Source organism: Antennarius striatus, chromosome 14 (assembly GCF_040054535.1).
Source record: "Antennarius striatus isolate MH-2024 chromosome 14, ASM4005453v1, whole genome shotgun sequence".
NCBI classification, from domain to species: Eukaryota; Metazoa; Chordata; class Actinopteri; order Lophiiformes; family Antennariidae; genus Antennarius; species Antennarius striatus.
Genome location: NC_090789.1, coordinates 18,700,639 through 18,818,228, shown reverse-complemented (window position 1 = coordinate 18,818,228; position 117,590 = coordinate 18,700,639). Strand labels below are relative to the sequence as shown.

The window sequence follows — 117,590 nt, the reverse complement described above, 5'->3', positions numbered from 1 at the left end:
TAACTTAATTCCCTTATTTTTGAAGTCACAGTGTTGTACGTTCAACTGATGTACCATAGTTACTTTCCTTATGGTCAGAGTTAGATTGTCACACAAACCCTCAAAGGGCAATGACAGTCCTTGGGGACTGTTAGGTACCAAAAGGGACATTTTTGTTGATTTTATGTGTCTCTCTCCCAATAAATCAGTCAATTAAAAGGTTAAATATATGAAATTTTGCCAGTAATTTTCTTTCAACTTTATTTTCTAAATTCCTTAATGCCTTTCATTGGAAGTGTGTAGAATAGCAGATTTTTACTGTGTATACACCTTACCTGATTGGTGCAAAAATGGTTCAACTGACTCCCATTATAACCACATATTTTTCATATACTATAAGCATATATATATATATATATATATATATATATATATATATATATATATATATATATATATATATATATATATATATATATATATATATATATATTACTATATTACTATATTACTATATTACTATATATATATATATTACTATATATATATATATATTACTATATTACTATATACTATAATGCTGACATGTTATAATGAAAAATGATGTTCATTGTCTACAGCAAGACAATAACTGTCTGTGTTTACACACCTGCAAAAACCTTCATCCAACAGTTGTAATATCTTTAGCAGAAGTATTAAACTGTGCAGTAACTTGGAAATATTGTGTATTTTGTGTTTTTCCCATTGGAAGAAACACAGGGTTCTAATGGCAAATTCCATATAAACATATATGATAAAAATAAAAAATAAACTTTATATCTATGGGTAGGGCTGAAGTAATGGAAAAGATCAGCTGTATTGAAAGAAAAAAATATTTCTGTATTAATTTTTGTTTTTACACTTTTTATGACACGGCCTTTTTGTGACAGGTAGTGTGTATAGCCACTTTAATCGGTACCCAAGGGTTAGGATGTTGTTGAATATTACTGGTTTAAATAGTACTGTGAAACATCAAATGGTAATGAGTAAATTAAGGAAGGATAAGTCACAGACTGTAAACCTTCAGGAAATATACCTGCCTGGACAGAGAAGTGAAAAGCCTTTCCATTGAATGTGTTGTCCATTTCATTTTCACCAAAGCCCATAAAAATGATTCACAATCACATGTGATTCCTAATAGCCCTAAAATTAAACTCACTGGGAGTTCCTCCCATTTTTATGGATGTTTATTTCATCCCATGAGAGATAGCAGGATACGATGCTGGGAGAAGTAATGTTGTCTTTCACAACAAATCGACCTTCCAAATTTCAGGTGATTTCAAATGAGTTGTGAATCAGTGACAAATAATGTGATAATTTAACTTTCCTTTGTGAGACCCAAAAGACAAAGGCATAAGGGAAATATATTATTTTTTATCCTAACTTTATCCTAACTTAATTCTTAATTTCCTTTGAGGAATGTTTCAAAAATACCTGTTTGGTCCATCCAACCAAAGACGCTGGCTCATAGTTAACATGGATGAGTTTCTGCTTTCTTATTTAATGCTTTTGCTTTGGATTATTTTTTCTGTGAAGTTCCGTACTACTGTGGCCTTCACAAGCATACGATAAAATTAAAATCCACTCATATCAAGAGTACACAGGTCCATTGTATCCGTTGAAGTGTGTGTGTGCCTGCATGTGTGTATCTGTGTGTGAGTGTGCATGCATGCATGTACTTGTGTGTGTGTTTGTGTGTGTGTTCTGCATGTGATGCATTGAAAGTGTGTTTGTTATTTATCTTGATTTCCCCTTAGAGGTCACAGTGATGCATGATAATAAAAATAAAAAAATACCATGAATGTGTCTGTGTTGAATCAAACACAAACGAGACGTGTCGTCTCCTGATTGAAGAGAACAAACTGAATATTCAGGAATCTGCCTGTCACTTTATCTGCAGGCTAGAAACTAATAATGACTGTGTCTTAGACCAGGCAACCGAATGTGACACCTCATTCTGTGGGAAAAGAGCTGGGCAGGCGTGAAAGGTGTGTGTGTGTGTGTGTGTGTGTGTGTGTGTGTGTGTGTGTGTGTGTGTGTGTGTGTGTGTGTGTGTGTGTGTGTGTGTGTGTGTGTGTGTGTGTGTCTGATAATATTCTAATATTCACACATTTACTTTAACAAAATTTCCTTTTTTTCCCCATCTGCTCCTCCTCTTGAACATTCTGTCTGGCTGTGGAGCATCAAGAGCCATATATTTATTATCTGACATCATATTCATTTCTATGCTAATGAGAAACCAGCTTCTGATGAAAATCTGATTTTATTCCCTGAAATAGAGGTAAGTGGCAATCACATATTGTTTGTTTTAGAGGTTTGTCTTTAAATGAGAAAAGACATTTTCAACACTGTTCTGTGTGCAGGCTGTTTTCATAAATCATATTGTGCCGTCTGCAGTACAATTCAAATGCTAACCTGTTTCATCTGTGGCTTGTGAATCCCCAGGCTCTTGGCCTTGTGACATTACATTGATTAAACTGTATTTGTGATGGGGGGGGGGGGTGCTGGCTTGATAACCAGTGATTAATGGGGACAGCAAAAGCAATATCATTTTAACTGTGTTTCTGTTTTTTGAAAGTTGGCAACAAAAAAAATAATGAGCAAAAGTACCACCCATCCCACTCCAGACCTGCCAAGCCACGAAAACTTTGGGGAATTGTTTTCAGTTTGGAGCAACATGCTTTATTCACGGTGGACTGCATTTCATTCTGAGAGTACTAAATTGGTATATTAGGAAGCAACTTGACGACATGTTACTCATTCATGACCCTGAGTGCTGAAGACAGTCAAGAAATAACATTGATATGAAAACTAAAATAGTTTCCTTTAAAGAAATGATATGTTTCCTTTTGATAACTTTCTATCAATCAATTTGTTTTTAAAGTTGTTTTAGTCAAGTGATTTCAGATCAGATCAGGTTCTGAAAGGTCTGAGCTGTAAAGTAAAAAATATGAATGGATTGAAGTGCACTCTGGAGTCCACTCATTTTAATGTGTGTTCATGTTGGTATATATATATATATATATATATATATATATATATATATATATATATATATATATATATATACCGAATATATATATATATATAAAACCGGAGACTTAATAATACTGCTTCCGTTTGCAAAAAAATCTGGTTCAAAGCCTTGGTTTCTACAGTCTTTTTACATAGTTATTATCTCATTGCCCATATCTGTTCATTGTGTATTTTAGTGATAGTATTCGTTTGGTGTATTTGAGTTGTTTTTCTTTATTTTTACACTCTGCATTTGTGGGTTTTTTTTGTTTTTTGCACCAATCTTGTCCTTGTAATACTGCTGCTCTAAGTCTCTTCAATTGCCAATTTGAGACAAAGTTTTTTAATTGGATTTAAATTGAAAAGCCGATTGTTGGATGAAATTTCATGTTTAATAAAAATCTTGCCATCCACAGATGATGCAGTAATATGTTAAGCTTAAAGTACAAGTGTTGATGTTTTTTTACATATTTTCTTATTTTCAAATCACAATCCATGCCTTGATAATAGCAGTGTGTACGCCAATCATAAGAAGGACAAACACCAGTGTGAAACACAATAGTGAGCTGGTGTTTTTTTGACACAAGTGGTGTTGTTGACTGATTTCACTGTCGGGTATTTCTTCTCTTGGCTCATTTTTGTGCTGGAGGCCAACCATTAGCGTGCATAATTACAACATCAAAGTCAGCAGACGTCCTTACAAATGGATCGGAATTACTTAAAGAGCTCTTGCCAGATAATGTATTCTATGGAAGAGGAATAAAAGGTCCAGAGGTCTCCCTTACTGATGACTCGCTAGCACAACGTCAGGCCCTTCAGTCTTTTTTTCCTGATTCGGCATTACTCTTCTATGTATTTCACCTTCTGCAAGCTAATTGGGAGTATTTGTGGGATACTAAAAAACAAAATAGGAAAATAACACAGGCCCCATTTTCTCCGTTTTTAAGAAGAATGGGAAAAATATGCACAAGCCAGGAAAGATCCTGATGTTTTAGGATATCCACATTATCTGCGGCACTTAGATAGCATATATGAATGCTGTAAAGCTTGGACAATCTGTATGGACTATCAGAAGAAATCACACAAATAATTTCATAGAGGCGGCAATGCGTGTCCTGAAAGATATAGTCTCACAATGTCAGAGCTGTAATTCATCTCTCTGATTTCATCTTGACATGGAATGAAAGCTACTATGAACACTGTTTAAAAGATATAATAAAATAACATAATATAATATAGTATGATATAATCAATATATAAAATTTAAAAAATAAAATAAAATAGATGTTGGTAACAATCGCCTTGATGTTGCTTTGTCTAAACAGTATTTACCCACACAGACCAGGCTGGGCAAAGAAATGATCCAGCAACTTTCCCCTGTGGCTTTCACTGTAAAAAGTGAGAGTGAAGAGCAGGTAAGCTATTTTATGGACACGTCTGTTGGACTCTTTCCTTGCCCTGTGGGAACCACTGGTGTACCATGTAAACACCTGTCTGCTTTGGTGTCTCACTATCGTGTAGACTCTTTCAATTCTGTCCGTTACCAGATGGTTGGCTTGTTCCCCTTACAACAACCTGACAATCCTGCTGATCAGATAATTGATGATCACCAGTTATTGTGTTCAGCAGTCAGGAGATGGGAACAGCACACAGACTAGAGATCACCAAGACGCAACAGAAAAAAGGCAGCACACAGACTAAATACACAAGAAAGGAAGGGTAATGAGGGACAGGTGTATCCAGGTAGGGACAGGCAGGTAATCACACAAGAGAGACAAAGAAGATCACTGAAACAAAACAGGAAACCCTGAAAAAAAGCAAAACTATGACAATAATGAGGTCAGGGTGTAAAAACAGGGTTAAAATACATGAACGGAAGTTGCAGCACAATGTAGGCTGAAAAGCAGAGGTTTTTTTCTTGTAAGAGGAAGAGCTAGGTAGAGTTAAATGCACTCCTGACCCAGATGTGAGAGGGATAGTTGCAGGTGGTAGAGGGTGACATGTTCAATGAAATATTGAACTCGTTTCCCTGTCCATTATCTGGTCATTAACAGCTGACCTCGTCAAATAAGAATGAACCTGATCTCACCTGACAATTAAGGTCATATACCTTAACTTTTTTGCCAGCGAGGGTTGGCTATGTCGTTGACTTCCGTCCCCAAGCCTGACTCAGTATTTGGAACTCAGCGGCCCAGGGCGACGCCTTCTGCAGTAGACTTGTACCTTGTGTCAAGGATGAGCTGGCAGCCCAGGAACCTGTCCTTTAACCACAGAAAGTACTAGAGCCCATTCATGAGACAGAAAAAGTACCAGAACTTAAGACTGATCCATTAAAAAAACACATCAGATCCAGCCACTGAACCAGAGACCTGTACCTGAACCACGTACAGTACCAGAACCTGATCCTGAGCCAAAGAAAGTACCAGGACCCGATCCTGAAACAGGTTATGGTATGTCCCTTTCACCCTCGTACGGTGGTATATGTACCACCACTATTTGTGGTGGTAGCATTAGTAGTACTTGTATTGATGGTAACAGTGTATTCAACATGTGGCATCACAACCAGGAACACAAAACATAAATTGTTGATGGTGTGTGATCATCTGAGGCCCCTGGCAGTCAAAGCTTTGAGAGCTTTTGCCTGACAGCTTCCTCTTACGTTTGACGAAGCGTTTCTCGACCATTTTGCGATTGCCTGCCTCTTTCTTTGCCGGGTGGTACTCGAGTGTGAGTTATGTACCTCCACTCTTCCACTCCCGTTTCAGCTCACTGATTTAAACTGAGGTATTGCCCCAAAGCGCCAGCGCTCCAAGCTGGGACACTCTAATAACCCGTTCCATAAACGGACAGTAAATCTGAGGCAGGATAAAACGGCGTCTTATGAGAGGCAGTCAGTTGGAGCTCACTGCCTCTTGGCCTCCATGTCCTCTCTTTCTTTTTCTTTCTCTCCATTCTTGTCTCTCTTCCTCTCTCTCCCTCTGCATTTGTTTTCTCTCCCCCCTCCATTCTGTCTCTCTTCACTACTGTGTACCTAAATTATTGCAGGCGCTGCTGCAGAATGTGCATTACACCTATAGGCTTGACTGGAAAGGTCAACAAGCTGCTTAAAATGAAGAATAGGAGAGAGAAGAGTAATCGACTCTCTCCATCTTCACTTTCTTTTTCTATTCCCTTCCCTTCCTCATTTTTATACTCCATTTTAAAGGTTGTCATCGTTTTTTCTTGGGGTGATTTCTTCATTGGTTTATCAGTTTAGTTTTCTTTCTCCATCTGTTTCACCTCTTTTACCACACATTGATTCTTTCTTTTTGCTCCTATAGATATATGGATGTTGTTACTAGCTGTGACAAACTAATTGTATTGACTTCATGAATCCACCTCACTGTGACCGTTCTCCTCCTGCGCATCCTTTGTTCTGTTTTTGTCCCCTCCTCTTTGTGTTTTACCTGCCCACTGTTTGGTTTGTCTTCCCCCTTCAACGATAACGGTGGAAATTACACCAACATTGACGCCACCGTTAGTGTCTGACAGCAAAAGTTGTCATCAGTCATCACAGTCCAGTATACTGCATTTACATGTGGAGGGCATCAGTATGTAATGGGGGTAACAGGAACATTACCTGTAGCTGGGATAATGCAGCATCACAGCTATTCAGTGGATTTAATTATTATCTGTGTACAAAATTACATCAAAACAATGTAAATGAACCACCACTGGTAATAAAGGACATTATTTCAAGATCAAGGAAGTGCAGATTGATCCTGAAAAGTCTCAATCAAAATTATATCAAATAAGCAATGGCCCTTCATGTAATAAAAATATTTGTTGAATAAACTACTAGCCATACAGTATATCCTACAGACAGTTTGAGAAGGCTAATTTCATGAAAGTTGTTGAGCATGTTGTCGAGTTGTTCAGTGTGTTACATGTTAATTTTATTTTAGAGCCCATTTGACTAATAGGAATACAACCATTTAATGAAGGGACAGGCACATCGTGAAGCTAAAAAACATTAGAAAACAGTAACAAAACATTGTTCTCTCTGTGCATGCCTGGGAAGAGTTTGGAGAGTGGCGGGTGCTATTTAATGGCCAACTCACAGAGAAAATCTGCAGGAGTAGCTACTTTAAAAACACCACGGAAAAACAATACAGGAGCAACACAGCCATACCAGAGGAAAGCAGTGATCTCACCAACAGCGCGTTTGTTTGACTGGTTCCCAAAGAGGAAGGAGAAGACGTCTGTCAAAGTCCTGCAAATACGGATACCAATGACAGCTGGAGTAGGTTACCATATAGTTGCTCTTTGTATAGTTTTCTGTCTAAACCTTACAATTGCGCAACTACATCATCCACAAACCCTACTCGATGATAGCATTGTCAGTGCAAAAACAACAGATCCTGCAAAAAATGTGTCTTAAATCTAATGAAATCTATAACATTAATATTTCATTCATTAGAAAAATCCTTTTAAAATCCCTAATAGCAGGTAGATGAGAGTGCGTGCATGTACACCTTTGACGGTGCCCTGCAGGGGCCTTAAATAACCATAATAATATAATCACTTATAAATGATCTAAAAGAACTTTAAATTTAGCTCAGTCCACTAAGCCGTGGTCTGGGGACCGGAGGGTGACTGGTTGAACTGGTCAGTTAACCTCCTGAGCATTGCATGGTGCCTACACACACACACACACACACACACACACACACACACACACACACACACACACACACACACACACACACACACACACACACACACACACACACACACACACACACACACTTGCGGGAACCTGTGGAAATTCCACAATAAAACATAATATCAGACTTCATATCAAACATATGAAAAGAATAAATAGCTACCTTGTTCTATGGAGCTAAAGCTACACTGCTAACGTGGAGAGCTCCAGCTAAACAACAGCCAACTGATGCCAGCCGAGCTTTTGCTGCAACACAACGTGAGACACGGTGATGTCATGTATGCTAGCGTATATTCCTTCTAGATGAACAGTGATTTTTACATCTTACAAGAATGAATACATGATGTATGAATGAATAAATAAACATTAAAACTTTATGACTCATAAAGAAAGAATTTGACAAATTTCCATCTGTCGGCATATTTATGAACGTGTCTTTGATGTGGAGGTGTTATAAGTCAAAAAATAAATAATGATAATAGTATATATACAGTATATATACATATATAAATACATACGCATTAAGATTAAGATTAAAGATTGCATAATATATATAATATTCTATACATTTGATTAACATCATAGACTAGAATGGACAAATTTCCCTTCGTAGACTAATAAAGTTGATTTAATCTTCAATCTTAAAGCCCTGGTATTCACTTTGCTGTGCAGATGAGCAGAACTATGCTTCCCCCTAGTGCTGTAGAAAGAATCACACAAAAAGTATGACTATTTGGCAAAGAGAAGGGGAAATCAATAAGGTGAAGTAAGGGTTACAGTCAAAGTGACTACAGCACACCTCCATGTTCTGTTATGTTACAAACAGAAGTCATATAATTACATTCCTGAATGAATTTTGATTACATAAACAAGGTCAGGTGTTACACTTCTGCTTGTGAACTAGATCAATCAGGCTGCTGATGTAGCTGCTGTGAGTTAAACGTTTCATCCTTGTTCCCATGGCAAGATGTACTTCGTATTATAGGATGAGATCAGTCAGTCAAACCATGTACTCACTACACTCTTGGTATAAATGTACACATGTTGCCACATATACATGCTTTGTCAGTGTATGCAGTTTTAAAATGTTTTGTCATTAAATTTCACACACAATTTAGTGGGGAAAAATAATTAATTTTTAATTTCAAAATTAATTATTCATGGAAAAATAACAACTTTTAGTTGATGATGCTGCATCATCATGGCTTGTGGTACTAAAGCAATCAAGACTTTAATTGTTTTTTCCTCACGTTTTATTAAAAGAAGTGAAGAACAACATTTTTAAAAAAAACTGGAATATTGTAATCTGATAATTAATTGCATGGTAGAACTTCATGTGTGAAAATTAATTTATCTATTACTTCATGAGGTATCAACAATGAGTGTTTCTTGTTAGTTTTTCAGCCGTGGCACCCAGAGAGACACAGGATCATGGAATAATTAATCTTTACTGATAGCAGTGATTCATCAGTCAATCAATAAAATTTTTGCAAAAATCACAAAAGACAATTTGTCTCTGAGTGTTGTACTCATGATATATATGCAATATATATATTCCACCACTACTAGTGCCTGGATTTGATGAAGACAATGGGGCAGCTGTGGCTCAGTAGAGCTCAGTAGAGCCACAGCCGCCCCATTGTGTTTATCAAATCAGTAGGGCAGAGTACTCAGTTACTTATCAGATGGTCTGTGGGTCAACCCCTAGCCCTATAGCCCACATGTTTAAGTTTCCTTGGGCAGGAAGCTGAACCCAAATTGCTCACAGTTTTCCATTGGAATGAGAGTCATACTGTGAATGGTTACCCTTCTAAAGATTCCAGGGAGAAACCACATTGACCCCTGAAGAAAAATTCATGGATCTCACCCCAACTGTCCGTCTAAATGGTCCTGTTTTCCCGGTACAGATGGATGTTACCGAAGCTACTCTGAAGCAGTACTTAGCAGGAGGGTGAGACAATTCATCTAGCTCTAACTAACTGTATTCATACAGCATATACCCTACTGCCTTTCAGAACAGGCTCAGCAGAGAAACCGTACTTTTATTTTCCTACGTATAACAGCCACATGTCAAAAACATATTGACCAACATGCTTGACGCTTGACTAGCGGTTTATTTGGACTTCTGTTGGACACGGTGGTCCTTGTCAGGACAGTCACGTGTTACTTCAAAAATAAACCCTGGGTAACCAAGGAGGTAAAGGCTGCCCTGAACTGGAAGAAGTGGGTGTTGAGGGGTGAAAACGAGGAGGAGATGAGGAAGGCCCAACAGGAAGAGAGACTCTGCATAAGGTATGTCAAGGAGACATACAAGACAAAGCAGGAAAACCACTTGGGGTGTCACCAGGTGCGAAAGTTCTAGAGTGGTATAACAACCATCACTGGGCACTGGAAAAGGTGCAGCACTGTGGAGGATCAAGCCAATGAACTGAATAGCTTCTCAATCGGTTCAGCATCCCAGACCTCCTCTGCGCTTCACGGACACACTTCACCCAGCTCAGTTACTGGACTTCTTACTTCACTGGGTCCACCAGGACCACCTGCTATCACCTCGACCAACACCATCATCAGTGAAAACCAACTGCTGCAACACTTATTTAACCTCGGTCTGCAACTAGGGAGGGTCCTGTCACTTTGGAAGCCTCCTGCATCGTCCCTGCACCCAAGAAGGGACAACCTGCTGAGCTCAACGACTACCAACCGACTGCTCTTACTTCCCAGGTGATGAAGACCCTCTTACTTCCCAGGTGATGAAGACCCTCGAGCAATTAGTCCTGGAGCTTATGAATCTTCAGATGCGGGAAGTTGTGGACCTGCTTCAGTTTACCTATCAGGCCCAAGTAGGGGTTGATGATGCCATCTTGTACCTCATCCACCGTGCGCTCTCCTACCTGGACTTCAGTGCTGTGTTGTTAAGGTGCGGCTTTTCAATTTCTCGAGCTCCTTTAATACCATCAAGCCCTGGCTACTGCAGAAAAAACTGGCTTCAATAGATGTAGACCCCTACCTTGTGAGCTGGATCACCAGCTACCTGTCTGTCAGGTAGCTGGTGAACTGCTTGTCATCAGTGTTAAGAGGCAGCATGGGAGCACCACAGGGGAAAATTCCCTCACCCCTTCTCTTCCCCCTCTACACCATGGACTTCAAGTATATGTCAATACATGCCGTAACACTCTGATGACACTGTGATTTTTGCATGTATCAGGGAAGATGAAGAAGAGGAGTACAGAACATTTCCAGCGGACTTTGTGGAGTGGTGCCAATGGGGCAACCTCCAGCTGAACGTCTCCAAAGTGAAGGAGATGGTGCTGGATTTCTGGGCCGCACCTGGAAATCCAGGGCAGGGAGGTGGAAGTGGTAGGACACTGCAAATGACTGGTTGTCCATCATGAGCTGTTTGTACAGGGGCGTAATAGAATGAATTTCCTGAGGAGACTGGCCTCCTTCAACATCTGCCCTGACTTCCTTTGCATGTTCTGTCCATTGTGCTGTCATACCCCATTGTGTGTTGAGGTGGTGGGGCCACTAAAAGGGACATGGAATGTCTTCACAGACTCATCCACCGAGCAGGTACAATGGTTGGTCAGAGGCTGGGCTCTGTGGAGACAGTTTTGGAAAGCAGGACCGTATGCAAAGCCAGGGTAATTCTAGGAAACACCAGCCATCCCCTGTACACAATCTTCTCCCAGCAGAGAAGCTCCTTCAACAGTAGACTACTGCCACAGACTGCCTCCACAAACAGAGGTCGTCCTTTGTCCCCTCCCAAGGCACAAACTGAGGTTGTACAATCGCTGAAGGGGGTCCCCAAGTTCTGAAGCACGGGCCCGAAAGAGTCTTGGGGGGACATGATCCGGTCCGGCTGCCTTATTAGTATGGATCCCCCGCAGAGTTGACATTATCTGGTCTGCAGTGATGATGGTCTCGGTTGAGATGGAAGCAGGGGGTCGTGTTAGAGCTGGTGCGGTTGTAGGTCCAACGGTAGAGGTGGGACCCTTAAGCATAGCGGCTCTTGGAGTGAGCTCGGGAGGAGTGGCAGGGTTGAAGGGAGAAGAAGCACAGCAGAAGGAAGCATCGGCAGAGAAGTCTGCAGGGCCAGGAGAGGTCTGGTATGAGGAGCAGGTAGTTGTTTGGGAGCTGACCCAATTGAAAGCTGTTCAGTTCTTTCACTTGCTCGGTGTTCCCCTCCACAGTGCTGCCCCGTTTCCCATGTCCGGTGATGGTTCTCATCCCATTCCAGACCTCCCACACCTGGTTGTGCCCCTCAGGCAGAGTTTTACTTCCTGCTGGACCTTCCTCATCTCCTAATCTCCACATCTCCAGAAGCAACTGAAACCCCGAGAACAAGCATAAAGTGACAGTGACCATCACCACAAGAGCAGAGGATGTTTGTGAGCCAGATCAATGACCTGAATCACAGCGTCACTTTTCTTATACTCAGTTTGGTATTAGTTGAGCATAGTTCAACACTGTCCTCTTCATAAACATATATTTCATTTTCATGATTTGCATTCTCAGTCAGACACATTCCATTCCCTCTGGAACAAGCAATCTCTTCTGTGTTGCAATGATCATCACAGACACAGGATTTTTATTTTCACTGTGGAACAGCAAGGTTAGGTTACTGCTTATCTGCTTGTGTAGGGTCGTGGGTGGATTCACCCTGGCCAAGTTCATCATGGCGTAGGTTGCATGATCTGTATAGTTAGGCTAGGTTGGCTAGGCATGCCAGATGTGTCCACTTTGACTGTCCTACAAAAAGAAAATAAAGAATATGTATTTTTTTCTTTCATCCATCCATCTATCCATCCATCCATCCATCTTCCACCGCTTATCCCTAGTCGGGTCGCAGGGGCAGCAGCTTCAACAGGGAGCCCCAAACTTCCCTTTCCCCGGCCACATCCACCAGCTCTGACTGGGGGATCCCAAGGTGTTTCCCAGGCCAGTGTTGAGATATAATCCCTCCACCTGGTCCTGGGTCTGCCCCGAGGTCTCCTCCCAGCTGGATGTACCAGAAACACCTCCCTAGGGAGGCGCCCCAGTGGGCATCCCCACCAGATGCCCAAACCACCTCAACTGACTCCTTTCCACGTGAGGAGCAGCGGCTCTACTCTGAGCCCCTCGTGAACAGCAGTGTTTCTCACCTTGTCTCTAAGGGAGACACCAGCTATCTGTCTGAGAAAGCCCACTTCAGCCGCTTGTATCCGTGATCTTATTCTTTGGGTCATGACCCATCGCTCGTGACCATAGGTGAGGGTAGGAACGAAGATTGAACGGTAGATGGAGAGCTTGGCCTCTTGGCTTAGCTCCCTCTTTGTGACAACAGTTTGGTAAAGCGACTGCAATACCGCTCCTGCTGCCCCAATTGTTTAAAAAAAAAGTCTTTTAGGTCTGCTCCTGTCTGTGGGTTCTCTCTGGGTTCTCCAGCTTCCCCCACTCCAAAAACACACTACCTATGTGAATTGGTCACTGCAAATTGTCTATAGGTTTCACAACTTGAGTTTTTTTTTGTCTTATATGTGGCCTCAGGATGAGCTGGCATCTTATCCGGGGTGTACCCTGGCTCCCGCCCATACCCAGTTGAGGTGGGCTCCAGCAGATCCGTGACCTGCAAGATGGATAAGCGATTAAGACGACTGTCTCATCTACAAGGGAATAGGTGGATGGATATATGGAGTTCATAAGCATCAAATACACATGTTAATGTCCATCAGCTTCCTCAATGTTGTTTTTCAAGTTAACATGAAGACTGATTTTTGCTCCAATTCTCACCACTAGGTGAGTCTTTCACAATAGCTGGAGCTCCAAAGCTAGGAATCCTTTTCCTTCTTCATACACAAACTGTAGATCGTCACTCCATTCTTTCCTCTTCCTCTCTGGAGGAGCAGAGTGAAGGAGGTGGACGGGGAATGCCATTGTTTCCAATCAGCTGTGCAATCAGACACCTGCTCAGTTCCTGACAGTGACAAATATGGCTTTTAATGTCTAACTGTTCCTTGTTAATTGCATTTCTCCTCAATTTGCAAGAGCATCATGCAGAGCAACGAATGGCATAACAATTCCCATCAACAGACACGTATAAGACTTGTGTTGCTGTACTGGAAGTCTGTACAACCATACTGAGGATGAGGGTAAAAATGAACCCACCCAGACAAAGAGGTAAGTCTCCAATAAGTTATTAATAATATTAAGTGTCCAGATCTAACTTCAAAATACAAACCAGTCACAGCAGTTACACTGGAATCATGGCAGATCAACCAAAAAGAGATAGGGGGGGCTGTTATTATTATTGTTATTGTTAATAATAATAATAATAATAATAATAATAATAATAATAATAATTTTATTATTATTATCATCATTGTTGTTGTTGTCATTATTCTTGTTGTGGCTTCTATACACCTTATATGTTTAATCAACAGATCCTATCATTTGTTCTAATGTGTATTCACTGAAGTGAAAGCAAGGCGAGGTGACAAATGTGTTGACTGAAATAAGAAGCATTAAATTGTGAGACAATTCATTAAATCCCACAGACTAAGCCATTTACGTAATGTCTTGTTTGTTTTTGTTTGTCTTTTAACGGCTTTGAGCGTAGCCAGCTGCATTATCCTGTTTCAGTGTCTACACATCTTTGTGCATGATTTGCAACCAAAATGGATCCAGAATCAGATTGAAAGGGTAGATAAATGGAAACAAAGTAGGAAAATGTTGAATAATGTACCCCTCTGGAAAAACTCAAAATTGAAGGTAAAGGCACAGTGGTAGGTTTATGAGCATAAGGAGTCAATTGGGATTGGACACTAATGTTGCCTTTCTAAAGGGTACTGCAGCACTGTCAGCGGGTCGTTAAAATATGTTCATCTAATTATTGTCAATTATTGTAATTATACTTTAAAGTGCAATTTTGAGGGCAGGAATTAAATGGTTTAAAAAAAACTAAAGTAATTATGGGCCAGTATTATCAATGTACCACTAAAAATAAAATGGAAAAGTATACAAGGTGTAATCTTCCTCCAGGATCATCCCAACACCAAAGCCCTCAAGCCTGGATGGGAGGGAAATACTCAATTCAAGAGTCCTTCTTTGTCGAGGTCAGGGTCCAGCTGCTTCTCCTGAAGCTTTGTGTCCCATCCGTCTCACCCTCAACTACAGCATTTATCATAGTCTGTTAATGAATAAACTCCCCTGTCCCACCAGTTTTCTGTTCAGTGGGTGGTACTCATTGTCCAAGATGGCCCCCAATTTGGGCAATGTTCACCTCTCCAACACTGTGGTAAGTGAGTCCAATTTGCCCCAACGATGTCACCAGCCCTGCGGATCAGTCTGTTCAGTCTGCTGGCGTCCACCACCCTCACACACTGGCCCAGCGCACCAAAAATAGAGGAACACTTTATCCATCACAGACTGATAGAACATCCTCATCATGAAGTCGAAGATGTTGAAAGATCTCAGCCTCCTCCTTGGCCTCTCTGATCCGGAGGACTGACTGGATGGTTCTCAGCTCCTCCTTGTTCCCTGCTCTAAACGCACTGCTCTCTTCATTGTTACCCAGGGCTTGTTGTTTGGGTAACACTGAACAGTCTCAGCTGCAACAGTCTCTGTGATGTATTCTGTGAAGCTTTACCTCCTGTGGCTCACAGAGTGTCTGCCAGTTAGTGACCTCAAGACAGTCTTTAAGTCTTGAGGTCTACAACACTCTTTAAGTCTTGAGGTCTACAACACTCTTTAAGTCTTGAGGTCTACAACCTTCAAGAGATGTGCCTCCTCCGTCCATCTCCTGAAGGTTTCAGTGGTGGCAAGCTGTCACTTAACCAGACGCTCATAAGAAAACATAGGAAGACGGTACCAGGTTATGGTCCGACCTGCCCAATGGGGGGAGGAGACTGTATTCCATCACAAACTTTGATTGAAAAAATTATACTCAGCTTTCATGTGCATATGTGCTGTGTTAAATTTAGTATGTAGTGCAAAGCCATTATTCAGTCATTATTATTATTCAACCCAGTCATATCATTCTTTAGTCTCATGCTTGCCTTGTGTGCAGTGTGTGCAGACAGAAGAGCACATTCACTACACGCATTGTCTTAATCATATAAACAAGTGAGCAGTGGTGACAGTGAATTCCAATTTCCCTTGTAGCGAAGTCCCAGAAGATAGTAATTGTAATGAAGAAAAAAAAAAAGGATCACTGCAGCAGAGCTTTTGTCAGCTGGTTTCAGCTCATTTTCAATTATAACCCCAGCCTCCCATCCACTTGTGTGAATGCATTATGTTAAATATTATTTCAAGCTTCTTTGCCCACGCATCCAACAAAGCTGCTCAAAATGTATTGTCAGTCTAGCAACTATCTGATAAGCAGTTACATATCATTCCCATATTTTGGAAAACATTTTGCATTAATGTCTAAATATCTTAAATTTAACTGATTGAACAGATTACAGATAGTCTAAATAATTAATGAAAATGTTACCATGTAAATTTCCCAAGCCCAGATAAAGATAAAGGGTTGACATCGGGCATAAAATAAAACAAATTTCAAGCAAATATGTGTGTTTATCTGAAATGGAAAAAGAATGACATGCTATGGCGACCCCTAACGGAAAAGACGAAGGGCAGTTGTACAACTTGGCTCAAAGGACTAATATTTGTTTGGAAATTTAGCCACTGTGGGATGAATGAAGGTAAATCTTAAACCCAGAATTTGCCTGATGGGTTTTATATATCATTTGGGTCAGATCTATCAGGAGGACTTGAGATGTGTTACCTGGGATTGGGTTATGAACTTTTCTTTAATACAAAAGTGTGAGTGGTAATGGCGTTTCCATTTTACTTTTCAGCCCTCTGACCAGGGAGGAAGTAAAAAAAAAAAATCCTAATTTTGTCAATCAGCTTTGACTGTCTGGGTTTATAAAATCAATGATATAAACACGCCTTATTGTTGTTGATAGAGAGACACCACTGGTTAAGTATGCTGAACACCAGTTTGAACACAAACAACTATGAATAAATGCAAATTTTGCCTGCTGACATCTTGCTAATCACCAAAAATTGCTGCTTGATTATGGAACCAAACTAACAACATCACCAGTTTGGGGCTCATTTGATTCCAGTTTGACATTATTTTTTGTGGTGAAGGCCAGATGGTTTGGTTTTCTGTAAACATGGAATCTCCTGGTCCCACCTCCACAAAAGAAAGAACCATTAGACAAAGCAGCCTTTGACATTAGCAGCCTAATTCCTCAGTAAACATGAGCGCATCAACACCTGCTACATTATCCACTGCCAGTCTTCCCCCGACATGCAGTGGGATTATTTCAGAGACGGTAGAGCTAATGATCATTCAGGCATCGGTGATCCTTCTCATTATTTGTAGGAGGAGAAAACCAAACACGGAGATAAAACACTGAGTGCTTCATGTGGGTGGGCGACGAGTGTTTGCAGGTCAACTGAGAGTATTTAATAATCCGGATTTCAAACAACGTTTTGAACTGAGGACACCACAGTGCTACAGGTGATGAAATGAAAGTGAAAGTGGATGAAACTCAACATCCCTTGCTTGTCTGACCAAACTCCAGACTTCTGTCTGCTCTATAGAATGCACTTTTTCTCATATTAAAAGAATCAATGAGGGTTTTGGAAGCGGCCTTCACAGCCATACGTGAGTAGAATCATATGGTGCTGTCTTTCATATCATTTTACACTAGAGAATGGACGTATACCAGATGAAAGCAGGCAGTAACATCCCCGTTATCCAGTGATTACATGAAGTTTCACAGCAACCTGTTCTCACTATGACTTAAAAAAAGAAAGCTCCTAATATTAGGTGCCACTGGAAATTACAAAAGGCCCAATACCTTTAGACAAGCTATGTGCACCCATTCAGGAGTAATTATCCCTGATCTGTCCCACAGTAAAGCAAATTAAATAGGCACTGAAGTGGTGTTTTCCTCAGGGAATACACAAGCTAAAAGAAGGTAAAGCGTTTCCCTAAACATACATAATATCCATTGTTCCACAATGCACAAGATCTGCATCCACAAATTGTTATGTTTTCCTTCAATTGTCCATTTGAAGTCATTTATTGAGGTGATTAGTAAAGTAAAGTGTCTCCAAAGTGCTTTACCTGAATTGGACCATAAAATATTCAATGTAACTTTATTTAAAATTATTTAAAAGGAAACACATAAACAGCTTGCTGCTCCCTGACCAGACGCAGATACAGCTGGTCAGCAGGCTCTCGATGGCCCCTCTGTACCCCCAGAAACTTGGTGCTGCTGACGACCTCCACTGCTGTGTCATTGATGAGTGGAGGTGTGTGGCTGGGTCGGATCTCCTGAAGTCCACGGTGATGTCTTTTGTCTTGTTGCTGTTCAGGAGCAGGTTGTTCCTCCTACACCATTCCCCCAGATGTTGCACCTCGTCCCTGTAGGTCAGCTCGTTGTCATCTCGAATGAGGCCCACAACTGTCGTGTCATCCGCATATTTCAGGATGTGGTTGGTTTTGTACCTGGGATGACAGTCATGGGTCATCATGGTGAACAGCAGGGGGCTCAGGACGCAGCCCTGGGGGGAGCCGGTGCTCAGGGAGGTGACACTGGAGGTGTTGTTGCCCACTGGGACAGACTGGGTTCTATTGGCGTCGTCAGTGGAGCGTCAGTATGAGACGAAACCAAAGGGACGGTAAACATCTCTAAAGACTCTCTAATCCCGTAGGGATTCTTTTCAAAATTAGGAATTATCCATATATTAAAGCCAGATAAAGGTGTAATATGGATGTTATGATGTCAACATGACTATCAATTATTCTTTTTCTAATCTCTTTTTGAATACTGAACAAAAAAAAAGTAGACATCGCTCCAAATCTCTCAATAATGCACTGGTGCCGTTTCATTTCTCACAGAGATAGTCGCTCATTACCAATAAAATATCGAGATTTAGTACGTTATATTAAAAATATATCAAATTCTTCAAGTAAAGGGATGGCATATTTATTTTTTTAAAAACTACTGGTTGACACTTACAGTTAACTTGATAAATATTGTGCCATGAAGGATTGCCTAAGAAAATGAAAAAAGATATTTTTATCTTATCACCTTCATGGTTCAAACTCTGCTGCCATTTATTACCCACAAATCCTGGCACTTCAATGAAAATGAGCCAGTCATTCATCTGTGCCTTCTGTGTTTGTGTTTAATTCCTGGGGTGATAGCTCTGTGTGCCCTGCATTAAATCATCCACTGTCAGACGGCCTTCCTGGAAGATAAGGCTGTAATGTAAAATACCATTCAGTGGAGCTGCAGAAGCAATAACTAATTTATTCCTAAATGAGCTGCAGCTCCTTTTCCTGCTGCATGTACATCTCAATGAGGACATGAGGCTTTTATGAGTACCTACTCTCTAAAAGTACATGAAAATGCTTTCCCTGATTGGCTGGAAACTTCCATTAGGGAGCTTAACTATCCATGTCAGTGTTTTCAGCTATTCAGTTAATTAATGAAAGTAAGTCTCGTTTCCCATCATTCTCTGCAGATAAAACATATTATAGTTATTGTGGCCTGGAGTTGCACTGCACAATAACGCACACGCGCACACACACACACACACACACACAGACACACAAACACACACACACAGACAAAGATTACTAAAGTTTAAAGACAATTTAAAAAACTCAATTTCATTGTTTTTGTGCCGTTCCTCAAAAGGGTAACAGAGTGAAAAGAAAAAAGAATAAAAATAACTCTATTGTGCTGATTGATATAATAATAATTTAGCAGCTGAAAATGTGTTTTACACAATTATTACATTACTTTTGGGGATCAGTGGAATAGAGTATCAAGCAGTACAAAGTATTACAGAGAACAGTTTTGACTAAACTGATGGTCAACAGTATAATATTCTGTATTTGACAAATTCCACAGGTTTCCAAAAGCTACAGTAATTATGGAACTACATCTTTATTTAACAGATTCATGACTACTGTGTATTCAGTAAACTGTTCCTTTGTGCTTCTGCACATAAAAGCAGCCTTCGGCATTTTTAAGAGTAAAAATAGTATTAAGGGAATAAAGAATTTATCTTGCATCGCTGTATTAATGTAATAATTGAAATGATTAACCTGAAAAAAGGAATTAATCATACAGTATGTCTCCACTGTAGGCTGAATAAAGGATTATCTTATGTCATATACAGTATATATGTTTTTTTTTCTACAAATCACAATTTGTAGAAATTGTTATAAGTAATATATATATATATATATATATATATATATATATATATATATATATATATATATATATAAACTGAATAAATAGTTCAAATAAAAGTAAATGATGAGGGCATTTATTTCATCTACACACATTCTACTGAACCTTCCTGTAGCGGTTCTTGTTATTTTCCTTGTTCCATATGTATTCCTCACTAATCCTGGCCTTCCTTCTCTCTGCTCATCCACCCATCCTACCCCTTGTGAAGGTGCCCCACTCATCAAAGCACCCCACTATTGTCTTTTCTGGGGCTATCAGCAAAAACTGGGATAATTGGGTGTTGAGGAACATTGCCCTCTAGCCCATAGTGCCTTTCTGAATGGAAAGGAGCGTCAATAAAGAAGGGATGAGTGAGTGACTTTTATCTTGAAGGAGTGGAAGGGCAATGAAAGCCTGGAATAGAGAGTGATGACATGCATATAAATGCTGCCCCCGCAAGGTAAACAATGACTCTTAATTTCTAGGCCCAGTTTTAATTAAGATGACGGTATAGTGATTATTGCCCCTTACAGGGACAATTGAGTCAGGCAGTCCATGTTTTGATTAGGCAACTTGTCTGGATGCTTCCCATACCGCAGGGGGGGGGGCAATAATGACATGACCTCTTGTCAGAGAACGGCGGGGTGGCACATGCTCAGAATCTGTAAATGACTTATTTCCTCACTCGGCTGAGCAGCCTGGGAAAGAGGGTCAGAAGAGGAGCTTGGGCGGCGCTCCGTCACTGTCTTGTTTGGCAGGAGTGCTGCTGATGTTCCACACGGTTGTGAAGTTCATGTATTCAACAGAGCCAACAATAACATGATCCCAAATTTGAGTTTTATGGGATGTCTTTTATTTTTCTTCACCACTTTACTTACATCTACAAGACACACTGCTCAGGGTTCAAGTATTTCTCACTACATTTTTTTATCTGCCTGTTGTACTGCCTGTGTTGTACTGCCTGTTGTACTGCCTGTGTTATACTGCCTGTTGTACTGCCTGTGTTGTGCTGCCTGTGTTGCACTGCCTGTGTTGTACTGCCTGTGTTGTACTGCCTGTTGTACTGCCTGTGTTGTGCTGCCTGTGTTGCACTGCCTGTGTTGTACTGCCTGTGTTGTACTGCCTGTGTTGTACTGCCTGTGTTGTGCTGCCTGTGTTGCACTGCCTGTGTTGTACTGCCTGTGTTGTACTGCCTGTGTTGTACTGCATGTGTTGTACTACTGGGTGTACTGCCTGTTGTACTTCATGTTGTTCTGCCTGTGTTGTACTGCCTGTTGTACTGCCTGTGTTGTACTGCCTGTGTTGTACTTCCTGTGTTGTACTACTGGGTGTACTACCTGTTGTACTTCCTGTTGTACTGCCTGTGTTGTACTGCCTGCGTTGTATTGCATGTTGTACTGCCTGTTGTACTGCCTGTTGTACTGCCTGTTGTACTGCATGTTGTACTGCCTGTTGTACTGCCTGTTGTACTGCCTGTTGTACTGCCTGTTTACCGTGGGTCTTAGAGGACTGAAACTTCTTCCGTGCCGTACGTCGTGTATATGTGGTACACTTGACAATGAAGCTGGCTTTGACTTTGACTCATCAAGAACGGAACAATCTGAATCCTGCAATGAAGACAATGAATAATCAACATGGGTTTTCCACCCATCCTTCCATCTATCCAATCAGAAGGCAGGGATCAAACCCGGAACCCCCTCGCTGTGAAACAGCAGCACCACCCACTGTGCCAACGTGCCTCCCAATACCGTTTTTCAACTTAAGTAAATTTAATGCTACATCACAGTGAACTACTGAATTTCTGATGTGTAACAGAATATATTCTTTTCTTGATTTGTTATATTAAGTGTCTTTTTTTTAACAGCACATTTAAAGCAACCACTTTATAATACCTGACCTGATCTGATCTGGAGCCGACAGACAGGTGCAGCTCATATTCAGGTGCGTGCAATAGCCCAGAAATTACAGCATGTCCATCTACCTATATCAAAACACCTAATTAAAAATTTAGTCTCTACAATTTCAAGTTATGTTTCCAAGTCACACTGAACTCAATGAGAATTTATTGCTTCGATGTAAATTTACTTCTTCAGAAAGTACGATGAAGTATTGGGGTGATGAGAGAGTCAAACTAGATTGATAAAACTACAAAAATCAAAATAAATTTCAAACTCAGTTTTTAACACCTTTTCTGTATTTTAAACCTTTTCATCCATTCTTTGTCTTACACACTAGCATCAGAAGGAACAAGCCTCCTCCACTGATTTTCTCCATGAGTTTCAGTCGGGAGCTTATTTCTGCTTTTGCTATCCGATGGCGCTGCTGATTCTGATTTTTCAAAGTTCATGGCTGCACAGGTGGATGAATTATTAACTGCTGTTGATGCATCTGTCCACTGCTCATTCCTAATGAATGAGAGGTTGTGGTGCGTCGTGAAAGTCTGATTTGACCATCGATCACCCTTACATTAGCCTAAAGATACAGTTTGGCCACCACTGCATTGTGGCCCAAGAGATATATTTTGTGTTCACGGTGAGGGTCTATTCAGGTTGTTATGGTCGGCACATAGACCCCAACAAATGAGGGAGATGTACAGCGGGTGGCTCCGCCTCCACAACCCCGGTGTCCACGACTGGCAGTGTCCCCACTACCCCAAGCTCTCACTCCACCCAGATCAACTGAATCCTTGAAGCATCCAGCTTGAGTGCTTTATCCCGCTGTGCCTAAACTGGAGCTTCTCAAATCAGTGTTTTAACAGTCTCAAAACCCCTCTGACAGTCCGGAGAACTCACACCCTTGACTTTAGCCTTCAACAAATCCCTGAGAGGAGCCACACCAGTACAGAAATTCCTGCAAAAAAAATCTGTAATGATCCAGGTAGGCAATGGCTTTCTAACTGCTTCCGACAAAGGACATGTTTCCATACTGGTTCTCTTGGACCTTAGTGCAGCTTTTGACGTAATCAATTGTAATATTCTATTGAAACAACTCAGCAAAAGAGTCGTTATTAAGGAGTCAGCACTGATGTGGTTTAAGTTCTTTCTCCCTGATCATTTCCAGTTTAGCATTAATAATGGACTCCTCCTAATCCACTGCAGTCAGCTATGGAGTTCCTTCCTTCAAAATATGTTAGGGATGCAGTGTCTAGTGATGTCATCACCTTGGATGATGTCACTGTGAGGAAGCTAGGTGTCATTTTTGATCAGGATTTGCCGTTTAACTCTCACGTAACAATTCACACCTTACTAACTCAACTTTTTCCCTGGAGTCTCTGTCCCCCCACAGGTTTTGTCAGTTTCTCCCCTCATCTGTCCATCCACTGTCGCCCTATTGTTTGGTCAAGGATGGTCATAGTTGTGTTCAGATTGCAGTCAGGAGAGTACAAGCAGGAGTGAGTCAATGGACAGGCCAGAGGACAAATCCAGTTGTCAATCACTCTGTCAGGGCCGCCGTAGTCTCATTAAAAGAAATGTATTTGATTCAGTCAGACGCTCCCTAGCCAGTATCTGACAGGATCCATCGATTTGTAGGAGCAATGCCAGTCAAAAACGCCACATCTTTAATGAACATACAGAAGATGTAGCTGGAGCAGGCCGTCATTAAAGTGCAAAACAGGGATTAGACGGGTTCACCGTTTCAACCGGGGAGCGCAGAGAAAAAAAGGGATATGCTCATTAACCTTTCTGAAATGGCTCATGAGCAGAGTCTTTATTGATGACCTGGGTTATGAAGTCACAATGATTTCTCTGGAAAGCTGAAATGAAAGGTTAAACGATTCGCATTAATAGCTCCGTGGTCGATTATCAACAGCGCTCAAACTTCAGCACTGCAAGAAAAGCAAAGATAAGGAAAAGAGAAAGGGAGCAGAGGACGGTCGTGAAACGCTTTTGTGTTTCTGCAAATAAAAACTGTTCATTCCAAAGAAGGTGTGGTCTTAGCTGAAAATATTTCAAGTTCCATTAATCTAAAATCTGTTTGGGATGCAGCATATACTGTATCTCTCAAATTTCGGCCCCTCGTATGTTTGAGTTTTGGGGGGGCCACACAACCATTACACTGTTCACCTCATCAATTTATTATTGCTTTTGCGTGCATGCTGATATTTTTTCTATGCAGTGTTTTTTTTTCTTCTCACTTTTCACTTTCTCCATTTAATATTTCATATTTAATTTGTCATTTACCTACAAATCATATTCTCACTCATTAGTTCTTGACTTATTCAATTATTATTTTTTTACTGATATATTCACTCATATAAAAATGAGGGTTTTTTTAATCATTTATTTTTCTTAGTCATATTTTATTGTTGTATGATAATCCTTATTTATTTCAAATATTTCTTTATGAATAAAGATATTTGTTATTCTATACCTATAATTTCATATATATTTTCACATTGTTTCATTTTATTTCCTAGAGGAAATAAATTGAAGGTCAAATGAAAGTCATTCCAGGTTTTAGGCGCTCCTGCTGTGGAACTCAACCAGAAGTAACGTCAGTACTCCTGCTGGGGGGGTGGTCACGGGCAGGTGATGGAGGTCCAGGCGAGAGCCGTCAAATCAAATCACTTCTGATGTGTGGCATTATGCAGCCTTAATGGAGATTAAAAGCTCTTAGTGTCAGCAGCTCGGCCTTACTTCAGTTCTTTATGCCTGACCAACAAAAACACTAAAAGCCTCCAACTTCAGCTCCACATCAAGGCTTCACTGTAAAAAAAGGTTTTTTTTCCTCTATTAAAGCCAAAAAAACTACATTCGTAACATCATGAAGTACATCTGTCTCTTGACTTGGATATTCAATTTGGTATCAACGTGGAACAGAACAAATTTTATATATATATATATATATATATATATATATATATAGAGGTAAGATCTAATAATGCTGGACGATATCCATCGGATCAACTGGCAGGGCTGCCTCACTTATGTGTGAATGTTCTGCTTGAAACTTCGCTCATTTAAATTATTTACTGTTTGATAAAATCAAGCTTTCTTGTCAGCAACTTCATGCGATGTCTTCATCATGGCTGAACTCCTGTGGGGCATCAACAGTTTGATTTAGATCCAGATTATCATCATGAAGCAACTCATTAATTATTTTCAGTTATCCTAGAACTTTCACTGGCGTTAACCAACACTCAGCTTCAACACAGTCATCCACTACCTCCACTTGATATTACTTAGCGGAATGGTTTTTACTCATGAAAACAGTCATAGTAACAATATGTGGTGTGAAACCTGAGTATATTAATGACATGTTGACTAAAAGGGGATATGTTGTATTTTTATTCTAGGAACAGTGGATATTTCAGTGGTGCATTGCTGCCCTCTACTGTTTATTATAAAAGATCATCACGATGAAGAAGAACAAATACACTTGAATAATCCCCATGGGGAAATTATGATTTCTATAAAACTATATAACTGCGTATATAACTATATATTCAAAAAATATGTATTACTCATTTGTAATTAAACAATTGCTTGACAGTCCCCCAAGCTGGGCTTTTAGTTCACCTTTAAATTGTCGAGTTAAATCATGAACAAAGCGTCACTGATCAGGTAACAAGACCAGTCCTCCACACTGATGTTTATCACACCTCGCCTCAAAGCGGTGATGTGTTGTAATTGTCAGTCCACCAGATATCTCCACAACCGTTGCAGATAGAAAGATGAAACAGAAAGCACATTACTCAGGCAGCACAGGGGATGAAAATGAGAGGATGACCTTGACCTTGAGAAAACTAGTTCAAGGTCAGATTTCAACTTTTGTACACTGGATAAAGATAGACAAAGGGAGGAGGCCAGTGTGAGTAGGACCATATGTCAAAGCTAGTGCTTTGATCTATGAAAGTAGGTCAGGGTAAAAGTTTGAATTCAGGGGTGTCGCAGGATGTTTGCAGTCTGTGACTGCACTAGTTTTCTGTCTGTCTGAGCTCAGAGTCTCAGCTGTCAGTCAGTTTAGGATGTAGCTGCGTGTGATGATGAGAGCGTTCAAACCCCAGACTGATGCAGAGACTAATTAGAATGATTAATGAGGGAACAATGGGGAGCCCTGCAACTTCCTGTGGGGTCCAGTTTTATTTTTCCGAATGAGACAAGAGTGAAATAAAAATCCAAGCAGTTAAAAGAGTTTCGTACTTCATGTAGACGGGTTGTGTAAAAGTTTAATTCTAGGTGTAGTAGGAATTTCATGCAGGTTCTTTTGACTACAAATCATGTAGGATCTGGTCTGTTGGAAGTGTTGCTTGTCAATGCCAGTTTACATAACAGGTTTTTGATATTTATTTATGTTCAGTATCAGGAATATTAATTAATCAGGATATTGTTTATTTGTGATTCTATTCTCTTATACACATTATCTCATTATCTCTGGATCTAATGTGGGGGGTGTTGAATACTGAACTTAGGCAGGCGACAGTAGGACTATTGAGATATGTTGTATTGCTAAAGCTAGAATAACTTTAAGTTATTTTTATACATCTGACATCTGATAAATTAGACCAACATCCAGACAAACTTCCAATAAACTCAACAATCTGCATTTTTTTTCATATCTTATTCAAATTGACAAATATGTATTATATTAAATAAAAGATTTCCTACAAAACATTTTGTACTGTTGAACCCTCAGCTTATTTCAAATAGTTTCCATTCATTCTAATAAAAAATAATGACTGAATTTCTTTGAATATATATTTTTTAATTCAAAATACTCTTCATTGTCTTCCACATTGTTCATTTTTAGTCTGTTTGTTCCGGGTTGACTGGTTGATCTGCCGATTAAACATGCATTTGTAAATTAATGACAAATAACATAACCACTGTTTAGATTCAGTGAATGCAGTGGAAATCTATCAGGTTTTTCTTCTCTTCTCCATACGATTAAAGCCTGCAACACTAGCAGAACTCTTAATACAGGTAGTCCTCAAGATACAAACATCCCGCCTGCGAGCATTCATAGATACAACCAACTATCCTGATAAAACATCATTAATAAAACAATCGCTAAAGCTGTATCAGATCCTGTGAGCTGAAGGAAAAGCAGACATGATGAAAATCCTTCTCATCTGTCTGGGAATACATTAATTATCCAAATGCAGGTGAGTGTGCTGCCTAGATAGCTAGAGAGCTATTTACAACAGACTGTCTCACCAAGATAACACCAGAGCCAGTTCCCATAAAATCACTTCCCAGGATAAACAATCAAGTCAAAACTCCACAGACCTCTGAAATCTGCAGGATATTTGTTCTTTATTTCCGTGAAAGTGATTTTTCAGGTAATGAGCAAAAGAAAACACTGAAACTTCCTTAACCGGAGAAAATAAATCAACTTAAAACCCACATTAATCTTGATCCGATCTTCAAGCTTCAGCTTCCAGCTTGATGATTAATTATTAATGTGGTGATTCATTTTGTTGTTGTCTAACCCAGTGCTGAGGAGAGGCGTTTTATCCATGTGTAGCAAACATGAATAATACAGACTATAAGAGTCTGTGTTTGATATGCTTGAACTATTGTTTTCTAAAGTTTACTGCTCTCTTCTTATCTTGATTCTGTTTAAAACTGAACTTTAAAAATCCGAACATCCCATGCACAGTGAGCAAAGTTAAGTTAAAGTTAAACCGAAGTGTTATATATATATATATATATATATATATATATATATATATATCCACTAATTTCCCTGCAGAGATTAGAATAAGTATATAAAATAAAAAATAATTTTATTTATTTTTATTTTTTTTTAATTTATATATAATCTCAATGCCATCAAATATGTTTTGTCTTAAAGGCACATGAAGGAAGCAATCACATCCATTTCATGAATTATTAGTAATGTAAATGTTTTTATTTACTTAACGGAAGAAAAGTTAATTCATTTAAGACATTTATTCATTTTTAAATATATTTACATTATTTAATAAATTTTTTATTATTTACTATTTACTACTAAAGGCTGCATATACGTAGATCAGGAACAACACTTTTCAAATGTAGATCAATTATGCTTTATAATTCCATTTTCCTAAATGCAAATTTACATTTAAGAATTTTCTTCTTTTTGCTGCAGAAAGGGTCAACAACACATTCTTAAAATTGTTCTGGAGATTCCACTTTACAGCCTGTCTAGAGTTATTGGACATAAGTTATTAGTATTATTGCTTTGGGCTGAAGGTCTGGAGTCAGTTTGGTGGTTGAGATGTGACGTCATCACAGCTGTCAGTCATTTTGTTTCTCAGTCAGAGTTAACAGAGAACACGTTTGCTCACACATGTATGTTGAGCCGGACTGACTCCACATTCCTGTGTGGCGTCACGTCAGGGGAAACTTTGGCGGATGACGGGCAGACAGGCTGATGCTGTGCCTTCAGAGAATCATCGCACCGCGTCTTCACGCCATCTAATCGCAGACTCTCCTCCGCTTCTCCTGAGATCGACTGGCTCCTCCATGATGGAAACGTTTCCATCTGGTCCCCATGGAGACACGAACAGCTGTGCGGCGTCTGTGCCGTCTGTGATCCTGTCACACGCAGTGGAGGCAAAATCAAAAGCACAAGCTTTTTGTGACATTTGGTGGTTCAAGTGAGCAGACAAGACTTAGGCTTAGGCGCAACTCGTCCCCGACTCTCATGAGTAACCATCAGGGATCGGCTCCAGCAGAACCCGTGACCTCTGACTTGGATGCGGATTAGAAATCTTCAGGGATTATGGATGGCTCCACTAGTGATGAAACTAAGAATCACAACTCAGTCAAAGTTTAGTGCGTGGATCATATCCCATTATATTTTTATAATAATGCAGGTCAACTAAAAATGGACTGCAGCCTGCAGTTGTCCCATGTGCTGTATATTTGGACACCCCCAGGCCAGACCATCAGTGCATGGAGTGGATAGGGTCTAAAAGCATTGTGAGAGGCAGGTGGCAGGTTTGATAGCACAACATACTGTAGATGCAAATGAACAAATACAGCAAAATACGATGTAAAGTGTTAATCACTAGGTCATGTTGGATCAGTGTGTTAAAGACGGTCACCTGGAGCAAAATCACTCTTTGGTTTAGAAAGCTTTGTCCACAGACGACGACATTTTATTTACTGGACCAACAAAACATCCCCTGCAGAAAGAAAACCCACAGATCCTGACGCGGTCGCAGATTCTCTGCTGACGGAGAAACAGCAGAGGATTTAAAAGTTCTACAAAACATATGATGGGAACCTCAAACCACAAGAAGAACCTCAGTGACATACACAAAATCCTTTTCAGTGGATACTAACTATCCAACTAGGTTTTAAACTAACTAGTAACTGAGTAACTAATTTAACTAAGTATGTTTTGGACCAACTCCCTACGTTTTGAACTAACTAGATATTGAACTAACTAGGTTTTACACTAACTAGGTTTTCAGTTAACTAGTTTTTGAACCGAGTAACAAGGTTCTTAAACTAGTTTTTTAACTCAGTAACTAATTTAACTAACCCAGTATTTGTTCAACAAAGTTCTAAAATAACTAGATTTTGAACTAACTGGGTTTTAAACTAACTGACTTACTAATTAACTGACTAACTAACTATCCCACTAGCTTTTGAACAAATTAGGTTTTAAATTAACTAGGTTTCGAACTAACAAGGTTTTCAATTAACTAGTTTTTGAACCGAGTAACTAATTTAACTAACCCAGTAGTTTTCCAACAAAATTCTAAACTAATACGTTTTAAACTAACTCGTTTTTGAACTAACTCACTCACTCACTCACTCACTAGCTTTTGAACAAATTAGGTTTTAAACTAAGTAGGTTTTGAATTATTATTGAACATTATTTAAGTGTATTTGTTATTATTTCTTTATTGCTCATGTTTACACTGTTTATGTTTACACTGTTTATGTTTACACTGTTTATGTTTACACTGTTTATGTCTGTACTTTTACACCAACCCTACTTTATGTGCCTTCAATTGCCCCTTGGGGACAAATAAATACTTGAACAGAAATACAGTAAAGAAGAATCAATAACAACTACCTTAGACAGTAATCAGATGATAAACTACAGAACTCTGTGAGATACGTAACATATAATGTACATAATATATCCTGTATGGTAAGAATGTCAGGAGATGTGAGTTTCTAAACGAGTATTTAGTTTGTTAAATTTAATTTAAATCAAGGTTTGACTCACACAAACTAAAAACAGAAGTACTGTAAATCAATACAATAACGACATCCACACGTTTACATTAACATTTGTTTATCGCGGTAAAAGCATGAACATAAAATGTTTTTCTTTTTGCTGACGTATTTTATCATACCGTTACATAGCATATGATCTATCATGATGGGAAACACTTATGCCCACTGAGTTGAGTGTTGGCACACACACACTCACACACACACAAATACTGAAAACCCTCGGCTTCTGTCAATAGAAGTGCTGTAGAAATGTATTTGTAAGGATTTATTCAAAACCCTGGTGAAAACCTGATAAGAGGGTGTTCCTCCCTCGGCAGCACCGACTACACTCAGGTGTCGCTGTGGCAAAATATTTGTTCACTTTTCTTTGAAAATTTGTTTTATTTCTGCCGTGTTGGAAGGTTTTCAAGGATGAGCTTTCTGTCATGACACATTTCAATTTGATTTAAAGTCTGGACTTTGACAATACCACTTGGAGACATTCACTTTTTAAATTTTTTTTAAAAATCATTTCATTGTTCTGTTGTATAACCCAAGTGTACTTGAACCTGGGATGACTTTCTCACACAGGGCCAGGCAGGTTTGGTAATTTTAAATAAATTTAAACAATTTATTTTGTATGCAATCAGGACATCAATGCTCTAATATTTGTTTACGTGTAAGTGTGACAAATATGCAGAAAAAAGAAGATATCATGAACGGGCAAATTCTTTTTTTCACAACACTGTAACACAACTACATCCAAAAGGCCAATTACCTGTAACATCAGTTCAAATTAAATGAATGGGGAAAGAGACATCAGTCTATGTGCTCAAGTTTCTGAAAGCCTCACACAATCAGACTGGTAGAATGAATAAAGTGTCTAGTTTGGAAAGGATCCTTGAACATAATGTTTTACACAAGCAGATGTCCTGAATAAAGAGAAAAAACGGTTTCAGGTATTAAAATGAGTCAAAAACAAAATCTGAGTTTGTTCTACCAGTTGATTGATATTTGATCCTGTTCTTAAATATATACCCTGTAGATCTCTGATACAGATGCAACGGTTATACCATTGATCCCATAATATAGCAATGGTTGACATTCAGTTAACGTTAAGTAGTGAATTCATTGTATAAATGCTGTTTTTTCTTAAACAAAATTTGCAGTCCCTAACAAAAGTCTAAGTTGTAGGAAGAACAAATAACTTGACTTGTAGTTGATCAACTTAAATCAGAAATGGCTTATAGTATATGAAAGCCAAGAGCCTCTATGTTATGTTTATTACACCACAATATAGTCTTAATGTAATCTTGCACCATTCACTGAGTTTTATCATAATCAGAGCTGAAAAGTTAAATTTGGTCAAATTAAAGTCTTTTCATGCCTTTAAATAATTCAACCAATCACAGATCAGAGCTTCACTGTAGTTGATCCAATCGAGCAACAACATGTCAAGTTATCATTTGTTGTTGCTACAACTCAGATTAGAAGATTAAAATAATTGTCAGGGACTGAAAAAATAAAACAAATATAAAGATTACTAATTAAACACAGTACAAGAAACCAGCTTTAATACTAATAAAATCAGACACGAGGTCCTGGCGCTGTCCTCCCCGCTCAGGCTGCTGCGCCTGCAATTTCCCTTTCATTGTCCAGCAAAAATAGGTTCCTGACGACAAAACAGAGAGTTTTTGGGGGGGACTGCCGAAGTGTTTCAAGAGCCTGCAGGCCATGCGATGATTAAGCCATGGTGTAGCCGTAGGTCCCACAATGCAGCGCTACCAGCAGTCTGTCCCTCAGGACCTCCTGGCTCGGATACTCTGGAATTTTCAGCATGTTGATACTGTAGGAAAAAAACAAAACATGATCAACCAATTGAAACACTTTTATAGTGTATAGTACAATTACTTAGTCACAGGAGGAGTGCGAGACCTTTCCAAACAAAGGTTATCATAGCACCTGTTAGACTTTGGACCAGGACAGTAACACCATTTCATTCTCAGACTGAATGTGGAAATGGGAGTGAGGCACAGTCCAATAAACATTCTTTCCTTACAAATTATAGGGGAGCAACTCTGGGAATACTGGGACAGGTCTTGTGGTTTTGTGTGAATAAGTAACATCACTGTAAAATAAAGTGTCAGGAAGACCACATAAGGGGACGGCACAACTCAATGTAATGTAAAATAAATGTAACTACTCCTTAATGTTAAATAACTCTAAAATTATTACTTATTCAAGTTACAAACATTACAGTTAGACAGAAAATATATATGTGTTTGTTTCTCTGTTCTAACATAAATCCTTTTAATTTGTCAGGTTATTAAACCCACAGAACTCCATCAATCAAGGATCAAACTATAAATCAATAAAGAAAAATAACATCAGACACAGTTTGGACGTTAACTTTGTTCACGTTTTTGTCAAAGTTAAAATGAGCTTAATTACTGCATTGTGGGAAATGTAGTTTCTGGTGAAAGCACACTTTTGTCCTATTTATTTTTAGACACTCTGACCTTTAATGCTCTCGCTGACCACATAAAATGATGTGGAGGGCCACATTTGGCCCCCGAGCCTTGAGTTTGATACATGTAATCTCGAGCATTACGCTCTCAACATACAGACCTACTGGTGGCTCCTAGAATCTACAAAAACAGTGGATAGGGCCTTTAGCTACCAAGCCCCCCTGTTGTGGAACCAGCTCCCTACCTCAGTTTGGGAGGCAGACACCATCTCATTATTTAAGACTAGATTAAAACATTTCTTTTTCAGAAAACTTACAGTTAATTTACAATTAAGCCATTATTAAGCTCTTTATAACTAAAACTTGATTGATTGACTGATTGAAGGTGGAAAAAAAACTATTTCTGTATTACACTTTTTTACATTTTTATGAGATGGCCCATTTGTGGACGATCAGGAGAATGTGTGAGTAAAATTTAAAATGATCCTTTTAACAAAAACCAATAATGAACTAAAGTTAATAATGTTACTAGTTATTGGCATGGTCTAGGTCGTAATATCTTTATCAGAAGTGTTTACCTTTGCACTAACTTTTCGAATAATTCTAAATTTTGTGTTTTTCCCATTGGAAGAAAAACAGGGTTTCTCCATAAAAACATAAATAATAATAAAAAAAAATATATGATAAACTTTATATCTATGGATGGATCTGAAGTAATGGAAAATATCTGAAGCGTTGAAAGAAAAAAATATTTCTGCATTATTTTTTTTACACTTTTATGAGATGGCCCATTTGTGGACAATCAGTAAATGTGTGTAGCCATTTTAAGGGGTCCCCAAGAGTTAATAATCTACTGAAATACTACAGCCTAAGATCCACCGACATGGTTATTTCCATGTGTTATTCCAGGTTTCATGTTTATAATAATTCTAGCTCACAGGACTCATGCATCATGCTTTGAGGCTTGAGACTTACAACAAAGACCAACATCATAGACAAATACTTCAGGTTTAATTAGAATTAAATCAATACAAAGAGTATTACCAGGTACTAGAGGTAGGCAGTAGATTGGAGACGTATGGCACAGCGGCAACAGTGAACTTCTGTAAACCGCTTCCACCCATTAGGTAGGCAAACCCCCCATGGGGAACCCTGGAACTGATCAGAGATGGACGTCTTTATACAGCAAACATTCACACACTTTTATGTGAAGAAACCAGCGGACAAACCTTCCAGTGACAAACTGGAGCAGGAGAACACGTTCCTCCTGAGTCAAACTCTTCACCACATCCCAGAACCACTGCAAAAACATTCAGAATTGCATGTACATGTTTTACTTTTACACTTTAAAGGCACATTCAAATGTTTTTTGTTATATGGGAAGTTGTAGGATTTCTTTTACTCCTTTCAGACCAATCCGTAAATAAAAGTAAGATAATGTTTGGTCAAACTAACCACAAAAACTTAACATCTCGAGAAATGCTAATGACTGAGGTAAAACATTAGAGTTCACTTGAGCACCAGAAGAACTCACCTGGATGACAGGCTCCTGCGGGTCGTAGCCACTGGTGTACTCTGTGTTCTTGCACCAATCCTGTACGTCGATCTCTGGCATGCCTGACAGAAGCAGCTCCTGTTCACACATGACACTGATCACATGACCTCTTCACACTCCCGTTGTGCTGTTAAAAAGGGCTTAAAAATCATGTGATAAGATCATCAGCTTGAGTGAGGACACATGCAGGAGATGGAGGGAGGGGCACTAAGGTGACCCCAGCCACTCCACTGCATCCACACTCATCAAATTCTACATCAGACGCAGGTGGGGGACACCGACTTTAAGGGGCAATGGGAGAGAGGGGGAGGGGAAACAAGAGGGAACACGAGTCGGACGGGGGTCGGTAGAGGATGACTGACCAGTTCATACTCGTCAAAAAGCTGGATGAGTGACGCCGGGATGAAGGTGTGGAATCCCTGCAGGAAGGCGTTGATTTGGGGCTGGATGGCTCGCGTCATCCTCAGCTCCGTCACCAGCTGGACGTACTCGGCCTGAGGGGGGGGCATAGAGCTTAAAGTCCTCCACACAACAGGCACACACCAGGTCATTCACTCATCTCTTGCTAGACTGTATGTTGGGAGACAGTGCCCCCTGCAGGAACCCTCCAATACTGCACTTTCTGATGAGTCCTCATTCCATCAATGAGTGAGACACAGGAGACCAAATACGGATGAATATCGTCATTGACGCCTCATTCAGCCGCTGTACCAGAGGATGTCGTAACAAAAACACCACATGACTAAACTTTTCATATTTATGTTAGTAAAAATATTTTGAAAATCATCATTTTTCTACAACTTTACAAGCATGTGATCATTTATGTTGGTCTATCACATAAAATCCCATTAGAACACATTTACACCTTTTACTTGTGACGAGACTAAATGTGGAGACCTTCAAGGGTTATCAATACTTCCTCAGTTCACATTTTCAAAGGGAACCAGGGATAATTTTGTTAGTGCTGTATATCACCTCCTCTTGCAGCAGTTTCAAATTTTTGCAAATTAGACAAGCCTTTTGAGCAAGTATAGTATAAATACATTTCTATGAGTAAACACCTGTAAATTTTAAAATGTGTAAAAAATATTATTTATGTTTAAAGACTGGAAATTTTTTTAAAATGTCCTGTCTTTCGGTGTACAATTACTTCTTAACACAATTAAAGCATGATCAAGTTTTTTGGAATCGAAAACCTCAGGGGAAGCTAGCTATAATAATAATAATAATAATAATAATAATAATAATAATAATAATAATAATAATAATATACTGGGTTGGTCTCTATTTTTTATACAATTTGTATGAAACTAACTTTTTGAAAAATTGACACGTTACCATAAGATAAAAATTAAAAAAAACATTAAAAATATGTAAAAATTTGGCCACAATGCTGCTATAACTCCCACAAACACACTAAATATGACATCACACTGACACTGGGTGACCCCATCTCTTGTTGTTACCTTGTTGTCCTGGGTTACCAGGATGCTGGTCCCCCCAGGTTTGAGTGGTACTTCTTCCATCGCCCCGAACACGTCAGTCTCCACAGAGAAGGTGAGTTCCAGACCCAAATCACTGATGTCGTTGTCCAGGATCCACTGGAGGTTCTTGGCGTACTCTGGATCGATGGAGGACACATCCTGATAATTCACAGGGATCCCTGAAAAAACAAACACATCAACACATCATAGTGTGGACAGACTGAGCGCTGGATCCAGGAAATTATCTCACATGGCCAGATACAAACAGAATTATAAATGTGTGTTTATAGCTACATTCTTAGAGTTGGAAACGACTCTGAATGATGGGATGGGTGATAAAAATTAGTTAGAGGAAGATTTTCTTGACCCGTTTTTAAATTTTGTGTATTTCCAAACAAAAAAAGGATGTGATGTGAGACCAATGCGATCAGTAATGGGCTGACTAATGCATTGTGGGTGTTAAACCACTGTTTTTAGTGAAATTACATCAAATAAATGTAATTACACACGACCAGTCGCCTCACTGGCCTGACACTATCTTCACATGTTATTAATCCCAGAGGAAATTGCACAATTTTTGTGCAATTTCTAACTGAAATTGTGCAATTTCCTCCGGGATTAATAAAGTATATATCTGTCTATCTATGTATGTATCAGCCCACTCTCTTACCCAGTATGTGTTTGTAGAAGGATCGGGTGAAGTAGATGTTGACCAGCTGTCGGTGGTACAGAGCGAGGCCGAGGATTTGACCAGCGAAGCGGAAGTAGTTCAGATGGTCTGGGTTCACTGAGGAGTTACTGTTGGGTTGGAAGGTGGTTCCTGTAGAGAAACACACACACACACACACACACACACACTGTCATCCTGCAGGATCACCGCTTCACACCTGAATGCTATCAGAGGAAACGTTCTGAACCATCAGCTGACTGCGTGAACAGAGCGTAGTCCGGGTTGATGATCTCGTTGGACAGGATGTCGAACCATTCCCGGACCACACCCTGGCCCTGAAACAGACAGGAAACAGGAGCATCAGGTGACGGCTGAAACATCAGCCACTACTGACGACTGTTTCACATCCATCCAAGAAACTCGCCATGCCCTCCTCGCCATGGAAACGAACGGCAATGCCCTGTTTCAGCTTCTCGTTGGTGGACTTGGACACCATCTCACAGCTGCTCCTGAAGATGGAATCTGTGACAGATAAAGAAAAAAGTAACGTTGTTACTCACTTTATTCTGCTTAATGAAACGTTAAATAAAGAAACGCTACACAACCGGTACCTCTGTGGATGAGCAGGATGTCGTTGTCGTTGACCGGGCGATGGACCATGTCTGTGTCTGGCTGGTTGGCCAGCAGATGCTCGTAGAACCACTCACAGCGATCCTTGAAGGGCTGAGGAAAGGACACGAGTTAAAGTCTGAAAGTAAAACATGGATCTACTCCCAAGTGGCCATAATGCTCGGGTAACAGCGCTTGTGGTGCAGCACAAATATGAACTGTGAAGTATGAGTGAACGGTGATTTAAATTTGTGAAACTGCATGAATGGAACTGAAGACAAATGTTATTTCTGTGGTTTTAAGACTGAAACGATGCAGAAGTGAAGAGGGGAGATCAGCAGTCCCTCTGAGATCAGCAGTATCAGCATTTTATGAAAGAATTTTAGTGATCACTTTGTTTTCGATAATTTATGTGGAAAAATACTCTTAGTTTGTATATAGGAATATGGAATTATGTAATTACAGGAATATACACACACACCATACACACACTTACCTGCCCCTTAATGATATCCATGAATCGGGACATCAACTCGGGACACTCCAAGAGGAAGTGAAAATGATTAAAGATGATCTTTGGGTTCCTGAAAAGAGAAACCAGAGTGAAGTCAGACCAGAGACCAAAGTGGAAAGAAGATCAATACTGGTTGTCCAAATACTGTGTTTCACGGATGCGGTGTAGTCGAGGATCACACGGACTCACCGGGTAACAAAACACTTGAGAACCTCGTCGTGCTTGCAGACAAACTCGATGAAGCGAGGGGATGTGATTCTGTAAAAAGAGAAAAAGGAGGGGGAGAGTGAGAAAAATGGAGGTCAGAAGGGAAAGAAAAGGTCAAAATCAGCAACAGCTTCTGTAGATCCAGCAGAGTGTCTTTTCTTGGTGGTGACGAAGGGCCGCAGGTGTTTTCGCACGAGCCAGAGCGGCTGTAATCTTTAATCTGAGCTATTCTCCTGTGTCTGTGAATTTGTTGGAATAGCCTCACGTTTTTACGAACGTAACTGAAGACAAATAAACCCAGAGAAGGTCGATGAGGGTCACAGTGGGATCAATTACATCAAAACAAAGATACCAAGAAGGACCAGCGGCGGCCCTCACTAAAGGACTTCACATTTTTGAATTGAGAAATGTTATCGTTTTTAATAAAGATGTCCCATTTATAGTGTTTTCTGTACTATAAGGCGCACCTTCAATGAATGGTATATTTTCAAACTTTTTTCATATATAAGGCTTTTAGGTGCAACTTATAGTGTGGAAATACTTTGCAGTACTTCAAACTTTACACCAGAATCCTGTCTGTTTTTAACGCTGTGATGTCACTAAATGAAAAAAACAATTGATTCCAACATTCAATAAGGATGAGATTCAAATAAATAAACCTACATCTGATCGGCTTTAGAGGTACAGCATAAAACAGAAGAAATCAGAAGTGCATCAAACACTTTTTCACATCAGCCAGTGTTCTCTTATATATCATCTGTATGAGAACTGATGTTTGCACACTGACCCTTGTGGCATCTGACAGGAGCAGCACATATAGAACGCCTGGATCACGGCGCTGAGGCGACTGGCTGTCATGGAGATAACGTCCTCCCCGTTGGGGCACACCTCAGTTTCCATGACGATCTGAGGGTCCAGCAGCGGGGTCAGCTTCGTCGTGGATCCGGAGCGGTCGGCCTCCCGCTGCTTCAGGAGCAGAGAGGCTATCTCGCTGCTGGAGGAGCTGGAGGACGACGGGTCGCTCCCGTTCCTGCCCAGTTCGGTGGAGATGAGCACCAGCCACTCGTCCAGAGAGTGCCACAGCAGCTCCAGTGGCTGCAGAGAGACAGGCAGCATGTGAGAGGGGCACTGGATGAAAGAGACACAAATGGAGTGATCAGAGGGCGGAAGGGTGGGGCAGTAAGTAGCAGCGATGCTGATGTTCACGGCGTGTCCTGGGAAGAGGACGGTTCTTCATTCATTGCATGTATATTGTGGTTTCCTCCCACCAAAAAAAAATACATACATACTTTTTGGAACACGGCATACATTTCACAAAGTTTTTTACAAAAGAGTATTAACAAAAATTGTTTAGATTTCTAAAAAAAAAAATTCTTTACATATAAAAATTTGATAATAATAATAAATAATAATAAAAAATTGTTGTAAATATGAAACAAATCTTAAAATGCTGTGCAATGTGCTCGACAAAATAGTCATTCTAGTGGTCACAAAGACATGCCAACGGTATCAGGATGCTCCACCTGACATTTTTTTTGTTTTGTTTCTTTTAAAACAAAAATCAAAATCCAATAAGAAAAAATAAATAAATGCTTGAACAGGTTGTTTAGGATTTAAAAAAAAGAAAAAAAAGAATTCATTTTAAAAAGATAAAACTTGCTGCAAAAAAAAAATTAAAAAATTCAAAAATATGCACTTCATCCACTGAAAAAACTATTCAGAGGCTTTATTTGTCATTTAATCACGTGCAAATTCAATATTTATTTATGTACTCATGCAAATTTCAATTTTTAATTTCTCAACACTTTGTAATCTGAATTATACAGTCATTCATGTTTGCAGGGTTTGTTTTGTCGTCTCTATGAGACCCCAGAATGCTTTGCAGCTTCCACACACCTTAAAGACCTGGCTTCGCGGTGTCTTGTTCCCGTTGTAGCCCATGTCGTTGCCATAGTTAGGTGATGACGGCCCGATGCAGAACACATGGCAGAAAATCCGCACGATCCTCAGCAAACTCTTCATCTGAGCCTCGTAGCTGCTGGACAGGCTGAGAAACGGAGGGAACAATAACCGTGTTGACTAAAACGGAACAGACTGACACGTGTGACACGGACTGTCTCACCCGTACAAACACACGTATGATCCAGACTGACACGTGTGACACGGACTGTCTCACCAGTACAAACACCTAGGATCCTACCTGAGGAGCTTGTGTCCGTTGGTGGTCGCCACTTCAGCCAGACTTGTCAGGATCCGTTGGTAATGACTGTCGCTCTGCTGAGACACATGCTCCAGAACCTGCCTGAGCTACACACACACACACACACACACACACACACACACACACATACAATCAACATTTCCCACAGGACTGGTAGGAACGACGTAGAAGCACACTATTCATACCATGCTCTCTTTTAAATCATCGTTCTGCGTCATCTGGATGAGGGTCTGGAACAGTCTGCCGTGATGCTGGATGAGAATCTCACACGTTTCTCCGTATCCACCCTGGATGGCCCACAAAGGAATAACTCATCACACTCTGTTCACATCAGGCCCAGGACACCCGACTGATCCTCTGAGACGATTACGATTAAATTAGGCCTCATCGTTATTCAGATGTGATGAACGGTTACCTGGACGCAGAGATCCAGAGGAGTGATTCCATTCTTGTCAGCGAGATATTTGGCACCTCTGGAGAGCAGGATCTGTGCTGTGTCTCTTTGGCCGTGGCTGCAGAACGAACGGTTTCAATGCAATTAAAGGCTGGTGCCATATTATGGGTTGTTTTAGTGCTATTTCTGAAAACCGAGAGGACACTTTTACGACTGTGGTGAGAAATCAAACCACCTGCAGGCAAAGTAAAGAGGTGTCGCTCCAGAGACGTTCGGCCGGTTGATGTCAGCTCCACTGTCCAGAAGACACAACACCGTCTGACACAAAAACAGGGGGGACATTTCACGGCTCTATCGGTTCAAAATAAAAAATAATAGACGACTCTGTGACCTGAAAAATGATGGATTTTGACATCTACATTAGAATCACATCACCGTTACATTAGTATCAGAATAAAGTGAGGAAATCTGTGCATATATTAAGTAGGTGTACCCAATCAGCAGCGAGCCTGCATCACTATGATGCTGTGACGCGGTGTTTGGAGACCGGCCAATTCAGATGAAGTGTGTGATTTTTATTTTTTTTTGGAGGTGGGAGGAAGCCGCAGAACCCGGAGAGAATAAACTTAATATATGCAATTTAAATTACGTTTCCGCAATTTTAATTACAAAGTTACTTTCAAGTTTGCTCACAGTCTTATGTCCATTCTGACAGGCTACATGCAGCGCCGTCTGCCCCATGGCGTCCTCCACATCCACATTGGACACATGCTGGACCAGATCATGGAGGAGTTCCGTCCGCCCGTTCACGGCCAACCAGTGGATCTGCAGCACAGAGATGGACTTAAACAGAGGCTGTGCAGATAAGACGGCAATGATTTTCAGATGTACTCACAGCCGTCAGTCCCTCGTTGTTACAGATGTTGACATCGGCGTTATACTCCAGTAGTCTGCCCATACACTTCTTCTGTCTGAGAGAACAGGAAGCAGCAGCATCAGCACCGTTGCCCACAGCTGAACATAAAACTGTTTGCACAAGTTTATTATAAAATCATCCTCAGTGGTAAAATGTGCACATTTTTAAAATATTCAAAATATTTAAATACTCATTTTAAAAACATTTATTTTGGAAAAGAAAAATAATACAAACCTCATCTAAGTGAGAAAATAACACAATGAGGAAAAATAATTAACTAAAGTCAGGGGTGAGACTATTTAAGAATTTAAAAAAACACATAATATTACTATTTAATATTAGGTTTGATCCTATGATATCAATCATACTGCTTTGAATACTGAGCATCAAGATAAAACACGAAGCATCAGAAACATTTATGTACTACTGTACTTAGATATTATATTTATTATTATTATTTTTACTTATATTAAATAAATTAAATAAACTCACTGGTGAAAATGCTTCAAGATTTAACTTAAAACTGAACACATTCTCATGTTTTTGCACATGAGAATGTGCTCAGTTTTCAGTTTGAAGTTAAATATATTATACCCGTTCCTAGCAGCGAGGTGCAGCGGGGTACAGCCTGAGATGTCCTGGTAGTTGGGGTTGGCTCCTCTCTTCAGCAGCAGAACCAGACACTCCACAGAACCACAACTGGGTAGAGAAATCAGAAACAACCGAGTCAGACGTGGAAATGGACTTTATCCATTCAAACATTCAGACAAGAGTCGACAGGGACCACCTGCTCTTTAGGAGCCGTAACAATTCACACCATCACTCACACACCGGTGGAACAGACACCGGTACCAAGGAAACTTCGACATGTCCACTATGAGGCTGGAGAATCGAACCAACAACCATTCGACAAGCAGATAGCTGCTCTACCACTGAGCCCCAACCAGAACAAATGATTTAAAAGCTAACTAATACTGTGGCTTACTAGCTCATATGTATATCTATATTTTAACATTTTTAAAATGTCACTATTAAAAAGGTGGCTCTTACGTCTTAACTTTATAAAGTAAAAATATTTTAATAAATTCAGGGAAGTGCTAATTAAAACAAACAGACGTGTCACTAGTCTTTTAGACTGTACTTTATTACCTTCATGTTTTCAAGGGACACCTAAGAAAACCAGGCATCAAATATTTATAGCAGGAAAGAAATTTGCTGCAATGCTGATGTGGGGGTAACCTGAATATTGTATTTGTATAAATGTCTGTGATAATTATCTTAACCATTGCATAACTTATCTACTGATTGTTAGACCAATAATTTCCACTTTTCTTTGTCACTCTGTTTCGTTAATCAAGTCAAACAGTGTGGGGCTCTAGGAAACAACGTTTGGGGTTAAAGTAGGAGCTGCGGTAGGGAAACAGACCAGGAGAGATGGGACAGGTGTAATTCAAAGGTGTGTTTACTCACAAATAAGAAAAGTATCTTACTTGGCAGCGATGTGCAGCAGACTCCTCTTCACCCGTCCAAATGCGTAGTTCACATCGAACTTGGAGTTCAGGAGTAATTCTGACACGGACCTTTAGAGACATTATAGAGCAAATAAAATAAAATAATAAATAAATAAATAAAAGTTGATATTTGTGGACATCATTCCAAATAAAATAAAAATACATATATATAAATAAATTATATATATATATATTGCTCACAAAAACACAAAAAGATTCAGAGAACATGAATTAAAATCCAATTACATTTTTCTGTTTCAACGTTTGAAACGTTGTTTTGCTTTTCTGGCATGTCAATAATTTACTGCTTTTGACTCGATGTAAACAGCATCACATCTATTGGGGGAAACAGGGTTGTAACAAACACAGACTGTGTTAACCCTCTTGTCTTTTGACGCTCACCTGTGCTGGTCGGCCATCACCATCGGCATCAGTGTGTAAACTGCAGTCTCATTATCTGAGGAGGGACGGAAGAGGAAGAACAGATGTAACATTCTCAAAGAGAATGTGTCCTATCATGTTCTCTACAGGACATGATAGGACATCATCTGGAGGGAAAGTCAACACTTTGACTGTTTGTTGATTGGTTTGGTGTTAAAATGAAGGCTTTGGTTTTATGTTAAAGTAATTCATATACAGTACACGGTTTTCCATTTATAAAAAAAAAGGGAAAATACTAAACTTTTCCATGGTATTCTATTCTTTTTGAGAACATAACCAACTGTATATACACACACAAGTCAAAGGAAGGACAACAGTGTCAAACTTTACAAACCAAAGGGGGGGATATATATATATATATATATATATATATATATATATATATATATATATATATATATATATAATTTTTATTTTATTTTATTTATTTTTTTGTTACAACATATCCAGTAACTTTTCTCACAAATGAAATGCCATTGTTACTGAGGACAGAAAAGTACTATAGCCACAGCAGTATGTTGTAAAGGGAAAAGTTCCCAACAAAGTTAGTATTTTTGGACATCATCCCAAATAAAAATAAATAAATAACAAAAAACATAAAAGTTGATATTTTTGGACATTATACCAAATAAAATATAAATAAAAATATAAATAAATTTTTAAAAATTAAAAAAAATTTAAAAAGTTGATATTTTTGGATATCAGACCAAATAAAATAAAATGTAAATACATACATAAAAGTTGATATTTTTGGACATCACCTCAAATAAAATAAAATAATAAATAAATAAAAGTGGATGTTTGTGGACATCATCCCACATAAAATAAAACCAAAATATTATAAATAAGTAAGTAAATAAATAAAAAAATTTAAAAAGTTGACATTTTTTGGACATCATCCCACATGTTTGCATCACGTCAGACTCTGGGATCGGGACTTTTATTTTTTTTATGGTGTCCTCATTTGATCTCCTGTCAACACAAACCCAAGAGAGACGGAGAATGCGGAAGTGTGTGTGACTAAATACATATTAATGAGCTCGTGAGAAAAATACCGATACAGACAATACTTCGTTGTTTTTGTCTCAAAGACTTGACGTGTTTCAAACACGTTGACAAAAGTAACTGGACTCGTTTTAAAGCAGCACTTTGTCCGTTAGCCTGTCCGCATGCAGTCAGAGCTCATAACGCGCTTATAACCATGTACACGACATTGTAGCTGCTCGTGGGGCCCCCCAGCCACGGTGGAAGACACCTGAGACACGTGACCTGGTTGTTTACACCGCTCGTGCTGCTCGTGAAAAATGTTTACAGCCCGTCGCCGTTACCTTCCGGGAGCTCGACGGTCCTCGCCCGGCGGAGGGAGCGGGTCAGCCGGCTGAGCTGCACGTTGAGCTGCTCCATCGCCCGTTCCATCATAGGTGAAGGCTCCGCGGGCAAACCGAGGGAAACAGCCTCACCCGTGGGCGTAAGTGTTCCCGGTGGGGGGGGTGCTGCTCCTGGACGAAGCCCATAAACACGGGAGGGGGGCGGAGAGGGCGGCTTCCCTTCCACACTGATTTACCGCACACACATTGTTTCCACCTCCACTGCCCGACTCAGCCTCCGTTACTTCCTGTTATGATGACGTAGAACGCTATGCACTGTGGGTAATGAAGTGCGTAAGCCTTCGAAAATGACGAAGATCGTTTCTCGGACTACTACTACTGTATACTGTACAACGATCTATGCAGGATTAATAACTATAATTCATAAAGAATTTATATAATTTACAATTTATAAAAAAAGAGAGAAGTTACCCATTAAAAATAGTTTGAGGCAACTTTTCTTTTAAAACACAATACGAAAAGATGCTTTGTGATGGAATGCAATACAATACAATATAATACAATATAGTAAAATGCAATGCAGTACAATACAATGCAACAAAAAAAATCCAATGCGATATGATACGAAACAATTGTGGCGAACCGACACGGAAGGTTAAATTAATGATTATTACCCACTAATGTATTTTAATGCAGTGGAAGTTGTCCGACACCGCCACCTGGTGGTGAGTGAATCACCTGTTCTGTAAAAGGAACACAGGTCCGAATGAAACACCTATGAAGGGACCCAGACGTGATTTCGAGTTACAAAACTGAACACATTCATGAAAGATATGATTCTCTTTTAAAATAAATAAAAAAAATCACAGTGTGATTTCAATGAAAATGCATACGACGCTGGTCATTTCATCAAAACACTATTACTGGAGCTGGCCAAAGGATAAGTTTGTGCCGTAGGAATATTTTCATATTCCAGGTATTCCACATAAAAAATATTTGTGACATAAAACCATTTGAATTTTAATTATTTTTGTCATTATTTTATCATTAATTTTAAGAATTTTGCAGGTTTTATACACACACAAGCATTGAATCTCCTCTCACTGTGTGCATCTGTCACACACTTCTTGCTTCTGGCTGTGACCGTGGCACACAGGGGTCCTGCATTTCATACAGCAATCAGCGGTTTTGTGATCTTTCTTTCTTAGACACAACCTGCACCTCTTCCTCTTCTGCTTGCACTGTGTTCTTCGTTCCTGTGGCTGGATGGCGGGAAATTAAACTAAATTTGATACATTTTACAATATTTTATTTAAATATTTTACATGTAGTGACATTTTGTGCAAAAAGGAAATAATGGAGGAAAAAAAGAAATAAACAAACTGTGTATTCAGATGCTATTTCTACGTGATAAAGACTTATCTCTACATGTCTTTGCTGATGTTTCTGTGGATCCTAAGGTTTCCACACGGCTAAAATACATGGCTCTTCTCTTGCTGTGGACAGTGAACCGTTGACATAACGTGAATGTGATCTTGTGTGTTCACTCGCACACGGCTACACCTCCTCAGTGGAAGGATTGGGCCCAGAGCGATTTTCCAAGTGGGAGGGTTCTTCAAAAACATTATCCTCCATGTCTTCTTCTATGGGTTTCATTTTAGGGGACGTTTTGGTGCCAGGTGACTTTTCTAAAAAAACAAGTAAAACAGAATCATTTGTTTACCATTCCTTTCTTGATATAATTCATGATATGCATTCATTTCTCTAAGCTTATGGACACAGGGAAGGTAAATCCACACGTCTACATATCACAAAGGTCACAAGCCTTCTTCACACAACAGATTATTTGTTAGTGGAATCAGTCTCCAATAACGCAAACCGCTGGCATATTATCACCTTTAAGAGGACCTCTGAAAAACAGCATTAGAGCTGCTCTTCTGGTCTAAAAGCTTTCTGAAGAGTTACACTCCAGTACAGGCACTTTAATCTCAATCTGAATATTTGGTTTTGTTTATTATTTTTTCCTCATATTTTATCATTTTAATGTATTTGAAGCATGACTTCTATCTGGGCAAATCCCTTGGAGTTTAAGAACAGTTTCTTCAAGTCAGGTGTCACTACCTTTACCTACCAAAAACTGTGTCCAAGTACGAAGGATTTTGTGATTCAGTTTTTTCCATGCCATATATATATATATTGGTTTTTTTTTATTTATTTATTTATTTATTTATTTATTTTAGTTTTGGCTGATATCCAAAAATATCTACTTTTAAAAAAACAACAACCCTATACTAGAGAGGGAAGGCTAACCAGACACAGGTCCGTTAATGGAGTCTCTAACTTCTTTCTGCATCAGGAACCTCCTGTCTTTAATGCTTCTAATCTCCACAACTGCTCTAAACAAGATGAGGGCAATTAGTCACATTTTCCATGTGATCAGAACACAGACCTCTGTTATAACAAGATACAATCCAAAAAGTTTTGAAAATTGTATTAAAACATAAAAAGCATATAACATTAATACTGCTGCAAACAGTTTTTTTTATTTATGTCTTACATGTTCAGTTCAAATGAGCCAAGAAATGTCAGAATAATTAGAACCAACATTATGACGCCCCATCAAAGTAACTGTAAAGTCTCCCTGAAATCTGTTTGGGTTTTTTTGATGAAATATAAGCAGATAATGCCAGACTGAATATGTAAAATAGACAAATAAAACCCTTTAGAATGATATTATAGTGATCTATATTTTTATAAATGCTGACTAATAATTTGGTAGTACAGTAGTTTTTAAATCCCATGATATTATGTGATACCTTGTGATAAGGGGGAATGACATTACGTTAAAATAAACTGTCAGACGATGCTGTGACTTACGGAGTGACGTTCCAGCAGAGCTTCCTCGTAGGATCTGGTTCAGGACATCGTCTGTGTCGCTTGTGCTCGCCATGCTGTTCCTCATCTGCATCATAGACAGCTGAGAGCACAAGCTGGGCTGACGGTCCATCTTCTTCACCGCCTGCAACGCATTCAGAAAACATTATCATCATCAAATCCAGCAGCGCAGTACGCAAAAGCTGTGTTCGAATTTGAATATTAACAGCTTTTAGAGTAGAGAATATAACTTCAATGATCACTTAAGGAGGCTCCGTCAGGGAAATTAATAAATGTATTATTGTTATTATTATTATTATTATTGTTGTTGTTGTTGTTGTTGTTGTTATTATTTTTATTATTACTAGTATTATTATTATTATTAATACTAATAATTATGATTATTATTATTGTTATTATTAATAGTATTATTATTAATTATTATTATTTTATTAATAATAATCATTATTATTATTATTATTATTATTATTATTACTAGTGTTACTATTATTATTATTATTATTATTATTATTATTATTATTATTATGATTATTATTATTATTATTATTATTATTATTATTATTATTATTATTACCCACCTTGTCACTGAGTGTTGGATCGTTCAGAGAGTACAGTTTGTTGGTGATGTCTTTGCCGATGAGGTACCTGAACACCTCATTTAGAAAAGTATCTGACTCCAGGAAGTAGGTGAGCCGTTCCCGAGACCAACACAGGAACTTACAGTTCTCCTCTGCCATGATGGTCACCTGACAGTCAACACAAGGAATTAGGATTCTACATTTGACTCATCAATGTATTTAAGTAAATGTGACACAAGTACGGTTTTGACTATTTATTTCTGTGTTTTCTCATCACCTGGAACTTTTCTCCTCTGTGCATCTCAGTCGATCGGAACTCTGGAGAGTCAATGAATGAATTGGTATAGATGTTGTGGAGGAAATGACCTCGGTACGATACCTTCATCCTGTCACAGAGAAGCTCAAAGTCAACACTTCATGATTTCGAGACAAAACAAAATGAAAAATTATGACATTAGACTGTTTTAGCGAAGAGACAACACGTACTTTCCTTTGAGGAGAATGCTGAGGCGTTCATCCACGGAGGTCTTGTCTTCAGCGGCGTAGGCTTGGCCCTTCCTCAGGGTCTGAATGGTGCAGAACTGTCCTGTGAGCCTCTGAAACAGGGCTTCTTGAACATGGAGGGGCTCAAACATCCTCTTGTAGACGGACCGCAGTTCCCTGTCAATCTTGATCTGAGAGAGGGGAGCTACATCCATAACTCACGTTCCGGTTACACCCAACAGAAAAGCGTTTATAGCGTGTGTTAAGGGGAGTACTATGGTCTCTTGTGTCATGATGAAAAGTCCTGGACTCATTCTGTCAGCTCATGTAGGCCGCTCATCCAAAAAAACATTTCATTAGCATAAAGCAGGACCGAAACCAGGTCAATGTTCTGCTTTTTTTTTGATCAAGACAGAAACGACTAACTCATGACTAAACCTGACGACATTCCCACAACACCGAGGGCCATTCGCTCAATTTGCAGACACACCTCTTGAGAGGTTCAGATATGAGGTGATGTGTTGACGTGAACTCACTGGTCTGCGTTTGTACAGGAGGTAGAACAAGTGCATGAAGTTGACCACCAGAAATACTACATTCCAAACCATCACGTCCAGGTTGCACCTGTACAGAGTCGCCCACGCGATCAGGAGACCACATCCTGTCAGGGTGAAAGAACAGAGCTGAGCACGGAACACCTCTAGACATGTCAACAATCTATAATCTATAAACTGGGTATAAAAGAATGCTACCTCTTGGTTTGTCTGCATTAAAAATATTAAAATATTACTGTAGGGATGTTCATTCAATGTCTTTGTGGTTATTTTCAGAACCAATTCATTACAATTACTGTATATCACCCATAAATCCTCCCCACGAGAAGATAGACATTTTCATTTTTATTCTAACCTAACCCTTACAGTATAGTATTCCCCCGTTACTCGCGGTTAATGTGTTCCAGGAACCACCTGCAAATAACAAATTCCGCGATATTGCAACAAACTATTTATTTTATTATTTACAAATATTTAAACATTCATGAACCCTCCCCATACTGATATTAAACCACTTTATATTTATTTATATAAATACATACACACACACACACACACACACATATATATATATAAATATATTATATTTATAAATATATGATGTATATAATAATATAAAGATATTATTTATATAATATATTTATATTTATATTAATTTATATATTTATTTATCTCCTTAAGGGATAAATAAAGTTCTACTCTACTCTACTTATATCTGTATTACCTTTTCCCACACTCTTATAGACTGTTTAAAGCACTTTAAAGTTTTTCTTTAATACACGGAAGTACGCTGCATTCCATGAGTTTTGGAACGCAGCGTACTTCCGGATGCTGTCAGCCAATAGAACGTGTGTATGGTATCACGTGACTGCCTACTAAAAATCCGCGATGAGGTGAAGCCGGGCATCTTGAATCGCGAATATGCCAGGGACATCTGGCAGCTGAATGACATGAATTTAAAAAGTATAATAAAAAATGTATTATAATATGCATAATATATAATATGTATGTAAATATATAATGTTTACATCAACATTTTAATTGCCCTGCATTGAAGCAATGGGAAGAAACCTACCAGTAAATATTATACTGCCTGTTTTCTGACTCTGTAAAGTCACCTCTCTGCACGACAAAACGTTTTACCTCCACCGCCCCATCACCAGAGAACCCTACAGACCTGCCATCAGGAGGAGACGCAGGAGGATCATGTGCAGGCCCAGGGTGGTGGGGAGGACCAGGCCCAGCAGAAGAGACAGGTTCCCCAGATGGAAGAGGAGGTGGTGGGCCTGCTCCCACTGCTGGCACGACGTGTCATTGTGACCCACGACCGGGATCTCTGGAGTACCCGAGGCAAAGGAGGGCAACGGGGTGAAGAGGTAGGGGGGCAGTTCTGGAGTAGAAGACATCCTGCAGTCAGACCACCTGAAGGACAGGGGGGGGGGGTCGGCATCAATGTGATTGTTGTATCTGTGATTAGTTGAAGTCTCACAGCAAACACTAAGAACTATTCTGTTGCTTTAAAGTCGATTAACCCTAATCCTAATCCTAGTCCCAACCTCACCACAGAGGCTTTTCTTTTTCTACTCTTTTGTACGTCATTCTGCAGTTTATCCGTCCATCCATCCATTCTCTAGTAAAAAAAGATGACTGTAATCGTCACGCCTTCATCCAATTTTCTTCCTCGCGTGTTACGGGGGTCCCCAGACCCTATCGCAGCTGAGACTCGGGGTAAACCCCGGATGTGTCGCCAGCATATCATCAGACATGTTCCTCAGCACCAATCTACGACTCACACTTTACAGTCATTGTGTTTGAGGTACTTTCTGTGTAATTAACTATGATACATCATATATTATACCACAATTAACAACATTGGCACTTTCTCCGACATTTAAAAAAAACCTCAACTATAAAATATTTCACAATACTGTGTTAGCAAAAGAGAAAATGAGGCTTTTGAAGGTGGTCTTGCCCCTCCACCTCGCAAAAACAACAACAACAACAACAACAACAACAACAACAACAACAAAACACTAATATTTCAATGAAATTGAATTGAAAGGAAAATAGTTTTACATTAAGTCAAACTGCTAATATGCCATGAAAATAGTTTTTATCTTAGATGTACTGTTTACAGGTCTGGAATACAAACACACATTAACCAACTTGTAGACCAACACATTCTCTAGTATGTAAATAACATTTATGGCTTAAAACTCCCCAACAGCAGTGTTTACATAGATCTTTGCTCTTTATTGTATTCATCCAGTATATTCTATTCTATTCTATTCTATTTGTACATTTTTTATACTTAAACCACATAAATTTTGAAGTTAATCTCACACCCATTAACATGAATTTCCCCAGCCGATTGGTGTTTTGTGTTTTAATGTTGCGTACACAAAGAGCATGCATGTGGGATATGATGAAGATGATGGAAATCGTGCTTCGCCTTTGACAAAAAACAGCTGGTGTGAAAACGTCACGCCACATCCTGTGGTCCCGTCAGCCGGTTTGCACGGGAAAGCTCTTCTATAAATATTTGTGAGTATCTGCTCGACCCAAAAATGCGTTCAAATACACGCTTTTATCGAAATTAAGGGTTTTCCTTTACAGTCCGTCCAGTAAAACTGTTAAATCTGCTGTGTTTCAGTCAGGATGAGGAGCCCCCACTGGGAGGGCTCAGAGGTAAAAATAGATGGGAACACATCAGCCCCCTGGGACACAGCTCTAATGTCTAACGGAAAGGTCAAGCACACAACCGACAGTAAAATGTGTTTTTACTCACCGGTTCTGTCCTGCTGGAGATCGGACCGGAGGAGCAGAAGGGACTGAGAGGGGCTGCTGGTCTTGGGGGGCTGCTGGTTGTGGGCTGGAGGTGGGGGTCTGCACAATGTGTGTGTCACATTCCACACAGCTGACAGTAGAGACTAAAATGGGCAAAAGGAGATCGCAGGACATCTGCAGTGACTAAGAGCACCACAGGGGGGAGACGGTACACCCCCTGGTCCAGGACGGCTATTGAACTCAACGTGATGTAAAAGCACGGTCGTGTTGGGTCATAAAAATAAAAGAAAGTGTCTTTATAGATTTGTAGTCTCAGCGCGTCCCGTTAGGGTGTCCTCCTTCTCCATGTCAGCCTGTGTTCTTCATCCTCCTCTGTAACACCAACTACCCTCATGTCTTCCTCACTGCATCCATCCACCTTCTCTCTGGTCTGCCTCTTTCCTGGTAGCTCCATCCTCACCTCCCTTTCACCAACATCCTCACCATCTCTCCTCTGGATGTGTCCAAACCATCAGAGTCAGCTCTCTCCAACTTTGTCTCCACAACATCTCACCTCAGATGTTCCTCTGATGAACTCATGGTATTCCTGTCCAACCTGGCTACTCCTAGAGAACCTCAACATCTTCATTTCCTCCACTTCCAGCTCTGCTTTCTGTCTTCTTTCAGGCGCCACTGTCTCTAATCTGTCCATCATGGTTGTCCTCAACACTGTCTCTAGTCTAGACCGTCCATCATGGTTGTCCTCAACAACCGTCATGGTTGTCTTCTCAACTCTGCCCTCCATTCTAGCAGAGACTCTTCTGTTCCATCAGACACCCTGACACTTTCCTCCACCCATTGCAGCCTGCTTGTGTACGTATCTTCACCTCCTCACCACACTCGCTGGTGGAAGAGTGCAGGAGGTGAGGCTGGAAAATACTCTGGGAGCCCCTGGAGGTGGACTGCTGGGGCTTCCCAGGGCGTCCACTCTGAAGGGTTTTCACACGACTGGGATTGATTGGGAAAGCAAAACGGAACGCATTTAGATCTACAACTGAAGCTGCAGAGAAACCCATAAGATGGCTTTGGATCAAGAGGGCAGAACCGGGGGCAAACACTGCTGGGACACAGGCCTGGGACTGGTCTCATCGACCGACAACCTATCAAAAGTTGCATTGTAATAATTTTAGTTTAGTCAGTTTATTTTTTTCTTTCCAGACATGTTATTATAGCAGACTTCACTTTCATCAGTGTTGGAACATCAACAACAACTTCCCAATGGAATCCAATGGAACCAACTGAACCAACTTTATAAGGAATTGTTCAAGATGGGTTATTTTGTAATGATTATGTCTCTGTTTTAACAGACTTTTTACAAATAGATGTCATTTTTACAAAATCTACAAACATAAGATGCTGCACATCCAAATACCCCCAAATGCAAAAGTTGTTATTGAATCTAGAGTCAAGAATAGTGAATAAAAATACTACTGTACTAGTCAGGAATACATTTTCACAATGAAGACATAGTATATTCCACAAGTTACACACATCTGCAAGAAAATAAGTTATTTCTGCGGGACATGATGAACAAAACAAACTATTTACATCAACATTTTAATTACGTTCACTAAAGGAGCTGACGAAGACGTGTGAAGATGGGTGTATTGGTGAATGGACGGTTTGAAACAACAATGCACCACAATGACTATCAAAATTTATTGTATTTATTGTATGAATTGGTTGAAAACATTTTGTAATGATTGTGGGGACGGGAACAACACAGGCCAAATGGCTTCTACCCATCAGCCCTTTTTTTTTGCGGATGTTGTTGTTTCAAATGAAAGGAAAGCGGTTAAATCTGTTGTACATTCACAATAGCACAGACATGTGCAACAAGGATTATTTATTTATTATTTCTATTATTTCTACATTCATAAGATGTATATAATTCAAGACCTTCTTCTCTGTTGATTACATATTTGTTTCCTGAAAAGAAACACATCTATTAAAGGGACTTTAATAGATGCTACATAAGATAATGTCACCCTGGAAAGAGTGTTATAGTACAGATAACATCACACTTTTTCAATTCTAATGCCGGTTGTCAGAGTGCAGCAGTGTGTGGTGGTGGTGGTGTTGGTGGTGGTGGTGGTGGGGGCTTCAGGCAGTCCCTTCACTGCACGGGCACTTGTAGAGAGACATCTGTTTTTTCTAATTCTGTCCCTGGCATGTGACCGTAGGTTGGTAATCGGAGATCGTAGCGGTGCCCGGACTTGTCAAAAGCCTCATTATTCAGAGAGAACAGCTTCTCAGCGATGTCGTTGCGCACGAGCAGAGCAAATATTTTAGCAATGTAACGGTGTTTAGCAAAAAGCAGGTACAGTTTCTTCCTCCTCCACGCCACGTATCGGCAGGAGTTATCAGCCTGCAGGGTCACCTGTAGAGGTAAAGAAAAATTTAATTTGACTCTTTAAAGGCAATAATGTCAAATTTGAAATTGGCTGTAATATACAATAAGATGATACAATTAAATCGTCACCACCCTTTCAGACGCATAAATACACTTATTACTCGCTGTCCAAAGTGGCTTGAATAAAAGCTTCTTTATTTTTCTTTACAAAAAATAAATAAGTTGAAAAAGCATCTGTGTATGTGGGTGAAATGAATCCTGTTATTAGAGGTTGAGTAAATGCTAATGTTAAATGTAAATTCACACAGTATTTTTATACTAATTGGAAGAAACACCAATACCCAAAAGTGTGGGAGATGTTACTGAAACAGCTTTATTACATATTATGCTGACTCTGAAGGGAGTTAAAGGTTCTGTGGCACCAGGAGCTTGGGATTCGTTTATGGCTCAAAACTCGAATTAAAGAAATTAATAAAATAATCAAAAATGAATGAATAAAGGATGACGGTGGCGCACAATGCTGCAATGGTAAATCCAAAAAGAATCGACCCTGGACCCTTCTTGTGAGGTCACAGCACTACCCACTGCACCACTGCACCACTGCGCCGCCTGACATGGTGTTAGTCGAATTAAATAATCAGGGCACAAATAATCAACTGTTTAGCGAGTAAAGACAGTTCGTTTGGCCCTAAACCGAAGCAGAACCATTTATTTAATTGTGTTTTAATTAAATAAGTAGTTGTCAATGACTTTTTTTGTATTTCCTACAAATAATTTTGGCTCTTGACAAACTCTTTGTTGGCTAAAGGTGGCTAAAAGCTACAAATGTCTAATGTGTCATTCTTTTATATCATGTCTTTAGATTTATTTGAGGGTTGAGTGAAACATATTTGTTGAGCTGATGAGTCTCAAAGTACTTAAGCCTTATTGGAAGAATTTAGTGAAGCACATGAATGAAAATGAACCTGGAATACACCCTCCTCTGACGGTCTTAGGGAATCCCACTCAGGTGAGTCCAGAAACTGGAAAGGGTAGATGTAATGTAGGAACTCTCCATTGACCGTCACACGGATCCTGTTGGAGAACATGGAACATAAGGGGTTAACAATAATCAATAGATAGCAATCTATAGGCACTGTTCACAATAGTACATCTAACCTTAGTGCTTTGATAAATGTCCTCAGCTTTTATCACATTTAGTCAACATTACAATTTAAAAATCTGTCAGATTTAAATGTAGTCTTATTTTAGCTGAAGCACATTTTCATTGGTTTAATCAATGAAAAGTCATTTTCTTCAGACGTCATGAAATCATTTTCAGACAATCTCAAAATCAACATATTTTGTAATACAGCTTGTTTTAAATCAGATTTAGCTAACCATGATCTGATGAATGTGTTGAATGAATATTTTCAACTATAAGACAATGAAAATCGTTTGATTCAACAATGTCAAAATGAGAAGCGAAGTCGGGTGGGTCATGGCCATGCTTTAGTAGGAGTCATAAAATTAGTGAGCGATAGCAATAGCGCCACCTATGGTTGAACAGTGGGACGTCAGATGATAAGAGTAATAAGAGTAAGAGCTTGTAAAGCTCGTTCTGTCATGAGATTGGTCAGTAAAAGTATGAACAATTTCAGTATTATATCCAAAGTTGATGATGTACAAACAAACTGGACCTTCTTTGTTTGTATCTTCCAAGACGCTGTCAGATGGAAGTTCCTCCTCGCTCCCTAGATATATACTGTGTTGTATTTGGTTAATATGATTAGCTAACAACAATACTATTTGCAAAAACCATTCAGATCTCGTTGTAACATCGTGTCTAAGCTGGAATGGGATCGGTTTTTGGATGCAAGAGTTTGGAGGAACGTGATGTTTGGCAAGGCACTAGAGACTGAGTTCCGTGGTTCTAATGAGAGCCATAGACAATGTGTTTCCCTGGTTCCACCACCAAGTGTTTCCTTAATAAAATGACTACAAACATCACATTGATTTAGGTTAAAATTCTCAGTCATTCAGGTCAAGGTAAACCAAGAACAACAACAAAGGGTACCGTTCCCTGAAGACTTGTTGGTTGAAGTGACCTTGAGAGTCCGAACAAGACTCATCGTCTTGTTTGTTTTGTTGTTTTCTGTCAATCAGAACTAAAGAAGCCTCTTAGACGAGACGTAAAATGTCTTTAACCAAACTAAAACAAAGTCCACGTTATTCTTTTTGCACTTTTAATTATTCTAAAAGAGCTTCACCCATTAATGGGTGACAGGAGACAGTCGGAGCTCCACTAAGGATATGGAAACATGGGACACATTTATCTACTCGCTGTTTTCACCTCACATATCTTGATCCATGACATACATATGTTTTAAATCCTCATGTCTCGTATGCACACATCCAACAAGAGACAGAAGGTACATGTGTGATGTAGTCACCTGCCGGAGACCAGCACTGACAGTTTGTCTATGGCCGTCCTGCCCTCCATGGCGAAGCAGTGGTCCTTGTCGATGGAGTGGATGTCTCCATCGCAGCACGCCACTATTTTCCCAAAATGTATGAGCGACACTCCCAGTTTCTTGAACATGCAGTTGTAGAGCTCCTGGAAGTCCTTCTCAAAGGAAACCCTACGCAGCCTGTAGGCCACGTACACAACCTGTCCCAGACACACCAGGAACAGAGCCCAGCTCCACAGGAGCGAGTCTGTAGTGCAGGGGTCTGACCACGACCAGAAGATGGAGCACAAGAACCCCAGAGTCAGGAAGGTGAACAGGTAGAGGACCCCGTAAAGACCGCTGCCGCCCATGAACCCAAAGAACAGGAAAATGTTGGAGAGGTGCATCACAGAGCCCTCCGAGCCATCCCTCCATTCCTCACATAACGGGTAGACCACCGTCGCCACCTCCACCGTGTAGTTCATAGCCTCAAAGTCCGGGGGCTCCATGAGTCCTAAAGTGATATTAGTACAGTTACAGCAGGTGACATAGCAACATAGTAGAACTCTAGAGAGCAAGACTACGAGCACAGTTCAAACAAAACCCAAACAAAATAAAACTGTATACTAGTGAGGTGTGGTGAGGTTCACGGCTGGTGACTTCCTCATAATCAGATTTACAGTTTAGCTTATGTTTAAAGTCTCAGCAAAATAATTTACACGTACAAATACGTACGTTTGATGAAAAAAATGTTATGTTGTTTCCTACATGTTGGTTTATGTTACGTTTACTTATAAATGAAGTCCACGCGCCGCTCCTTCTGAACAAATGTCACTTATTCTGCAGCTGAGGAGTCCCAAAAAGAATCCCTGGGATCACCAGCGCCCCCTACCATGAGGCAGGGGAACTGCATGCCTCACTTAGTGCCTCTTCCAAGTCCTTTCAGGACTGCTCAACTCAAGAAAGACGTTACACACATACAGTTGTTGATAAAAAAAGACTTTACATTATATACATTAGCTAAACTATGGAAATTTAGTTCATACAGGAAACGTGTTTGAACATTTTAATTTTAATTTGCTGCCTCACAACAGGTCTCTTCGCAGTATTTCGGTGGTAAATGTGAAAGTTTAGTGATTTTGAGTAAAATAATCTAAAAAAATAATCTAAAGAGAGCAAAACTACAAGCACAGCTCAGATGAGTCCTAGACAGAATAATTAACACAATCCAATTGGGTCCTAAATAGAACAAAACTACACAGTTCAAATTAATCGTGTGCAGAAAAAAACAAAACACAGTTCAAACGAGTTCTAAATAGAAAAAAAACTAGTTGAAGAGTTCAAATTAATCCTAGAGAGAATAAAACTATAAACACGGTTTAAATGAATGTGAAAGAGAATAAATTTACCAGAAGTGTCCACAGAAAATAATCCAGATTAACAGTCTATGGAGCGGACTGAACACCACGCGTCACACACAGATGACAGGCGTTCAAAATAGGCGTCGCGTCAGAAACTGTCAAGAGATGAACGTTAACTGCGACGGAACCGGAAATACATAAAAATAAAAGCACAGCTGTTTCCTTTCCACGTCGGTGTGTTCATTGTGTGTGTGTGGGAGCATGCATTTTACATTTGAAAAAAAATAAATCTGGATTTAGCAATAATTACACAAAGTAAAGCTCAATATAATTTTCTTTTTTCATTTTTTATGTGATATTTTAGGGCAATTATTTCATGGTTCAAATTTTTAAAAAGGGTGCCCTATTTTATTTCTCAGTGTTTAAACATTAGTGCTTGATGTTTGAATATTATACTGTATGGCTTTACATTTTATATTTTTGAATCAAATCATGAGATAAATGTTATTTGTACACTCTTTTGAGTGTTCTTGTTGTTTTCACATTAAAATCACTTAAAAGCTCATGAACATATTGAATTAAGACGACGGGACAGTTTGAGACGCATGTGAGCCTCCGGCTGATAACATACTGTCTCATAAGGAGTCATTTGATTTGATCATCAGGAGTAGAAAACAATGGTTTTAACTAAAATAAGAATAAAATTAGTTTTTTAGTTTATCAAGATTTTTAATAAACTAAAAAACAATAATGTTGAATAACTGGAGACCAATCTTTGAGGCTTATGGCTGATCATGTGTCCTTATACAAATGTTGGCACAATCGTTTAATGAGGTTGACTAAAAACAAATCTTTAAAAACAGAGCTTTTATTTTGGCAGTCTAATTTTCTGCAATTGTGTGGCTCGACACAAGAAGATGTGCAAATGACAGCAGGTGTCCTTTTTATCCTTGTGTTTCTGTAAGTCTAAAAATGAAATGGTGTGTATATATAATAGGAAAAATAGAGTGAGCTGAGTGAAGAACAGTGAGACAAAACCCAAGGGAACTGGTGTCTTCTCATTTAAATAAATGTTATGGAAGTTCAGGAGAGAGATCTTTGTGAGCTGAATAACGGCAAGCATCCGTCTGTCTGCCTGATGAAGGTGACTCTGACCATTATCTGGATGGGAGGACGTGTGGTATGTGGGGCAGCAGAGAAGCCCCCGGGTGTATTCTTATCAGGTCAGACATGAAGATTCTCACCGGGTCTGGTCCTGTTTTTGACACAAGAGCAGCTGGTGATGAAGACAAGGATGAAGGTGCATCGGACGCCGGCTGTAGAGATATTTCGATATTGAATGTTAGAGGACACAAAATGTGAACCTACAAGTTAATAGCAGCTCAGTTTTCAGCTAAAATAACATTCATTTGACTAATCAGTGGCTGTTTGATCCCTTGTGTTGTTGAGCTGATGTGTCCAATCTCACCCTGCCTTCCCTGTAACACAGTCATTAGACATACAGGGGTAATTAATCTCTGAGAAGATAGGCTGTGTTATTTTTAGTGCCCCCCTAGATAGGACACTAACAGTTTTAGCAGGGCAACAGTTGCAGGGATCTATTCTGGTCCTGAAGGATTTCAGATTCTCAAAATGTTTGTGTGTTGAAATATCTTTGACTGGAACATTTAAACCTGACCTGATTTTTAATTTTTATTTTTTCTTAATTTTTTTTTTTTTTTAATTTAATTAAAACCTGACTGGGTCATTTTCACCCTCTATAGCAGGGGTGTCAAACTCATTTTCACTGAGGGCCACATCAGCATCACGGCTGTCCTCAAAGGGCCAGATGTAACTAATAAATGTAACTAAATGTAACTCAATGTAATGTAACTAAATGTAACTACTCCTTAATGTTAAATTACTCTGAATTTCTGACTTATTCTAGTTCCAAACATTACAGTTAGACAGAAAAAACATGTTTGTTTGTTTCTCTGTTCTAACATAAATCCTTTTAATTTGTCAGGTTATTAAACCCACAGAACTCCATCAATCAAGGATCAAACCATCAATCAATAAAGAAAAATAACATCAGACACAAGTTAGGACGTTAACTTTGTTCACAACGTTTTTGTCAAAGTTAAAATGGGCTGAACTACTGCATTGTGGGAAATGTAGTTTTGCTCAAAGCACACTTTTGACTTGTTCATTTTTAGACACTCTGACCTTTTATGCTCTCGCGGGTCACATTAAATGATTTGGCGGGCCACATTTGGCCCCCGGGCCTGGAATTTGTCACATGTGCTCTATAGCCACTGGCACTTTAAATTTTTTGTTGAAAACTTTCTCCCTCAAACTAGAATAACAGCAAAGAAACTTGCATTAACTCTTTCAGGCCTGTGTGTCAACAACAACAATCGATGGGAAGAGTTTCAGTTGAGGCACTGACGCTGCTCTAATCAGAGATAACAATAATCCAGTTTTAGCTTCTGAGTTGAAACTAATTTATGATCAAAAAACGTATTACTAATTCTACTATCATTTTATTTCAGTACAGCGGTACGTCTGCTTACGAATGTCTCTACGTACGAAATTTTCTACTTACGAAACGCCTCAAGAGGAAAGTATTGCCTCTAGTTACGAAAGAAATTTCGAGTTACGAAAGGTAAAAATACAGTATGGGCTGATACTCGCAGCTCCCACAGGTTCCTGAACGCAACATTCTTATAGCTGTTCTGCCATTGGCTATTACCTAGCATCCTGGCATCCCATTGGCTAAGAGGGACCTCTGTGAGGAGCTAGATAGGTGTCTATGCAGCGTCCTCGTCATTCAGCCCTCAACCCATGAGGTGTTCTGATAGTTTAACGTAAATATATTAACTTTCATAGTATTCACTATGGACCCCAAGAAAGTGACGGAGAAAAGAGGAAAAGAAAAGACGAAGAAAAGAGTTTTTTGTTCGTACAAACAAAGCAAGAGATGATAGAAAAGCCTGAAAAAGGGATGCGTTTGGTTGATCTCAAATACATGGACTGGAGGTTAACTGGCCGGTCCCACATTGACCGTAGGAGTGAGTGTGTTCATGTTTGTCAAACGAGCGATGGAATAAAACAATAAATCAATTTATTCATTTAAGGTATTCTGTACATTTTGATCATTTTCTGATTTGTTCATCGAGTAAAAAAACACAAAAAAACAATGGTTTGGCACATGTAGTCACCTTTTTGACATCAATTTTCTGATTCTGATTAGATATTGAGTGCAGCAATATAATTTCAGTTTCTGATAACAGTATCATATTGAGTATCCTGTCACAAGACCTGGTATCAAACAAACAGAATACTCTGGTGAATAATTCCTGGTGTGTTTGTGGGATTGCATGATCGTGTTAATGATGTTTTTAATTGAGATCAGTGTAGCCAACAGGCTGTGATACACACACTGGTTTTTAGTAGACACACTTTGTCGATCTGACTGAGCACATGGGCTTCCTTGACTTTAGTTGCAAAGACAGTTGACACAACACTGTTGTCACTGTAGGTCTATGGGATGTTGTACATTTTGTGTCAAAACAGATTGGTCATAGCAAAGACGTAAGCCACAGGTACCTGCAGTCCGATGTTGACAATATGCCATTTCCCCATCCTTAGTGCCCCTATGACCAGCCCTGCTATTGTTGCTAGAGTTCCCGGCCATGTGCTCCACGTACCAGACAGAGCTGCTGCTGCCCCCACAGACACCCCAGCTGTTCCTACTACCCCAAGCAAAGCTCCAGCTTTCCCCCCTTCTCCCAGTACTGGCGCTAAAGCCTCCACCCCAACCAGTAAGCCCAGGGCCATTAAAGCTGCCCCCATTATGACCTTGACTTCTCCAGTTGCCCGTCTCACCAGTGGCCCTCCCACCGTCGCCCCCAAACCCAACTGGCACAGTTTAGCTACAAAGAAAGCTGCGTTCAAAGCCTCCACAGAAGACTGCTGGTTCATGCGCATCATGATCTTTTCTCTGGAAGGGGCCGGTCCCACTCGCATTTTCATTGCCGTCGTTACGACCACCTGGCCGGCGTGTAGGGTGAGCATGGCGATGACGAAGGTGGCGAGCATTCCCATGCATCCAGCCAGCATCCAGAACTTGAAGTCAGAAGATCTTAGAAGCAAAAAGGCTATGACTGCAACTAAAGCCAGAAGAACTATCAGCACAGACTGGTGTCCACCGTAACCAACCACCCCAAACCCTGAAGTTACCATAGTAACCGCAATCATTGGCAGTCCTGAGAACGCCAAGATATCCACGTATTTCACCATGACAGTGTTGATCCAGTCTTGGACGGTTCTTTGCTTCGTCTCTGCCTCTTTAGTCTCCGTTTTCTTCCTCTCGATCTCTTCTCTCTGCCTTCGCTCCGTCGCCCACGCCGTCCTGGGATCTGTCGTGACGACGTCACTTCCTGTCTCCAGTTGTAGAATCCTCTGCTCAATCTGTACGGTCACTCTCTGCCTGTGCTGCATCTCCGAAGCCTCGATCTGACTCCTCTCCTTCTCCCAGTCCGTAGACGCTGTAGTGCAGCAGGCCTCGCCCTGCTTGAACAGGACCTTAAATGCGAAGTGTAGGGGTGGTTTGAGCATCGTGAATACACTAACTACCCATAGTAGGCCTAACATGCCATAGGTCTTAACAGTCCAATCAATAGCGACACCCAGCGTTGCTCCGCTGAGAGTGGTCCCAAAAGCCCCAGCGAGACCTGCCGATGCCCACAGGCCGACGGAGTCCGTGAAGGAGGCGCCGCAGTTCCGGGTGGCGATGAACACCGACGCTATAGCCGTCGCCATGATGACACCAGCAACAACTGATGTCATGGCGATAGTCAGGGACGTCGCACCGATGAGAGTTCCCATTCCCAGAGCACCAACCGTCCTCACGTCGTCCATCACCGGCTTCAGGTGACCGGCTGCCGTGAACGCCAACACCATCTTGTCCACCGGGTCCTCCGTGACGCCCAGCATGCAGCCCGCCACTGCTCCCAGGGCGAAACCCATCGCTGCTTCCCTCAAAGGATTATTTGCTCCTTGAACATGAAAAAAAAAACATTGTTTAATGCAATGATATAAATAATAAAAAATGAAAGATATTTCATTACTTTGTAAAACACTGTTCAAGATTAAAATTTTGCTTTCACACAATAGATATTTTCTTCATTTTCTCTATGTCAGGCTCCAAAAGATCAGTTTTCATGAGTAATAGTAAAATTAAAGTGAAGCTACTTAAATCCATCAGGTATTCCATTTTAAATCATATATATAAACTGGCCCAACTTTTTGTTCCTGATCCTTGAGGGTTGTTCTTGTTCCACTTGAAACTTTTATCAGGTTTCCAGTACAAATGGATTCCGTGGGTGATGAACCCAGGCACAGTTAACAAAAGACAGATGAACATAGTGATAAAATATCTGGTGATAGCGAACATTCTTCACTGTATGAATGTTTACTGCACAAGTGAAACACGCAATGTCACGTCTAAATGAAAGGTGAATTTGGGGGTATCACTAGTCTCTTTCACACTGACGGGTATCGGCTCACCTCTAATATATTTGTCTCGCTTTAATTTATACCCACTGAATCTATTTCCAACATGACTGTCAGGCAACCGAACAAAGAAACATCCTCATCTCCTCCATTGACCATGGCACGGTTTTCTGTGCTACAACCACAAACTATGTATATATTAACAGCAGGAACGACAGGTGTGTGCAGGTGTGTGCATTTGTAAGACTTAAAAAAAGTGAATCGTGTGAATCAAAGAGAATATTATTCATTCTGTGGTTATTTTGTAATGCCTTCCTGAAGGAGGCTGGAGCCTCTACACAGACTGGTCGATCCAGTTTAACCAGCAGGAACAACATTCTGCCAGGATTTGAATTGTTAATGCTCAGCTTGTGACTTCAACACTTCATGAAATGGAACTGGAAATGAAACGAAACGCAGAAAAAAGGAATAAATGTGAACTCGATAGTTTGGATACTATTATTGTGTCCTTTCAAACTCAAAAAAATTCTGCGCGTGCATTTAGAAAACAAAAGAATTAAGAGCAAAATGATGGAAGATGCTTTGAGAGTCTGATAGTCATCATTTTCAGAAAGTCATAAATTTGAAATTTCGGTTATTAACAGAAGTAAAAGAAAAAAAAATGGAGATTCTAAAAATAAAAACATAAGAAGCTGTAAAATATGTTTACCCAGTTTATTTGGTGCCATGTTGTGCTGAGATGTGTAGCAGCCTGTCGGATTCTCCTGCCCGTGTGTTCTTCAGCAGGTTTTCCAGACGTGTTCCACGACGGTGACGGCGTGGCTTCATCTGGCTGGAAGTGCGTCTTTTTTCCCTGTTTGTGTGAGAACAGCCCAAACGGGACACGCCCACGACCGGTTTGTCCTTCCAGTGTCGTCTCTGCAGGTGATCCCTATCTCTAGGATCTCTCAAGCGCTTCACTGCTCAGGATCACCTGTGAAGCAGGATTCCTGTGCTGAAGGATCTCCGTCGAACAGATTGAACAGAAAATACATTTTAATCCAGATATTCAAACCCAATTTATTATAAACTGCAGACTTTGCCGTTCTAGGGTAAAGTATACTCTTGTCCCTTTGCAGTGGTTCTGCAGATCATTGCTCTCATCATCTACCCCATATGTATCAAACTCAAGGCCCGGGGGCCAAAGGTGGCCCTCCACATCATTTAATGTGGCCCGCGAGAGCATTAAAGGTCAGAGTGTCTAAAAATAAACAGGTCAAAAGTGTGTTTTGAGCAAAACTACATTTCCCACAATGCAGTACTTCAGCCCATTTTAACTTTGACGGAAAGGTTTTGAACAAAGTTAACGTCCTAACTTGTGTCTGATGTTATTTTTCTCTATTGATTGATAGTTTGATCCTTGATTGATGGAGTTCTGTGGGTTTAATAACCTGACAAATTAAAAGGATTTATGTTAGAACAGAGAAACAAACAAACATGTTTTTTCTGTCTAACTGTAATGTTTGGAACTACAATAAGTCAGAAATTCAGAGTTATTTAACATTAAGGAGTAGTTACATTTATTTTACATTACATTAAGTTACATTTATTAGTTACATCTGGCCCTTTGAGGACAGCCGTGATGCCGATGTGGCCCTCAGTGAAAATGAGTTGACCCCCCCTAATCTACTCCATCATTGAAAACATCCTAACCTGAAAATCTTGTTGTGCAAACATCTACTAAGGTCTACACAATTAATCACGCTTGTTTACTTTGGCTTTGAAAGTGTAATATTATTTTAGTCCTAAATGATGGACATATATGCTTACATTATAATATATCAATACCCCAGATCCAGATGAATGCAAAAGGTAGTTTATTGAAAAGGAGAATGACCTAAGGTCCCAACAGGAATGACAACGTGTTTATCATAAACTGCAACGACAGATTCCTCTGAAAATAAACTGTGTTAACAAAACAAATATCTTTTTAAAGACAGATGGCTAACACAATAAATTAATTTGACTATGCAGTAAAATAATCAGACTCCATTTGAGTTCCTGAAAAAAGAAAAAAGGTGTCAAACTGTTCACTACAAGCACCTTTAGTAACGACTCAAACATTTTTTAATGTCAATTTATCTTTTGTTGTCTCTTTCTTTTTTAATTGTTTTTTAATTGTACGCCTTTGTCACCACTAGGCTGGACTATTGTAATTCTCTTTATGTGGGGGTCAGTGCTTCTTCCATCTCCCGTCTCCAGATGGTCCAAAATGCTGCTGCACGTCTGTTGACCAGCACCCGTAAATATGAGCACATTACCCCCATTTTAGCCTCACTCCACTGGCTGCCCATACACTTTAGAATCCATTTTAAAATTATTTTATTTACTTTTAAATCCCTGAATGCCCTTGCCCCACCTTACCTCTCTGAGCTTGTACACCCCTATGTACCTGCTCGCTCTCTCAGGTCAGCTGATCAGCTGCTCCTGAGGGCCTAAAACCAAACAGAAGCTCAGAGGGGACCGTGTCTTTGCTGTTGTGGCACCCAAATTGTGGAATAATCTGCCTCAGCAAATCAGACAGGCCTCTTCTCTGTCTGTTTTTAAATCTCGCGTGAAGACCTACCTCTTCTCCTTGGCTTTTAACATCTAGATAGACACCTGATTTTATTTTGTCTTATCTTTTTTATCTTACTTTATTGCTCTGATTATTTGCTTTTGTTTTTATCCATATTTTATGTTTTATGTTTTTAGTTGATTAACTTTACTTATAATATTTGAGCCATTTTGTCTTTTATCTATAATGTTTGTTCTTTTTTATTCATTCGCCTGTACAGCACTTTGGTCGACTGCGGTTGTGGTAAAGTGCTCAACAAATAAAGTTTGGATTGGATTGGATTGGATTGGATTGGTTTGTGAAAAAATTAATTGAGATCAACTAAACCAAACTAAACAAGATCATTCTTACCAATCCCAGTTAGCCCAACAGAATTAAAGCACAGCTTCCACAGGATCGCCGTGTCTATAACAGCTATATATATATATATATATATATATATATATATATATATATATATATATATATATATATATATATATATATATATATATATATATATATATATATACCAGCTTTAAGTGTTGAACAGACAACTCTTAAATTCTGACCTTAACTAACAAGTTTCATTATTTTATTCTGATTACAAATTATATTATATAACATAAAAACCAGTCTGTTGTTTTGCATAATAATAATAATAATTCGGGTAAATTATTCTTATTATTTTTCAATGTTTATTAAAGTGTGATTACATTCAAAGTAAATCGAAATTACATTCAAATTAAAGAGGTTTATAATTGCTTTAAAAAAACTAATACTGTATGAGTAGCAATCAAACTTTCAATTGTTTGAAAGTTTTTTTAATGATATTCAGCGTTGGTGCTGAAAGGTTTGGAATAAAGGAACAACATGTCTTTGGTGCCTTGGACAGAAAACAGAATTGTGCTCCCTGACTTGCAGATCTTTTAAAAGTGTGTAAATCTGTCAATCATGAACTACTTTTGCAAAAACTCTAAGACTCATAAATAGTTTAAAAACTTCTTTGCAGGTAGGACTGAAGAAGAGGGCCACTATTTGGACGTTCTGGAAATAACAAAGTTGAGTCCAAGGTTCCAATTTGGAATCTATCTTTCTAAATCTTTCTAGATTCTAATTTTTTATGAATGATCTACTGTAGGTAAAGCCATTCAAGCTTAACTGCATTTATATAAAAGGCTAGTAATATTAATAGTAATATTAATAGTTTATTTAAATTTATTTAGTTTATTTATTATTTATTTAAATTTAGTTTATTTATTTATTTAGTTATTTTATATATATATATATATATATATATATATATATATATATATATATATATATATATATATATATATATATATATATATATATATATATATATATATATATATATATATATACACACATACACACACACACACACACACACACACACACACACACACACTTTTGGAGTAATAAAGGACACTTTCTTTCTGAGAGCAACCCAGTCACTTTTTGAAAATCTACAAAAATAAAATTAAATGGAAAAAAATCTCTGAAATTAAAAATCTAATCTAATAAATTAAGAAACAGCCTCATAAAAAAGACGACGACGAAGTAACGGTAGGATGGTCGCGGTGGCGGTGGAGGCGGAACCATTGTCATTTGGTGTTTGTACACTCCGGAACACTTGTCCCGCACTCCATGATGGCGTGTCTGTTGCAAACACATGTCCAGATGTCTGGTGAGTTTTTACTCTTGTAACGTCATCCATCTTTCAATTTCTGCAATATTTCTAGTTAACTGGAACATGATTATTATTATGCAATATAAGTACAAAATAAACACTACAACTCATTAAAACCGAGTGTTTTAGCGAGTTAGCGACATACCGGAAATGCACGCACGAAATCATTCGTTAGATGTATTAGAAAAATCCTTTTAGCAGCTGATCGTAATAATAAAATAATCTGGCAATAATTCAAACGGATTATCATGACTGCTATTTGTAAATACTTTTTTTTTCTCCATATCTAAGCCAAAAGTCCGACTTTCCCTGCTTACAAGTAGTTCAACCCACTGGATGTCTCCTGTCGGGACATGTCCACACGGAGTCCGGGTACTCTTCTAAGAGGGGTGTTGTTGTTTTTAAAATATTCAGCTACGTGGCCGAAGAGACACATTTATGATCTGATGTAAGGTGAAGACAGGTTGTGTGTATATGCATGTATGTTCAGATGTGTGTGTAAATGGCTCAAAGGATAACTACCCCTCATTACTGAACTGTTTCTAAGCAGACGACTCGGAGCCCCAGTTTGAGGGTGATCCTGACCAACAGGATTCTGTCAAAGCGAGCAGCGATGAAAGGTCAGACGACGACAGTGAAGGAGGAATAAACGACAGCGATCATGATGAAGATGGAGGACAGGATGAAGGAGGACAGGATGGAGCCGCTGACACTGGGTGGGCGGAGGCCATGGCTAAGATCCTGGGTAAGAAGGTGTCTGAGAGTAAAACCACCATCCTGGTGAAGAACAGGGAGCTGGACAAGATAAAGGAGAAAGAACAGCAGCAGCTACTGGAGAAAAAGAAACAGGTAATCGACATAGTGAACGAGTTTGGTTATTTATCTGGAATTTAAGCTTATGCAAGTCCTGAAATTTGGGATCAGGGTTGTAAGGATCCGTTTGTTCAACAGGTTGACAGGAAGCGAGCGTGGGAGATGATGTGCAGGGAGAAACCGGACGTGGTTAAGGACCGCGAGAATGAAAGAGCGCTCCAAAGAATCGCTACCAGGTACGAACATGTTGGTTTGCTTGTGAGACTTTGTTACCAGTTGGTCTGATGGTGATGTGCTCTCTCCTCAGGGGGGTGGTGCAGCTGTTCAACGCTGTGAGGAAACACCAGAAAACTATCAATGACAAGGTGAAGGAAGTCGGCGGCTCGGAGAGGAAGAAGGCCAAGTTGTTGTCGTGCGTCTCAAAGAAGGATTTCATCGACGTGCTGCGACAAGCAGACGGAGGCAACAAGACTGAAAAGAAGACGGTAAGTTCACACTCTTTGTTACGCCTTGGAAAAAATGAAGCCACAAGTGGTGCTGTAGGACGATCTCTAAACCTTAAACTGATGGAGAGACACACTAAATCACTAACTAGAACGTTCAGTGATGGGGTTCTGGCTACACGCCCACAAATATCACATATTTGCTCCAAAGGAGTCGTACAGTCACACGTCCTACGATACCAAAGGGGCACTAACTGGTGGTGTTTAGCCTTAGAAAGCAGAGCTAGGTGATGTGTAGATTCAAACCCTGGACCGTAGTATCCCCATCGGTACGGTTTGGAACCAATCAGCGCTAATTCTCATGTTTTGAGCAGGGCTTTGAAACCGGTTCATGGAACGAAAACCAGAAACTTTATATTTTTTAATGTTCCGGAACAGAATCGGAACAGAAAATAATTGTAAACCGCTTAATACCGGGGGTTTTTCATTCTAAAAAAAAATATTTGACCTCATGTTTGACTTCCTGTCCTTCACTGGAGGGGTGAGAGCAGAGAGAAGTAGCGGCTATCAGCAGCAGGTAAGAACAGGGAGGTCTCCCAGTCACTATTTAATCATTACAGGTGAATACTCAGCGTGTCAGTCTGAACATGTATGATTTAGACATGAACTCATTGGCTGCAGTCATTTTCAGAGCAGTGTGTTCCCGTACTGCCAGCGCTTTGTAGTAATACTGAGCTATGGGAGAAGAACTATGAAGATCTGTTGTTCAGCAATAAATGACATGGTGGGAGTTATTCTGTTCTTATGTCATGTAGTGTCTAAGTAGGAGGCATAAGCCTTAACTACAGTGATATAACTGTCATAAAGCAGAGGTGTAGTGCTGTGGTAGTGTTTACTGTAGGGTAGGGATATATCTATAATTATAGTCTATAGTATATTAACTAATTGCTTTAGTTTCCTATTTAAAAGTCCTTAAGTTACCGTGTTTTACGCACCATTCAGCTCATTGTATAAAGAGGCTCAGTCTAAATGATGGAGTTTATTTCTCTACTTTAACCGGACACACGGCCCACATTACTCGGTTCATGGTTGCTAACGGAAACAAAAAGCTGACTGGTTGGACTGTGTTGTACTACGTATTTAAATTTCAAAAAAATACACCAGCATTATTTTTTAAATATGTTTTTATTTCTTTATTTCATGATAAATCTGTTCTAAATCCTTGAAGTCCTCATCTCCGGTCTGCATTGAATCTCTCGGTAGTTTCTCCACCGCTGACCGTCTGGTTTCCGGGTGTCTGTCCGGTGATGATGCCGGCTTTAGCGAAACATCGAACAAAAGTCTGAGCAGACACGTTAGTCCTGGATCCACAATCCACCACATATTGTGGGGGTGTAACTCCTCTGCACTGCCCCCAGTCCTGGTAAACGTGTGTTCACGTCTCTCATCCATCGCTCCACGACCCCCCAGCTTCACTTTAAAGCCTCTGTTTACACCGATGTCCAGCGGGTGGAGTTCTTTCGTTAATCCTCCAGGATGAAGACAAGACGAGTTCAGCCGCTTGACGTGTTTCTGACAGAAGCGGTGGTGTGGGGGGGGGGGCATGGAGTCACAGATCAAGAGAGATGGAGAAGCGTGAAAAAAGCCCCCCCGTCTCTGTACGTGAACCAGAACAACCGGAACTGATAGCCTGGAGTTTACATGTTGTGTCGTACGCGTGTCTCTTCGCTGACGTCATCGTCGGGGGCCTTCTGGCGTCTTATGGTGCACAAAATACGGCACCCACATATTTGTATTTACAGGAACGTTATTAACCGGTTCAGGAGCGTCAGTTTATGGGTGGAACGCAAGACCGGAAACGTTATAATTCCGTTTCTGTTCGGAACGAAACCGATTGGCAAAACGTTCTGGTTCTAAGCTCTGGTTTAGAGCGACATTTGGGAAACGCTGCATTTGCATCCAATCCTTTACCTTTGCTCTGAAGCCTCGTTTGACTGATCGCCAAATCTGATTTTTATGCCATCCGGATTGATGTGGGATGTCTCTGCAGTCAGAAGCCTTTGCGTGTTCTGTCTGATAAATGTGTAAGTAGTTGTATTCCCAGCTCAAGTCAGTTCAACGCAAACTGACCTTCAGCACAGAATGTGAATGTTTAGAAGCAATTATTGGAGTAAGTCTGAAGGCTGCAGCGGTAAACTATACGTCAGCATTTATATCGTAACAGAATAAAAGTACTGATGGGTGTCCAGACACAGCCCCCACAGAGGGCAGCGGTGTTGGACAAACTGATGACAAAAGTCTCCGAACTTGAACAGTCGTCGTTTAGTGGAGAACATTAAACTGCGTTGACGCTGGAGTTGTGCTGATTCTGTGTTTTTTGTGTGTTTGCAGGCGGCTGCGGCCGAGGAGACCCCCCCCTGGAGCGTCCTCAGAGACGACTACATGATGGGAGCCAGCATGAAGGACTGGGACAAACACAGTGACGAGGAAGAGGCTGGTACACAGAGCAAGGGGGTGTTGGAGGAAAGTGACTCAGACTGAGGTGCCTTCAGGGACCCCCCGCTGTGAGGCCTTCAAGAACCCCCCAGGATGCAATTTTCAGATTTAAACAATTTCATTTACAGATTTGAAGTGACAAAAATAAGCTGCTGATGTTGACGGGGTGTTTCCGATCGGTCCATTGTTCCTGACGATGGAACAGGATGTAATCAATGTTTTTGGTTGAAAGGTTTTGTATTTGTGGAGGAAAACGCGTCATTTATTATCTTTTTTTTTTTAGTACTCTCAGAACTTTTGTTAAAAAATTTGACAGGAAGTGAGAAACAGTTTTGAGCCTGGACACCCAGATGAACATGTCACTGTGTGTATCTATTTACATCATGCCCATTTGACACCACAGACATTTTATTCTCAAAAGGATATGTGGAAATATTGTGTAAATATTGTCAATATTTTTATAATAGTGGTTGGATAAATGGACATTTGTTGTATCAAATTGTAGTGGTTTTATTTATTTATTTATTTTTTCTGGATTGAATCAGTCTGCACATGAAATATTTTTAAGCTTTGGAGAACAAGACATGGATTTAGAAAATCAAAATGTCATGACGTTGTAATCCCCAGAACTTCCACGAGGTGGCGCAACGTTCAAACATGTCAAAAGTTTGGACTCATGAGGATTTAATGTAAATTCAAGATGTATTTCATGCTTGCTTCCCAGTTCCAGTAGGTGGCGCTCTGACTAAGTTTATTATGGTCTGGACTCTCATCTAACTTCTGGAGGGAGATGTTGGAACAACTTTCTCTTTAATAGTGAAACAAAAACATTCACTGACCCCCTTTCAGGGTGTTTTGAAGTCCTTGAGACCCTTGAAATTTAATTAAGACTCAACTAAGGCTGTAGCACAGACCAGTTTTATGCTATCCCCTGGTATCAAGTTTGATTTTTATGACGCCTACATTGTCTTAATGACTTAAAAGAAACTGCTAGAACCTCCAGTACTCTTCAAACCTGCCAGTCTGAACAAAAGGCCCCCCCCAGGCACACAAGCTGATGTCCATTATCATGTTGATGCTGTTTTGATGGGGACAAAGTCGGTACCCAAAGAGATCCCCCTCCAACAGCATCTATGTATGTGTGTAGATACACAATGAAAGTACAGGAAGCAAAATAACAATAAAAACTAAAGATGTTTTATATCTTAGATTCCTCACAGTAGCCACAGATGGCTTTGATGACAGCCTGGAAAATCCTTGAGCTATAATATAAACCAGGGGTGTCAAAGTCATTTTCACTGAGGGCCACATCAGTACAATAGCTGTCCTCAAAGGGCCAGATGTAACTAATAAAATATAACTCAATGTAATGTAAAGTCTATACTGTTTAATGTTAAATGACTCTGAATTTGTTTCTCATTCAAGTTACAAACATTACAGTTACGCAGAAAAAATGTTTCTCTGTTATAAAATAAATCCTTATGGTTATGAAACTCCATCAATCAAGGATCAAACTATCCGAGAATAAAGCAAAATAACATCAAACACAAGTTAGAACATTAATGTTGTTCAAAACCTTTTTTTGTCAAAGTTAAAATGGGTGTAATTATTGCATTGTGGGAAATGTAGTTTTGCTCAAAGCAAACTTTTGACCTATTTATTTTTAGATACTCTGACCTTTTATGCTCCCGCGGGCCACATAAAATGATGTAACGGGCCACATTTGGCCCCCGGGCCTTGAGTTTGACGCATGCTCTCTAAATAAGTCATGAAAATCAAACAGATCATGAAATAAGAAGGCGTGTCCAAACTTTTTAGCCGGTCCTTTTCTTTCAGTTCTTCTTGGCGGTCATGTGTGAATCGGTCACGATGGGGCGTCATTTTCATGTGAGGACATTAAACTGCTGCTGCAGAAGTGGTTCTTCTTTTTCCTGTGGATCAGGTGTTGGAATATTTATCATGAGAACAGTGAGTGTGTTTGTTTCAGACCCACTAGTGGAGCCTCCCTGCGCCGGCCAGCTCTAGGACCCTGCGCAGCCGCGCATCAGACATCGGGGCCACCCGCTGCCCTGTGGGGTACAACGAGCACTCCTATCGAGGATAAGTAGTATCGTCATTAGAAAAGAAAGGTTTTCCTTTTTCTGATAATGACCACAGCGTAACTTTTGAAGAAGGGTGGGGGGGGGGAGCGTAACGTGTGAGTTAATTGACGGAGAAAAGCTCCTCACGTTGCCAACGCTGCGCGCTTGGCACGCGTCAGAGACGAGTCCTCCTCCGGCCGGAGGGGTGAGGGGGAGAAGCGTGACAGCGCCAGTTCTCATCGGAAGGAAAGCTGTTTTCACCGTTGACTTCACTACTTTATGAGCATTTTTGGATGTCATCTCCACCCGTGAGTCACATCTGAGAAAGTTGTTCTTCGACATGTGATGTTTTGAACAAGTTTTGCGCGTCGGGACGGTCGAGAAGGGGCGAGTCAAGACACAACAAGGAGCTTTTTGACAAGAGAGGAAAGTTCGGGGTCCGAATCTTTTGAGGTGCGGTTGGAGAGAGCCTCGGTACCCCTCAGATTACGTGACGGTGCGTCTCAAGAATCGAAAATCTCTCTGCGTTTTGAAAGGCTTTTTTTTTTTGTTTTTCTCGAGTGGATTTCACGTGTTTTCATGTCCGCCCGTCCACATCTGGCTGCGCCTTTTTACGCGTCCTCCGTGTGCCTTTCTGTGGAGCCTTCAGGAGTAAAAAATCTGCGATCGAATAACGGCGCTCCCTCAGTTTCCACACAGTTGAATGGATTTCCAGGGACTCTGTATTCAAAGTGAAGAACTGGAAGTGAACGAGAGCCACAAAGATTTGTGCGCAAAATGGTCCGCACTTTGATATTTACCCAAAAACTGCAAAGGTCTGGTGGGATTTAAAATTTACCAGTGAATATTGTTCAGATTTGTAATTTTTTTTAAAATTTTTTTTACTTAATCGAGATTTTGAAGAAGCTCGGAGGAGAAGATGAACCTGTGTATCGTCAGCCTTCTACTCTCTTTGGATTTAGCCACCGTGGCGCTCAGTTTGTCCACATGCAGCACTCTGGATATGGATCAGTTCAAGAAGAAGCGCATCGAGGCCATCCGAGGGCAGATCCTGAGTAAACTGAAGCTCACCGACCCCCCGGAGGATTTTCCAGAGCCAGAAGAAGTCTCCCGGGATATTGTCGCCATTTACAACAGCACCCGGGACCTGCTGCAGGAGAAGGCGAACGAACGAGCGGCGACGTGTGAGCGCCAGCGGAGCGAGGAGGAGTATTACGCCAAGGAGGTGCACAAAGTCGACATGCAGCCTTTCTTCCCTTCAGAGAGTGAGTACACGCGTGGATGTTGTTGGGGTTTTTTTTTTTTTGTGGGTGCTTCTTTGGCACACCTTCTCATCTTAAATAGCAGATAGAACGTTATCAAGTTAGTGATGGTGCCCCCCCCTGGTCAAGGAGCTGCTGGATGTGTGTGGATGAAGTCATCCAGACGGAGCGGGGGAGTTTGGAGCTGAACACAAGTTTTTCCAGTAGAGAGTTTGCGTGGCAAAAGGACACGCAGGCCAAAGTCTTTCTGCAGCAACAGTTCATGCAATAAAGCAAAAAAAATAAAAATAAAATAAAATAAAAAGAAATAAAAATCCAATGGAAAGAGGAAATAGTGATGAGAAAACGTGAAGTAAACAGTTTAAATGAATGTTTATGAAAGAAAACAAGTCTTTATTAGACGTGCAATGAACAACTTTCACTTTTTCTGGTACCACTACATGAAAACTTTTACTTTTTAGGGTTTTAATGTAGTAAATATGTAACTTCTCTTGGTAAACAAGAGTAAATCTGTTTACAGGTCTGGGATCTGCTGCAGAAAGTATTTCTACCACTAATACCTGAATCATTGATAAATAGACTAAAAGAAGAAAGAAATAATAGAACAGGATGTTTGATATTAACCTTTAGGGGGCAGCAATACATTATAGCAACAAATCTGTGTTGTCCATAAAACAAACAGCGCCATCTACTGTCATAGTGTTGTCACTACCATAGGGTTTTATTACAGTAATACCAGATTTATTCCGGGGGTGTTCGATTTGCAGGACTTCCGGTGTGTGTAAGGGGGGGAGGGGGCTCACAAGGTAGTCCAAAACGCTTAATGGGGAACTTTGCGAAACTATTATCAATAAATCAATCAATCTCTTGATAATCCCCTTGGGGAAATTAGTTTTTTTCACCCTAAATATTTGCATTTTCTACCCTGAGATATGAGAAAGACGAAACAAAAGGCGTTATATTCAGGGAGGCAAGAGGATGAAAATTAGATCCCAACCTTGACCTTGAAAAACTAGGTCAAGGTCACATTTTCCCTTCTGTACCTTTTTAGGTACACATCTCAGAAACCTCATGACAAATAGAATGCACCAGTTACATGTTGGCTCATGGGTCTTTTATTAAATGACCCTGACCTATGGAAGCAGGTCAGGGTCATTCAACACTCTATTTGAATGAGCTAAAATAAATCCATTTTTTGTCTAGACTGATGAAAGTGTTACCTGTGTCCATGTCTAACTTATTTGTGAGCATCCTGTTGGTCAACTTTGGAGAGTGAACAGGCTTCATATAGTAGAATTCTACATAAATTAAATACTAAACACTTGCACTGCAGCACATTTTCTGAAAAGCTTGCATTGAATTTTTCAAATACTTTGTCAGATATAGATTTAAACATTACACATGATAGCACCTCAACAACAACATTAGGACAGAAAACACGCATAATTTGTGTGTATGGGGAAGTTTGCATTGTTTGCTGATATTTATTTACATTTTTAATGCTTAAAAATGTTTGCTATTAGTAATTTTCCAAAATGCCTCACTTCACTTCTTCTGTTCATGGTTTAGAGGTTAGAATATAATGTATATTAGTTTGTCTATTGTCAAGTTGAGGTGAGACTGTTGTTTAATGATATTAGTTAAAGAAAGATAAGCTCCTAATTTGTTGCATTATCTTTACTTTTCTTTGGCTAAATTTTCCAAGGAGATTTAAAAATGGTATTTCATGACATATTGCCAAGGGAGTAAGGTAACCCGTATTTATTAATAAAAAATAAATGCACAAACGTGAAAATGTTTGACTTGTAACTGTAAGTGTGTAGGTAAATTATTTCAGTCATTACACAGTAGTTTCCACTGCATTTATTCATCATTTAAAATATCCACAGAAAGACTTTCATTAGAAATGTGCTAGTTTCTGAAAGCACACCTGCTGTGACAGAGATCAGTGAGGTGTAATTTTTTTTGTCTTTTTTAAAATTAATTTATTTCGTTTTTGCTCTTAGTGGTCACCATTGCACTTATAATATGTTATTGTCTCTTTGAGAGTCAGTTGTAGGTGGTGCCTCCCACAGGGACATTAGTATATCTAATCCATCCTCAGTACAAATGTTCCTGTACTTTATCCTGACTGCCTCCAGATGAATGGAATTTTTACCCAGCATGCACCTTAGGTCTTTCCACTGATTGAAACCTGCCCCCATGGGTCTGATGCTTGGATCTGGGTTGAATGCTGTCCTTCAACCCGGCCTTTCCCAGATACTTGATGTTAGCTACTAACTCTGTCTAATGGTACGTCCCATTGTGCACCCTTCTCTCCTTCCTTATTGTCCTCTGTCTCTTGGGGATGGGCGCCTCAGGTGTTGGACTGTGGTGTGCTGATTGACTTTGTTGCTGAATTTGAAACAGCGGAGCATTTTCACAAGAAGACGTGTAATAGTAGAAAAAAAGTGGAAAAACATGGATTCTGTTCTGTGCTCTCAAACGTTTACCTCCCGTTTGTAGGCAATGAACTTCTCCTTCAGTTGGTCAAGGCAATATCAGAAGAACAGCGTAGTTGAAAATTATACCAGATCAAACTTAAGAGCCATTATACGCAACTTGGTTTTCTCCTTTACATCATAAATGTGATAGTTAAATGTTATATGTGACCCTTACACAAGAATTGATTTGGCATCAATCAAAACAGAGGAGAAAGAGTCTCAGTGAAGTGTATTGGTGACATTGGCCAAGAGAGACAGAAACAGATAGAGATTAAGAGAGGGAGAAAGAATGAGAGAGAGAGAGAGAGAGAGAGAGAGAGAGAGAGAGAGAGAGAGGGGGGGGGGGGGAGAGGGAGAGAGAGAGACATTCTGGGTATCAGACATATTTGGTTGGAGGCCAAGAAGTCCTCAGAGGGACACAATGACCCTTAAAGCCTCACAGAAATGCTGGGCAGTTGGGTGAAATGGGTAGGGCAGTCTCTGGGTCTATGTGTTAGGGCAGTCTCTAGGTCCATGTGGTAGGGCAGTCTCTGGGTCTATGTGGTAGGGCAGTCTCTGGGTCTATGTGGTAGGGCAGTCTCTAGGTCTATGTGGTAGGGCAGTCTCTGGGTCTATGTGGTAGGGCAGTCTCCGGGTCTATGTGGTAGGGCAGTCTCTGGGTCTATGTGGTAGGGCAGTCTCTGGGTCTATGTGGTAGGGCAGTCTCCGGGTCTATGTGGTAGGGCAGTCTCTGGGTCTATGTGGTAGGGCAGTCTCTGGGTCTATGTGGTAGGGCAGTCTCCGGGTCTATGTGGTAGGGCAGTCTCTGGGTCTATGTCGTTGACACTGTCCCAGGTCTCAGAGTCATCTATTTAAACTCTGTGAGGTATTGTGTGTATTCTGTTCCTGCCACTCACTTGATGGAAAATTCCAGCGAGAGAGACGCTCAGTCGCTGCTGGATGGATGGCAGGAAGACCCCTCCAATCACCCCCCCCTTCCCCAGCCTGATCTTGTTCCCTTCAACTCTGCCTCTGTCTCAGTCTACTGCCACTTATCTGCAGCAGCTCACATGTTTGCCAGCAGCTTTACATGTCTGTTATACAGACATCACAAGTTAAAGGGGAATTCAACCAATGTTACATACAAATGTCATGAAGGAGTTATACTCCACAGAGATGTACACCCTCTTTTTGGAGAATGAGGGCTTTGTCAAGGTAAAAGAAGCTGGTGATGATGTCAAACGATGACTTTCAAAGACACTTGGGGCAATAGAAAGAAAGAGTTTCCCAGCCAGGGAGGGGTTATGAAAAAATGTGGTCTATAAAACATGGAGAGATTTTGGTAGTGCTTCAGATCAGATCTGAGTTGCTTTGGTGGGGATATCTGCCCCCTTAGTAGGTGTGTGGTAACATGTATGCATGAGAACTCTTCTTTTTGTAATGTTTTTGACCGTAAAGATGGGTTTGTTGATGGTTATTTGGTTTGCACAAGGTTATAATTGATATATTTTCAAATTTCATTAATGAGCCTCAATTTAAACCAGCTACACTCTGCCTTGCCCACTGGCTTTTGTAAAGCTTAGTATTCACCGATCCATTCACTCACGGAACGGAGCACACTTGTGAATGCCATCAGCCAATAGAATGCGCATATGGAATCACGCGACTGCCTACCAAAAATCTGCAGTGAGGTGGAGTCGCAAGAGTTGATGCGCGAAAGGGCGAGGGCGCACTGTATATAGTGTGTACAGGCACCATAACACACACACACACACACACACACACACACACACACACACACACACACACACACACACACACACACACACACACACACAAGGTTCCAGTAAGTATGCAGTTGGGGGGGGGGGTAGAGTGGTATGCTGTTGTAGAATTAGACATGGTTCATAGTTATAATAAATTATTCATTTACTTTATTTTTTTATTTCATATATTGTTATAATCTTCTTCTTTTCCTTTCAGCTTTTCCCTTCAGGGGTCTCCACAGCCAATCAGTGTCCTCCATCTAACCCTGTCTTCTGCATCCTCTTCTCTCACACCAACTACCTTCATGTCCTCTTTCACTACATCCATAAACCTCCTCTTTGGTCTTCCTCTAGGCCTCCTGCCTGGCAGTTCAGAACTCAGCATCCTTCTACCAATATATTCACTATCTCTCCTCTGGACATGTCCAAACCATCTCAGTCTGGCCTCTCTGACTTTATCTCCAGAACCTCTAACATGTGCTGTCCCTCTGATGTACTCATTCCTGATCCTATCCTTCCTGGTCACTCCCAGAGAGAACCTCAGCATCTTCATCTCTGCTACCTCCAGCTCTGTCTCCTGTCTTTTCCTCAGGGACACTGTCTCTAGACCAAACAACATCGCTGGTCTCACCACAGTTTTGTACACCTTTCCTTTCATTTTAGCTGAAACTCTTCTATCACACATCACACCTGACACTTTCCTCCACCCGTTCCATCCTGCCTGGACACGCTTCTTCACTTCTTTTCCACACTCTCCATTGCTCTGGACTGTTGACCCTAAGTACTTCAAATCCTCCACCTTCTTGATCTCTCCTCCCTGTAACCTCACTCTTCCACTTGGGTCCCTCTCATTCACACACATGTACTCTGTCTTACTGCGGCTAACCTTCATTCCTCTCCTTTCCAGGACAAACCTCCACCTCTCTAGATTCTCCTCCACCTGTTCCCTGCTCTCACTGCAGATCACAATGTCATCTGCAAACATCATAGTCCATGGAGATTCCTGTCTAACCTCGTCTGTCAGCCTGAACATCACCATAGCAACAAGAAGGGGCTCAGAGCTGATCCCTGATGCAGTCCCACCTCCACCTTGAACTCCTCTGTCACACCTACAGCACACCTCACCACTGTCTTACAGTCCTCATACATGTCCTGCACCGCTCTAACATACTTCTCTGCCACTCCAGACTTCCTCATACAATACCACAGTTCCTCTCTGGGCACCCTGTCATCAGCTTTCTCCAGATCTACAAAAACACAATACAGCTCCCTCTGGCCTTCTCTGTACTTCTCTATCAACATCCTCAAAGCAAATACTGCATCTGTAGTACTCTTTTTTGACATGAAACCATACTGCTGCTCACAAATCTTCACTTCTGCCCTTAGTCTAGCTTCCACTACTCTCTCCCATAACTTCATTGTATGGCTCATCAGCTTTATTCCTCTGTAGTTGCCAAAACTCTGCACATCTCCCTTGTTCTTAAAAATGGGCACCAGCACACTTCTCCTCCATTCCTCAGGCATCTTCTCACTATCTAAGATCCTGTTGAACAACCCAGTCAGAAACTCTACTGCCACCTCTCCTAGACACTTCCATACCTCTACAGGTATATCATCAGGACCGACTGCCTTTCCACTCTTCATCCTCTTCAATGCCCTCCTCACTTCACTCTGACTAATCTTCTCTACTTCCTGGTCCACAACAGTCACCTCTTCTAGTCTTTGTTCTCTCTCATTTTCCACGTTCATCAACTCTTCAAAGAACTCTTTCCATCTTCCCATCACACTACTGGCACCTGTCAATAGACTTCCATCCCTATCCTTAATCACCCTAACCTGCTGCACATCCTTCCCATCTCTGTCTCTCTGTCTTGCCAACCGGTATAGATCAGTCTCTCCCTCCTTACTGTCCAACCTAGCATATAAGTCATCATAAGTCCCTTATTTGGCCTTTGCTACCTCTACCTTCACCTTACGCCGCATCTCCCTGTACTCCTGTCTACTCTCCTCAGTCCTCTCAGTGTCCCACTTCTTCTTAGCTAACCTCTTTCTCTGTATACACTCCTGTACCTCCTCATTCCACCACCAAGTCTCCTTATCTACTTTCCTTCCAGATGACACACCAAGTACTCTCCTACCTGTCTCCCTGATCACATTAGCTGTAGTTGTCCAGTCATCTGGAAGCACCTCCTGACCACCCAGAGCCTGTCTTAACTCCTTCCTAAAAGTCATGCAACACTCTTCCTTTTTCAGCTTCCACCATTTTGTCCTCTGCTCTGCCTTTGTCCTCTTCATCTTCCTCACCACCAGAGTCATCCTACACACCACCATCCTATGCTGTTTGGCTACACCCTATGTTCCTGCCTCTTCTGGAAGAAAGTATTCACTATAGTCATTTCCATCCTTTTTGTAAAGTCAACTACCATCTGTCCTTCTGCATTCCTCTCCTGGATACCAAACCTGCCCATCACCTCCTCATCACCTCTGTTTCCTGCACCAACATGTCCATTGAAGTCTGCACCAATGACAACTCTCTCACTTCTAGGCATGCTCTGCATCACTTCATCAGAGTCCAACCAGAATTTCTCCTTCTCCTCCAGCTCACATCCTACCTGTGGAGCATACCCACTAACAACACTGAACATCACACCTTCTATTTCTAGCTTCAGACTCATCACTCTATCTGACACTCTTTTTACCTCCAGAGGCCTGTACCATAAAGCTGGACTACGGCTTAGCGAGATAACTTCAGGCTTAACCCTGGCTTTTCGGTACCATAAACGTGGCTGACTTTCTATCAGGCTATGTTGTTGTGGTAACCTATGCTGAACACCTAACCTGCTCCGGAGCAGGATAAGAGCTCAGCAGGTATAACAGCCCCACCTACTGACCAATCAGTTATCTTGGAAAATGGGCAGTCCGTTTTATGAGAACCCGATGGATCTTGGTGCACAGCTTGTGCAAAGAGCGCTCAGGCGCGAGAGAATATTTAGAGATCGCTGTAATCCGTTCGAATTGGCTGAACAATCACTATACGAAAGGTACAGGTTTTGGGGAGAGGGGTTACATTACATCTGTCAGCTGCTGGAACCTTACATCAGTAATGTAACGCACCGCAACCACGCGCTGACAGTCCCGCAGACAGTGTGCATTGACCTGAGGTTCTTTGCCACAGTTAATATATTTCTTAGTGATGTTCGTAATTATTATGATGTCCTTAAATCCCTCGTTGGATGGGTTACAAGAAAGCCACAGATAAAATGCCATTAATCAATTATTTGTTTAAGTAAATCATGGATTGATTGATTCATTCATTGGTACTTTTATGTATTTTGTTGGCGATGCTGAAAACCTCTGAAGAACACAGTATGTAGAGCCATTCATAAAGTCACGGGGGCTACGATCACATGTCATAACAAAAAATGTGGTACACACATACATTTATGGAACAGACAAATGTTACTGTAGTCAGATATACAAGTGCAGTCATAGTGGGGAAATAATATTATAATGGCACTAACTTCTGCATTGATCGGCCATGTTTTCCCAGCGATCCTTGCGCTGTTACGCAGCTGCACCTGTGTTGCTTTTTGCCTGGATTATTGATTTGTATTGCTCGTATTTATTAATTATTATTGTTTGCTCCTCCGTTGTGAAATATGCGGCTCGGGCCGGTTTGTTGCATGTTTTTGATTGGTCGCATGCAGCAAGCTCCACCCTTTTTATGTGAGCGCGCCCAGATCTAGAGTGGACAAGCCTGAATTGAATTAGTGAGTTGATGGCCAGCTTTATGGTACCGAAAATCCGGAGGGCAGATGTCTCGGTAAGTGAAGCCGGATAAGTAAGAGGAAGCCCGGCTTGGTTCATCAATATTTATGGTACAGGCCTCTGGACATTCCTAACAAACTCCTCCTTCAAGATAACTCCTACTCCATTTCTCTTCCTATCTACACCATGATAGAACAACTTGAACCCTGCTCCTAAACTTCTAGCCTTGCTACCTTTCCACCTGGTCTCCTGGACACACAGTATGTCTACCTTCCTCCTCTGCATCATGTCAACCAACTCTCTACCTTTTCCTGTCATAGTTCCAACATTCAACGTCCCTACTCTCAGTCCTATACTGTTGGTTTAAATTACAGTAAATAATAAGATAAATAGTTTGTTGCTCTATCACGGAATTCATTAATCACGTGTGGTCCCTGGAACGCACTAACCGCAAAGAATGAGGGAGCACTGTATACAGTATTTTTTTCTGCATATATGTGTGTGTGTGTGTATGTGTATATATATATATATATATATGTATATGAAGTGTATATGAAGTGTATATATATGTGTGTGTGTGTGTGTGTGTATATATATGTGTGTGTGTATGTGTGTGTATATATATATATATATATATATATATATATATATATATTCTGTATATTCCTCTATTATTTACGGTAATTTAATTGTTTATGAACCCTCCCCATACTTACATTAAACCACCTGCATTACCTTTTCCCACACTTTTACCGACTGTTTAAAGTACTTTGATGTCTTACGGAAGTCCGAGACTCACGGAACCGAGCACACTTCCGGATGCCGTCAGCCAATAGAATGAGCGAATGGTATCACATGATGGCCTACCTAAAAATCCGCGATCAGGTGAAGTCGTGAGTGTTGATGAGTTAGCCTAAAACAACACGCCGATATAATATGTAGCCACATACATACGTGGCTACATATTGTTATAATCTCCGAAGAGAAATTAGTGGCACACTCTAGTAATCAGTTAGTCACTCGCATGAATGTATATTAGTGTGTATGTGTGTGTGTGTGTGTGTGTGTGTGTGTGTGTGTGTGTGTGTGTTACAGGCCGGTACCCACATATACAGTATACGCGTGTGACTAACAACTACATTTAATGTACCAGAGTGGACAAATAATTTCTCCTACAGGGAAATAAACAAATAATAAAGTTGATTTCATGTCATTCCATGAAATATAATTGAAATAACAGATGATGAATGTGTGTCTAACACAGGAAAATGTGGTTACATTGGAAATATAGTTAGAACTTGAATGAGATCAACTCTGTTTCTCTAGCTGAATGGTGTTTGAGTAAAATTTCAGTTTATATCTGTTTTGGACAGGAGTCCCAGGATAAAGTTACTGTAATTCAATGGGACTTTTTCCTGGTTAAAGAAAGTTTAAAGAAACGTGAAAATTGAATTAAATTACTCTAGTTCATAGTGGAATCAAAGCCAAATCTTTCATATTGTGACACTGCATTATAGTGTTTTCTTTTCATGAGTTTAAAGATATTTAAATTAGCTCGCTGTTGTCCTATTCCGTCGTTCTCATTGTGGATGTCATACAGACATGAGAAATGTTCAAAAGTAGGTCAAATACTTTCCCTTTAGTCATTTCCAGAATTTCAACCCTGCAGACTAGTATTACATTCCTGTTTCCATTCTCCAATGGTAAGAAGTTACATCCATAATACAGTCGAGTCTGGGATACCGACAACGCCGACGCAGAGGCCGAGAGAAAACAGACAAGAAAAGATATTTACTTATCAAATATAACAAATATTTTTAATGTTATGTTCCCTGAAATCTGTGTTTTAATCACCATGAAAACTACAATGTTTACAGTATTACAGAAAATAATGTCACCATATTTCTGTCATACTTTAAACATTTTAAAACACTGTATTAGAGGGGGCCAGCTTTACTCTAGTGGACAGATGTACAACATGATCTGTTAAAACATTCAAATTCAAATTCAAAAAAACTTTATATTTGTCTCCAAGGGGCAATTAAAAGCACATAAAGGAGTAAAACAAAACACAATAAATCAAAATTAAGTAAATCAAGCTCATAAAGTACATAAAGCAGTAAAACATGTTTGAACTTGTTCTATTTCTCAAAAGGTATCGGAAACTTATGACATTCTTTGGTTTGGTTCCCCTGACATCAACCAGACTCTCTTTTATGATGATGATGATGATGATGATGATGATGATTATTTGTTAATGAGGTCAGTAGCCAGAGCGCTGCAGTAAAAGATGTCTGCCCAACACAAATTCACCAATAGTCTAAAGGGAAATTAAAGCAAACTGACAGGAGGAGTGTTACATGTTTGTATGTGTGTGTGTGTGTGTGTGTGTGTGTGCGTGTGTGTGTGTGTGTGTGTGCGTGTGTGTGTGTGTGTGTGTGTGTGTGTGTGTGTGTGTCTCTGCCGTCCACAGTGTGTGTTACCGTGGCCCCGTCTCAATATGTCTTGTGTTGGTGTTTCACAGGACACTCATTCATGAGGCTCTGCAGCAGTTCGAACACACACTTTGCTTTCTGCTGATCCTGCTGTGTGTGTGAGTGTGTGTGTGTGTGAGTGTGTGTGTGTGTGTGTGAGTGTGGAACAGAGAATCATTGGTCTCGGTTCATCTGCCTCGGCTGCACACACGTGTTCACTTCTTCTGATCTGCAGCAGAAGGCGCTGAGGGAATAAACATGTTGATGTTGGCTTGTTTGTTCAAACAACATGTCAGAAGGTCAAACGCCTCTCAGAGAGCCCCTGGTGGTTTCTGGGTAGATAGTTATTTACTGTAGGTCTACACTGATGGAGACCCAACATCAACACACACTGAGCTCCTCTGTCCTCCTTCTTCCCTCTGACCCTCCCTGTTACTCCTCCTCTCCCACCTCTCTCTCTCCAATTCTCCATTCTCACCTGGGTCCTGGCCAGAGTTTCTTCCTCAATGGGGGAGTTTTCCCCCGCTGCTGTCACTTATGCTCTGGAGGGTTCTGTTGGGTTTCCCTGCCTGTAAAAGCACTTTAAATGTCTGTTGATGTGATTAAGCACTTTACAAATAAAAGCTGATTGATTGATTGATTGATTGATTGATGTTGGACTACAGCAGTGTTTGCTGTAGGTTCTTATCTTATTGTGATGGTCGGATTAACACAGCAACAATTTTATGTTTTAAATGTTGGTTAATTAATAAAAAGTTTCCATCTTCTTTTGTCACCAGTGCAGTGTTTTCAGCTCTGCTTCATGGTTCTGGAGATTTTGGGGGATTCTTTCCTCAAGAACACTTTGATGACTTGGTTGTCCAGTTTATCTGTGTGTTTTAATCCCACCAACAAATCCTTTTCTATGCTCTCTCTCCTGTTTTGCAGACGTTATCTCTCCCACACAGTTCAGCCCTTACTTCAGGAGAGTTTCATTCGATGTGTCCTCGATGGAAAAGAATGCCTCTAACCTGGTGAAGGCTGAGCTCAGGATCTTCCGTCTTCAGAACCACAGAGCGCGGGTGTCGGAGCAGCGCATCGAGCTCTACCAGGTACACACACTGACCTCTGACCTCTGACCTCAGGAGCTGCCGGGGTTCCTGCAAGTAAATCAGGTTAATTCATTTTTTTTCAGGAAGGAATTTAAATTTCAGAATCATAATTATTCTAAAAGATTGAATATGTTTTGTCATTTTTACAGAGGGTGAATTACATCCGTTGCAATTGCCCACATTTTTATTGAGTATCAAGTATGGTTATTAATTGTGCTGCATAACCATAAATATTAAGTGTACGGCATTTTGACAAGTGCATCAGAAGAAGGAAAAAGTTATAATCATGAGTCTTCATGTTAATTCAGAGAAAACATGAGGTTTGATTTTTTTTATTAACTGTCAAATAATTCCCAGTACAAAACTGTAAAAATTCACTATAAAATGTTATTTCTAAAGAAAGAATTTATGACTTTATATTAATATGCAGGAACAATCCTTGAATACCTTTTTCTTTACAAAACGGTGACAGTAATGACAAACACATCCTAAAAGTGTTGATTTAGGCATTGGTTTATATTTGTTTAAAACAGATTCTTTCCTCCAGGTCCTCTGCTCCTTTCACGTTCAGTGTGCCCAGTTTTAAAACCAACATGTTCATTCCTGCTGTGTTTTTTTTCTTCATCAATTTTTTCTTTTTTGCTTTACTCATTCTTGTGTGTTTTCTTTCTTTTTTCTTTAATAAGAGAAAGAGAGAGATTTGATTTTTAACATCACGTTTATTCATAAAAGTCAAATTACAAAATAATCCCGTTGACACAAAATCCAAAAGAGATTCACGTCAAGAGGATTTTTAACAGTACTGTGCGTTTCCTGAACAAAGGCACATTTAACCTTTTAACATTTATCAAACTAAACAAAAAAAAGCAGACAAAATTAAGAAAAAAAATTATCTGTTCTCCACAATCATCTCTTTTTTTAAAAAAAGTTTTTCAATCTGTAAAACTCTTTGACTGTAAAAACTGGTTCACCACTACTTGTTTTATTTTTCATAGAGAAAGAGAGAGAGAGAGAGGAACACACACACACACACACACACCTGCCCTAAAAGGAGATCGCAGGAATAGGATTGCTGTTTTACACATTAGACAGACACAAGCCAAAGTAAATACAGGCTGTGAAGGACAGCAGAATGACAGAGGCCTGTTGAGCATCGTGTTAGACTCTCACGACCCCTCCCACACATGGCAAATCAATCAGAGAGAAGAGAGACGTCTGTCCTCCAGTCGGATTAAAACTCTGTCCAGATTTCATTCAGAAACTCAACAGAAGAAGAAAGACTACAGAATTATCCAGTTTATAAAGTAAAGGACATTTTCATTCCGTTATCAACACTCACATCCTCCTATGGCCACCTCAGAAGAACAGCAGACGCTGTCTCAACCTGTCTCATACTGTCTCAACCTGTCTCATACTGTCTCATACTGTCTCATATTGTCTCATATTGTCTCAACCTGTCTCATACTGTCTCATACTGTCTCAACCTGTCTCATACTGTCTCATACTGTCTCATACTGTCTCATACTGTCTCATACTCATTCTTTGAGCACAACGATTTGACCCTTCTCTTCCATGAACACCGGATCCTTCAACGTCTTTTTTTAAGGAATAAGAAGAAACTCCTTCCACCAGCTGGGATTAAATAACTTGAACTGAACAACAGTCGCCCACGCAATAATTATCCAGCAGACTTTAAGTCTGGCTTTAAGTGTTAATGGTTATTTCCTCTGCAGATTTTAGGACACAAAGACCTGACATCCCCCACGCAGCGCTACATCGACAGCAAGGTGGTTCGTACGCAAACGGAAGGGGAGTGGCTTTCGTTCGATGTGACCGAGGCTGTGAGCGAATGGCTGAATCACAGAGGTAACACACACACACACACACACACACACACACATCCCTAAAGCATTCCTTTGTTCTGTATCGTCTGTTGTTGTAACAACACTTTATAATCTGAATTTTTATCCTTCTCCACAGACAGAAACAGTGGATTCAAGATCAGTCTGCATTGTCCGTGTTGCACGTTTGTGCCATCAAATAACTACATCATCCCCAACAAGAGCGAGGAGCTGGAGGCACGATTTGCAGGTTATTTGATTGAAAAATCTGAACGGATGTGAAGGTTGAGCCTTGTGTTGGTCACACCTCCAGTGTGTCCAATGAGATTATTGACAAGATCTGAGATCCATTTTTCTCTTCTTTTGGAGGAAGTGGAGGTAATGTGATCAACCACGTTTGTTCGTTTGTCTGTGTCTTTATTTGTGTTTAATCACATCAGTCATTTCAAAGTGCTTTAAAAAAGACAGACAAACCCAACAGAACCCTCCAGAGCAAGCATACGTGACATACGTGGGGAAAAACGTCTTTATTGAGGAAGAAACTCTGGGCAGGACCCAAACTCTGGAGGGCGGTCATCGGCCTTGACCAGTTGGGTGGAAAATGAGGGAGCTGAAGATTGTCACTTATTTTCATCTGTTAAATGTGTGAGATATTTAGATGTTCACATAAATGTCTCAGTAGTCATGTTATACTTTCAAAATGAGTGATTTAAAAGATGGACAAAAAAACACATTTAGTTGACTAATATTTATTATGTGTGATGTGTGTGCTTGAGATCAGTATCAGCACATGGTAGCAAATAAACAATCAAGTGTGTCCCCAACATTTTGGCACAGGAATATTTTATTGACTTGTTTCCATTAAATACATGTTTTTATTTATTATATCAAACATTATATTAAATGTTACTGAGAGACACAAACAAGTGTTGGTACATTTTTGTTATATCTTGGAATGCTTTCCAACATTTTTTTGTTGTGAGCCTTCTGCAGGGGAAAAACTTCATAATTAATAATATATAAGTAATATATCAATACATTATAGTAGATTAATTACTTCATTAGAATGTTAACTAAATGGGGTTTTTTTTTTCAAATAACAATTATTTTTCATGTAAGCATTAAACCAGACCAGCAGCAAACAGACACACACAAGGCATGTAGGACACGCAAATGATGGTGAGAGGGGGAATGGCAGTCATTTGTGTAGAAATGTGATTGAATAAATGCACCATTTTTATGGTCAAGAGAAAATGGAATTTATGAGTCACTTTGTTTTAGGTTTTTTTAATTATTATTTTTATTTTTTTTTTACAAAAATCTGTTCAGGAGCAAAATGTATGTTAAATATTAAAGTGAAGCTGCTGATCTCTGTTGTTATATCACCAGGTATTGATGACAGCTTCATCCACGGCGGTGACCTGAAGGTGTTTAAGAAGCGGCGACACAGCACTCGGGCTCCACACCTCCTCCTCATGCTGCTGCCTTCATACCGGCTGGAATCCCAGTCCCAGTCCCAGCACAAGACCCACCGGTCCAGGAGGGCCCTGGACGCTGCCTACTGCTCCAGGTACTCCTGTGGAACTCAACCACTAATTCTAATAACACAGAAGTGACACAAAGGTAAAGATTACACCAGCATGAACATTTCCCTACACATCAGGAATTAATCAATACTGAATGTTAGCTGATTTATATTCAGACTCTGTCACTGAAATAGATGATTGCTAGACTTTCACAAACAAATTGTTTGGAAAATCTACACTGAAGTATTTTAACGAAAAGAAAATGTTTTATATTATTTTATATACTGTATTTATCCCCTAGGGGAAATTAGTAGCACACTCTAGTGTGGGAGGTGTCGGCTCCGTGTGGAGGAAGATGCTTAGTTTCCAAACTCTGTCTTCTATCTCTGTAGAAACGTTCAGGACAACTGCTGCTTACGGTCGCTCTACATCGACTTTAAGAAGGACCTGGGCTGGAGGTGGATCCATGAGCCAAAGGGTTATGAGGCTAACTTTTGTGCTGGGGCCTGTCCGTATCTCTGGAGCGCTGACACCCAGCATTCCAAGGTACTGACAGACAGACTGGTCAGGGACCGGTCTGTCTGCTCTACTGGTCTTATTGTTATATTTTCTACATGCTATCGTTCTAACTGTTGTTTTCCAGGTGTTAGGACTGTATAACACCATCAACCCTGAAGCATCAGCCTCACCCTGCTGTGTCTCCCAGGACCTCGAACCTCTCACCATCCTCTACTACATTGGCAAGACCCCCAAAATAGAGCAGCTCTCTAATATGAAGGTCAAGTCCTGCAAATGCAGCTAGAACCCCTAAAATAGAGCAAAAACATGCACTCTCTTGATCTCTTGCATACACACACACACACACACACACACACACACACACACACACACACACACACACACACACACACACACACACACACAGAATCATAAACAGCGGATTATGGGCTACTTACATGAGCTGTTGTAATGCTAGCCATGTTTTTGGGGTAAATTCCATTTGGAGACATGTGGGAGGATAGAAGAAGTGCATGTTCAGAACAATTCAATAGCTGTTTAATAATTTAATAGTGAAACAAAGTGGATATATGTTGTCGAAATAAGCAGTTATTTTGTGCCTCTATGCAGACGTTCTGATGAACGTCCCCTTGTTGTCTGAATAATGTGTGTTAAAAATGAATAAAAATACTGGCCACTCAGTTCAAAGATGTTTTTTGGTCAACGGCTCACTGGATTTCAGTGCAGAAACAGGAAACACGACCAAAGTGGTGCTTTACATATCTGTACATATCAAAAAGTCTCCCAGTTTACTCTGAGCCAGATTAATGTTTGGTTATTTCACTCGGCTGTTTGTACATAAAAAAGGATGATGAAATCAAATTCAGTTATCACATTGGAGAAAATATCAACTATTTCTAAGATAATCAATAACTAAAGTCATAGTTTGGATTATTGACACACCCATGAATAGGAAATAAAAAGGTCTGCTTCACATACAGAGTGACATTTGTACAGATATGCCCCATTTTGAAAGCCCTGTCAACACGCATCGCCCCACACACTCCTCACACAGTCTCAATGTGGAACAAGCCCCGGAAATATTAAATAGATGATTATATACACTAGTTCACATATGTTGATAATGACATGAAAAGTCTAGCAAATGAGTAAAAAGTAGATCTCTTGAGACATTTAAGCCGTAAATCCGGTTTATTATGATGGTCTGGTGCTCGTAGAGCATCAGACCAGGCATTCCTTTAGGTGTCCTGGTTTTACCTCAGTAGCTCAACAGAAGAGGCCAGTCACATTCTGCAAGATGTTGAGTTGGAAATAAAACTAAATGACAAAATATATAAATAAATAAATAACTATAAATAAATAATTACAAATTAATTATTTATAATTTGTAAAAATTGTAATGTAATTATAAAAAAGAATAACTTGGAACATCGTATAAAATTGATGGAGGCCATTTATGTTCTTTCTTTCCTTATTAAAAAAAATGTTAGTTTATTGCATTTTCACTGTACAAGCCTATTAACTCTGTTTTATAGACTGTAAACATGTCATGCTATAGAAATACATTCATTCCTTTTCTGCAGTTAATCTTATCTATTTGAGTGGGGAGTGGGGGAGGGAGGTGTGGGGGGCCGGACGGGGGTCAAGTAGCCAGTACAAATTATAGGCTTGTCTGTCGCTTCAGGTTTGATAGTAATAACCATAATGTAATGATGTATTTAGTGCTGCCGTTGATAATTCTGAAATGTCTGGGCCGTCTTGTACATTTCACAGATGTTGACTCTTTCCATTCTATTTCAGTTTTATTGACCGCTCACAGTGCTTTTAAGCCAAGCTACCTTTAACAGAGTGGGGGCAAAGGTCACCATGCCACCTGTTTATCATGACTGATATCAATCTATAGACTACTCACAGACTGAATGTACAGTGATTGGGGTTCAGAATCTTTCCCAACATCACTTTGACATGGAAACTATGGGCTGAGGTCCAAATCATTGACCTTCAGATTCACAGATGAAGGCTCTATCTCCACAATCCTGTATATCACTTTAAAAAAAACCAAACAAACAGTTTTTTCCGTTGCAATGCAAGTTTATTTCCATATAGAGCAGGAATCATGTGATCCGATCACGTGACATCTGACAGACTCAGACCTGTCCACTTTTGATTGGACGACCCAGGATGTGTGTTAATACCAGGTGTTAATGTGTTTATAGAGAAACGATGGCTATAGAGGATTACTTCTGCAGTCGTGTTCTTTACTACAGGTACTACTCTAATGTATTAGACACAGTTTACAGACCTGCTTTGACCCTTTGACCTTCCGTCTTCGCCTTAGCTGTGCGTATAGACCAGCTCTATATGTAAGGTACCAATAGATGACTTCTGTTATTATTTGGAAATAAAAAAAATTAATTTGATTTGATGAAATCTTCCTCTGCAGTGAGGGACAATCAACTTTACAAACACTACAACTGTCCCACAATTTAAAACCCAGAACCTTCTTAATCTCAAGTGAGTTGTGATTGTTTTAACCAAAATATGAATGCACTGATTTTTAATTAACCAAAATTATTCCTTTCAGAACAAATATACTCTTATTTATGATCAGAGGTATCATTCATATCCCATTGATTTTTTTTTTCTGGATGGATTTTGTAGTGATTGGATGTTTACTGTTTTTTCAAATATAGAGAAAACTCCAAGAATTGAAGACATTTTATACCCTTCAATATTCATTTCAAGCCCAGAAGAAAGGGAGCTGAATTTTTAAAAGCTATATGGTCAAAGTTTATCAAAGATTTTGATGTAATAAATATAAAATGAGCCAGAGCATTAGGCTACCCCACCAATGGCAGCCTTTGTCATTATCATGTTTTGCATTGCAGTACTGTCCTGTTGAAGAGTCTGTTTCAACCACAAACTTACAAAAGCTGCCAGTCAGGGGGTTTTGTCTCCATAATAAAAATAAATTGCACCGATGGACTTTGGATTAGATTTTATGAAATAGTTTTCTACGTTCCCAAAATGAGCGTAGGTAGCCTGAACCGAGCCCCTTTGGGTTTCTAGTGCCAGTACAGTCGTCAAATAGCAGAAAAGGACAGCAACAGCCCTACGTTTGTCAAGATAGGGTTATATTTTTTATGTGTATTTGTTGTTTTGATAATGAGGATGATATTATTGTGACCCTCTATGCTGTATTGTTGTGGTGCTCTAATGGTAAAATAAATTATTTAAGACTCAAGGGAACTTTAAGGTGTGTGTGTTCCTTCAGACAAATAAAGCTCACACGCTTGAATGACTTGTTTTTGCCTGAAGTGATGGTGAATCTTCAGCCCTCCAAACTTCCTGCAGAAGACAATTTTTTCTTCTTCCAATTCGCACATACAACACAAACATACATGGATAAAATTGTCGGTTCCCCTCTTTTAATGCAAGAAAAATCCTGAATACTTCCTGAATAAGAAAAGTAATAATGACTAAACATGAAAATTAAACATTACTTTTAAATTGTGGTTCAACAGTCTTTACATCATTACTCAATTTTGGCTTAATGGTATTTAAATTTAAAATGAATGCCCTCTTATGTGGACATCATTTTTCTCGGAACGTACGTTATACGTTGAGATGCGGCGGACAGGTAAAAAACGTACCTGCAATGTGTGGAGGAAAAGCGGGATTTGTTGGACTAATCAAACTATAGACCTGACAGATTAAGGATTTATGTTAATAATAACAGGGCAACTTGCAAACATATTTATCAGCATACTGTATATGCAAATATATATGTAAGTCAGTGCTACTGAACACTGATTTTTTATTACATTTAGTTACATTTCTACTGTCTTGTAGTTACATCTGGTCCTTTGTGTGCAGCTACTATGTCATGTGGCCCTCAGTGAAAATGAGTTTGACACCCCTACTCTAAATTGACCCTAGGCATTAATGTGCGTGGACAATGCTAACCCTTTCATGTGTGGCTCTGGGATGAACTCGTAACTTGTTAAAGATGTCCTCTTTCTTCTGGGAAACATCTTTTTTTGATCAGTGATTTTTTTTTTCACTTAAAAAACAAAGTCCCCGATGGCTGTCCTGTTTCTGTGTTGTCTGCAAAGAGATGTCGATTTCTCCTCTCCAGGTCGCTACGGTAACAATATTATGTTTCATGTACTTTTAACTCACTGAGTCTTCTTAGACCTAATTGATTAATTTACTGGTGTGGTACAATTCAATTGGCAGTAACGCAGCTAACGCTAACAGGATTGCATCGTTATATGCAGATAAATGGCTTTTGCCAGAGAAGATAGAATTTTGCTGAACTAAGCTGGATGTCGTGGCTGGGTGCTCCCTTAGAGACAGGGTGAGGAGCTTAGGCACCAGGGAGGAGCTCAGAGTAGAGCCGCTGCTCCTCCATATCAAGCTGAGCCAGCTGAGGTGGATTGGGCATCTGTTCCGGATGTCTCCTGGACGCCTCCGTGGGGAGGTGTTCAAAGCGTGTCCTACCGGGAGGAGGGCTTGTGGAAGATCTAGGACATGCTGGAGGGACTATGTCTCTCGGCTGACCTCGGGATCCCCCGAATCCCGAGGTCCATTCTTCAGGGGAAGAATGGACATCCCTGCTGAGATGCCATGGAGGCTTATTCAGTCTCCATGGCCTGGCTCCGAATAAGCGGTTAAAGATGGATGGATGGATGGATGGATAAGATGGATGTTTATTTTTCGCGGTGAACTGGGTGTTGCTGCTGTTTGATTGTTTCAGGATACCGACTATCTAAATCCTTTTGTAATGGATGGAGGGTTAGTCTAAATTGCACATTCTGATAACAGTCAGATATGAAATGTTTGCCACTCAGCAAACATCTGCTTTACTTGTCAGTGCAGTGGTAACGCATGCCTCTGTGTACGACTTTCTCCCCGTCTCGATATGCATGTGTATTGTTTGCACGTGTTGTTTGTGAGAGGCAGAAGTACAAAGAAGAACTCTTAACTCTCTCATTTGGAATGGAGCCTTTATCAAATAGTGGGTTGTCTCTCTGAGGCTGAGTGCTGGCTTTGAATTTGTGCCAGGAATACCAACTGTCCCTGTCAATCATTATGAGGAGCTGAGAGAAGGATAAACCCAATGACCTGATAGAAGGGGAAGGAGAACTGCTGTGACAAGTCTTCCGAAGTTTGGAACAGGGCAAAGAATGCTTATGTGCCTTTCATATGCCTTTTTTTTTTTTTAAAGATCTCAGTTTTTCCAAGAGAGGCTGTTTCCTGTGTCTCCCTTATTTGATTAAATTGAACAAAATAATGTTGTGGTGTTTTCAAAGCCCCTTTATACTACACAAGCAAAATAATGTGACAACAGTAACAGGCAGCTGACCTCCAGGGGACAATAATAAATGGAGTGATTAGCTACAAACAGGCAAATAGCACAGCTGGATCACAGCCATGGGGTAGACTGTCCCTTCTCTGATGTTTCACTTCTTCTTCAGTTCTACTGGTGGTTGGTTTTGTCTCACCTTATTACACCTGTGAGGTGTGGTCAGTGCTATTCATATACTAAAAACTATAGTTGAGACGTGTCTGGCTCCTCTAAAGTGGATAAGCACCTGGAGAAAAAAGAAACACTGACACCACAGGGAAGGAAATACCACAAGACATACACTACACTAACCGAACATACACTACACTAACATAACATACACTACACTAACAGGATATATACTAAAGTACAAAAAGTACAAAAAAAGAAAAAAAAGTCAAAGTGAAAGATAGCAGGAGGCCCACCTGGTAAGTAAGGTACACCCTTCTTACATTGTAAGACACGTCATTATCCCAATATCACTGTATACATCACGACACCTTGACCCCACTACACTGCAGCACAGGCTAACATCCAATCTCCTCCCCTCCATTCAACCACGTGCTGACGTCGCCCCCCTCCTGAGAGAGTCATTGTACCCCCTGATGGCACGGGGCACGAAGGAGGACCTCAATCTCTCTGTTGAGGCGCTGTGTGACAGCAGTCTGCCGTTGAAGGTGCTTCTCTGCTGGGAGAAGGGGGTGTGCGGGGGGGGCTGGTGTTGTTCAAGATAGATTTGACTTTGGTCATGGTCCTGCTCTCCAGAACTGTCTCCACAGAGTCCAGGCTCAGCCCGACCACTGAGCCCGCTCTGCGGATGAGTCTGTTCAGACGGTCCATATGTCTTTTCCTGGCCCCCCCACCCCAACACACAATGGCGTATGACAGCACAGTGGAGCCTACGGACTGATAGAACATGAAAAGGAGCTTAGGACAGATGTTGAAGGAGGCCAGCCTCCTCAGGAAGTACATCCTGCTCTGCCCCTTCTTGTACACACATTCCCAGTTGAATGACCAGTCCAGTCTGCTGTCTAGCTGCAGTCCCAGGTATTTGTAGTTTCCAACCACCTCCACCTCATGGCCCTCGATGACCACTGGCTGTGGAGAGGAGGGTTGTAGAAATGCATCTTTCCCGAGCCTTTGCTTGCTAATGGATGTCATTAGCATGAGACACTTCACCTGGGTTAATCTGCCGAGTCGTTTCGAAAGGACCTCATTTTAATAAGGTGAAAGGTGATGTCGAGTGGCTGTTTAGTTTCTCCTATGTAGACATCTCAGCCTTCCTTGCTGCTTTTAACTGCATATACCAGGTTACTCTTCTGACTGTGTGGTGTGAGGTCTTTTGGGTGGACCAGTGTTTGTCTCAGGATGTTGCTCAGCTTAAAATACACAGGAATCTGATGTTTGTTAAAAATCAGACAGTCCAGACACATATGGAATCTCTACTGTATGTCATTCCACCTATTCTCCTTCTCTTCCATCCTCATTGGGGTTTTCTCTTTTCTGGATCTTGTGTCAGCTTTCTCAAATGTCTAGTCAGGATATCAAGAAATTTTCAGTGTTTGTGTTCCTTTGCCTGGGCTTGGGTACTACTGGGTAACTTGTCGGCCCTGTTTTGCAGGGTCCTGATAATTTCAAGCTTGTGCTTCAGTGGATGGTGAGAGTCAAAACCCAGGTACTAGTCAGTGTATGTTGGTTTCCTTTATACCCAAAGACTCAGACTTCTGTCGTCATCTTTGCGGACATCACAATCCAAAAAGGGCTATCTGTTGTCCTTCTCACCGTCTCTAGTGAACTTGATGTTGCTGTCCACCGACTTGATGTGTTCGGTGAAAGGTTGCACCTCATGAATTTTGATCTTTCCTTACATGTGTCGTCCATGTAAGGAAACCAGTGCCTTGATGTTGCTCCGTACTGGAAAAAGGTGGTACATAGGCAGAGGTCCAGAAGTTGGCAGATCTGGTCAGGGTTGAGATTCGTTCTGTCACTGAGGATGTTGTCCTGTAAAAGCTGTTTTACTGTTTCCACCACCTCCATTTTGGGAACGCATGTGAATAGGGAGGTGACATCAATCCCATGGTCTCACCTGCATCCAGTCTCAGTCCTCTCACCTTTTCCATAAAGTCCACGGACTTATGTATATGGTAGGTATTCTTCCCCACTAATGGGGCAAAGATGGTGGTAACATACTTGGCGATGTTGTATGTGATTGAGTTGATGCTGCTGACGATAGGTCTGAGGGGGGCTCCTTCTCTATGAATTTGAAGCCTCTTAAATGAGAGGTAAAATGTCTTCAAGGAATTTTCTTAAAGTCCAGTGGATTGATTTAAACAGCTTTGGATAACCATGACCTGGACAATTGAGAACCTACATAGACACCATAACAAAGCTTCTTCCTCCCACTATATGATCTGGACTCCGGGTTGTTGCTGGTTACCTGTTACTGACCCAGTGCCCTAGATATGCCATCTGTCTGAGTCGTAATACATGACTTATACAGTGCGCTTAATTTTCTCAAGCCAGCCTGTCTTTTGGACAATATAAGAAATAGTAAGAACCAACTATCCTTCCTAGATCTCTCCCAGGACTGAAAGAGTGTCTCTGACCTCATACCTGTACAACAATTCAAACGGACAGAAACCACAAGCTTGGGGACCTTCCTTGTATAAAAATGGTATTTGTGGCAGCCAGTGATTCAAGTCTTTACCTCTCCTACTCACAAACTTTTAGTGCACTGGTTTCAAGTTCTCGTTCCAACAGTCTGCTAGACCAGCAGTTTGAGGGTGATAATGTGTGGTCCTTTAGCTCCTAATGCTAAGTACCCATGTCTGCAGAGTACAAGTAAAAGCAGATCTGATTTCAAATTCAAATTGAAATTAACTTTATTAGTCCCCAAGGGGCAATTGAAAGCACATAAAGCAGGATAGGTCTAAAGTGTAAACATACAGTGTAAACAAAACTGTAAACATAAACAATAAACATAAACAATAACTAAATAAAAACATCAATATAAATGCAATGTTTATGTTAAATAATAATTCAAAACCTAGTTAGATTTGTTAATATTATATCAGCTACACCAACTCTGGTGAAAAATTGCATCAAACATTAAGCTATTGATTTTGCATTGATCAAAATTGTGCCCATGAATATTTTGTTAGCATAATCATGAGAAGAATGTACTGAGTCCCTGCCCCACTCCTCCACACTAGACCAACAATATCCAATCCAAGGAACTCACATGGGGTGCCAATTGTGAGAAGTGACTGGAGTGGGGCAGTGGAGGGCATTTGGGTAGATGTACTTTGGCACTGAGGACAGCTTCGGCAGTACTGAGCAAACTCCTTGTGCAGATCAGAACAGTAAAAATGTTGTTCATTGTAAGCCATGGTTTTATGTTTACCTAGTTGGCCACCCAAGGTAACAGAATGACCCAAGAACAGTAAGGTGTCCCCTGCTTTCTGGTGAACCATTAGCTTCAACACTTATCTTCGGTGACTGACTGACTGACTGACTGACTGACTGACTGACTGACTGACTGACTGACTGACTGACTGACTGACTGACTGACTGACTGACTGACAGACAGACAGACAGACAGACAGACAGACAGACAGACAGACAGACAGACAGACAGTCAGTCAGTCAGTCAGTCAGTCAGTCAGACAGACAGACAGACAGACAGACAGACAGACAGACAGACAGACAGACAGACAGACAGACAGACAGACAGTCAGTCAGTCAGTCAGTCAGTCAGTCAGTCAGTCAGACAGACAGACAGACAGACAGACAGACAGACAATATTACTTTAACCTGATTACTCAGCGCTTATAATTCATACAGATGAATACAGCCCTGAGACTTAAATTGTCCCATCACATTTGAGGTGTGGTCAGATGTGCAATCTGGAGTCTGTCATCCCCATTGCTGGGAATTCCTTCTGTTATCCTGGCCACTTTGGAGCTGCTCCATATGGAAAGAACTGCACAGTGGAAACTGGCAAAAAAAAAAAAAAACCTCAGATTTTGCAGTCCATAAATATCCAGCCAGATTAGCATTCCTCCTCAGTGACACACAGCCTGAGGTGCACATTGTCATCATATGACCAACAGGGCATGCACTTCAGGCGTTAAGAAGAGTGGAAATAGTCTTATACCGAAGAGAAAGCGATGAAGACTTATATATATATTTTAGATATATCTAAAAGCAAGATTTACTTCATCACAGCCCCAAATCACCCCCATATTTTTTCCACTCATCTAATTTCAGAGAGGTATCATGAAATCACGAACTGTCTCGATGGCTAGGAGCAAGAGGGAGGAGTGAAGCAATGGCTAAGGGATGAACAGGAGGTTACAAGTTCATTCATGGGGGTGTTTGGCAGTAATGTTTGCTCCTGGCTACTCAACAGTAGCATTCTTTCACACATAGCTGGAAGCAATCAGCGCTTAAGGCTTGAACCAAACTCTGAGAACCTTTTGTTTGCCTTGGCTACACCTCCCTTCTCTCTCTTCCCCTCCTCCTACTACTATATAAAACCCCATCAGTCTATCCACACCAATGCACTCCAAATGATGTCAACACTGTTACCAAATCGGAGTGCAACTTATTCTCAGATTTCTGTCCTCCCGGTGGGAAAGACCAAACATTGAACAAAAGAAGGTGAGAGGAAAACTTGAGTTTGCGAGCTTGAAGACAAACTCAGAAGGCTAAACAGACAATGTGTGAGTTGATTGTCCCAGCTCAGATGATTACAAAAACTGTTTGAATGCATGACTCTCTACACTAGAACTCATCACATTTCTCAGAACCTGCTGAGCACAAACAGAAATCGTCATTCTGCAGTTAGGCTGACACTGCAGGGATAAAACAGATGCTGGAGGTTAATGCTTCCTGGCTGATGTTGAGAACAGGATGTTACATAAGTCTTAAATCCCAATTGAATTCAAAGGGCCTAACTGGCACTATAAAAGTGGCAGCAGCGCTGCCAGTTTTTTTTAACAGTTTATACTTTGGAATGAGAACTGTAATAGATGTAGTAATAACTGTTTAACTGCACACGTTTATCTGTATGCACTGCCTCAACAACATAATGATTCATGATAATTCGTAAGCATTTTGAAAAGTCCATAGAGAGTTTTTTGCAAAGTGTAAAGGGTTATGTTTAATTCCTTATTATCCTAGTTGTTTTTGTCAGATTAAAAAAGATGTATAAAGTCTGGACCGCTTACATGTCTTACTACGATTGAGTCATCAGCTTTTGGCAGTGAAGCATGAGTGATATGGGACAGCACAATGACTCTCTGTCAGAGTCTGGTTTACCCTGTCTATACGTGTTTCCAGAGGATGCTCTGGCTGGCACAATCCCAAAGCATAAACTGTAGACGAAATGAAGACTCAAAATTATCTACGAGTATGAATGTTTTGTGTGTGTTGGCTCTTTGATGAGTCAACTCTCACCCAACATCAGCTGGAATAGACTTTGAGTTCTTATGAGGAGGTTGGGATTTGTTGGGGGAGCACATGAAATCTGATATCATTTGTCGTTGTGTCCTTGGGCAAGGCACTTTACTGTCCTTTCCTCCAGTGAGGGACTCGCTGGTTTGAATCTGTGTGAATGTTGCGGTGATGGTCGGAGAGGACGTGGATTGGCTGTCATGCTTTTGTCAGTCTAAACCAGGGCAGCTGTGGTACACATGCAGTCTATACCATCACCAAGTATGAATGAGGAGTGAATGAATAATGGAACCACTCTGAAGTGCTTTCAATGAAACAGACAATGAAAGTTCCTTACAAACTGTTGAAGTCAGCTAGTATTTGGCTACCAAGTTAGCTATGATTTGGTCTGTGAAGCCTGTGTATGTGTGTCCCTGTACCTATATCCTCAGCGTCTTAGCTAACACACACACACACACACACATAAACACACACACACGTGGTGGAGGTGCCCTTGCTTAAGGGCACCTCGGCAGTGCTCGGGAGGTGAGCTGGCACCTGCCACTTCAAGCTCACACTCAAAGAGTGAATGGTCAGGAGTGGGAATTGAACCGCCAATCTTGGATCATTGGACGACCCGCACTACCTACTGAGCTACTGATGCCCCAAGGATCACCCTCTTGAGGTAGGAAGGCTATCAGCTCTCTCCTAGTTCAGAGGCTGATAGTATTTAAATGGAAAAGAACCAAAACTCCACCATACAGTCAATGAATCAGAGATGTCATGTACCGTCTTAAACTGGAGAAAATCAGGTATACAACTAGAGGGCCTACAAGGTTTTATATTTGGCAACCTTTTTTAATGTTTGTTGATGGGATGGAAGCCAATAATGTAATAATGTAAACTTCTACTTCTGCCTTCTGTCCTTTCATGTATTCCTTCACTAACTGTATATATTTATTTTTCATTATCTTTATTTTCTTTAAACTGCATATTGTCTATTCATTTACACCCATTTTCACTGTGGCTGTTGGATTGTGATATTATTGTATCCTATATATCAGGGTTGATTTATATGAGTGTCTGGTGCGAATCAATGGGGTATAGGGAGCAGTGGTGGGGGGTTGGGTAGGATTTTGGTTCTGTTCTGTTGAGTTTTTTTGTTGGATATTTATTTTAAAATATGAAACCGAAATACAAAGGGGAAAAAAATTAACCTAATTTTCCCAAGTTTTTAAAATGAAAGTAAACCTTGCTGGACTGATGCTGCAACCTTGCAAGGGATGTCCCTGTTGAAACATCTATCTTTCACTCCCAGGTAGGGGCAGTGCTCCACTTAACTTCTCAAAAGTTGTAAAAAAAAATTCTTTGCTATTATGGTTATCATTGTCACTAGCAGGTCCATTAACAATATCATTATTACACTTTTTGGTTTGTTGACTATACGTATATCCGGGCTCAGTTTCATTCATCAACCAAATATATAGTAGTTAGTTTCCACCTACAACTTCTGATGACTGGTACATAAACATACATTCTTTTTTTTGCCTTGTTTTAGGTTATTTGTCTATTTTATGTTGATTATTAACAATCAAAATGGGTGTGTCTGAGTCACAACATGAAAAGTCCCCATCTTCCCCAAATCCCAAGGAGCCACAAGCACAAATGTTTAAAGGAAATAAGAAATTATGAGTTTTTATTCACAAGCTTCAGGAAAAATATATATTACTAACCAAACTGGCAGTCCAACCCTACTTCTCACTCGAAGTGAAGCAATCGATTGACAAAGTAACATGTGGCTGGTTGGGAGATAAGGTCCGCTGCCTGCTGCCCCGTTGCCCCAAAACAACTGCCATTTTGGCTCCTTATATAGACCTTGGTGCGATCAATCAGCAGAGAGAACAGGTATGCTCCAACATCCTGGAGTCCATAGTGTGGGACAGAATATTTATCCATGTCTAGGATGGATCCAAACAGAGATATTCAGTGTACATATGAACCATTTACATATTTGAACACATGTCAAAAAGTAACCTGGTAATGCAAAATATTAAATATGTTGTAATGATGAAAATGTAATTACAGTTACAAAGAAGCCTTACCGACAGAAAACGTGGGTGTCTCCATGGAGTTAGACTGGCTTCTGGGGGAAAAGATCTATAAAAATTAAACACTAGATGAAGACTACAAACACAGGCAACATTTATAGAAAACATTTATGAGCTATAAGAAAAATGCAGCACCATCAGGTGGTGGTGGTTGGGGAAAGCTTCTTGAGGATCCAGGTTCTAAGCAGCTCCATCTCAGGCTGGGACAGCTGGTGGTTGAGGCCTGGGAAGGAGTGGAAGGTGGTGACCATGCCAGCCTTCGTTAGCTGTAGTGACGTCTCCTCCCCCCACTGATGGGGCACCAGTTCATCACTGGTTCCATGGCAATGAAACAACTCGGGGAGGTAGAGTCCTGCCCTGAGCCGCTCCCCAGCTGCCTTCAGCACACAGGCACAAGAGAAAATGTTTTTTAGTCAAGACTGATTTTATCATCTCCATGTCTGCTCAGGCTTAGTGTGGGAGCATTTCAACTGCCTGTTACTACAAAATTAACATTGTCACATAATTGAATGTATCTTAAACAACAAAATATAGGATCAATCACTGATAAACATTAACAAGATCATATCACCTGTCACCACGTTCAATGTTGATTCTGTTGATAACTTTGTAGCATATCAGAATAACACTCTGCAAGCCAGTGTCTGTTGTCTGAGAATGACTTAAAGGTTGACTATATTTGAAATGTCTTGCCCCAAACTTTATATAAATTTTTTTTTAAATGGAGAAAAAAAATTGTATGTTTTTGGAGGTGGGAGGAAGACGAAGAACACAAACAGAACCTACACAGAAATGGGGAGAACATACTTCAGAACTTTCTTGCTGTGAGGGGACAGCGCTACACACTGCAACACCAAGCCAGTTATATATGAGGGTCAGGAATTATATATATATTGAGAAATTCCTGACCCTTTAAATTATTCACAATCTTTATTATCTAATTTGAGGATGTACCTGAAAAGCAACAGAGTCCTTGTTGAGAAAGCTGGACAGCGCAAAAACTCCTGCAACATCAGGGTGGTACCGACAGACTAGGTGGAGGGCCATGGCTCCGCCCATTGAGAATCCCCCTTCGATAAGGGAGGAACAGAACATTCAAACACTGTGTCACTTGGAAGTATAAAATAACATTTTTGTTTTCAACAAATGAAATTTTCCCTGCAGAAGTCGTTACTTCAGTTACAAAATATTGTCTTGGGTTTTTTCTTTTCTGTTTTCTTTTTATATTCTAGTTTCTTTTTCTTGCTCTGTTTTGTTGCGTGGAGAAGATAAATATGAAATATAACACAAATTTGATCCTGCATGAAAAGGAATCATTCAGTACATTGAATTTGCACCAAGTATGGACTCTCAAAAGTTGTTGTTGGACCATGAAGAGCAGGTCTGAAACACGTGCAGCCTGCAAAGGGCCTCCTCCAAACACTTTTCCATGGAAACTTGTAGAGCTTGTTAGTGACAGAGTCAGAGGACTGACTGTAGGCAGACAACACTGCATTTCTCCAGCGCTGCCGAGTGACTCCACCGAGTATTTATAGCTAATTACTAAATGTTATGATTTAATAGGATAATATTTCAGCAGTTTCCCAGGAGCATGTGTTTTTTTACTCACTTTCAGAGTGCCCTCCATCGCTCCAAACACACACACACACACACACACACACACACACACACACACATACACAGAAGTGTTCCTACAGTTAACCCTTTTCTTGGAGGTGTCAGCAGTTTATCCTTTCACATTTAGCCACCCCTGACGTGAAAACATTCGGTGTAATAGAAATGTTACCTGCAGGAACTCTTAACTTTCCTCCAGTATAATATTAATAGGACTTCATCAGAGTGGTTTCACTTCATTGTGTTTTGTATGCACACTTGATAGACTGAACGCCTGTGATTTAAAAAAAAAAATTCTCTGCTTGTACCATGCACTGATTTATGGTCGTATTGGAAATTTTTCTGCTCAGATTGGTCACTGTAAATGGTACAAAAAGAGCCACAAACCCAATTACACTGGCGCTGCCAATGTAATGAGTAACTGGCCTTCTGCAGACATACTGACAAACAAAACCGTTTCTTGTTCTTTAGATTAGATACAGTGACTTATAACTAAACAACACTACTTATATTTTAATTAATTCTGCCAAAGAAATTCTGAGTTTATTACTGCGTTCCAAATAACTTTCACGCGTAAAGTGGCTAATTTTACCACATGAGTATATTCACACCACTATGTATGAGTACAGCAGAACGTGGAACAAGGAACACATCTCACCCTCAATGGTCACTATCTTGGCCCCACGATAGCAACAGGAGGGGCTTCAGTGAAAATGAAAAATTACAGAGTTGTGGTCAAAGAGGTATCAGATGAAGATGAAGAGCTACAGTGTGATGTATAAATATACAGTATATACCAATAAAGTATATTTGCCTGAAACAGGGAGAACATTATTCTGCTCAATTTGAGTCAAATGAAAGAGCCCGCACCTTGGAAACGAATGTGAATGATGCATCCCTCATTTACCAGCACAACAACATCCAATGGTAAACAACACTGTTAAGATCGGATCACTAAGCTTGTAAATATACTCACATGCAATGATACAGTATGTGTATATTAATGGAAATATGTGATTAGGATTGACATAGGTTATCTGCCTGGTTGATGAGCAGAAAATCATGAAAAATATTCAAGCATTGATGAAACTGGATACATACCAATGATAATCCGCTTTTTGGGGATCCCTGCATTGACCTCGTCTTCAATGACAGACCCTAAGGTGGTGCACATGGCATCTATGGACTCCATGTGTTCTGGGCAGTTCTGGGATATCTTGAAGCGGTCAAACCAGACAGTTGATGGAGCTCCTTTCATCGGTGTGTACGGCCTGATGGAACACGAAGGATTTATGTTGCATTTTATTATAAACCCCCACCCGAGCTAAGTCAGGAGTGAATATATACTGCTCCTGTATATTACATCCCGCTTCAAAGCAGTGATGTATTGTAATTGTCAGTATTCGTCCGTTCATCTGTCCACCAAATATCTTCACAACTAGATAAGATAAAAAGATGAGGGAGAAGGCCAGTGTGAGTTAGACCATAGATCAAAGCTAGTGCTTTGATCAATGACAGTAGGTCAGAGCACTAGCTTTGATCTTTGACCCATGCAAGTAGGTCAAGGTAAAAATTTTAATTCAGGGTTGTCATGGGATGTTACAGTTTGTGACTGCATTGTTTTACTTGAGGCCGTCTTGTCTCCCTCACACTCATTGAGGGTACAGACTGATTTTCAAAGGCTAATATGATAAATTTCACAAATGATGTCTGACTCCATCAGAAACTTCATCTCAACATGTATGTCAAAGACATTCATTCTGAACCAAGAACTTAGTATCCCCGAACATGCAAACTCCACACAGTGCGGGACTCGAACCCACCTTGCTGCGCGGCGACAGCGCTACCCACTGCGCCACATGTAAATAAATATTCAGTTTCAGTCTTTATTATTCATAATAACATGATGATCAGCATTTTTTTCTGCTTATTAAATGCTATATCAGTTGTGGGACATTTGATTTTAAATGTCAGGCTTTTTCCAATAACTGATGTCATCATCACTGGATATTGTCAAGCTTTAATAAAACTAGCTCAGTATAAAATCATGTTTGATGAAAGAGTGGGAACTGCCTTTTTCTGAAATTCATGGTAGTCAATTTATTGAAATCATAAATGGAGCCATACATACTGATGTTTTTGGGTAGCAGCTGGTGATTGGTCACAGCCAATTTTATTTCAATTAATTTCATTAGATCCATTAAATGTTTTACTGAGTCACACAAGTCTGACCACTGTAGGAATCTGATAAAGGAACATTAAACATCACTATTGTTTGACGCAGAGAGAAGCTGAGAGTAAGATTTAAGAAAGTCAATTCCTTATATATCTCTACCAAAATGACTGATAATTCAGAGAAAAACATTCCTGAAAACAAACATTATAGTCCAGCTGACTAGAATAGTACCTCCACCTGACTGGCCATCACATCCACATCACTCTGCATCATTTTAAATTTCAAGTTACCAAGATGGAATCATGTGAAAGTTGAACCGTGTCAAATGGGACCCAGTCACAGACCTACCTAACTATATAATAATATATATAAGTCACAGACCTACCTAACTATATAATAATATATATAAAGTCACAGACCTACCTAACTATATTATAATATATACATGTATAAGTCACAGACCTACCTAACTATATTAAATATATACATGTATAAGTCACAGACCTACCTAACTGGAGCTGTGGGGTAAATGACTTTAATGTGTTTGAAGACCAGACCTTGTATCAAAACATGTCGAACCCAGGCTCTTAGTCCCTCTCCAGTGTCACCTTAACATGGAAATGGAAATGAAAACTAAAGTCAGAATAAAGCTACACATGTATGGTGGACACTGTTGATAACAGATGGTACAACAATAGAACGCTAATTTAACAACAGCATTATGACATTCCCTCAGGAACTTATTTCATTCTGGATAAATAAAATACTGTTTCTTATAAAGACACTCTTTAAACTACTTCTCTATATGCTGCTGGTAACACATGTATCCCTGCACCTTCAAATGTTTGTACATAAACCACCAAAGTCGTCAAAGATAAACTGCAAGAATGGAAGAACATTTCAAAACCAATAATGATGAAATGAAAATATTGAGCTACGGTCATGCTAGTCTGGATTATTCTTCGTCAGAGAGAAACTGAGAGATTTTGAAAAGATGTACTGGCTTTGCAGGTATTATTTTAATGAAAACAGTAGAAATGCAAACAAAATTTACCATCGGTATAAAAATATGACTCAAATAAAAAAAGAGTCACAAGGGAATTGTAAAAAATGGAGCTAGATGCAAAAAATGTATTAACTTGAGGTAATTCAAGATGAAAAGTCCAAAAATGTACTGACGTTTATGCAAATACAGTGTCGATTACAGGTCAGAAGTGAAATGATGCATAATAATACAGGCTGGATGTGTGTGTGTGTGTGTGTGTGTGTGTGTGTGTGTGTGTGTGTGTGTGTGTGTGTGTGTGTGTGTGTGTGTGTGTGTGAGTAAAAAGTCTTCTCTGTTTTCATGCATAAAACCCCTGATGGAACGTCAACCAGGACTCTCTTTCTGACATCACATTTCCTCTTAGATGCAATTATTTTGAAAGCATAAACAACACAAATATTGTCATAATGTAGTGAAAATTAAATATTAAATAACTTGAGAAACCTACCCCCCATTGATCGGGAGCAATGCGGCACACATCTACAAAATCCTTGTGCAAAAAGAAGGGGAGAGGGGTTGATAGTTGTAACATTGTGTTAACTATATCATGCAAAATTACATGTTCATAAAGCATGACTTTCATCCCACATGAGCCGCACCCACAAAAAATTAATGTTTCCTGCCTGACAACCAAATCATCCTGTAAGTCAGAACCGAGGGCAGAAGAATCAAACTGGCCCCCTGATTTATTCCATTGGAGTGACTCTGGGCTTTATGTTAAAATATACAGTATATATGCTGATGGTGAAGTTTAGCATTCAGAGACTACACATATTCATAAACTGCATTACAGTATACCATAGTCACTAAATAAGTCCTCGTTATAATAAGTATTTAGCAACATCAAATATTCAATGCCGTATTACAAGTGGAGACAGAATCCTGTGGGCCAGGCTGACGAGCACCTGAGCCGTGGAGGAAGATGACGGAGGCGGAGTGTTTCCCTGTCGGAGACACGACACAAGTCTGGAGCTTCCTCACAGCAGCCATTGCAGCGTGGAAGGACATATAATAATATTACTATTGATACTAGTAATAATAATCATTCCAAATTATTATTATTCTTCCGCTGCTGTTGCTTCTTCTCCTTCTACTCTTTCTTCTTCTTCGTCGAACAGAAACTTCCACCGACCAGCTTTTTTTTTTTTACTGCTCACTACCGCCACCTTCTGGATTGGAGTGTCATCACTGTGAAGTCCGGTTTATCACAAAAATCTGAATTTGTGTTTTTCCAGTTTACGTTTCATCAATTTACTCAACTCAAACTTGTACATTGCATGTAAAAAGCACATTTTACCAAAGTTAACAAACGTATGTGCAGTTTTTAATCCATCCATCTTCAATCATTTTTTTGCCGATGATGTACTCCTGATATTGTTTTTGCTTCAAGATATTACGAATTGCTGACGCACTGCAATCATAGTGCCTTGCCAGTTCCGTAACGAAAAACACTATACTTATATTTTTTCCTATTATCTCCTGCTTCAGTTGAATAGAAATCCTAATTTTCTTCTTTTCGCTACTCTTTGGACCCAAGCTGCCGCACACCTTGGGAACAATACATGAGAAAGAACGATATCTAGTCTCACCTGATACTGTATCCATCCACCAAGTAGTGGTGGTGTCCTAAAGTACAGCATACAGCTTTGACTTTGCCCGTATATCAAACAAAAATTTGTCCAGCGCCGCGGTTCGCATCTCAAATAACTCGCAAGTCGAGCAGCTTGTATCTTCAGTTATCACTGTACATTTGAGTAACATATATTAATGTATCATGGTACAAATCCTCTCAAAACATTTATTAATAATTATCAAAATAAATGCTGGACAATCAAAAGGAGGGATTTATAGTTTTTTTGTTTAGATTTTAGAGTTTTAGATTTTTATGTGTATGCATTTCATTTCAACAGCATATTTCATTTTGGCCAGGAGTGTCAGAGAGACAGGAATACAAATGTAAACAGTGGGCCTCACTCAGGAATTTTCATAACTTTCCAAGAGTATGTTAAAAACACACCAATCATAATTTTGGACACACCTTCACATTGGATGGTTTTTCTTTATTTTCATGGCAATTTACAATGGCAGTCATACTCACTGAAGGTATCAAAACTATGAATGAACACATTCGGAATTATGTAGTCAACAAAACAAGCGTTTCTGAAAAAAAAAAAGGCATTTTGGCCATGTTTCATAAACACTAATGTAAAAACTAACACATTCAGAACAGTTAACATTCTCAAAAACAGCTGCTAATGACAGAACACTAAATAAATACTACTATCTACCAGAGAACCCACACAAACAACATACAGAGAGGAATCAAACCCAGAAGCTTCTTGATGTGACGCAGCAGTACTACCCACTACATCATTGTGCCACCGGAACTTAGAAAGATCAAATAGGCAGATAATTGTCATGAACACTATTACATGTTTACATTCAGAGTTGTTAAAACTAAAAATACACCAGATGTGATGCCTTATTCGTTCAAAAACGTTTTTTTCTTGATGAAACAACCAACCCAACAAAGATATTGAAGCTCCAAAGGGTGGAAGGATATCAGCCAACAAATCCCTACTTGTGCTCTTGATGTAGAGATGTGTCTGCTACTACAACTATATGTGGCATCTATCTGATCTCTAAACTGAGGTGATGTTAACTTGTGATTTTTGAGGATGGTGACTCAAATGAAGTCAATTTCGTCTTAGTAGTTGATGGTTTTTTTGGGACTGCACTTGGGAATACATACAAATGATTTCCTGTACTGACTGACTGCCCTTCAGTTCTTAAAATAATAATGGACTGCTCAGTTCACTAGGTGCCCTTGAGCAATTATATATATATATCCTTATATGCGGCCCATTCGGGGACACGTCATGATGGAGTCTTACGTCACTCCACCTCCCATTGTATATATACTTTGCATGCCTACAATCCCGTTGTGAGTGGGTGTTATATATATATATATATTATGTCATGATATACTAATCATGAGTGAAAGAAATAATTTCTCCAAGGGGATTTTTAAAGTGCATTGCACAACAGCGATTGCAAAAGTGGTCAAACAGGGCAGTTAAGTGTTTAAACAGCAGAAGTGAACAGCGTGATCAGAACACAACTGATGGTCCCATCCCATTAAGACAAGAAAATCTGCAAAATAACTTTGACACACCTGTGACGTGAAAACTGCTTCATGTGACTACCCCAAGAAGCTCATTGACAGAAGATCAAGGGTTTGCAAAGCTCTCATCATAGCAAAGAGTGGCTACCTCGAGGAATCTTAAATATAAAAAATATTCAGACTTCTTTTTCAAATTTTTGTGTTACATAATTCCATTTTGCTTCATAGTTCTGATGTCTTCAGTATGTATATACAATGTAGAAAGTCATAAAAATTACAAAAAAGAATTGAATGACAGGGTATGACCACAGGCTTGCTTAGAGAATTCATCTGCATGAACTATAGTATCTCCAGATGCTGTCATTAAACAGCCCATTGCTACTAAATGTTGGTAACACAGGATATTACAGATCGGAGAAGAGCATCCTCCGATCTGTGGCAAGGTTCCCCACGCATTATAACATAACATAATTTAACCAATGGAATCAATACAGTATGAAGCTCATGTTATTTTTGTGAAATTCTGTTCTAATTTTTTCCATTTAAACTGCACCAGCTTTAGTTAAATCATGATTGTTAATTGGTTTAAGCATAAAAAGTTGAGTCTAATGAACCCTGAAAATTCAAAAATAGAGACTTAAATAAATCCTGTGAAGAGGTACTGGAGGAGGATGACGATTCCCACCACCATGAGGCCACAAATGAGCAGCACCAGCCATATAGGAAGTGCTCCTAGAAAGACAAAGCACAAGTTTAAAATGAATATACATGGGGGTGGTGTACTCACTGGGCGATGGTGCACGACTTACTTCGGTTGGGGACAGCATGTACTTGACAGCGGCTGTCAACAGCTACACTCAACATGACCGTTTCATTGTCCCCTTCAATATTTTTGCTCTTCAGTGAATCAGGCAGGAAGGCCAGGTCCGTCACAACAATACTATGGGACTCCCTGACGTAATACAGCCGCTACACACAAAAAGTGATGCCATCAAAAAACAGAGCCCTGCTGGCTTTTACAGTTTTGCTTTCGTTGAAATTCCAGTTTATGTTCTTACCTGCAGGGAGAACGTGATGTAGATAGCTACTGATCCTGTCACAGTTCCAAGGCCAAGAAATGTCCCAGAGTCGCTGTGAAAGTCGAGGTTCAAGTTAGAATCTTCATGCACAACATATTAAGAGAAAAAAGAAATGTGTTGACCCCCCCCCCCCCCAAACCACCTCCTGCAAAATTAAGTCAGACCAACTGTTTTTAAGGGTCTGAATTTGAAGTTTTTTCATCTGCTGTCATGAGTTGCTGTCGTCTTTCCGGTTGGCCGTTCTACTCATTGCTGCAATTTCTTGATGCCAGCAACTTCATCTATACACTGGGCATTGTCTTTTATAATACAGTAATCCCTCGTTACTCACAGTTAATGCGTTCCAGGACCACCCGCAAAAATCAGCAATCAACATATATAAATACATTGCTCGTATTTACATATGTTAAACAGAACAAATTTGTTTAGCTTAAGCACAACACAAAATCAATCCCAGCCATAACTATTACAAAGAGATAATAGAATTTGGACAAAGGTTTCAGTGTCACAAAAGAAAATAATGCGACACTCAAGTGAACTCATATTTTCTTCTATTCCTTTTCAATACAGGATGAGTTGGCATTCATATTTATTGATGAGAAATTGATAAGAAGAAAATAAAAAGTTGTAAAAAAAAAAAAAGTGAGATGACATGAGACATTCCGGTCACCTGACAGCCAGACTGGAGACGACCTCGGTGCCACAGGGAGCCGTGAGCATAGGGAGGAAGCTCTTTCCATCCCACTTGGTGAGGTAACATGGAGGTGGTTTTCTGTCTCGTTTATGGGGAATCTGGACTGTGTACAGCCTCAGGCAGTCTTTTTGGTCTTCAACCTTTCCAAACCTGAAACATAGAAAACACAGCCACGTCTATTCACCGTCACATCGTCCAGATCAGAACAGGGTTGATCTTTCAGAGAAGGAGAATCTTTTCATTGTTGTTGGTTTTCACCTGCAACCCATGTAGCGATAGCTCTTCTCTGGTATTTCAGGCTTGGTTTCAAGCCATTTGAGACCCACAGCCAACTGATTACCACTCCAGACACTGCAGGAAAAATCCCGGCCAACAGTCACCAGGTGCTGCATGAGAATACGTTGAGCGATATTAACCAGTCAATAACGCTGTCATTACTTACATTAAATATTCACACAAAAGAGTGTTTCACCTTGTTTCCTGGACTTATATCCAAGTCCTCAATCTCTCCTTCATGAGCTTTGAAATCAAATTTTTTCTTCAGAGACGGAAACTACAGAAGGAAAATACAATCAGTCAAACATGACTAAACAACAGGATCAACAAACAGCGTACTCATGACCAGAACAGGTCATCCATGTATTTTTGTGACATTGCTTTTTGATATAAAAGTTTTTGAGCTGTTGCACAATAAATGTCACTTTTACTCTGTTGCACATTTTTTAATTTAATAGGAATTAATCATGTAATTCATCTTCAATCTGATAAAAAGATGCTAAAATCAGAATGTTAAACCATATATTTCTTATTATTTTATTCGTAATAATACTTTCGTGGACTGTGGTAACAACTGGATTTGACGTGGATTAATTCACTACAACGGTGTTAGGAGAAAACACTTTTGTATTTTTAAGACTATTTAAACCAAAGTATCAAAAATAAAAGGTAATTACTGTTCTAAATAAATGGGTGCATTTGATCCCACAATCCACAACAGATCGATTCTCTCAGGACATAATTCACTTCTGTGGTTTTTTTAATTGTTCCACAAACAGGTCGATACATGAAAACACACTCTGAGTGCATTACAATGAGATGAAACGTGTTATAAACTGCTAGTAATTTACTTTTAGTGAATAGAGAGCTGTGACAGTGTGGTAGATCCATGACGGCTCACCAAAAATACAAATCCATCATCACACCTGCTACAGGGTGTTCCATCCAGAATCAGGATAAATAACAGAATTTTTTTTTTTTTTAAATTGAAATTCAGAACCTCAGATCAGTTCGGGGCGAATCATGAGAATACAGTGTAGCTGGAAACCTAGTAACTGTGTGACGCTGATTAAAAAGTGTAGAATTATTTCACATTTCTTGTGAAACAGAAATGATTAGAAGGTGGTTTTGACCAAAAGGTCAAAACAGACAGTTGATCGCTGACAATCTTGTGATGGCGTTTACCTCCCAGACTCGGACGTGTCCATCAGTGCCTCCTGTCAGCAGAAGGCTCAGGTCGGGACTGAACCGAACCACCTTCTGAAGGGGGTCCTGGGGGTTCCGGTCAGACTCGACTTCAGCCATCCCAGTCACATCGATGTGAACCGTCTCGTCCTTCACGCTGGACACCTCTTCAGACGCGGCGGCTCCAGCCTGTCCACCTTTATCTCTTCTCCCAGGTCTTCGCTTGACATCCCTCTGCTGTGTGCCGGAGCCTACGGTCCAATCAGAGGTCAACTGTTCATTTGTGAAACATAAAGTGAAACAGATACACAGTAATCCCTCACGCATTCACGCTTCAAGATGCCTGGCTTCACCTCATCCTGGATTTTTAGTAGTTAGTCACATGATACCGTACGCGCATTCTATTGGCTGACAGCAGTTGACTCATGTGCTTTACAAACATTATTTGCCAAATTTGAAAGAAATTCACATTGAAGACTTTAGAATATAACATGCTTCGCCTGATTTGCGCTTTTCTTCTTAATTCCATTTGTTTAAAGTTACCAAGCCGTTCGCGCTGGATAATAGACATTTAGAATAACAATTGATTAGATGATAGATGATATTCCATTGATTGCAGCTGTAAATCTTACCATCTTTAACAGTAGTTTCACTTCCATCTTTGTTTGTGAGTTGTTTAAACCTCAGCATACAGCAGGTCCCGTCCTGGCCTGCAGCAATCACACCATGACCCAGAGCCATGTTCATGGTGGCACGTGTGTCAGTGTCGTGACTGTGGAGCAGGGTGGCAGCGTACCGGTGGGCTCCATCCCATCGTAAATCCAGGAAGTGCTGAAACACAGAGACACGAGTGTGGCACTGCTGCTTTCTGATACTTTCTTTTGTCTCGACTCGCGGTCGCATCGACGTCATTCTGACATGATCCACTGAGTCTGATCACGGTGCCCCACAACACACACGCACACGCACACACACACATGTGATGAAGCTGGTGCACCATCACATGTTGGTCATTACATATGGCTTCATGTGTCACTCGGAAAATACATTATGAACTTAAAATGCATTCACATTTTGGTTTGAAGTTGTTCACTAAAGACGGTAAACCCAATAAAAACACAGCACTTACAAAAAGCTGAAATGATTCATGAGCAGAAGTTCGTCCAAGCTGCACTTTTGCTACGTTCAAATAAACACATTTGAGGGGATAACACACTGAACGTATACTGATTCACCATTTACCGTTCATTTAATAATCCAACTACCTGTGCTGACTTGTGTAAACTAGTTAAAGCATTCAATAGAATAGCGCATGATGGAGAATCATGTTGCTCTACGCTGTGGTATAAAAACCTGGTGATGAATCCACTTAAAAAATGCAAGTTATATACAGTCAGTAAGTTCATTCAGTAATGTATATTTCTATATTAAATGTTTCAGTATTTTTCATTACATCAAAATATGTATTAAAAAAAAATCACATTTTTTATTTTGGACAAGTTAATCAAAAACGAACGTAAAAGGCATTCCCAATAGTAAATCACATGGTTACATCCTTCCAGCTAACTGCATGCAATGTTAAAATAAAAATTTTGCAGTAAATTAGCTTCTTACCACTGCATTCTTTATTCCTGTTTTGGATGCCCCCCCTCCACCGGCTGTGATCACCAGCCCTGTTTCTGGGTCCACTTTAACGGCATACAAGGGAAACGGTGCTCTGTACAAATCTGGATGCTTCCTCTTCCCCATCGTTGTTACGGATGTCAGTCACACACTTTTCACAAACCCGTTGGTCTCAAACCCACCTGGAGAAAACAACGTGTGAGTTTACTATTCTCAACATTACACAAAAACTACGCTGCAGAGTGTGATGAGCCATAGCTGTGTTGTTGGGCTTATGACAGGGATGGACATGGATGTCTAGAATAAAAATAGATAAAGTGTGGAGATTTGTTTCCTCCTCCTTTTTTTAAACACAGCACAAAAGGGTTTTGAAGACTGTTGTCAATGGATCAACATAAAACAGGCTTTGGGAATGGAAGGAATTCTTCACATTACAGAGATAATCCTAATAAACATTGTCACTCAGCATTGAGCAACAGTAATGATTTAAACTGCATGTGTCAAACTCAAGGCCCAGGGGCCAAATGTGGCCCTCCACATCATTTTATGTGGCCCGGGAGAGCATAAAAGGTCAGTGTCTCTAACAATAAATAGGTCAAAAGTGTGCTTTGACCAAAACTACATTTCCCACAATGCAGTAGTCAAGCCAATCTTTTTAACTTTGACAAAAACGTTTTGAACAAAGTTAATGTTCTAACTTGTGGGTTCTGTGGGTTTAATAACCTGACAAATTGAAAGGATTTATGTTAGAACAGAGAAACAAAAGTATTTTTCTGTCCAACTGTAATGTTTTTAACTTGAATAAGTAATAAATTAGAGTTATTTAACATTAAGGAGTAGTTAATAATGGCTGTTGGGTAAATAAAGCAGACTAGCTAGTCCTTCTCATCCAGAGCGTTGTGTCTCATGTGAACTAATGCTTTTAAAACGGAACTATCATTAACACAGAACAGTTTTTAGTTCACAGAGTTACTACTTTGTGTTATAAATGTGAATCCTGACAGCCAGGAACACCTGAACACATTTCTCATCAGAAGCTAAGCTAAGTGAGTCTAGTCCATCTACATCCTTTAGCCCTGCTAGCCGCAGCTAGCTCCACATCGCCCCGGTAGTTTGGTCCCCCCGTCCCTCACCTGAGCGGCTGACCCGGTTCCTGGTTCCTCTCCGGTTATGTCACCACATGGTTCCCCGTTAAATAAAAATATTTCATGGCTGGTGGTCAACAACAAAGACAGTGAGGAGGAGAAGGAGCTGAGGCTACAAACAGGCCGACACACAGTTCCTGAAATCCACGTCAGCAACGTCAGCTGTCCTACTTACGTAAGACGTCACAGAACGCGTGACGTCACCACGCAGATAGATAGATAGATAGATAGATAGATAGATAGATAGATAGATAGATAGATAGATAGATAGATAGATAGATAGATAGATAGATAGATAGATAGATAGATAGATAGATAGATAGATAGATAGATAGATGGATGGATGGATGGATGGATGGATGGATGGATGGATGGATGGATGGATGGATGGATGGATGGATGGATGGATGGATGGATGGATGGATGGATGGATGGATGGATGGATGGATGGATGGATGGA

At 40.1% G+C, this 117,590-nt stretch overlaps 8 protein-coding genes across 17 annotated transcripts; 2 read left to right on the top strand and 6 right to left on the bottom strand.

Moving 5' to 3' along the window:
• Positions 1 to 29,901: 29,901 nt before the first annotated feature.
• Positions 29,902 to 44,749, bottom strand: hace1 (HECT domain and ankyrin repeat containing E3 ubiquitin protein ligase 1). 2 transcript variants are annotated; one of them, XM_068333330.1, is made up of 24 exons: positions 44,470 to 44,749; positions 43,103 to 43,157; positions 42,680 to 42,769; positions 41,784 to 41,888; positions 41,169 to 41,244; positions 40,967 to 41,098; positions 40,509 to 40,591; positions 40,295 to 40,391; positions 40,065 to 40,166; positions 39,859 to 39,965; positions 39,555 to 39,705; positions 38,446 to 38,786; positions 37,641 to 37,709; positions 37,434 to 37,521; positions 36,940 to 37,051; positions 36,753 to 36,850; positions 36,576 to 36,663; positions 36,329 to 36,478; positions 35,641 to 35,837; positions 34,537 to 34,668; positions 34,154 to 34,252; positions 33,849 to 33,919; positions 33,664 to 33,777; positions 29,902 to 31,998 (listed from the first exon to the last, which is right to left on the bottom strand). In XM_068333330.1, exons 1-24 carry the CDS (start codon positions 44,558 to 44,560, stop codon positions 31,896 to 31,898), a joined length of 2,751 nt encoding a protein of 916 aa, XP_068189431.1. In that variant the 5' UTR covers positions 44,561 to 44,749; the 3' UTR covers positions 29,902 to 31,895. The 2 variants fall into 2 exon arrangements, with proteins under 2 accessions (XP_068189431.1, XP_068189432.1); XM_068333331.1 differs by having other exon boundaries at positions 38,446 to 38,753.
• Positions 44,750 to 45,577: 828 nt separating this feature from the next.
• Positions 45,578 to 51,955, bottom strand: bves (blood vessel epicardial substance). Its single transcript, XM_068332923.1, has 8 exons — positions 51,768 to 51,955; positions 50,157 to 50,401; positions 48,962 to 49,086; positions 48,429 to 48,616; positions 48,220 to 48,328; positions 47,943 to 48,110; positions 47,347 to 47,488; positions 45,578 to 46,157 (listed from the first exon to the last, which is right to left on the bottom strand). Exons 1-8 carry the CDS (start codon positions 51,938 to 51,940, stop codon positions 46,027 to 46,029), a joined length of 1,281 nt encoding a protein of 426 aa, XP_068189024.1. The 5' UTR covers positions 51,941 to 51,955; the 3' UTR covers positions 45,578 to 46,026.
• A 990-nt stretch (positions 51,956 to 52,945) lies between these two features.
• On the bottom strand, positions 52,946 to 60,223 carry popdc3 (popeye domain containing 3). 3 transcript variants are annotated; one of them, XM_068332927.1, is made up of 4 exons: positions 59,193 to 60,223; positions 56,591 to 57,101; positions 55,124 to 55,232; positions 52,946 to 54,185 (listed from the first exon to the last, which is right to left on the bottom strand). In XM_068332927.1, exons 2-4 carry the CDS (start codon positions 57,094 to 57,096, stop codon positions 53,922 to 53,924), a joined length of 879 nt encoding a protein of 292 aa, XP_068189028.1. In that variant the 5' UTR covers positions 57,097 to 57,101; positions 59,193 to 60,223; the 3' UTR covers positions 52,946 to 53,921. The 3 variants fall into 3 exon arrangements, with proteins under 3 accessions (XP_068189028.1, XP_068189026.1, XP_068189027.1); XM_068332925.1 differs by lacking the exon at positions 59,193 to 60,223 and adding an exon at positions 57,997 to 58,069; XM_068332926.1 differs by lacking the exon at positions 59,193 to 60,223 and having other exon boundaries at positions 56,591 to 57,416.
• Positions 60,224 to 61,068: 845 nt separating this feature from the next.
• Positions 61,069 to 64,272, bottom strand: LOC137607635 (uncharacterized). The gene is made up of 2 exons (XM_068333535.1): positions 64,154 to 64,272; positions 61,069 to 62,987 (listed from the first exon to the last, which is right to left on the bottom strand). Exons 1-2 carry the CDS (start codon positions 64,170 to 64,172, stop codon positions 61,495 to 61,497), a joined length of 1,512 nt encoding a protein of 503 aa, XP_068189636.1. The 5' UTR covers positions 64,173 to 64,272; the 3' UTR covers positions 61,069 to 61,494.
• A 3,407-nt stretch (positions 64,273 to 67,679) lies between these two features.
• rrp15 (ribosomal RNA processing 15 homolog) lies at positions 67,680 to 71,937 on the top strand. 2 transcript variants are annotated; one of them, XM_068333351.1, is made up of 5 exons: positions 67,680 to 67,730; positions 68,284 to 68,582; positions 68,685 to 68,782; positions 68,854 to 69,031; positions 71,381 to 71,936. In XM_068333351.1, exons 1-5 carry the CDS (start codon positions 67,691 to 67,693, stop codon positions 71,528 to 71,530), a joined length of 765 nt encoding a protein of 254 aa, XP_068189452.1. In that variant the 5' UTR covers positions 67,680 to 67,690; the 3' UTR covers positions 71,531 to 71,936. The 2 variants fall into 2 exon arrangements, with proteins under 2 accessions (XP_068189452.1, XP_068189451.1); XM_068333350.1 differs by having other exon boundaries at positions 67,689 to 67,730; positions 68,281 to 68,582; positions 71,381 to 71,937.
• A 1,605-nt stretch (positions 71,938 to 73,542) lies between these two features.
• On the top strand, positions 73,543 to 91,869 carry tgfb2 (transforming growth factor, beta 2). The gene is made up of 7 exons (XM_068332732.1): positions 73,543 to 74,831; positions 86,226 to 86,389; positions 88,123 to 88,255; positions 88,370 to 88,480; positions 89,620 to 89,800; positions 90,149 to 90,302; positions 90,400 to 91,869. The coding sequence occupies exons 1-7, from the start codon at positions 74,486 to 74,488 to the stop codon at positions 90,556 to 90,558; spliced, it is 1,248 nt and encodes a 415-aa protein (XP_068188833.1). The 5' UTR covers positions 73,543 to 74,485; the 3' UTR covers positions 90,559 to 91,869.
• Positions 91,870 to 99,387: 7,518 nt separating this feature from the next.
• On the bottom strand, positions 99,388 to 109,104 carry lyplal1 (lysophospholipase like 1). Of its 6 annotated transcripts, XM_068332734.1 has the most exons (9): positions 108,910 to 109,104; positions 108,453 to 108,494; positions 107,468 to 107,567; positions 105,885 to 106,054; positions 104,124 to 104,239; positions 103,305 to 103,546; positions 103,164 to 103,218; positions 102,795 to 103,019; positions 99,388 to 99,621 (listed from the first exon to the last, which is right to left on the bottom strand). In XM_068332734.1, the coding sequence occupies exons 1-6, from the start codon at positions 109,010 to 109,012 to the stop codon at positions 103,307 to 103,309; spliced, it is 771 nt and encodes a 256-aa protein (XP_068188835.1). In that variant the 5' UTR covers positions 109,013 to 109,104; the 3' UTR covers positions 99,388 to 99,621; positions 102,795 to 103,019; positions 103,164 to 103,218; positions 103,305 to 103,306. The 6 variants fall into 6 exon arrangements, with proteins under 6 accessions (XP_068188835.1, XP_068188834.1, XP_068188838.1 ...); XM_068332733.1 differs by lacking the exon at positions 99,388 to 99,621 and having other exon boundaries at positions 102,741 to 103,019; XM_068332737.1 differs by lacking the exon at positions 99,388 to 99,621 and having other exon boundaries at positions 102,741 to 103,019; positions 103,305 to 103,542.
• Positions 109,105 to 110,043: 939 nt separating this feature from the next.
• Positions 110,044 to 117,286, bottom strand: preb (prolactin regulatory element binding). The gene is made up of 10 exons (XM_068332768.1): positions 117,119 to 117,286; positions 115,977 to 116,167; positions 114,995 to 115,193; positions 114,363 to 114,613; positions 113,374 to 113,454; positions 113,160 to 113,287; positions 112,878 to 113,051; positions 112,187 to 112,259; positions 111,938 to 112,097; positions 110,044 to 111,860 (listed from the first exon to the last, which is right to left on the bottom strand). The coding sequence occupies exons 2-10, from the start codon at positions 116,109 to 116,111 to the stop codon at positions 111,766 to 111,768; spliced, it is 1,296 nt and encodes a 431-aa protein (XP_068188869.1). The 5' UTR covers positions 116,112 to 116,167; positions 117,119 to 117,286; the 3' UTR covers positions 110,044 to 111,765.
• Between the last annotated feature and the right edge of the window lie 304 nt (positions 117,287 to 117,590).

What these genes read in the sequence shown, in the direction of transcription:
- hace1 (XM_068333330.1), bottom strand. Translation starts at nt 44,560, where the DNA reads ATGATGGAACGGGCGATGGAGCAGCTCAACGTGCAGCTCAGCCGGCTG. An exon ending in CACCTCGCTGCTAGGAACGG is followed by an intron (nt 41,245 to 41,783) that starts GTATAATATATT and finishes CTGTTCTCTCAG; the next exon opens with ACAGAAGAAGTGTATGGGCA. An exon ending in CTCAAGTGTTTTGTTACCCG is followed by an intron (nt 37,522 to 37,640) that starts GTGAGTCCGTGT and finishes TTCTCTTTTCAG; the next exon opens with GAACCCAAAGATCATCTTTA.
- bves (XM_068332923.1), bottom strand. Translation starts at nt 51,940, where the DNA reads ATGTCCTGCGATCTCCTTTTGCCCATTTTAGTCTCTACTGTCAGCTGT. An exon ending in ACAGAGGAGAAAAGTTCCAG is followed by an intron (nt 48,111 to 48,219) that starts GTGATGAGAAAA and finishes GTTGACTGTCAG; the next exon opens with GTGACCATCATGGCAGAGGA. An exon ending in ATCCAACACTCAGTGACAAG is followed by an intron (nt 47,489 to 47,942) that starts GTGGGTAATAAT and finishes AATGCGTTGCAG; the next exon opens with GCGGTGAAGAAGATGGACCG.
- popdc3 (XM_068332927.1), bottom strand. Translation starts at nt 57,096, where the DNA reads ATGGAGCCCCCGGACTTTGAGGCTATGAACTACACGGTGGAGGTGGCG. An exon ending in TCAGTGCTGGTCTCCGGCAG is followed by an intron (nt 55,233 to 56,590) that starts GTGACTACATCA and finishes GTTCTCCAACAG; the next exon opens with GATCCGTGTGACGGTCAATG. An exon ending in CAGAGGAGGGTGTATTCCAG is followed by an intron (nt 54,186 to 55,123) that starts GTTCATTTTCAT and finishes TTACCTCTACAG; the next exon opens with GTGACCCTGCAGGCTGATAA.
- rrp15 (XM_068333350.1), top strand. Translation starts at nt 67,691, where the DNA reads ATGATGGCGTGTCTGTTGCAAACACATGTCCAGATGTCTG. An exon ending in AACACATGTCCAGATGTCTG is followed by an intron (nt 67,731 to 68,280) that starts GTGAGTTTTTAC and finishes ACTGTTTCTAAG; the next exon opens with CAGACGACTCGGAGCCCCAG. An exon ending in ACAAGACTGAAAAGAAGACG is followed by an intron (nt 69,032 to 71,380) that starts GTAAGTTCACAC and finishes GTGTGTTTGCAG; the next exon opens with GCGGCTGCGGCCGAGGAGAC.
- tgfb2 (XM_068332732.1), top strand. Translation starts at nt 74,486, where the DNA reads ATGAACCTGTGTATCGTCAGCCTTCTACTCTCTTTGGATTTAGCCACC. An exon ending in GACGCTGCCTACTGCTCCAG is followed by an intron (nt 89,801 to 90,148) that starts GTACTCCTGTGG and finishes CTATCTCTGTAG; the next exon opens with AAACGTTCAGGACAACTGCT. An exon ending in CTGACACCCAGCATTCCAAG is followed by an intron (nt 90,303 to 90,399) that starts GTACTGACAGAC and finishes GTTGTTTTCCAG; the next exon opens with GTGTTAGGACTGTATAACAC.
- lyplal1 (XM_068332734.1), bottom strand. Translation starts at nt 109,012, where the DNA reads ATGTCCTTCCACGCTGCAATGGCTGCTGTGAGGAAGCTCCAGACTTGT. An exon ending in CATCTTCCTCCACGGCTCAG is followed by an intron (nt 108,495 to 108,909) that starts GTGCTCGTCAGC and finishes TTTTTGCACAAG; the next exon opens with GATTTTGTAGATGTGTGCCG. An exon ending in CAAAAAGCGGATTATCATTG is followed by an intron (nt 104,240 to 105,884) that starts GTATGTATCCAG and finishes CCCTTATCGAAG; the next exon opens with GGGGATTCTCAATGGGCGGA.
- preb (XM_068332768.1), bottom strand. Translation starts at nt 116,111, where the DNA reads ATGGGGAAGAGGAAGCATCCAGATTTGTACAGAGCACCGTTTCCCTTG. An exon ending in TATCGCTACATGGGTTGCAG is followed by an intron (nt 113,052 to 113,159) that starts GTGAAAACCAAC and finishes TCTATGTTTCAG; the next exon opens with GTTTGGAAAGGTTGAAGACC. An exon ending in GTCTCCAGTCTGGCTGTCAG is followed by an intron (nt 112,260 to 112,877) that starts GTGACCGGAATG and finishes CGACTTTCACAG; the next exon opens with CGACTCTGGGACATTTCTTG.